At 41.9% G+C, this 144,179-nt stretch overlaps 1 protein-coding gene and 1 long non-coding RNA gene across 4 annotated transcripts; both read right to left on the bottom strand.

Annotated features, from left to right (window-relative positions):
* Window positions 1-23,838: 23,838 nt before the first annotated feature.
* LOC135412792 (uncharacterized) lies at window positions 23,839-25,679 on the bottom strand. Its single transcript, XR_010429952.1, has 2 exons — window positions 25,475-25,679; window positions 23,839-23,957 (listed from the first exon to the last, which is right to left on the bottom strand). It is a non-coding gene; the product is annotated as an uncharacterized LOC135412792 (long non-coding RNA).
* Window positions 25,680-50,114: 24,435 nt separating this feature from the next.
* On the bottom strand, window positions 50,115-125,444 carry AFF1 (ALF transcription elongation factor 1). Of its 3 annotated transcripts, none has more exons than XM_064651680.1 (21): window positions 125,304-125,444; window positions 100,850-100,970; window positions 99,333-100,331; window positions 76,778-76,822; window positions 75,648-75,734; window positions 75,010-75,046; window positions 74,594-74,645; window positions 70,057-70,111; window positions 69,888-69,925; window positions 68,293-68,449; window positions 66,161-67,039; window positions 63,678-63,775; window positions 61,606-61,849; window positions 60,504-60,595; window positions 59,751-59,814; window positions 58,766-58,902; window positions 57,939-58,010; window positions 57,257-57,350; window positions 57,111-57,154; window positions 56,068-56,312; window positions 50,115-53,592 (listed from the first exon to the last, which is right to left on the bottom strand). In XM_064651680.1, the coding sequence occupies exons 1-21, from the start codon at window positions 125,318-125,320 to the stop codon at window positions 53,471-53,473; spliced, it is 3,699 nt and encodes a 1,232-aa protein (XP_064507750.1). In that variant the 5' UTR covers window positions 125,321-125,444; the 3' UTR covers window positions 50,115-53,470. The 3 variants fall into 3 exon arrangements, with proteins under 3 accessions (XP_064507750.1, XP_064507749.1, XP_064507751.1); XM_064651679.1 differs by having other exon boundaries at window positions 53,314-53,592; window positions 69,882-69,925; window positions 125,304-125,415; XM_064651681.1 differs by lacking the exon at window positions 125,304-125,444 and adding an exon at window positions 103,522-103,570 and having other exon boundaries at window positions 53,314-53,592; window positions 69,882-69,925.
* Window positions 125,445-144,179: the final 18,735 nt, after the last annotated feature.

The following is a 144,179-nucleotide window of genomic DNA, read 5'->3' as shown; positions in this document are numbered from 1 at the left end:
GGCTTCATGAGAGGAAAGTCCTGCTTATCAAACCTGATTTCCTTGTATGACAAGGTAACCACCTAGTTGATCAGGGGAAGCCAGTTGATGTAATCTTTTTGGATTTCAGTAAAACTTTCAGTACTGTCTCTCACAGTATCCCGGACAAAATGTCCAGTACACATCTGGATAAACACATTATGGGATGGGTGAGCAGTTGGCTCACAGGTTGACACAGAGGGTGGTAGTGAACGGGGTGACATCAGACTGTTGACCTGTCACTAGTGGGGTTCCACAGGGATCTGATGTCTTCTCTGTGGTGGCCAGTGACAGGACCTAAGGGAATGGCCTGAAGTTGTGTCAGTAGAGGTTTAGGTTGGATATTAGAAAAAGGTTCTTCACCTGGGGAGTGGCTGAGTGCTTTCCAGGGGAGTGGTCACAGCACTAAGCCTGACAGAGTTCAAGAAGCATTTGGATGATACTCTCAGGTATGTGGTGTGAATCTTGGGAATGGTCCTGTGCAGGTCTGAGGGTTGGGCTCGATGGTCCTTGTGGGTCCCTTCCAACTCAGCATATTCTGTGATTCTGTGATATTTATATTTTTTTATAAACACAAGTACATATGTATATAGAAATCTAAATGGAGAACTTTTGCATAAATTATAGGCAGTTGGCAGCTGTCATGCACTCTCATTCTAATGTGACTGTGAATAACATAAACATTTCTAATCTTTCTAATATCTTTTGCCAAGCACAAAACAAATAACGTATTTCAGGTTGCTGTGTTAAAGAAAAGAGAGTGAAATCTTTTGACTGAAAGACATATCAAAGCAAATATATTTAGTAGGTTTCTAAATGAAATTAACTTGGGGTAATAGCAGGTATAGTTCTCTGTGGTGTTTAACTCTGTATTAGTGTAAATAAGAGTTTGGGTTTGGTGGATTTTTCCAACCCCATTTGCTCTTCAGATTTGTCTGTTGTTTTGCATATTGTATTAATTTTGTAGTTAGTGTTCCCAGGAAAAGAGGAGAATGTGCAGTATTTGAAATCCATCACCATAAAAATCATGAGTCAAGGAAGTCATTCTCCCAAAGTTGTGGATACCTGTTTATGTGGATATGAAAAAAAAAAAAAAAAAGAAAGAAAGAAAAGAGAGTTTATCAGAACAAATCTGATACGAAAAATAGTTACCAAAACTGCAGGGACAGATTTTCACATGGCACTAGTACAAAAGATATGTGTTCCAGTTGAAACATCACCAAACTGAAAGTGACCTACTCTTGGGGTATCGTGAGCAGCTAACACAGTCTTTTTCATATGATGGCATTGCCCATTCTGAGTTTCAAGCTTTGAATTTTAGGGATAGAGAGGAACACTGGCAAAAAATTCCCAAATTTTTTAAAACTAATCCATATTGGGTTTATATTTATCATCAACTCTACATTTCCACAAGAACATTCTAATGTAAGAGTGTGCATTCAGAGAATGGGCAGAGAGGCTCTAAAACTCAGCCAGGTGTGGAATGACAAAAAATTACAGAGTCTATGTGATTTGAGCCATTTGTGCAGTTCAGGACTCAGATCTACATCTGTCTCAGAATTTAGCACTATATGTATATTTGTAGATAATTTTACTCATGCTAATTGGATGAACAAGGAATTTGGAATACAAAGGGAGTAAGAGAATCTGGCAGTGCGACATCTCGAAGTTGGGTTAGCACAGCAACACATGGATGTACAGAAGTGCCTGCCAACTTTCATTTTCTCATTATTTCAGTCTGCTCTCAGCAACAAAACTTTCCTGACTTGGGATTTATGGTCATGCTCCCACGAAGGGTTCTTCACCTCTAGATGCTTCTTTCAGCTCATCTCTGGGATGGACATTCTGAAGGCCTGGGAAAGGTAGGCTGGTGTACTACTGAAGGACTTCTGCTTTGATTGGAGAGAACCAGCAGACTCATCTAGTTTTACCTCTCTAATCTTTAATGTGTCCCTCTTCTGGTTAACACGAAGAGAAATAACCAGGTAGTTAGTGCCACAGAGCATATGGCATATTTAAATGGGACCTTCCAAAATGGACCTTTGTTATGTAAGAAGTTCACTTTTATTGGAGATGTATAAATGTTGAGCGGCCAATACAATTACTAAGATTTGTTAGAGTACATGTCAGGGGTAAATTGCTTACGTATCCTTCTGGTTTTGCTCTGACTGCCTTTCCCTTTTGTCAAAACAATTTGCCGTAGATAAAAAGGTGGTTCCATGCTGGCCCTATAGCCCAGTCTGTACTAGGAGTTTGCACACACAGAGCAGTGTTTGACTAATAATTCTAATTTATAAACCATCAACAATCCTAAAAACAGATTAGCCGGCAAGGACTTTTTGTGACAAATACCGTGGCACTTTTCCATACCGAACCACATAAAAGGACTCTGGGTCAGAAAAATGCATTCATTTAGGATCAAGTCTAGCAGAAGTCCCACGATTGCCAATGGAACAAGAATAACACCCCTGTTGCCAGACTTTTTCTAGGCAGTGGGTGGCCACGGATAGAGTGCTGTCCCTTCCCCCACCAACATAGTCTCTGTGTTACAAGTTGATTTCTGTTGAAGTCCAGCAACTACACAGTCTGAGGATAGCTGGCTATCAGCCTGTACTTGCATTCCTGCCTGGACTGCAGGGGCTCTGACAGCAAAGGTAACCGTGATGGTTAACTTCACTCCTGGTATGGCACAAGTCTGGTGGAAAACCGTAACAACTTTGGAAATGCACGCTGAGGTTCATGGACAAAGCACACAGGGAGTTCTAAAGCGCCTCTGTCACCTCCCTGATGCTGCATGGCTGTGTGCTCAGATCTCGAGACTAAGCAATTTATTTGTGCCAGTTATTTATTTGTGCAATTTATTTATTTACCCTGACTCCCTCAGCAAGCCAGAGCTCTTACGAAACACGAGCACCGTGGTTCCTCTGGGCCAGCAAGGTGTGCAGCCTCTTTTCTTTGAGCATAGACCCAGACCTGAGTGAGGAGAGCTACTTGCAAGCTATGAAAAGAGCCACAAATGCCCAAATAAACTACCTTACTCTTCAGGGTCAGTGCAAAGCAGGTAGAGAAAGGCTATAAGGACTTGAGAAACACATGGATCCTTCAGTGAAGGTTTCAGCTGCTTAGAGGAAAGAGTCAGAAAACTGATGTACTTGGCCCATCTTTTGAGTTCACCGACCTGAGCATATATTCTACTAAGCAGAATGCCGTTTTCTAGCTGAACAGAGCTTTCTCACCAAGAAGACATTTTTAGGGGATAAAAAAAAAAGAGGCAAAACAACAAAACAACTGAATAATTGAAATAGAAACATAATTTTGGAAGATGATGAAAGTTAAGAAAAAGGGAAGGGACCAGAGGGATAAAATACTATATTTGCCAGTTCCAATATTTATTTTCTCTAGTTCCAGAACTATATGATGGGTGGATGAAGGTAAATGAGCCTTGTTTATAGTAGATTTATGTAAATACAGAAGAGCTTTTCCAGGACCTACATATATTCACCAAATATGAAAACTGTAGTAAATTATTACATAAAAATGTCAGAAGCTTCCCTGAGATCAGCAAAGAAAAACTTGGTTTTTCAAACCCAGCTACATAGCCCCATCTCGTATTCTAATACCCTTAGTCTCTGCTCAGACCCACATCCACAAAGGCATGGGATGAACTTAGTAGCATATTCTGAATATCAATACCTCTGGATGTTTTATATTAAAGGGGAAATTTAAGGCCCAATCTCATGCCAGCTTCTGCCTTTCGTGTGCATACTCATAAAATACATTCTGCAGTTCAGTGATGACTTTTCAGTCAAGCTTGTTCAGTCTTTTGCCAAAAGGGTTGGTCCCATCCGTCCCTTCCTGTGTGTGCTGTCTTGTGCCAGCACCAGCATTTGTGTCTATAGAGCACACATTTCCCTGAATACAGGGTACAGGCAACAAAGAACTGGTGAAAATTAACTTGTTGTAATCACAGAGTGATTTCAGAGCTGTATCTCATAATCCGGTATCTAACTCCCTTTCTTGTCTGGTACCAGCCTTTTTATGAGTGCACTGAGAAAAAAAAACATTTCTTTATACAAGACCAGTTCAGACTTACTGGATGAATACAGTGGGCAGCAGAGACCATATCCGGTGTGTACTGATGCTGTGTTGCACAGATGAGCTGCCCAAAAGAAGCTGAAAGCAGTTAGATTTGTCCCATGGTGAATTCCCTATGCAAACACAGTTCTCAGCTATTGCTGGCGCTTCATTTTTCCTGTGTGTGTTGGTCGTGGTGTAAGAGATACCTTGGGTCGGGCACAGGCATGGCAGTACTGTGGCTATTCCACATTATGCTCTGCTTACACTCAGCTGACATTTGCTGTGGGCTGGTGAGAGAAGTGGGAGGAGGAGAGAAGGGAAAAAAGCCCATGAGCAGAAGCTGCAGGAGCTCACAAGAAAAGACACTCCACAAAGTGTCCCAGATCTGATGCCTGACTCACAAAGCTTCACGAAACCCCTTGATACTCCTCCCTGCTGAGCTGAGCTGTCTTCCCTGCTTACCTTTGATCATAAGTAGTGCATTAACTTATATACTGCAGTACTCTAATTTTGTGTCTTGCTAATATAAGGATCTATAAGATGTGGGCTAGATTCACGTATGCTCTCACATTCCTTTCAGAAGAATGTAGAAAAATCAGAATGTAGCCAGAAATCTCCATCGAGTTTGATTTTTCTTTGCATTAACACCATCAAGGAGTTGCTATAGTTAGGGCATTGTAGGCCAAAGTTTATAGCACTGCATTTAACTATACCTTTCACACAGCTCATAAAACAGATTTCCAATAGCTGTAATTTTAGATTTCTCTGCTTGGATGCAGTGGAAAATGTGACTTTCGTGCTTTTCTGTGTATTTACAGCATCATAAATAACATACAGATCTGAAGTGTTTTAAGTACATCAATATGCTATTTTAAACAAAGTAGTAAAAATGCGTAGCATATAGTGTCCAGTTGTTTTTATTTCTTTCTAGGATAAGATTCCTCCTACCTGCCTAATTTTTAACTTTGCATAATTTAAGACCTCTTTATGTGGTGCACCTCAAAGTAAAAGGAGTTCAAAGTCTGATGAAACCTGGGTGAAGAAAGCAATCATGAAAAAGCCTGTGTGGTATTGCTACTTACTGCAGGTTTCAGGATTTATAGAGTTTCAATAGACTTTTCACCAAATTTTCAATCTGAGATAGGTCTAATACCCAAAATCTTATGAAATCTTTTGACAAAACAATCTTTGAGTTGATATTTAGCACGGTTATAACTTTCAATGCACCAAGAAGACTTTCTGTTAGGTAGAATTGTTTGATTACAGGCAGTCTCCATAACTGCAGAGGTATGTTTATTACACATTATATGTTATTACACTGTACCAGTCCAACTCTTTTACAAAATGAATCATTGCTAAAAAAACCCTGCTTCTTATTTAGGATTATATTAGTATCATGCATTATATAAATAACTGATAGAGTATATAAACTTGGTGGTTGTTAAATTTAACTACTGATCTGATAAAAATATTTTAAGCAATTTTCCATCTTTTAGTGGTTAAAATCTGGATGTATTTTCTCTAAGGAGTAGCTGTGCTCTAGCATAGATTTCTAAGCATTTCTGAGCCTCTTCATATGCAAGAGGACTTGGGGTTTTTTGTCATAAGCATCACTCATAGAAGTGGAAAGTCCTGAATGTATTAAAAGATGGTGTGGTCTCTTAGTCAAAAAAACGCAACTGATGTTCTTGAACGTTCTGCTTCAGTGAACCCTTCACACGCCACACATGGAACCAGTAAAGGAGCACTGTTTCTTTCTTGAAATGGGCCATGCTATTTCGTTTGAAACAACATGTGTTGCTGCTGGGTGTTCTGTGGTTCTGTCTCAACAACATTACTCAGAGCTCAAATACAGCAGGTATCGGCCAAGGAACTCTCAAGTATCAGAGGGATGAATAAATCATATTTTCAAGAAACACCCATCCCTTTCAAACAGATACACAGCTATACATACATCTGAGACATAACGTGCTTGAAAGCAATGGTTTAATCTCGCTCTTCCAAAATTCGAGATGCCAAAGGACTTCCAGTAACAACTTAAATGAAAGTCACAGGAGAGGGATTGAGGCCTCTGTACTACCGGGGACTATAAATTCCTTTCCTCGTGTCTGTACCACTGGTGACCTCTAGTGCCCAAGGACAAGAACAGGTATACAAAGTTTCTCCAAAGCGTTTCTTTTCGAGAACATGAAATAAAATAGCCTCCTTTTTTAAAAATATTAAAAATTTTGACATGATCTTTCAGTATACAATATTTTAAATGCAAAGTAATAATACAGAGACTCAGTGTATTAGGGGAAGCAAAATATTTATGCTAGTTGTAAGACTATAGAAAATTACTTATTTGTAAAAATGAATACTATGCAAGATTATTCACATTTGGACTATCTGTTTCAGGCACTTTTCACTTCCTTAGTCTGTGAAAAGGTAGCAAACCTACATTGCAAATGTCATGCTTCAGCCAGCACATACAACAGCGGAGAGGACCTTCAAGCATGAGGCTGAGGTAGGTAACATTGTTATCAACCAGTTGGAATTTAGATGAGAAAACGGGATGCCTAACTAACCTCTTAAAGACTGTGGTGGTTCAGAGCTTGAGATTTTAGTTTATGGTATTTCTTTTTAGATTATGGTATTTCTTTTAATGTAGAGCAGTGTGATATGAAATCAGGCTCTTTCCTATATGGAGGCATAAAGATAGGAAAATGTATGTTACACATTTCCTTCGCGACATTATTCTTTAAGGGAGATCAAACTGCAAAGCAGTACTGAACTTCACAGCTATCCTGTCAGCTATGGAAGTGATGGGCAGTTACAAAAGGCCAGGCATTCCATGTCACTTGGGCAGAGTGCCCTGGTAGTTCTGACTTCCAAAGAATATATGGGTATCTCCCTTGGATTTCTGTCTGTGACTCGGACTTTAAGTGAAGAGAAATTTTCTTTGGCTAATGTTAACTCAGAGGTGTGAAAATAATAGGTAAGTCATGCCTAACAGTGTTAACAGAAGTGTATTACATTGTGCTCTGAAAGAAGCATACTAGAGAGAACTACTAGAAAATGATATATATATCAAGGAATTAATAATTGAACGTATGCATTAATACTTTGTAGATATATATTTTAATAGAAACAAGATAAAGTACAGAAATCACGCTCACAGCAGGGCTGGAATCTCAGATCTCTCTTTCCAAGATTGGACCCTAACCAACAATAAGAAGAGTTTTGCTACCAGGTCCTGCCCAGAGCTTGAACCGAGCTTGAAAGTCTGGGGCTTGTCAGCCCCTGCTGTGTCTCTGAGTGTCTGCTCACCTGGCTGGGCCACAGGTCCCAGTGCCCTTTGTTATGCAGAGGTCAGCACCAGCTCAGGGCCTCTTGCCTGGGGCTCCCACCACCCAGAGCTCAACGGGCAGCTGGCACTGAATGCATTCCTCAACATCATGTTGATAAAGCAGTTGTATCTCTGAGTGCTCTGAAACGTGATCTGTTACAGGAGAGGTGGGCAGTTGCCCTCTTCTCCGATCACGTTTTAAGACAGAAGGATGCTGCGATGGATTCCTAATTAATATCCCAGAAGAACGAAGGCGTCATCCTGCAGCACTGTGTCAAGAGTCTGTGTCACAGGGAGGCAGTTGCAGTGCCCTTGCCATTGCAGAGTGAACATTGCCTATGATACAGTAGCACTCAGGTCAGCCTGCAGGCTCTGTGAGTTGCCACTCCAACTTGCCTTCATCTCACTGCTCACTGCACAGATGTCTTCTGCAGGGTTCTGGCGTATTCTCCAGAGATCAGATGCCTAAAACTCTTAGCTGCTTCAATTGTTTATTGGGTCTGTCCTGAGGAGGGCTAATGGCCTGGGGTCAAAGAAATTTAGCATTATAGTTATTGAACATCTCTTGAGTAAAAGCATGTGTATGTATGTGTGTGAGAGAAAAAGAGAGTGTGGGAATGGGAAGGAGAGGAGGTGTGTACAGAAGCAAGTCCTCCCTGTAATATAAACGATGCCAAATCCACTTACACATAGGGAGACATAAGTGAAATCTTAAAATCTGTATGTTGGGTGGCAAAGCCAATTACATGACTTCATTTCTGACGTAATTTGATGACTGTGGGCAGTGAACACAAGCCACCTAGCTACAAACTTTTAAGCTTTCTGCAGCTTATATAAGAATTTAACAGGAGGGTAAATTATAGTAGCTGACTGTATACAAAGCACAGCAAAATTTTGGGATGGGGAAACTTCTTTTATTTTAATAAAGGCATAGGAAACAACTCTCCTCTTAATTCAAACATGAGCAGAACATTCTTAAAGTAAACATTTTTACCCTGTTATCATGTTGGCTCCCCAGCAATGGTCCTCTGACTAGGATCTGTAAGGTGATAGCGATGCAGAGTGCTGCCCACACTACCTGAAGAACACAAGAGACACAATTTTTGGAAGCAGTACAGGGCTACAACTTACTGCCAGTGTGTATTGATTCATGTGTCACAGCACAGGAAGTGCCTTGCTGTAATTAGCCCCTTTCCCCGTGAGAACCTCTTCATCATCCCTGCTTGCAACACACAATTTTACCTGTCATGCCTGTCATAAACCAATGAAGATGAAACCTGCATCAGTCTCCATTTTCCAGCAGAGTCTACGAAATACAAGTTTGGAGGTTATTGATATATCATAGTAGCTTCTCCTGCTTATTCTTACAGCAGTTTATTACTGCTGTAGGGGCTTTAATTCAGCTGCCCAACATGTGTAGTGCCACTTGGCATGTCTTACAGTACTCTAATAGTTTAGATTACATACATCTGCCATGTGTCCCATGTCATACCTTGTAGTCATATACAACTGAATTGAAAGCTCAGGAACTTAATTGCATAAATAAGTCACGTTTATAAATTAAAGAAAAAACCAAACAACCAAAGACTAGAGAGAAGGAGTACTGGGGTAGTAAAAGTGCACCTGTGCTTTAAAGGAAGCCAAAGCACTGCTCTGGTGGAGATTTCACTGTTCAAACACCTGGAGGCTGTGAGTACCTTTCCGACAATAGCAGCCCCTTCTGAAGATTCAGAGGTGATATTTCCCATCTGTAAGATTGGTTTAGTGACTGGATGCTCCATAGCCTGAGCCAAAAAGAGAGTAAAATCATAAGATGACTCATTATGAGTGTAAGAATATAAGATCTACTACTTCTAGAACTTTTATGTATTTTCAGCTGGAATCCGATTTTCTTTCAAGTGCAGCTTAACAAAAAAAGTCAAGTGAAAAGAAATGATTGTAGGAGACATCAAAAATTCTGAACCAGCATAAAAACTGGCTTTCCAAATATGTTCAAACTATGTTTACTTATATTAAAATCTATAGCTATCTTCCTGCTTGACTAGAAGGATGGAGTTATTCAGTTATATCCATTAACAAGGTAAGATAAGATAAACATTTCAGATAAATTTCCTTCTTTCTATTTTAAATCAGAATTGTGTAGTTTAAATCAGTCTTGTCGGAACTGCTTTTAGTAAACCACTGGTTTGCAGAAGGAGCATGATGTGAAATATAGCTCCTGCTCTGCTCCTCTATGGCTCAGAGCAATACAGACCCAGTGCTGGCCTCTGAAGACGAGGGTGGGCACACGTGAGCATCATCCTTTTGGGGATCTCTGTCGTATTTTATTCATCTGAATCCATAAGTGTATGTGAAATTTTGAAATAACAACTTTCAGACCATCAAGAGCTGTTTAGGCTTGCTATACTTTGTTTTTATTATTCTACTTCACTTATACAATTGGAAAAAAAAAAGCAAAACAAATTAGGCACAGAGTGCCAATTTTGAATAGGTTAAATTTAGGAATGTTGCAGCCATTAGGAAAATGAAATGCTTTACTCTCTAAACATTCCTACTAAACATCTGGGAAATCTTAGCTTAAAAATAGTGCAGCAGGCACAATGGAAAATCCTTGAGAGTGATGACAGCTCTGATTTCACATGTATTTATAATCCTGCACTTCGTTTATTTTCTTGGGATTTCTGAATTTGACAGAGACAGATATCTGAAAATAACTGACATGCTAGCTGTCAGCCTCTCCTTAAAATGTGTGGTCAATAGATCAAGGGAACTAAAACACAAGGGGCTCAATGTTATTCTCCGTTACAAAATGCGGAGAGGATGAAGCATTTCATGGTTCCTGAGTGAAATGCTCATATGTGAAAAAATAAATAGCTGACAGTCTCTCACTTCAGCAACTTGTATATGGTGCTGAATGCAAACTACTACCTGCACTCTATGAAGGAAGGACTTGGCCAGTGTAACACAAACATGGAAACATGAAAATGAGAGCTGTTGCTATAGGGGGCAAACTTTCATCTGGTTTAGGGGTTAAAATTTCACCAGGCCTGTGAAAGGTCCTTCCTCAATAAATGAGATTATTTTGCGGAATAACTTGGAGGGAATTTAAGTGAAACTAAAGCTGCTTTGAGACAGAAATTTTGTGTTATACATGTCTGCAGTTTCCAATAGAAAGAGGACAGTTTCTTCAAATTAAACAACGTCTCCAGTACAGACAGCTGAGACAATGAGTTAATGTAAAGGGCCAACATGTTAGTTTTTATTCAAAAGGCAAAGATAGTAAGATTAATTTTGAAGTTCTCCAAATATGAGGTGGAAGACAGCAGAGATTGCTTGCTGTCCACAATACTGAAACTTCTTGTGTGGTGTCAGTAGTTCTGCCAAGGTAAGCAGGAAGAGGAATGAACTACTTACCTCCACTTCCTATATCAGCTAGGCGCTGCATAAATTTTTGAGAGAGAACCTGCCAGTGAGCAAGGCTGCAAATCAGACTAGACAAAATTGCTTCCACATGTGACAACCATGTTGCTCATTAACCACTGAGATTCAAGAAATCTTCTCCATTCAGTTATCTCAGTTGTGGTTGATGGCATTGTGTAATAAGTCAGCAACAAATGGCAACTAGTCCTGGTAAAACCTGCCAAAGAGGGATCCTGGCAGCTCATTCCTCAGAGGGATAAGCTCTGCTTCCTCAGTGGAATGATTTTGAGCACCTTTCTAGCCTTGCCTGGACAAAGAACTCTAAGTGTGGGTGCACATGTATATATGTATGAGGACCAGCAGCAATGATTTCAAGCCAACTTATAGTAAATATCTTGTTACAAAGATCTTCTGAGTTAGGAGGCATGCCACTTACTATTTCATAAGTAAATAGAAGCTGTCTTGCAAGTAGGTCATTGAATGTAATACGGTTTTAATTTAATGGTTATTATTTTTCCCAATCATAGTTTTCTATTCATACCACAGCTCCCAACCATGTACAGTAGCATAGACGTGAAAATCAGTGTCTGTGACTGTCACATCCCACTCCTGAGAGGAAAGGAGCACCCAACAGTCATAGATACCCATGGTCAAAAAGGAATGACAAATGTCAGAGGGTCTGAAAATACAAGGTTATATTATTAAATCATAAACTGAAAACTGGTATAAGTTGGTCCCTTCTAGTAGTAAGAGAAATAAAAGAATAAAAAAAAAAGAGCGAACAGGGGCTTCTACAGTGACATATGATGCAAAAACTGCTATTTGCAATAGCAGTTTAGAATATAGTTGAGAAGTTTCTGAATGTATGGAGGGTTCTGCACTGTTGAAAATAGTAACAATCAAATTCTCTAAGTAGAACCTAACCTGCTGTGTATGATGCCAAGCAGTGCTGGTAACACTGAGTCAGTGAGGGCTTCCTAGTGAACTCTTTTTTAAATTAAGAGGTCTCTTTAGAAGGTAGAAGGAATCACACATTGATTTGTTTTGACATAATGTAGCATTACCATGAGGGCAAATAAGAGAGATTTTTATTTTTTTTTTGAGCTTACAACTTGGATTTTCCTGTTGGCAATATAAGTCTGCAGAAATCCTAAATTTTACATGTTCAGGCCATATGTCTTTTAAATGCTGTAACAAGCCCCTCAATGATCACAGGACACTGAAGTCACTGGAAAAATATTTAACTCTTCATACTTTTTGCAAGTTACTCCAAAGGGATAATTTCAAACTATTCTCCAATACTTGTTGCCAGGAACATTTATTACCAAGGCCAATTGATTTTTCACACACATAGAAGTCAGCTTCTTTGTGCACAGATTTGGACATTAGTACTCTCACCTTTTACAGTCAGTTCCTCAGTAGCCAGTGTAACTCCCCTGGTGTTAGTGGCTGATCATTTCCTCCAGGACAGGTTTGCATATGCTGGCAGCATGTCAACCACTGCAGAGAACTCTTTGTTACTGATGATTAAGGTACTTACGTGAAGAATGTACCAATTTAAGTTCCTTCTTGCATTACTTTAGCTCATGTGCACATTCACCTAGTGGCCTGCATTCACCTGCACCTCAGGGTGCTGAGACTTTGCTGCCACCATGAATATGGTGTATTTTGTTGGCTAATTATTTCTCTGTTGCCTGTGTCTATATTTTCTGTTATTTCAGGAACCTATATTTGAATGTGTCTGAGGATAAGAGTAGGACTGCAAATGAGCATATGGAGTTGAGAAGGATTGGAGAAGGGTTCCAAATGACAGCTTCCTAGGCAGAACTGGGCTGACAAAATCCTTCTGAATTTTGCAGTTTCAGCGAAGTTGTTTATAGGTGTCTTTCTGAATTTTCTCTCCCACTTCCACTTTGTTTCATAAATCACTGTTTTTTTGTCATACAGTGCATCTATTGTTGCAGTGGCACTTTGTAAAATTGTAAGTTTGGATTCAGTCTGACATTTGTGCTATCAATGGCAGTGGCAGCAGATTTCAGAAATGCAAGATATGACAACCAAAGTAAAGTTTAAGTGCATTCCATTGAGAATATGGCCTCTAAGAGAGATGGAGGAATGAAAAGAAGGATCAAGATCATAAAGTCGCACTAGAGGAAAAATGCATCTGTTCTTCCATGGTCAATAATGACAGTTCTACTGACATCTTGGCTGTTGATTTTCTGTGGGGAAGATCTGTATGTGATGGCTTCTTCAGGGGAGACTCACAAGGGAGAAAGGAAAATATGTCAACAGCCTGTCTCTCAGTACTTCAGCTCTGCACTTGAGAACAGAATCACAATTGAATCTGAGCTCACTGCTTTGGGATCAGGTCAGATGAGTCCTAAACACTCATTCAGGTAGCTGTGCTTGAATCCAGATGTCTGTAGACTGTGTGTCTGATGTATAGAATTAGAGATTTGGGGCTCAAGCATTTCTCAAGTATTTCCTGGTCAAGCATCTGAGCAGTGCCCACAGTGTGGCAGTAAACATTCTGATAGACCATGTAGAATCACATGGTGTCCATCAATTTTTTTTAGACAAACAACATATAAATAACTACTGCCCAATTTTACTTTAAAAAAAAAAACAAACAAAACACACAAAAAAAACAAACCAAAACCCACAAACTTTGTCCATTAGATTAATTATTGTTTCTGTGGTGTCTACTCAGAATAAATAAAATTTACCATACCTGGCTAAATTTGTATATAAACAACTTTTACAAAACAAAGCAATTCTTTTTGATTTGCCATAGTTTTTGTATTGTCTTTGATTTCAGAGATACATGACTTCAGTTTAAGCACCTTACTTTGGTTTTTAAATGTGGAGTGTCACAAATGCAGCTGTACAGATCTCAGGGCTCACTCCAGATGACACAAGGATGGAAATCTGGGAACTTCTAAACTTGGCTCTTGCATGAATACTTTTTTCATGTACACAGGGGATGCATGAAGATATTAATTTCTTACTCCAGTAAAAATGTTCATAAGAAGGAAGAAAAAACATAATTGTTATTGGAGGTAGTCTTCAAACAAAGTCTGAGAAGAAAATATCTGTTATACAAACAGTCCTGGGAGAAAGTCTTTGAAAGAAAAAGGATGCATCTCATGCTGATTAGCAAAGGATTTGGAAGGCAGAAAACACTGTGCCAGCATTTCTTACTGCAAAGGTCTGCTATGGCCTGATAAAGAAACGTTCAGAATAAAAAAGATATGGATGTGTGTACTGAAAAAAAACTATTAATGTAACATCATTGCAAGCATTATGCTGTCCTGTGGAATGGAGATGTCTGTCCAAACGCTTGTTATTCCTGTTTGCTTTGCATTTAGTGCCATTTCACAATTTATTCATGTAGACAGACTGTAAATAGTTGTGGGGGTTTCTGGTAGTATTTGATGAGACAGCACCTTGTCACTCTTGAAAGTCTAACTGGTATCTCTTTCATCTGTGGAGGTTGATGACTGAGGAACATCCAGGACAGGCCTACCAAGTGTGAGTTGTGGTACAGTGTGTGGGTCCACAGAGACTCAAGTATTTCTGGTTGTACTGCTGAATACCTTGAAAGAAATTGTCTCGGTGGAGAAGGAAGGTGAAATTTGACAGCAGGATGATAGTCTGCCGAGCACATTCCTTTTGCTTGATGGATTTATTTCTTTGAATTCAAATTACCAGTAGTTAACTCAGCACACTCTGTGGTATAGCCTCTGGTGAAGTACATACCTGTGTCAACCCCTCTGGAACACAGCTGCTTTGGCAAGCAGCTATGGAAGGTGTAATACTGTTTCTTTATACTATCCTAAATATCTAGATATGTGAACAGTCATTACTCTTTACAGGCTGGCAGTGTTTTCACTTCAAATACTTAATTTTATGGTGCACTAAATATATATTATGAACAGTGACCAGTGCAAAATAAAACGCTTGGGTTTTGTGATCAACAGGCATTTCATTTCCATGTGTCCAGGCTTTCCATCTGGATATACTTTCAGTGCTTAAAAAGAGCTTTGAGATCTACACAGTCCCTCTGTAGATGTGACATACAAGAATATCCTCATCACAACTAGAGTATTTTATTAAATGTGCAGTTCAGAACTTGTTTTATGTATGAATAGAACTTGTCATTCACCTGTTGGTTTTGCAATTTTTGTGTTCCCTGCACACTTCACTTGGTAGTAAATCCTTTTCAGTAGATCCAAAACTCCTGGAGTTACAGAGCCCATTTGGCATCTCAGCCCTTGAAACAGCTGTTTTAGGGAACAGTCTGATTCAGCCAATAAGCAGCCCAGCAAATGATAAGTGCAGCAGGGACAGACTTTTGAGGTCTGTTGCCTTTGGGGGTAACAGCCACAGCTTCACTGCTGTAGGGACCGTGACCTGGGGATATTTCAGGCTTGTTTTCTGTTGGTTTTGACCTTTTCCAGACACGAAAAGAAAAAATGAAGATGTGTAAGACAATATCTGTTTTCATTCTGATGTTTACAGGTGAGTGAACATTTCTTTATATTTTTCCCAGCTTTTTGAAGATATTCCTAAATATATTCTGAATGTTAATTCATATGACTTGACCTATACATGATGTTTTATCCATGCATTATTATACTATACCACATGAATGATTACTTTAGTTACATCTCTATCAGTAATTTAATCTTAATTAGTAAATTAATGCTTGAAAAGCACACAATTTTTTTGCCATACAAACATCTGTAGCACTCCTAATAACAAAACTTAGAGAATAATTAGGTTGTATTTTAAAGAAATCCCCTGCAGGTACAGAAAGACAACAAAAGGTCAGTAAAAAGTAAGACTCCTTGCAACTTTAGTCATTCATTAATGAATGACAAAAATAAATCTTTATATCTCTAATGGTCAATATTCTAACAGTCAGCAGTAGAACTAAAGAAATAACAAATACAGTTCATCCGTTTTTTTTTGTCTGCACTGTTGGTTATGGCTACAGTGGCAGTGTCTCAGTGGTGCTGCAAAGAAAACAAAAAATTGAATTATTTCAGGCCATTTGACAACAAGCAGGGGTTTTCCTAGTTGTCCCACAAAGACTTTGTAAATTTACAGAGCAGGAGTGAGAAGGGATGGTATCTCCCCCTGCAAGTTTCATGAACTTCCCAACTGCACCATTTGCATGATGATGATTAGGACTGTCGGGACCCCAGTCCCTTGTATCAGTTCTATCTAATGGAAACATTTATGTTTAATACTCAGAATTTGTGACTGAATGTTACATACAAGAGACCACTTACAAAATTTGAGTCTAATATTAGACAACAGTGAAAGGGGTTTATATTTGTCAGTTAGAATTTGTGACTAATTGTATCAGTTTCATAGGTTGGTGTGAAGAGATAAAGCAGTTTCTTCTTTACATCTCTGTCCCTCTAAAGGCAGCAACAGAGGGAGAATTTAAGAAAGTGCAAAGAGGTGGAGCAGGTTTATGGACCTTCTTATCATGAATGTACATGTGCTCTCAGGAGCACAAGCCTGGCTGAGAATTTATGCCATCCCTCCTCAGAGGAGTTCTTGGAGATACGTGTATCATCAGCCCCCCTCTGTTGAGCTGTGCTCAGCTTGGCAGAGTCCTATGAAAACTTTAAAGTGACAATGCAAGTTTTTCTCCTAACCCCAGAGTAACTTAAATGTACTGCTAAAAAGTGCAGCGTGTTCTCTGAGAGAGGCAGCATCTGCCCATAAGTACATTTTTATTGCAACTTCATGGGTGCATCTCTTTGCTCTCTTGCAAAGAAACTATGGATGTTATATCTGGAGATGATGACATAGTTCTAGAAAAAAACTTTGTAGGTAAAAAAAATGTAGGTAAAGAAATCTTAGGGAAGATCAGAATTAAGGTGTTTGATGATGTTAATTTTTTTTAACTTGTGTGCCCAAGAACCTCTCGGAGCACAGCTTTGTTCCCCTGTGATGTTTTAGAGCCCATGTGGAATCTCTTAGACCTTCCCTGGCGAAACCTGCTTCCATAGAAGAGATTTGGTTTTGTTTTTTCAAGTCACAACTGAGAATGTAAGAAAGCATCTGCTTAATGCTCCAATAACTTAACAAAGGGTATAGTTTACCTCTCTTCTGTCATTAGCAAAAAGTTCAAGGAAAATATCTTTCACCCTCCCCAAATCTTTTTCATTAATTTGCAATTGAAGTTGAGCAGTAATGTGAAAGAAAGGGTGTTTCCATTTGTTAATTAAAACAAGTTAATGAGTGGCATCATCTCCATTGTGTAGTAGACTCTGCTACTGTTCCATTATAGTAGACTCTGCTACTGTTCCATTATGGATTTCGTTTTCTTACTCCAGAGCAAGAAAACAATATCTGAGAAGAATGCCTATGATTTTTTTTTAAAGGCTGAGTAAATGACCGTGGGTTTTTTTTTTTCAAAACTTTTTCTGAGAAATCTTAACAATGTCAACTGAAATGTTCACACAGAAAAGGGATGGAGAGAAACATTCCAAATGTAAAACAGCAAGCAAGATTGTCCAAATTATGAGCATTTGAATCATATAAGTGAAATTATCAAACAACCTTAAAAATACATGGTATGGCATACTACTCCAGCAGTAATTTTTTTTTTCTTTTTAATTTTAGGATATCTTTGTAACGGTGATGAACTCACAACGTCAGAGATGGTGCCCACAAAAGGTTTATCACCTCCTTTAGAAGATCACGATGAAGCTTCCAAACACAATTTGGAATGGGAAACAAAACCTGACTACGATTACCAGGATTCTCCTCCAGGTCTGTTTTTTAATTTGTTGCTTTATCTGAACCCTGGGTCAGTTCTTCCCTCAGTGTGCTCACCCCAGTCTTGTGAATACATTGTTTCATTTTTCCCACTGTTGTGTTTTCCACGCAGTGACTCTCCTTAAAAAAATTGCGAGCACAAACCAATTTAGAAGCAATATAACGCTGTGATTGATTTAAACAGGTTTCCACCTGCAGAGGTGGGGACTGAAGCACAAAGAATATTTCAAGACATCTCAAATAACACAGCCTAAATAATTGTCTATTGAGAGGCAGAAAATACATCATTTAGTATAAAATGTCAGGTGCTTCTTGTGATAGCTTGGTATTCTGGGCTGAAAGAGGACAACTAACAAGGAAGATAGCAGCAGAAACATGTCCCCCAGACCTGCGAAGTGTCCCGATTCTTTCTGTGACACCTCTCTGTGCAGGATCACCAGCACCTACCGCCGTGTGTGTCTCAAGTGATACCCTGCTCGTGCTGATCTTTCTGGAGGCTTTATGAAGTGACTGCTTTCTCAAGCCCTTCCTTTGCTCTTAACATCACATCACACCTGCTTTGCTCTTATCATCACATCTATGAGCTGCATGAAGCTTTCTAGGTACAGGCTCAGAACACTGTGGCTTTCTTAATTCCAATATTTGCGTGTCTCTGTGTAGTGGTGGTCTCCAAAGCAGCTGCTAGGGCAGTATAATAGCTGAAGCATCAGGGATTTCACTTGCCTTCCCTGTTTCTTCCTCTTGTGTTCTCTCTGCTTCTTATACTAAGGTACTACTCCAGGCTCAGTGGTGAACACAGAAGAAAGACAAAAAGAAGGAGGAAACTTGGGAGCAACAGGTACGAAGGAGGGTCAACAGAGCGTGCAAGTGTGGTGAATTTAGGTACAGAGTAGTTCATAGCTTTCATCTATGATTTTGACAGAAATACTTGGTTAGTTTCCTTCTAATACCTAGCTGGAAATTCAGTGCCATGTAATCACCAAGGGAAAAAAATGGTAGGAAAACCAGCTTTAGCTTCATTACATATAGCTGTACAGTTTTGTCAAGTTTCTAATTTTTATTATTTTCCTTTCAACAGCAAAACACCTGTTAAGTGTGGTAGGTAAGTTGACAACTTCAATATAAGTACTGCTGCTTAAATATGTATTTTCTTTAGCTAAGTTTTGAATTTTTAACTTCTTTTACTGCAGTTGGTTATAGAATACAAAAGCTATGCAGGGAGTTGCCTACATTGGCCTGAAAAACTCTGTTTTCATAGCATAGTATTTAAGACGCTCCTTAATTGCAAGTCACAGTATTTCTCTGGTGATTCAAGTAGTAAGAATATTGCTCTCCTAGACTAAACCATAGTAATTTATGTTCTTATTACTATAGTTAGTATTTGGAGCTTTTCATTTTAATAAAATCTGTAACACCGATATTAATGTTGTGATCAGCAGTAACTGTTGCTCATTGGAGATTAATATAGCACACATTTGTATTGCTAACAAAAATTTGCTATAATGATCTGTGACATGCTTGGCTAATTTCTATACAAATGCAGACTTGAATGAGATTTTTGTTTGTAGGAAAAATGAAGACCTATTTTTCATTGTCACGTATAACTGTTTTATGCTGCATAATTATCCACCACAAATGTAGATATTAATTTTTTCCTTTTCCTAATGGTTTAGAGTCATGGTTGCCTATCTTTTTACTCTTCTAGTGGCAGGAGTCAGCATTTCCCTTGTGTTCCTTTTTATTATTATAATTACTGTTTTCTGGTATGCACGGAAAAAATCAAAGGTAAGTCTTTTCTTTGGTTATTTGTTACTGTGTGCACCTTTATCTGTATGTATTTTAGAACATGAAACTTCAGCTTCCCACTTTTCACTCAGATTTCTGGGATTTCTTTGCACTGTATTTGCTTTTCCACTGGGTTTTTCTTTTTTTACCAGCTCATAATCGAGGTTTAATTTACCTCAGCTGACCTCCCTTCCTGGGTAGGACCTGCTCACATTTTTGTAGGAATGCTTTCTGGTTTGCAGTTTTATTCTCACTATTGCAGTGATAGTCATAAAGGATCCTTCATCAATGACAACAATTGAAGTGTTCAAGTGAGCTTTATGTCTGAGTTACTTTAGATGCTATAATTATGTATCATCATTTATGCTATAATAACATAACAGACAGTCTTATCTGTGATAAGTTAATATTGCTAAAAAATAAAATATTAGGTAACTTATAATAAGAATAAATGCAGAAACACTATAGATTCAGATACCCAAAAATAATCTATTAATGACACAATACAAGAAAAAATATCAGGAGAACTAATACTGACATCATTGGTTTTGTATTTGTGTTGCTCAAGTTCATACTGCAGTGGTAATAATATATTTGCATTTCTTGCACAGGAAAGTTCGGCTGAAATTAATTCTGTCCTCTACACTGAGCCTGGAGTGTCTTTAAAAAATATTTCAATGAATGAGAACCATCCTGAGTGGCCTTTTGAAAGAGCATTACACTGACAGCAGGAGAGCTTGGATGACCCTTTGGACTGTGCACCTGGATGGCAGAGCTGTGTACCATGACACTTTGAGCCAGTCATTTTCCCCTTTTCAGTGAGCATTTCAAATCACTCCCCAATAATTTGGAATTTGAGTTAACAAGAAAATCCTGTTACCCAAAGAATCTCAGTCAGTGCTATTTAGAAGTGGCATGCATTGCCCGTAGTGTAACAAGAGAAAGGTCAAACTCAATAACTGGTATTTATGGCCTTTGCTGTATATTTATCTGTTATATATTGTAGTGAGGTGTTTTTCCATTTTATTTCGTGTTTGTCATGTTTTATCTCTTTTTCTCTTATTTAATATTTTTCATGTTTTACTTTTTTTACATTCTTTTCAGGAGAAAATAAGAAAGAAAAATCCTCCCTATTGCAGCTATTTTAACAGCACTCTCAGAAAAGCTGTATCTTCAAAAAAGTTACATTCTTGAAATTATGAAGATCCTAATTAGAGAAAATGCCACACTTAGACTATGTCTGTTCTAATAAATTAAACCTGCACAGGAACACCACTACTGTTGAGACTAGCTGGAATAGCCACTATTTATATTTGTGTACATGTGAACTACCTATTGGAAATGGCTCCTGGATGGCTCTAGTTTCCAAAATCTGGTTTGGGCCACAACTAGCTTATCAGCATAAACAGTACTATTCCACTGCCTGGGAGTCTCCTAGGCATTGTTTATTTTTTTTAGTAGTCAAGATCTTAGTTATGTAATTTAAAATGAGCTTTTAATAATACTTGATACACCCACTCTCTCATGATCAGCGGCTAATCAAAAGACTACATTTACTCATTGTGCTACCCTTGACTTCAAAACAGGTTTAATAATAATCAAGAGTCATTTAAGGCTGGAAACCTGAATTTTATTGGATGATACTGTCATTATTCCACTACTTCTTCCCCTAAATGAGTAGCAGTTACTAACTGGTGTCAGGTGCTGTGGGGCTCTAACTGAGCAAGGGCCAGGAGACACACAGGCAAGAGAACCAGAGAGGTAAGGGGATTGTCTGAGATGGCTTTAACAAAATAATCCTGTGTGAGCTTGGGCAAGTGACCTTTATTTCTGAGACTGAGCTCCTGATCTGTAGGACAAAACCAGTGGTATGTCCCTACCTCATATATATCTGTGAAGATAAATATATTTGCAGTGTGTAAGTTCTACAGCAATGAAGCTGTCCTGAGAGCTGTAAATTTGCAAGAAATCGCACGTTCAGTTCGTATGTAAGTCTTCTCAAAGCTTTATTATTTTTCCCAGTAACAGTAAAGAGTGCTATGTCAGCTTTCAATTTCAGGTGCCAATTGACATTCTCTACAAATAAAGGCAATTTCTTGTCAGAGTCTGTACTTTATGAGAGCCCAAAAGAGATTTTCAGATAACTTCTGTGAAACAAAATGCAAAGGAATATTTTCCATCTGCTCCATAGATAATGATACCTTTTTCATTTGTTTGTTTATTCTGAGTTTAAGAATGAGGCAATTGTATGAATTGTATGTGCAGCGTTATTATTGAGGGTGGGAGAGTTGTGCTATATCTGCTTCCTATATGGTGTTTTTTTGGTTTTGCTTTTGGGGTTTTTTTTAATGTGCATCTTCTGTTTTCCTTGCATTCAATAGAAATTCAGTGAATGCTTACATGCTTTTTTAAATACTGGACTAAGTGCCCTGAGCAACAAACAGTTTTAGTTGAATGCAGAGGAAGCAAAATTAACAAACATTTGTGAGCAATAATTCATATAAACTCTGTTTACAGTACTTTTAAATTGATGTTTGCAAGCCTCCATGTAAATCACTGCGTGCTTTCAAAAAAGGCTTTTAGGGTGTTTGTATTTTTTTCGGAACTGTTACAGAATTCGTGTGGTAGAAATAATATTTAATATTTGTTATTTGGTGTTTGTGTTTTGTTATTGCGCTGTTTAAGATGTTTGTGATTGCTGAAGTCATCGAAAACTTCCCTCTGCCTTGGGTGGGCAGTCCCAGAAGAGTGGATGCTGACTGCTTAGCAGTTAAGCTACCTGTGAGCTTGCAATTATCTGTGTCAGTGAAGCCTGTGAAACATGTGGGCTGACACATGTGCTCACAAAGTGGTTTGTGTAGCTTGTTGCACTGTAGTTCCATGTGTGCCGAGCGGGAGAGCGGCTCCCAGGCATTACGGACTGATGGGGGAGATGGCAGTAGCAGCTTTCTGGGAAGCAGAGGGGAAATGGTATTGAAGAAGCAGGTTCATACAATAAGGCAACAGAAAACTTGAAAAAACCACGTCCTGTGGCTCTGATTTGAAAATGAGGGGAAAAAAATACGAATGGAAAGGGAGAAGTGTGTGGAAATCAGGAAAGTCCTGATCTGCAGAAGCTGTGGATGTGGAAGTCAGAGCAGCAGTACATGCTACCTGTTGTTTGATGGCCCTTATATTCATTTGAAAGGTAAGCATGTTTTTAGTTAGTTTATTCACACATTTTTTCCACTGTAGGAAAGATGAGAAGGACTTGCCTCAATTTGAAGGAAAGAAGTTTTAGATTAGATAGAAATAAATCTTTCTGAGTACAAGAAGAGAAAAGCAAACTACCCAAAGTGGTGTCAGAACCTTGCTCAGTGGAGATTACTTTTAAAAACAGATTACCCAAAATACCCTTATTACCTCCACAAAGTGAAGAAGGTTGCACTGAATAGTCTCTGCAGATCCCTTCAAGCTCTGAATTTCCACTTGCTAACAAACACCACAGCTAGATGGTTGTGTAGGTACAGTAGCTAGTTTCATTTGTGAGTAACTTGCAAAAAATTAAAATGCTGAGAGCCCACCAAGCCCTGTACACTGCAGCCAGCAACAAAAGTAATAGGTGCCTGTGGAAAGAAATGAGCATAGGCCAGAGGTAGGGTAATCTTCCTCCCTTTGCATTCAAACCTTTTCAAATTTACTGCCCTTTCAGCAGTGCAGACTTGACCTGTACAATACTCTGAACATATGAGCTCTGTAGCTCAATATCTCTTTTCTTCTCTCTGTTTTAAAATCTGCTGTCTAATAGGGTTATTCATTGTCCTCTTATCTTTATACTATATACAAAACCAGTGGACAGTTACTCTTATCCTTTCCCGTGTCATTCGTGATGTTATAGACCACTAGAATAACTTTGTCCTCCAAAGTAGCAGTGTTACTTATTGATTTAGATTTTAGCAGTTGAAAAACGTGAAAAAACATCTGCTTTTAATAACTGGAGGCAAAAAATCAAAAGCTTACTGTACTTTCTGGGGTAATAATTGCAATTTTTACAGTTTCTACAAAATGTTTTAAAGTTGGTGTCTGCACTAATGGTGTGGAACACAAGTTAAAAGCAAAAAGCATGTGTCTTCAGTTCATGTGTGTTTGGCTAAAGAACACTGGCATTATTTTGTATAGTCAGTCATATTAGTTATGTGTCATGCCTGGATTTATACACATTAGCCATCTTGGTCAAACTGAATTACTTACTCTTGCTTACCATGAAGATGGATATAAATTGAAGGGTTCACTCACAAGTTGCATTAACCAATGTTAATGGAGAGAAACAGGAAAAAAAACCAAAACATTTTCAATATGATCAAAATCAAAAGCCTGGCAGTAAAAACTCAGGCATTTTTAACCCTTCAAACCTTTCTTATGCAAAGTCATCCTTCAGGCCTTTGAAATTTTATTTGTATCCACTTGTTTTCCATTCCTCTTCTGCTTGTATACGCTAGAAACAAACCCAGCAGCAGCTAGCATGTTTTCCTGTCTATAGAGCTTTAACCTATAAAAGAAACCAGAAATAGTATTGTAAATGGTAAATACGATACAGGGTGAGAAAGGACTGAAGGGCCCAGGGGTGTTATTAACAGTATGTATCTTTATTTAGACAGGCAGTAGGTGCAATCACCACTGCCAGGCCATTTCACACCACCTCAAACAAGAATGTGCAAGCACCTTGCAGTGAATCGTCAGGAACTGGCAGGACTGTTTCTGTTCTTCAGCAGTCCTTGGCAAGAAGCAAAGCATTCAGTAGACACACAGACAAACATATGAAATACTTTTCTGTCTCACAAACATTCCTGCTAGTGAGCTTCAAACAGGCTGGATGGCTGGAAGCAGTGGTGTTGGAGACAAACTAGATGCTTTTTGTTGATAGCACTTTTGATAGAAAGACGTGAGTCCATTGTCAGAGAATTTCCAACCAGTTGATTTCAAAGCATTAAGTTTTGCTGTCAGACCTCACTTTATAATCATGTTTTAATAGTATTCAAATAGTTGACTGTGGCTTTCTGTTCCCTCCTACGTGCACTCAAGTACAGTAGAGAGACATGCCAGAATGAGACATCTGTGCTGTCTGATTTTAGGGACTCCAGCCTGCGTACAAGAGTGGGAAGGGGTGTATTCTAATGTGTGCCAGTGATAGGGCTTGGGTGAGGTGCCCCTGCAGAGATATGTTCCCCTGTGCCCCTCCCTTGCCTCAGATAACCCAGGAACACCCTGGTTTTCACTTCTTGCTGGACGTAATTTTTTTTACCTTTATTTTTTGGGGTTTGGGGGTTTTTTTATAAAAAGGGTGTTTGGAACAAGAAGCAGAATTCCCATGGGCAGGGACACCTTTCACTAGACCAGGTTACTCACAGTCCCATCCAACCTGGCCTTGAACACTTCCAGGGAGGGGGCATCTGCAACTTCTCTGGGCAACCTGTGCCAGTGCCTCACCACCCTCACAGTAAAGAATTTCTTCCTAATATCTAATCTAAACTTACCCTCTTTCAATTTAAAGCCATTCCCCCTTGTCCCATCACTGCACGGGGACATGTAATTCTCTCCAGTTCTCTGGCAGGCCCCCCTTTAGGTACTGAAAGGTGCTCTAAGGTCTCCCTGGAGCCTTTTCTTCTCCAGGCTGAACAACCCCAACTCTCTCAGTCTGCCTCCATGAAGTGCTGCAGCCCTCTCTTCCTCTTTGTGGCCTCCTCTGCACTTGCTCCAACATGTCCATGTCCTTCCTATGTTGGAGGCCCCGGAGCTGCACACAGTACTTCAGGCAGGGCCTCACAAGAGATGAACAGAGGTGCAGAATCCCCTCCCTCACCCTGCTGCCACGCTGCTTTGGATGCAGCCTAGGACACAGTTGGCTTTCTGAGGTGCAACTGGAAATTGCTGGGTCATTTTGAGCTTTTTATCCACCAACAGCCCTAGTCCTTCTCCTTAGGCCTGCTCTTCATCCGTTTTCAATCCAGCCTTTATTTGTGCTTGCACTTGACCTTGCTGAGCTTCATGAGGTTTGCACAGACTCACCTCTCAAGCCTGTCAGGGTCCCCGTGGATGGCGACCCTTCCCTCCATCATATTGACCTCACCACACAGCTTTGTGTTGTCAGTGAACTTGCTGGGGGTGCACTCGATCCCACTGTCCGTGTTGGCTGATAAAACTGTTAAACAGCTGTTAAACAGCTTTACTGACCCCTGAGGAACACCACTTGTCACCAACCTGCAACTGGACACTGAGCACTCTTTGAGTGCAACAGTCCAGCCAATTCTTTATCCACTGAGCAGTCCATTCATCAAATCCATGTCTCTCCTGTTTAGAGACAAGGATGTTGGGTGGGATGGTGTCAAATACTTGGCACAAGTCCGGGTAAATGATGTCAGTCACTCTTCCCTATGCACCATCTCTGTAGCCCCATCACAGAAGGCCACCAAATTTGTCAGGCGTGATGTGTCCCTAGGAGAAACCATGTTGGTTGTCACAAATCATCTGTTTCCTGTGTGCCTTAGTATAGTTTCCAGAAGGATCTGCTCCATGATCTTGTTGAGCGGGGCTTCAGGATAAGACTGACTGGCCTGGATTCCCTCAAGTCTTCCTTTTTTCTCTTTTTGATAATGGGAGTTGCTTCCCTTTTTCCAGTCAGTGAGAACTTCCTTGGACTACCACAACATCTAGAGGGATAGTGGCTTAGCCACTTCCTCCGCCACTTCCCTCAGGACCCATGGATGCAGAGGACACCAGTAAAGGTGTATAGAGTATATGAGCAGTATAAAGAGTATATGAGCAGTAGAGGCTGTGTTGTAACCAAAGTCTGGAAAATCCTGGGTTCTGAGAAGGATCATCAGGGAAGACAGGGTGAGTGCCTACAAAAGTGTGTGTCCTGGCAAGGCATGTACATGTCCGAGGAATGCTTTGGTGTTTTCTCTTGTTGCTGTTGCAGAGCAGTTTGGGGCAATGGAACTTGCTGCTTATTCAGTAAAAGATTCCTCACGAGGTTACAGTCACAATGCACTGTTAGGATCAGGAAGTTTTGAACACAAACACACGCACGTGGAATCACAGAGTGGTTAAGGTTGGAAGGGAGGCTTAACTTGTGCAAACATTTTGGTTTTTCATTACTAAAGGCAGCAAAGTCAACTCTATGAAACAAAGCTAAGCCCAGCTCCCTCTCTTCTCTACAGAACATAGGATAATTGCTGCTGTTAGCAGAGACGAAAAATATGCAGAGGTATCAAATGCGATATTTTGCTGCTATTCTCTTCTCTCATACAACTTCTTTATAGCTAAAACTCTAGATGCAGATCTCATTTCTGTTAACATAGGAATTGCTTTTACAGTTTCATCCAGTTAGGAGTAGTCTTTTAAGGACTATAATTTCACAGTTGCATGTTATTCTGACTTTGCAAAGTGCCTTCTGACAGTGAAAAGTTGATCTCAGGCTCTTAACTGAGAACAAATAAGCACAGACCTAGTGCCTGCAAGTTACATCAAATGAGAAGTGCTGTCTGAATAATAGAAGAGGAAAATAATCTACCATTCTTCAGTACAGATTTGCAGTTTCAGCAGCAGATGGCTCAGATACAGCAGGGTCTGGGTATATGAATAGGGACATTGTTATTCATCCTCCAGCCTCATTACACCTAGGCAGTCTGTCTGTGCCCTCTTACAGGCACCCTATTGTAACCCCAGAATACATTTTGATCAAGATGTATAATCCTGGCATTAAATAAGTACATTTTAAAATGGGATTATTGTAAGGATAATTAACATGGCATCCCAAATTGTAATCCTACTGCAATCAGAAGAAGAATGAGTTCATCACCACTGAATTTTAATTCTTAGCACCTTGTGATATTCTAGTGACTCAGAAGGCTGGATTTGCTTTTGTAACTGCATATTGAATTCCAAGACCAATGATAGGCCCTGATGATAGAAAAATAGTCTGTAATCATCAAAAAGATTCTCATTAAAATAATGACATTGCAAAAAATTCTTTAAGAGCAAAAAAGGAAGTATCAACTTCTTTGAAGTGCATGAATTCAGTACTAGACAGAAGAGGTTATCGATTCATGCAGTCATAGAATATCCTAAGTTGGAAGGAACCCATCAGGACCATCGAGTCCAACTCCTGGCCCTGCACAGGATACCCAAGAGTCACACCAAGTGCCTGAGAGTGTTGTCCAAATGCTTCTTGAACCCACGCAGTCTTGGTGCTGTGACCACTTCCCTGGAGAGCCTGTTCCTGTGCCAACCACCCTCTGGGTGAAAAACCTTTCACTGATATCTATCTGATCTGATATCCTGATGTCTAGCTTTAATTTAGGAACTGAGATGGAAACAGGAACCATACACAACTGGAACTAGGGCATAGCATATTTAAGGTTTTCAAAGAAGATTAAAAATATATTCCCTTCAGGATTTGCATTCGTTATACAGTCAGGCAAGATGTAAAGCTGGGGAGGAAGGGGAAGCTACCTTTCAAAAGGTACCTACCTGCTGGTATTTTTAGATTTTGTTAAACTCTTTAAATTTCCATTTAAAACATATTTGTAATGCTTTGTTTAGGAAGCTGAGTCAGCTTCTGTGATTTGTAGTGGCTGAAATTTTTTAAGAGCTTGCTTTCAGACATGCTCTGTTCTGGAAAAAATCCAGCCAATTAGGAAAAAAAAAAATCACGTCAGAGATTTCATCTGTAATCACCAAGGAATACACTTTATATCTTCTCCTACTAAGGCACTTCATTCTCTGCCCATTGATAAAAGTGTGAGGAAAACATTAGGAACTTTCTCCTGCTGGTTTTTTTAAGCAAGAAATGGGGCAACAGGCCTTCCTCTGCCCCTCTGAGGGATGCAGTGAACATGGGTGTGAGATCGTGTGCTGTATGACTGAGGCACTACAGAGCAGTCTGATGGCAGGATCTCTCCCCATGAGAACATATCTGCTTCTCACAGAATCTTCAGTTTCCTGTCTGTGAGATATATTAGATATGTTTTAATGACAACTCCAGACTAGTGGAGGCTGGCGCTAAGTATTTTGCAGCTGTGCAGATTATGCCAAAATCAAAGAAACCACGAGCCTGAAGCTGAATGTCAGGTTAGAGGTAGATGTGGTTGGACCAAGTTTTAACCAAAGAAAGTGGATATAGCAGCAGGCCTTTGAATACTAGGGTTAGGTTGGCTTTTACCACACAAAAAAAAATTCATTAGGACTTGGAGCTAAAAGTGTCACTGCTATGTGCACTCACTTCAACTCAGAATGAGATGTTAGTGGAAAATACAATCTTCTAAAATTCCCTTGCGCTTTTTCACCACACAGAATCCTGGAACCCTCAGAGGTGGTGTGGAGACATAGAACAATGCAATTTTTATGTAGTCACACAACGTGCACGACCAAAATGCCTTCTGCATATAAATAATACAGATACAGATGCCCCCTTTGCTAAGATGTAAGAAATCAAAAGTGCAGTTCTGAAATACTACAGCAAAAAGCTGTGGTTTCAATTTGGAGTGAGAGCTGGGAACTTGTGAAGAATAAATGAAATGGAGAGATTAAGCAAGAGTATAAGGCTTTAGTGACAATGTCAGATGCCTGGGGGACAGGAATGATACAAGGACAGAGATCAGGGCTAGAAATAGTTTGCATAAATGGAAGTAATAGATCTAAGAATTCCAGATGATTATAAAAGCTAAAATATCAAAAAGAGTATAAAAAGACCAATAGCTGGAAAAACAGATGAGGAATTGAGATCTGAAGGCTGAAAGCAGCCAAGATAATAAGCAACCAACAATGATGAAGTCTGAGAAACAGAGATCTCTGAAGTGAGGGAAGACAACCAGGGTGGCAGCTTGGAAGGCTGAAGACATCAGATAGGAGGAAGTGGAAAGGAAATGCTGAGATTTAGAGAGTGAAATCAAGTAACTCAATGTATAACCTTGGAAAACTAAAGATGAATATAAACCAAATAAGTATTGATTTGAAGTGTCAAAATGTTAGAAAGGATCAGCATGTCTCAGAATAAGGACTTATGTGTGACTTGAGTGCTGTAACCAAGGACTGTCCTTATAATGGGAAAAACTGCAGTTTGAAGTAATCCTGAACTCAGAGTATTTCGGTCCAAATATTGATGATGTATGCATTCTCCTTAAAAAAAAAAAGTAGTGTTTTTTACCTACAGCAGCTTTGCATTGTTGTTAGCCACAGGCTTCAATTATTTTTTTTCATTTTTTTTTTCCTAATTATAGAAGTCCTCTTATGTTGAGTCCTACACAACAGACTTGCTGTCTGGTTGTGTGGACACATTTGTGGGTTTTCAATAACTAAATGCAATGCAAGTTAATTATGCACACTATATCCCTAAGTGAAAGGTTAGTAATTTCATTTCTTCTCTTCTGTATTTGGGGTTTTGATGGGAGAGGGTTTTTTTTTTATTGTTGGGGGGGTTTTGTGGTGGTTTTTTTCTTTTTTCATCAGGAGTCAGTTTCTGCTTTATCCCTCATTTCTATGTTAACCTAGAAAAAAATCCTTTCCAATGAAAAAAATTGAACTCTAGAACAGGCTCAAATTTTTGGAAGCAGTGTCCTAAGCAATTCCAATATGCATGGTGCTTGAAATGACTGATACAGTTCTCTAAAAATGAAAAATTATCTTTTAATAGAAACTTGGTTTTCCCCTGTTGGAAATTCCATAATAGAAATACCCAAAGAAAAATGTTCTTGAATGCTATGATTATGGCACATGTGCATTTTCATCAGCAACTGAAGCACCATAGTCTCTTCAGATCATAGTTAGGAAGATGAGTGTGTCACTTCAGAAAACCAAAGTGAAACTAATGGACAGCTAGAAATTCCAGGGAAATCTAATTTTATATTATTTATGGGATGTGTGACGACAGTGGTGAGAATTACATCAAGGTGACATGCTGCTAAGAGGAAGAATTCAGAAGAACCTGAACAGATGTTTGGTCAAAACATTGTTTCTTTGTTCATAGTAATTCTTCCAATCATCAGGCTTTATGTATAAGAATCTTGCCCTCAAAAATAACCCACCTATGTGTTGTGAGACAGTGGCTCCTGCTCTCCTGTACTGCTTCATAGCCTTATCAGTAAGGATAAAGAATACCTCTATAAAATAGGGATCTATTTGGGCACATAGATTCAGTCACAGTAGGAAATTTTGAAAGACAACAAAACATTTCATCTTTTGCGTGAAACAGATGCTTTGTAAATGTTACAGAAGGTTTCATCTTTAACTGAACTTTTTCACTTGTGGTCTGTAAAAAGAGGGTGAAAAGTGTCATAAACCAACTACACAAAAAGAAGTTTTAAAATTACGGAAAATAATAGGTAAATAAGTTGGGTTTGTTCCATCTTAACAAATTTTTAATTTAATTTTACTAATTCAGGTTGTTTCACTTTCTGATGTCTTTCTTTTGCTGCTCTCAACGTTTTAACACTACTGTGAGACTTTTTGGTCGTACTTTAGGATAATGAAAACATCTGCAGACATGCAAAAACATTCTCTATACATGCTCTAGAGGCTGACTGCTTTAGAAGATGCAGTGAGGATAAGACGATATATCATTGCGGCTAATTATTTTGCTTGTCAAGTTTTAGTGTCTCATTTTAGGCCTATTGTTACAGTTTTGATAGATTTCATTGGAAGATTACATGCTGGTGCAACAGCTTTTTGATCAAAAATTGTCTTGGTTGGAATGGAATTTAGGGCTTAAGCAGGCTAAAGAAGTACTCCAATTCCAAGGCAAGTTCATAAAATCATGCAAATCTGCAGCTATCACGCATGAACAGTCTGAAATGATAAAGACCACACAAATAGTTTCATGAAAGATCTTCAAGCAAAGCTTAATTTTATTTTTTCCCTTTGGAGAACTGGAATTTCTTCATTTTAATGAAATCCTTGTCTATGGCACTGGTCTTTCTCATTTCCTCCTACAAAACAACAAAATTACCCTTTTTCTAGATCCAGCTGTAACCTACTCTGCAAATACAAGCAAATGCACATGCTCATTGAACTCCTACCAAGTTTTAAAAAACCCCATCTTTGAGCTGTTGCAGCACTAGAATCTGAGGTGAATGCAAAAAGGAAAATTTTGCATCCAAGGAGGCTGGTTGCAGCTGTGCTGGAATTGTCCAGCAAGACAGGGAAAACAATAACTTGTTAATACAAAATGTGAAGCCACTTCATTTTTTCAATATTTGGTTCAATCTAAAGTCCTCCAACAGTTGTACAAAATGAAGTTTTTATACACACACGAAAATTCAAATATGAGTGTGGAGCAATTTGGGTTTGTTTTCTATCTGACCTCAGTGATTAGCAGGTGGACAACATCTGACTTTTGTATATTTAAAAAAATCTAGTAATGTTTAGTCTATCCATGTAGAGTCTTAAGAAAATAATTCCCTCATTTTCAGAAAGCTTTTCTGCATGAAATTTTGATGCTTCTTTATAAGTGTTGTTTTGGGGTTAGGCAGAGTAATTTGGCTTAGAGCTGCCAATCTAAACATGAAATGTTTAGAAAAAAATGTGCATCTCTAATCTGACGTGGTTTTCAGAGAAGCATCTGTAGTTTGTTTTATTGTGGTACTTAGATACATATTCAATTTCTTTCTTCAGCAAGTCCAATCTCTCATAACTAAAACTGGCACAGGAGTTTACATGAGTTTACAATATACATGCTGGTCTGGACAAGAAGCATTTACAGATTAATTTGGACTGGAGATAACTGGATCTGAAAAGATGATCATAGAAATGTCTAGGTAAAGCCCCTGACCATGGATAGGATACATATTTTCATTTGGTGCAGAAAGCTGAATGTTTCTGAATGTTTTGTAAATATTTGGGACCTCTGCTGTAGTTTGCAAAACTGTTTGTAGAAACTCTCCACAACAGACACACCCAGAAGATCACCAACCCTGTCTGTTGGACCCAGAGCCAGGAATCACATGCTTTTCCTGCCTGTGCCCCAGTTCAGTTTCTGTTTAGTTTTAATTTTTTTTTTAATTGTAAACCTCCCCAAACCTTTGTACCTTATGTCTTCACTCATCAATAGTTTAGGACATACCTGCTTCACAAAAAAATCCAGAAAATGAAGTTATTTTTAAGTGGTTTCTTGGTGTGTAGAACTTATGGTTACACAACTAAAACCCAAGTGCACTTTACTTAGCTTTGTTTTGCATGGGAGGAAATATATGAAGCAGTAAGTGTGGGACTGACTGCAGGGATGCTACTGGATCCCATCCTGCTGCTTCAGCATAGACTCCCTTTCTATGTTGTCTCTTTTGATATGAGACTGGATGGCAGAATCCAGGGGGCTTGTGTATTTGAAGCAGATTGTGGGAAGGGTGACTGCCAGAGGGATTGTACCCGATGCACCCAGGTCAGGGGAGAAGGTGAGAGTTGTTTGAGGCAACCTGGACATGTACTCATGTATCCTGCATTTGACAATGGCAAGGCTGCACCTGGAATCCTGTGTTCAGTTTTGGGCCCCTCTCTACAAGGGAGACATTGAGGTGGTGGAGTGTGTCCAGAGAAGGGCAGTAGAGTTGGTGAAGGGTCTGGAGCACAAGTCTGATGAGGGGCAGCTAAGGGAGCTGGAATTGTTTAGCCTGGAGAAAAGGAGGCTTAGGAAAGCCCTTATTGCTCTCTACAACTACCTGAAAGGAGGTTGTAGCAAGGCAGGGTTTGGTGTCTTCTCCCACGTAACAAGTGAAAGGACAGAGGAAATGGCCTCAAGCTGTGCCAGAGTAGGTTTAGACTGGATGTTAGGAAAAAATTCTTCACTGAAAGGTTGGTTAAGCATTGGAACAGGCTTCCCAGGGAAGTGGTGGAGCCGCCATCCCTGGAAGTGTTCAAAAAACGTGGATGTGGCACATGGGGTCGTAGTTTAGTGGTAAATGCTTCAGTGCTGGGTTAACAGTTGGACTTGATGATCTGAGAGGTCTTTCCCAACCTTAATGATTCTACAATTCCTGCACTTGCCCCTCTTCACAGAGGCAGCTCAGTTGGGGCTTTCAGCAGCCTCTCCGACGTGAGCTCCCAAGGTGCCAGGGCTCCCCCTGCCCCGGCATATATGCAGCATGTGTACCTTACAGAAAAGCCACAGAGATCCCTAGCAGGGCTTTTCTGTGTTGTAAAAGCAGGTACAAAAGGCCAAGTGTGCTCCATCAAGGGTGTCACCTCTGTGCATCACCAGGCTGGCAGCTGGAACACTGAGGATGTATTACTGCTCTCCCAGAAAACATGTGGCTCCTGGCAGTGCCCTGACTCAGGAGGCTCTGCCAGGATGGATGCTGCTGGTCTTGCTGAAGGTGGATGAGGGGGGTGCTGTGTGGCCAAAGGCAGAAAGCTCAGAGCAGGGTCTGGCTGTGGGGAAGGAGTGAAGGCACCATGGAGCATGGAGGGCTGCTGGCAAAGGGAATGGGGCAGCTTTGGACCAGCGTAGTGTCCCCAGTGGCACAGTGCAGTAGGGCAGGAGTGGTACAGGGGGGAATGAGAAGCCTGAAAGTTTTTCATGGAAAAATACCCTGGTCTTTCCAGCTAACTCAGTGGCTTCCCTTCATCAACTTGGATCATTTTTTTCATCCCATGCTATTTTGAAGATGAACTGACATAACTGGACTCTAGTTCAGTAAATATCAAACTTACCTCAGACTAGTGGAACAAAATGATTTCTATATAAAACAGAATTTTATGTGCTAACATGAATGTGGAAAGCTGGAAAAGGAAAATATGAATTCTGATACTTGATCTCCTTGAAATCCTGGAAGTATAGCTATGGTGTATTTCAAGTAACTGCATTACTGAGGAAAAATATCTTCTACTATTCAGACTCTTGCTACCTGATTTGAATTTATGACTGTCTAAATGTGCTGTGTGGCTGAATTACAAGGCATGTGTGCATATGAAACCTGGTGACTGTGGGAAGCAAGTAACAGTGATACACAAAGAATTATCAAAACCAGGAGCTGATGTGACCAGTGGGCTGTAATAAATGTAAGTATTTTGAGTGCTTGTCATCTGTCCATGTGATCCTAATGCTGGCAGCCTGTGGAAAGTGATGCGTGGGAAACTAGTGCAAAGTGCTGATTTATTTTATGCTAATGGGGAAAAGTCCATATTGTTCAAATTAAATCCTAAAGCAGAAACAAATCATCCAGCCAAAGCCCATCCTATGGAGTTTCATTGAAACAGTTAGTGGTCTCTTTCATGACCTCAAAGTAAAAATTAAACAATGTTAGGGGCTGCTGTTTTCAAGTGCTTCTGGCTGCTGAAAGCAGCTGAGTTTCTCCTACAGATGGCTATTTAAGTTAAAAGCCAAATGGGGAGATCACAGCAATTAGTGTGCATTGGCTTCTAACTGCATCAGAGTGAATAATGTGGGAGAAGTGAGCCAGGACTCTGCCTCGGCCTGTGCTTTTTCCCACCAGAGGCTGAGTACCAGCAGTTCTTCTCAATTAAAAAAAAAAAAAAAATAAAAAAGAGAGAGAGAGGGGAGAATTTCTTGCTGCTGCTTCACTTGAACAAAATAAAAGAGATTTTGAACAAAATAAAAGAGATTATGCAAAGATAGACTAAAGTGGGAGTGGGAGGAAAGAAAATATATTTCAAAGAGAAGAACAGCCTACTTCAGGGCTCTCTGACTGGATCTGTAGGACAATGTTTTCCTACTTTGGCCTTAAACTGCCTCCCCAGAGGCTCACTGCAGGCTTGTTGCTCTCCCAGGCTTTTTTCTATGTAGCTCGAGGCCTAGAAAAGCGTAATAGGACTTTAGCATTTTTATTTAAAAAGAACTGAAGGGCCAAGTGATTTATCATGGAGATTTAGAATTTCCTGGGGAAGAACAGAGGGACAGAAGGCTTATGAATTAATTTATTTTTTTTTTACTAGGGGGAACTCATTTATGTAAGAGATACAAAACCATACAATAGTATAACCCCCATTTCACTAGAATTCTTATAACATTGTCCTGTGAGGTACTTTTATCATCACTTCTCAGCGTATTTGAATTTTCATTTTTCCAGAAGTTTCTAGCTATCCGCTGGAATGACCTGGAGCAATGAGATCATGTTGGAAGATACTGATCAGAGAACTGGTCTCAGATTTCAAGTCAAAAAATGCCTCTGGAGAATGGTCAAGAACAAAACCAGCATTTTTTCCTTCAGGTCTTTTTCTTAGGGAGCATGGAAGACAATGGCAAAATGTTTCTGAGTCATGGTCATTGTTGAAGTAGACATTCAGCTTTTGCCTCTACTAGATGGAGTGTGATTGTCTTATGCTCTTTAGTGGCTTGTCATTAGCACCTCGGGACTAGTAATCTGTAAATTAGAATTTATTCCATTGGTGCTCCAATGAAAAGGTCTATTTGTGAAAAATTAAAAATGAGGATTGCTTTCTACACTGCTATTGTAGCCTTCTTAAAAATGAGGAATGAGGAGCCCAGAGCTAATAAATCCAGAATAGAGATGCTCCTAATAGTGTGTGAAGAGTGACTAGGGGACAGTTCTCAGTAGTCTCTGAGTGGTCATGGTAAATCCTGAGGACTGGTAGGATTTATGAAGAGAACATCCTCCACCAACATGTTAGCCTTCTCCAATATAAAGTCTGGCTTGGTGGAGGAAATGAGAGCATTTACCTTGACTTTAGCAAAGCTATCGACACTGTCTCCTGGAACATCCTCATGGATGAGCTGGTGAAGTACAGACTAAGGGCACACTGAGGGAGATTGAAAACCAGCTGAGCCACTGGCCCCAGAGGGTTGTGATGAGCAGCACAGAGTCCAGCTGGAGACCAGTCATTAGTGGGGTACCCCAGGGGTCACTACTGGGGCCCTGTTTGTGCAAAATAGGAAATGTGAAACGTGTTCTGCCACCTGATGGCATCTGACAGCTGTGTGTACATACACAATGGTGAAAGGACACTGAAACCAAATCAATGCCCATGGGCACAGCCAAACTACCCCAGGATTTAACAGTATAGGATGTTTCAAGTAAAGGTTACTCAGGTCATAGGGGGAAGCAAAAATTTGTGTGGCAGAAAGTCTCAAGCTGATTGTAAACTGAAAGAATAGAATAAATTGATGCCAGCCAGCTGTGAGAGCTGGTGACAAAGACAAGAGGCTGTGGAGCTGACCCTTGACACTAGCAGTTGCAGTTGCCTGGCACAAAACCTCCCCTATTGCTGCAACAGAAAGACCAGGAACAACTGCTGGTGCCAGCAGGGGGTTGAGGAGAAGCCAAGCCGAGCTGCACTTCCATCAGAATTTATTCACTCAAAGATCAGATGAAATACAAACCAAACCACGGAGTTCAGCGTAACAGTGCGCACCAGAACTGACGGGTTTGCACCACTTAATGTAGAAAAGGAGGGTGTTTGAGATCATGGCTGCTTCACAGCCTTGGGGGAAAGTACAGCATCATAAACACCAGCATCACAAAACAGCTATTTTGTAGTGGTTGGAACCAATGGGATCATTCTTTGTTCTCAGGACAACTGAAGGTGCAAACTCAGCTTACTTACTTTTCCTCTTGACTGTAATGGGCTTTCCAGCCACCTTCTCTATGGTACATTTTGATAAACAATTACAGCACCTTGATATTATTGTTTCTTTGAATAACTCTGGAAAGCATCTTAATTTGGGAAAGTATGTGCTTCTTTATATTAAAATAATGTCCCATGTGACACAGCATTCACACAGAAATGTAGTGAAGTATTTGCACAAACTCTGCAAAAAGCAGTCCCTGAGGCAGAGAGTTTTGACCAAAAACTGTATACATTTTGGACTGGAAATTATTCTCTGTGAAACACAGACAGGCACACCCACCCCCTCCCCTTCTTTTCCTTATGAAAGGCGTACTCCAGTAGTTGTTCAATATGTTAATAAAAATACAGAGGTTAAATTAACCTTTCTGCGACTTATTGACTGAGAGGACTTGAGCATACTAAATTAGTCTTACCATTAATGCTACCTTTGAATTCAATTTGGGATTGAAATTCAGATGAATGATAGAAAAAAAGATAATTCAATAATAAATTAATATAGCTATGCCTATACCACCTCCAGTTATTTCTAAATTAGAGTGAAGAGTTTCCATGTATACAAGCAGTGTATTGACTCTAAGATGAATTGTATAGTTACAGATTAACAGCTGCCAATGCTTTGAAGATGCTGGAAGGGATTTTTTTTTATTTGAAAGAGTTTTATCCTTTATCCTTTTTCTTCTTAATAGTATCAGAAATCTGCTGGGATAGTAGTGTAATAACGTTGATTCTCTTTACTGTCTTTTCAAGGTCTGCCAAGCTTCTTACAAAATGTTTGAGTCTGTTCTCACCTCAGCATAGTTTTGCTTGCCTGGTTGGGATAACACTGGCTGTCTGCACAGGCATGCTGGTGTGGCAGGACAGTTTGGAGTGGCAGGTAGGGCAGATCCTCACAGACCCATAACGCTGCTTTCTGAAGACACTTAATTTTGGCAGCACTGCTGCTGTAGAGTTTTAACACTTTCTGGATGTATTTGTGTTAGATTGTAGTTTGAGTGCTCAGCATATGAAAGTATGAAGTCCTTTGTCTCACAAAGTTCACAGAAGAGACTCCTGTTGATGTCAGTGAGGTTTGGGTTAGGTCCTCACATGGTCTTTTCCTGCACAAGCCCTCGACATTCACTGAAGAGACAGATATGTGCTTAAATGAGTATGTTCTGCCAGTTTTTTGGTAGACATCTCTGTAAGTACAATCAAATTTGCACATAGATAAAATATATAGAAATATAACTGCAGAAAGCAAATCCACAATATATTACACATCATCTGTGAAGATGATCCAGTCGGTCTATAGAACTTAAAATAAATTGAGGCATGGGACGACATATTCAGCAATGCACATGAAATGCATTTATTAACCCCGAAGAAGGAAGCCTTTGTAGAATGAAATTAAAACAACTCACACACGGGGGCAGTGTTGGCTGCCAGAATTACTGTCAGCTTTTGTTAATTCAGGAGGCTTCGTGCAACCTGCTTTTGGAAAGGCTGGGTGTCTTCTGTGTTTTGGAAAGTTAAGTATACAGGCATACACTTCACATGCTTAGACCTCATGTATAAGAATTTTTTTTCCTCTTCAGGAGAAACTTGGTGGGGGTTGTGTCTTTATTCATGGCAGTATCTGAAGGATTTTTGTGAAATATGGCATATCTCATAGTTTCAGTCATGCAGTTCAACATATTTTTAACACAGCTCATGTAGGGCATAAACAGCTTCCATATGCACATTATTTGGAGGAGCATTTCACCACGTACGAGGAACTAGACAGATTGTAATAATACAATCCTAGGTAAAAGGGAAAGCCATTATTTGTCCCAGCTCAAATATGTTGTTTTGCTAAACCTCAAATGTCTGCGAAACAGCTGAAATGAAAGACTAATATTAATAAGAGAACTTTATCAACTCAGTGTTCCCCCTACTCATGTTTCATTCTGAGACTAAATTGTAACATGTATCATGATCACACTTAACAGTCTTAATGTCTTGTGTCATTATGTTCCCAAAGCAAGTACCTTCTGGCTTAGTAACACCATTTTAAAAATTTTAGCCTTATATGTAACCTAGAAGGGCACAAATATATAATATAAATATGTATATATTTATTAAGATAAGCGTCTTTGTATGTAAGCTTATGTTTAAATGGGAATGCCAGTGTTTAGGAGAAGAGGAAATAAAAATTCAAGAAAATAAATGTCTTCATTAGAGAAAACTGTGCAGCTAAGCAGCATGATGCCTTATTTAGCAAACATTATTGTAACTACTTTTGTAACTCTCCTACTAAAAAAATAAACCAGAAACCAAAGAAAAACAAGATTGGAGTAAGCATCTTGTTCTGTGGCTTTATCAGTGGTTGACTTCCTCCTCCCTAGACATATCACACATGATTTGTACTTCTCAGTCTTCAAATTAGAGGCAGGTGAATGTCTCCTCTGAAACTTGTTGTATTTAGATGTCAGAAGCTCTCTTGCATGTCTCTATTGACAAACAGAGGGTGATATTTCCAACAGAAAGTGATATTTCCAGGTAAAAGACTAGTGTAGCTTTTGCAGGATTATGATTTGTACCTGGGCACATGAAAACAAAAACATCTCAGAGTCAGATAATTCTCTTCTGTAGCCCATAGTCACAGAACAGGAAACAAGGAAAAACCACAACAACCAAGGGCAAGTTGGGGATGCAATACTCTATCACAAACAGCTCTGCAACATAGGAGGAATTAATGCATGAAGAATGTTGGTGGATTTTAGTAACCACTCAAAATGGTTCAAACAAACAAAATCTGCTGACTGCTGTAGGACTAAGCACTTTCTTTATTTCCCCTTTTATAGTCTTACTAAATAATAAGCCCAGGCCAGAGAGATGGATAAACTCATCTCATTGTGCCTGTCCTCTGTATGTAGCAGAGTAGCAGCAGACCAATATGTGCATAAACTCTGAAATCCATAGTCATCTTATACCTTAAAGCACCTTAAAAAGCAGAATATTTGTTCTTAATAAGAAGTTCAAGTGTTCCTATCGTCTGCCTTCTTCAGGTTTTAAAATATCCTAAAGTCAACATGTATTAACAGAGTAATTAGCAAGAAGAAATAGTTGCAAAAAGCAAGGAGTTTCTATTATTTATGTGAAGAGGTTAGAAGAGTATTCTCAATAGCAACACTAATTCTTCCTACAAACATTTTGTATCACTGTGAGTAGTTGTGATATAGTAATACACACATCTACATACCTACCTAGCAGCCAGTACTACTTACATACTCTCATAGCCTTGATGTTGATGGTTCATTTTCACTGCGTTTTGTTAAGGTGTCAGTGCCAAGATCAATTTCCCTCAGCAACAGGGTTCTCTGTAAATAGATTCAACTGGAATCTGTAATAAATTAGTCTTTTTTTCTTTTTTTTTTTAGAAACAATTTGCATGATTGTGATTTTTTCTACCCTTTGCCAAGTCACAGTGTTTTGAGACCTATCAAGTGAGCAGTGAAAAAAAATACAGTCAAGATTTTCTAGGCAGCACTCCACATAATGTGGGTGGGGCTGCGGGGGGTGGGCAAGAATTATCTGCCACTTGGGACTGATACTTTAAAACTTTTTATCTGTCCCAGTCTAGTAGATATACTTGAGTGTATGCTCAGTAGTTTCATGGAGGATGAGGTTCCCCACAGAATATGTGCATGGAGACCTTCTTCTAAAACAAAAGTAAAAATGATAGTGCTGATGTCCACCTTTCCTCTTTTTTTAGCTGAGTGCTTGACCAGAAAATAGTACGTGTAGGTATAACGCCTAGCAGATGTAAGAGCCAAAGCAGCAGAGTGCACTGGTAGATTATTCACTGGTTTAGATGGAGGTTCTCTGTTCCCCCAGTATGAAAGAGGTGTTCTCTGTTCTTCATATATAAAACTGCATTTCAGGTGGTTGCTCGTGCTCCTTTGAAAATCCTTTCTGTTCTCTTCACACAGACTCTGGTCCTAGTCTTGGACTGGATCTCTGATTTCTTTCTTCATGATCCCATAAGTTTAATGTTTTTGTCACTGGAAAGTCCACTTTTAATTGTGATTCAGAGATCACATTCTGAATGAAGATGAATCTCTCTACCAAAAGAAAACTGTGTTTACAACAGAATCCCACAAGTGAATTTCCTTACAAAGTTTACTTTACCCTTAGCTCACCACAAGCCCTGTTCCCTTCCCTGGGTCAGAAGGGACAGGTTCTCTTGGTCTTGGAGTAATCCCAAGTCTGCTGACATCTTGTTTCTCTTTCCAAGGCCACTGACACAGGTATAACATACCCCTGATCCTGGGGTCTGATCAGGAAATAGAAGCTTCTTTCACTAAATGAGTCTCAAAATGGGTCTGAATTCCTTTGAAGCAGCATCACCTTTGAAGGTGCCTCATCTTTGTATTTGTTCCAATCTTGGTTTTAGTTCATCTGAACAGACACGAATCCATCATAAACAGGACTCACCATGCATTCCTAGTCTGCCACTGTCTCATGTTCTTTCCTATGAGATCCAAATGCCCTACTTTCAACAGTTATTGATGTTCTGGGCTTAGCTCCCTGTGCATCCTGCTGCTTTGTGCTAACCATGCCTTTGAAAATAATAAAATGTAGTAAGGATTGTTAGAAGATTCTTTAGTGGAATTCTTCTCCATTTCTATATACTAAAGCACTTGCTTCAGATCCTTAGAGGAGGGAAATTTCATTCCAGTGGAGATAAATTCAAATGCAGAACTAAGCTGCAAACTTTTCTTAATCTATTTTAGTCTGTTGTGTCTTAGTGCTCCATTTGGATAATTAGGTATGGTTTCATGAAGGAAATCAGGTGCAGTCATTAATGGCAATCTGGGTGCCTGCTGATTTCCAGAACAAGTGAAAAAGATTAAGAAGAAATGGAAGTTTTCAGTAAACAGAGTTCTTAGTGTTTAGGTGAATTCAAGCTTTCTGGCTTGTACATAAAGAAGTTGTTTTCATATTGAAACATCTCTCCACTCCCTCTCCCTGTTGTATGAAATGATCTATAGTTTGCTTTAATTACTGTGTGTAATTGATTCTTAAAGATAATACCTTCTTTATGGTCACTGCTTGTGCTACAGGTCAGAAATAAGCCTTTACACTAAGCTAGTCCCACAAAAATCTTTTTGATCCTTTTCGAGTCTAGTTGCAAACAATGAAAGAATCAAATATTCTCAGACTTCAAATGGTCCAGAGCAACCTTCCTTTCCCTCATTATCTGGAGACAAGGCTTTCTTTTTCCAGCCAAATAAGCATCAAAGGATCACAAACTTGGAAACTGCAAGTTATGTAGGATTATTGTAAAATGATTGCAATGAACTCTTTTATTATAAGAATCAGTGCAGTACTACTTTTGCAGTTCCCAGTTCAGTATTTGTTATAGAGAGAAACGCTCATAAGTGAAACATTATGGGATTCATTAAGTGTAATTTTATAGGTTGTAGCTAAAACCATTGACACTCAATAGAAATTTTTAATACAATGCCTTTTGTTATACATTATATTGAATATTGTATGTACATCCAAGATAGTTTGGTCATAGTTATGTTTCTGTTAACAATGATTAAGGGCAAAATAACATTTCTTTTACCACATAGTTCAACAAATCAGCTGCACAGAGACACTGAATTCTAATCCAAGAAATATTTCCATGTAAGCAAGGAACAATTGCTAAATACTGCTGAGCCAGCCAACACAGAGCGAGTGTATGCCAGAAAAGTAACAAATGAAACCCTGCCATGTATACTGCTGCAGGAACCACTGGGAACATCATCATTCTGGGTGTTCCTAATGGAGTGCCAGAAATCTTTCTTCTTTCATGGTGGTCAGGGGAAGATGTAGAGCACTGCCTTGCAGACTTGTACGACTAAAAGAAAATGCAATAACTCTCCTTTAGATAAACTGGAGAACATATGTTTTGCAGAATCAAGAAGAAAAGAAGGAAAATCAGCATGGGAGTAGGCAGCATCTTGATTTATGTAACTCCTTTTTGAAGGACAGGAACCCTTTGGTTCAGTCAGGGCCTAGAAGTAATTCCTTATGCAAACCAACTTGAACTCAAAGCCAATAGAAAATATTTTTTTAAAAAAATCCTCTAGCTTTTAGTAAGATTTTTACCTTTGTAGGAACAGGTGAGCTGACATGGAAGAAAACAGCTTGGTATCACTACTTCAGGGTTTGTCTCTCCCAGTGCAACATGGCTGAGAACGTGGCAAAGGCTTCTTGGCATCTCCAGGTGAGAACATCTCATTCATCTTTAGAGTTTGTGATATATTAAGAAAGGACAATGCAGAACTGAGGAACCTCCATACTCTAGCCTGACCCATTAATGAAGATTGTCATCTTCCTCTCCCTGTTAAGCCCAGTAGAATCTAAATAGAAGAACAACTGACCCTTTGCCCTACCACACTGGTTCTTGATCTGCAATAGCTGGCATTTGTTGGGCCTGGCCTGTAATGGTTTGTCTGCTTAAAGAGACCACAGATGACAATTTTCGTAGTTGCTAAGCCCTTAAAACAAATAATGATCACACTGTGAAGTGCTGTTGAAATATTCAATACTGCATTTTTTTCATGTGACTCGTTCTTTATACCTCGGCGTTGAGCTCCAGGGATTCAAAAGGTGCCCGATCTTGGCCATCCGTAGGCAGTTGGTTTCTGCTGCATTGCTCTGGCTTTTGATGTCAAAGATGGGGGAAAAGTCTGAAGGGAAGGCTGAGCGGTGCTGGTCAAGGTAACGGCTGAGCTGTCCCGACTTTCCTTTTCCTGTCATCATGTCACTAGGTCCTGAAATTATTTGGTTTGACTGTAGGTCAGCCCATGACTTTTGCTGCTGTATTTGCATGCACCATGCTCGAGTCTGCTACACCCCATGCAGAAACCACAGCTCTCCTCTTCCCCCCCAACCCTTCTTCCTCCTCTCCTTCCAACCCCTACTATTACCTCATAGGGTTCTGCAAAGAGGGGAGTCTTTGAGAACTGGTCTTTCTTCTCTAGAAACTGCTCACTCTGTCTCTCTCTCCTGCGAATACGCAGCAAGTTTCTGTCCTCGTTGCACAAGCTTTAGGGAGGAAAGAAAGAAAGGGTGACTAACACTGTACAGCAGTGTTATCAACAAGTGTCTACACCAGGTCAAATCTCTCTGCTCCTCCTCACCCACATCTGCATGCACCAATTTCCACCAACCCCGCATTAAAACACCAATAAAGCTGTGTCAAGTGCACAGCAGGATGATTTAATGGAAAACCAGATCCTTTAAACTACACCTCATCTGTGAAATACCATTGCAGAACAAGGCAATCTCTTGCTCTAATATTATACATTAATATTATAACTGTCTCAGAACAACAAAATATATTAGTAATCATGTGTCTGGAACTGCAAGGCAGCAGGAGCCACTATGTGACACTGGCTCTCAGGGCAGGTTTTTCCAAGGACTAGCAGCTTCCTAAGCCAGCATCTCTGCTGAGCTCTTCAGGATTCCAAACAGCTGCAGCTGGATGAGTACCTGCCTAAAGCAGATTTTTTCACCAATCTACCAGAAAATGTATAGAAATTTACTGTTATTTTGTATTTCTCATCAAACTGTCTGGAAGCAAGTAAAACATATAGTTCAGTACCGTAGCTTAAATTTTATTAATAATGAAAAGCCAGATGAGATGCATGTGTACCTAGCTTATCACTCAAAATCGATACTGCAACTGGTATTCACGAACAGAAAAAAAGAATTAGAGCCTTAGTCTGGAAAGCTCTGACTCTCCATAGCAGAAATTGCAAAAACTATCATAATGAGGGGCAGGAGTCAGTTGTTTAACTGGTTTTCCCTGTCGATAGGCTATTAGCAGCTGGCAGTTTTCTATTGCTGCCAGTCATTCATTTCTCCTTCACATTTCTCCTAAAAGGAAGGGCATGGATAGATGTTGGTAGTGAAGCTGAACTCTTCATACTCACTGTTTCTCATTTTTTAAAGCTACTGTCTTATGTGGCCACAGGACACAATGGAGATGAAAGCAGGCACCCAAATGGCCCCAATCAGAATTTTTATAAGTTTTTTTACAGTTCTGTGTTTAGCCAAACTGATTTCTGTATCCCTTAGCTGAATACATTGATTCCTCTTCTTTTTGCCTTTCTCCATCAAGCCACAGGCAAACAGCTGCTCTAATGGCACATGGAAGCTGCTTGGAAAGCTAAACCTTAGGTACACATCTCAAGAGCTTCCCTTCAACGCTGCTATTACTAATACAGAAATGGCATTACCATGGGAAAAACTTGATGTCTTTGCATACAATAAATTATTTGAAAGGATATATCAATGTACAGTCACAGGCAGCTTTGGATTATTAAAACTGAAAAAAAAGAAAATAGCTTTGGCTTCAGTTCTGCAATTTGGGTTTTTCCACACAGGCTTTACCATCTTCCTCTGGAGTCAGTGGCTCCAACAGCTCAGCTGTAAGACTGACTAATACCCATGCCCTGGTGAGAACAGTGGTGTCCCTCACTTGAGTAACACCATCCAGGCTGAGCTCCCAGTCCCAGCAGCTCTTGCTTTGCTCCCCTGCATAGACACAGCTCTCTCCAGCCTGGCCTCTCACAGCAGCTCCGGCCTTACCTGCAATTTCCCATGTGAGATGATTTCCTTAAGAGAAAACAGTTCTCAGCTTGCAGAGGCAGTGGTAAGAATCGGTATTTAAAGCTGTTCCTGTTGATCTACAGTGATGGAAGGGACAGCAGACATCAGTGCCTGCCCATTACCCCCGCTTTCAGACCTTGCACAAACAGGCCTTCCAGACAAGGAATGCCTCACACAATGACAGCCCCAATGTGATTTCAGCTGCCCTGCACCTCACAGCCTTCCCAAAGGACGGGCTCTGCTTTTAGCAGGTGCCCAGGTGTCACGGGGGGATCAGAGGGCAAGAGTCCTATGGCAGCACTGCCCCAGCTGGGGACCTGCTCACAGACCCTGCTGGAGAGGGGGAACTGGCACTTCCTGACTTCAGGACACAGCATGTCCCCAGGGCGGGGGCACAGCACAGACCTGTGCCACTAAGCCCCTCAGCCCCTGACCAGCAGCTAACATGGAGCCACTGAGAGAACCCTCAGCTACCAGCACCAGACATGCAGCTGCTTTGCCCAAAGGCTGTGGGATCAGAGGCATTCAAGGAGAACAAGTAGCAAGAGATCAAATGATGTGACTTCTGTCGTATTTAGGGGGGCCCAAGTACTGATGGAAATGCAAGGAGGCCTTTTACCACTCCAGACAGGCAAACTCCTGGACCAGGGCCTCCACAACAAGAATTTCACATGTGACTTGCTGGTTAATGGGATAAGAAAAGCAAAATGGCACTGGAATTCTGTAGCCAGCGAAACACAACAGCAGCCCAACTAATCTCTATGATTGACAGATTCTTCATGTTTCCTTCAAGTACAGCTGATTCTTGAAAGACTTCATGTGAGAAAAGGCTTCTGCACACTGAGTAATCTCATCAGATAGTGAATGTGGTATTAAGTCATCTCAGTCAAATAGTCACAATTAATATAAAAAAAATTAAAATCAAAACATCACTGATAAGGTACAAATCACCAATTCCAAGAATTCCAAATAATTACCAGATGATTTTTTCGTGAGAGCCAATTCCTGCAGCTCAGTTGCTCTGAGATTGCCAGTTGCACAACCTTTTTTCACATTTGATTGCTACACTGCAACTCTATGTCAGAAATTTTTCTGTGAAAAGAAGGAATCCCCTATGAAATTCCTCTTTAGGGTAGCCCTGGTCAGAGACACAGTAGTTATTGCCCAGCCTCTTTTCACTTAACTCAGTTTCCCAGCCTGAACATCTACAGTCACTGGAAATAAATCAGAGACTTAATTTCACTTCACACTTTTTTAGCTTTATTATAAAATTTTCTACTCCCTCAACTTTAAACGTACATTTTTGTTTTAAAGGAGATAATCTTCTGTGTCCCGTGTTCTCATATTTAATGCTGGAGTTACAAGGAGAATTAAAGAAAAAAATCCACATTTATTTCTTTACCAGTGTTCTTGCAAACAAGTCTGCCATTTTCCAGTTGTCATCAGTCATTGCACACTTGTGGCCTTTCCTGTTCACACAGTCCCAAGGAATCACTGAAGAGAAACAACATGCAGCTGATGCACCAGTAAAACATCTGCACTGCACCACGTCAGTTCTAGCTACCAAATTGCAGTGCGGGATTTTCTTTTTTCCAGGGCAAGTCTTGCCCTTACACAAAGTAACAGCAGGGGGAAGTAAAGCCTCTGTTTGGAGCGATTCTTCTCCTCCACTAGCTACATGAATACAACGAACTGTTTGCCTCTTGTTTAACAATCATGATAGAAAACCCACCGGGTGTCAAGGAGCATGTTTAGTGTTCTAAAATAAACACTGTGCCCGTGATCTGCAGATTTCTATTCACCTTTTAACTGAGCCAGACTATTTACTCTAACCTACTACCTACACTTAGCTTACTATTCCAATTAGCACTGAATGCATTCAAAGTAAAAGGCTCATTTCTTCCAGCTGTGAGGGTTAACACAGATTTTGTGCAATGACTTCAAGATGTGTACCCCTATAATGCACCTCCAGTTCTGATCATCACATACTGTACTTCACGTACTTATCTGGAGCACAACTACTTTTTGCCCACAACCTCTCTCCAGTCCAACAGATTGCAAATACTACCAAGGCGCTATATAGTCTAAGTAATGGCTCCTTTATAATCATTAAATCAACAGTTTAATTTAAAGTTTTCTGAGTTTTTTGAATTAAAATTGAATAAATACTTGAATTTACCATACCTATAGTTTATAAGCGAAAGGTACAGCAGGCATCTGGGGGAAAAACCCACATGAAACAAGTGAAAAACAGATACATTTTAATACTTGGAATCTGAAAAAAAAAACCTGAACTAGTTTTTCCATTTACAAGCATTTGTCCAAATGAAATCGGCCAGCAGTAGAATTAAGACTTCACTAAACAACCTAGAAGTTTTGCAAATGCCTTTGGCAGTGCACAGCATGGTCTTAATGCTGTGATATGAAATGCTGGACCCAAAGAAAACCTCAGCAATACTGAGTAGGAGCAGAGAAAAACCCAGCGGGAACTCCAGGAACCCCGTACCTTGACAAAACACATCACAAGGCAGCAGTGAGCATAACATGCACAAGTCCCTGTTTCAGGAACACAAAGTTTACAGAAACACATTCAGAAATGCTGATGATGGTGTTGTTTTAGAGTAGTGACAGAGGTTACAGAAAGTGCAATTAAAAGAAAGCACAGGCTGCCAAGGGGCTATTTTAGTGTTTGGAGAGCAGCACAGGGCCGAGAAACTGCAATCAACTTCGATTCAGCCGTTTTGCCAAAAATGACATTTGTCTTTGGAAAGGGTAAGCCAAGCCAAAGAGAGAATGCAAGATCATCTACAATCAATAACAAATCTCAAAATAAATTAAACACACTTCAAAATCAGGTTTGGTCACTAAAGGCTCACTAAATAAACAAACAACAAAATATTATTGGAAAACAACCCCAAACTATTTTTGGCTGTGTTAACCCGGGGGGAGGGGCCCGCTGCCCTGGGCAGAAAGCCAAGCAGGGCTGTCGACACTTGCTAAAGCCCCACTCCCCCTCTCCCTGCCTGGCTTTTGGATGACCTCCCTGCTGGCACGTTGCACATCCTTCCTCTGCATCCCTCCCACCTCTCCTCATCTCCATCCCACCCCCAAAACTAACCCTCCTTGCCTTTGCCACGAGCAAGGAGTGCAGGAAACACACCTTTTGGGGTGTGAGGTGAAGGAAATGCTGAGACAGAGGATGTGAGTGACCCAGGAAAAGCAGCTGCCCCCAGCCAGCAGACAGGACAGCTCGTGTCCAAACACCCCTTGCACCCCACTCAAAGCAGAACAGAATGCACAGACATTTAATTCATATAAGGATGGCCACAACCACGAGCTCTCTTCCCATGCTCTTTTCTTACCCTCCACCCATCTTGCAACCAGTCTGAGGCCGACCTGGTTTCAGGCCATTTGAAACTAATTGAAGGCAGTGAACTGAGTTGCAGACCCACCTCTCCTGAGCAAAAGCACCACCAAGCTCCTCCTATCTAGTCTATAGCTAAAAATCCCACCCAATGCTCATCTAGGGACATTTCACGCTTCATTTATTTTACTAACTAGATACATTTTCTTTTTACTCTTACTTCAATCCAGTTGTGCTATCAGGATTTTAAGCATGAAGTGAAAAACTTCACTGACCTTAATAAAAGAGTGCGTTTCTAGACACAGCATATGTAACAACAAAAAATCTAGTGGGTATTAAAACTGGTTTCAGTATCCTCTACAATTTACACATTACATTAGAAACCCACATCCATAAACACCTTGGGTCCAATGCCTGTTGCAGAATGGACCTGAATTACACACACAAATTATATCCCAGTAGTGCAGAGAGATGAAAAAATTATTCTTCCAGGGAACAGTTACATTGCCCAACACAAAAAAAAAGTGGAAAAAGCCTCAAACAAGAAGTGTAAGGCCATGGCAAAGAGACCCCCTTGTACACCCAATGAGACACAGTGCACCACAGGGCATGAAATCCTGTGGGGTTCCTTGAGGGAAATCCTCCTCACAGCACTTCAGAAACTAATCCATGAATAAGACCTGAGCAGACCCTTCTCCCAGTACCAAGCCTTGCAACACCTCTGTGGCAAACACAGAGCAGGACGCTTCAGGGACCACTTTCGTGCCTTGTCCCCTGGTTTTCTTATTTAACTTGTTTGATTGTCTGAAACTAACTTATGGGATCTTCCTGTCAGGGAGTGCTCAGAGCCACGCTCTGCTGGCTGTCAGCAGCTCATCCCAGCAAAGTCATCCCTGAATCAGTTTTGGGAGGATAGGAGGCAGATGTCCTGAGTTGTGACCCTCCTGCTACTCTGAGCACTCATTTTTGGTCATTAAGGAAAGGGCAAGGGGCAATAAACAGGGCAGCACTGGAAACAGATTCATACCTAAACCTCATTCAGAAAGGAAACACTAAGGTCATTCAGAGACAAATTTCTCTACAAGAAGCTAAGAAGAACACAAGGAGTCTTGCAACACCTCATAACAAACATTCATTTATTGTTTATTTCCCCATATGAATGAATCAACCATCAACCATCTTGGAAACTCCATCACACACAGGGCAGAAAAAGGTTATATACAAGTGGGACACACATCCCCAAAATAAGATGTACAGATTTATCATGGGAACCAAGAGGGAGGGGAGAGGACAAAACCAAAAACAAGGACATTGCAGTCAGACTTTGACTTTCAAGAGATCTCTATCTCCATGTAAGTGGGGTTTTCAACTATTAAATAAATGGCATCTTAAAAATAGAACATTTGACAATTCCAACACATGTATTATTATTTCTTTTAAATAAATATTGCATGGAAATGATGCTTCTTTGCCACCATAGCTGCCTCCTTTCCTTCTGCAACTCAACCATCACCTCTGGTTTTCCTTGGATTAATGGTTTGCTTCTTAATGGCAAATGCTATTTCCTCCACTCTTATGTTTTGGTTTGTGTTTTTATTTATTCCTGTTTGGCTTTTGTTTGTTTTCTGTAAAGGCCTGAATAGGCCCAGATGAAAATGATGATTATCTTTCCTAACCCTTTGCAGGCCTCTGACCTGGCTCAAGGTTGAAATATGATGGCTTTTTAAAAATTACCTATTATTTAAACAGTCTTCTCTGTGTCCTGAAACAAAACATAGCTCCCTGCTATGGAGCTTGGTACTGATGCTTCCACAGATTGCTTTTGAAGTAAGAGCCCCCGAGTAGCCCCCCCACAAACCCGTGACACGAACTGCCCATGACCTCATTTCCTGCAAAGCCCAGGGGAGTTTGCCCTAGGAATGGGAGTAGCCCTTGTACGACCGCTTCTGCAGGGCAGCACAGCACGTGCTGTCTTTTCCCAGCTGGAAAGAAGCAATTATCAGGAATTCATCTACCTTCTCTGGGCATCTTCTTACTGGCTTTGTTCGCCCGACACCCTCGCATGAGCTTTGCAAGGAGCAGGGCGACAGATAATCCCTATCTGGGCAGCTCAGGACAGGCGAGGACAGGACCTGGAGCACCACACACTGAGCTGGATACAGGACAGGGGCAGCCACATGCCTGCCTAGTGGGTCCTGGCAGGTGGTTCTCCTGGCTGGGGGAAAGTTGTGAGCCAGTGGCTCTCCAATGGGAACTTGGCCTGACAGCAGGGAGAGACATGGGTGCACACAAAATGAAAGTACCAGAAGACCCGTGTCCCTGCTACACCTTATGCTTACCCTTAACACTCTGCTACAGTTCTTGCAGGCTCCCACAGTGGTTTTCAGGTTCAATAAAGCTTTCTTTCTTCTTTCCTCCTCCTCAGCTGGTGATCCTAGAAATAGCTTTGTCTAAAGACAAAGTCAGAAGGCGGCATCGATCCACTAGTCTAGGATCGAGCTCCAAAGTGCACATTAGCCTTCAGGCTGTCTGCCCATCCCCATGCTTCCTGAGAACAAAATGGTTAATGCTGAGCCTCTCTCTGTCCCTGGCTCACTCCAAGCAGTTGCTGCTCCAGGGAGGAGGAGTGCAAACGAAGTTCGATAGATAAAATGGGGAGGAGGGACACGGACCTTCCTTCAATTTGTTAGGACAGCTCATCCCTGAAATGTACTAAGGCTTTTAACAAAGTGAACATGAAAGGACAGTCTCTTCAGGGTGTGGGAAGACCCAGCCATGATCCTAGCAGTCCTGCGCTGCCAGAGAGTTCCCTTGTGCTCGAGACCAGGGCAGAGCTGCAGCCACCCCCTCCCAGAGCTGGGATGACTCCAGGCTTCACTGTGGCATGGGCCATTTCTACAGAAACTACTTTTGGAAACGCAGACCTTTTGCTGATATTTATTTACTGCCCATTTTGATGAGCCTCAAACACATGAGCAGGTATTTTACAAAGGGCATACTGCTGCATGTGTGCAGAAATGTTTGTCCATCGTGAAATTATGTGGAAAAGGGAGAATTTTTTCTTGTAAACACAATTATTTTAAGATACTATCTTTCTCTTCACCACTCCCACAGGTCTGTCAGAGATAGGGTGAGGGATGTGAAAGGGCACCAGAGGGCTAAGGCACACTCATATATGAGGATGGCAGGATGCTGCTGTCACAAAACAAGAAATCTTTGGATAGAGAAGGGTGTCACCTGACTAAACACGCAAATGCCATGGATGTTGCCTTCACTGATACCGTGACAAGGAAAAAATGCTTGCAAACACTAATTATTCCCTTTCGTGTTCCTTTGACAGGTTTCTAAGTCACTGGGCCCATCATACAGCATGGCTGAGAAAGAGCATGTGAGTTCTGTCCCACATGAAGGAGACTCGCTTTGGTACCAAATCCGGCTCTTAGATATTCATTGAGCCCCCCAATGGTTGCAGGTAAATATCCACATGCAAAATTTGTCTTATGTTCCACATTCAGCCTCTTAGTCCCTCGTTAATCAGAACCAATTCCTCCCCATGGAACCTCTCAGACTCAAAACAATGTCCAAGCAATCACACTGACCCAGTGCAGCTTTGCACCCCTACCCCCCAAAATGACAAAAAGCAACCCAGCAATGAATCCTCATTGTGACACTCCTCAGAAGAGAGGCAGAGCTGTTCCAACCACACCATGTCATTTTGCCACCCCAGCTATGTTTGGCTTACAAGGCTGAAACTGAGCAAGACCTGTAGTAACACAGTTCAAGTGCCATGGGCATGGATGTGCACGAGAGCACACAGCAAGGAGGACCAAAGCAGCGATGACTTAAAAAATAAACTTGCAGCACTGAAGGCAGTGGGTTTCCCAGTTCCATCAGCTGGCTGACAAAAGCAAGAGGGTGAGGCTGGAAAGCAGGCAAAGCTGATCTTTCTGCTGTTTTTACTGTAACATAATGCTGTCCAGTGCTGATGAGGTTGCTACTTGCTCTCTGGGGAACAAAGACACCAAAGATTGCATCCGTGCTTGCAAAAACAACTTCTCTGGCACGTTTTCTGGGCACACAACTGCTGTAGGCTGTGGGATGTTGCATAACCACCTCTGGAGGCAGATTTCCTTCTTGTCAGCATCATGTGCAACTCTTGTCCTGCTGGTTATTTGTAATAGAAATGTTTAAAGACCATCAATACATTGGGCCATTCAGACAATTCATTGCACTTCATCATTTTAAAGGAAGGTGCCATCCTCCATCTCTTCTTTTTCAAGGCAGCAAAGTGCTACCCTAAAATAACACAGTTCAAAGGTTTTCCAGTGTAACCAGATAACTTCCAACTTTATTTAAAATATTTTCCCTTGCAGGTGCTTGTATTGAATAATAATAAAAAAAAATTAAACTGAGGCTGTTTCTGAGGCTTCAAAAGTGCAAAAAACTTCAAGGTATTTAACCACCTGGAGAACCAGTTAAGGCATATTTGCTTCCAGTCTCAGCCACTGTAATCCCTGTCTGATGTAGTGTACCAGGTCAGTCAGGCTACTGGTCAGTGCCAGAGCACAGGTCGCTCTGCTGAGTTCAGCAAAAAACTCTGGAAAAAAAGGAAAGGAGAAAGAAAACATTTGGTTGGTTTCATACAACAGGCACGTCTGACAGGCGAGGAGAGCAGTGAGGAGCAACAGTAGCAGCACATGGTCAGTTGGCCAGTCCAGTTAAACAGTGTTAATGCAGACAGCTCAGCACTGTTGGAGGGCTGAGAAGTGTAACAAGAGCACACAAGAGGAAAACACACTTGCATGCACACTGACCCACCTCCTCATGCGCTGTCTTTAAAGGACATCGAGACTCCATGGTAGGTGGACAAAAGTTTGGGTGTTCACACCACAGTCGCTGCTTCGAGCTTTCCCCAAATTTTAAACAGGCCAAATTTGAGTGTCTTTCTGAGTGACACCCAGAAGCACACACAGCTGCCATCAGACTGGTCCCTTTTCTGCATTCATCCTCAAACTTTGGAGACACCATGATTTCTCCACTGAACAGATTTAACAATTTGTGTAGCTTGCCAGGCTATACATCTGATTTGGACTGCTTATAGCTGAGCATGCCAGGCAGATCCCACAGTCCTCCTATCCTGTCACCGACTTCAGGCATCATGCTCCTCCTCTAGCACAGGCAGGAGGAGGTTCTTGCAGCACATCTGAGCCTGCCATGAGGTGCTGGCCAGCTGCAAGCCCTGCTCTGTGCTGGTGATCATCTGTGCAGGTGACCACAAGTTAGGGAAAATTCTCACACCTATTCTTTTACAGTCACCCTTCCAAGACATTCCTGTATGACCAGCCTTCCAGTGACATGGCTTGCCCCAGTCCCTCAGTCTCTCCAGCCTCAATCGTGTTGCCTTTTCAGAAACCACTCATTCCCAGCTCTGCTTTTTGACACACAAAGATTGAGGCTGCTTGGCTGTGCAAGCAACTGTTCAGAAGCAGAGTGCACAACACTTTCATTTTAATACTTGCCAATTCAGAAGCAGAGAACAGAAGCTTCTGTTTACTAAATCCATGTTTTAAAAAAATTTGTTTACTAAACAACCAGTTACAGCACTGCTCTGAATTACAGCAAGGAGCTGGGTCCTGGTTGTGGACCCACCAGAAAGCGCTTCAGCTCTGCACAAGTGACTCGGACATCAGTTACAACTAACTGTTTTTCACTAACTTAGGATTTCCCTGTTTAAAGGATCTTGGTAGCAGAAGGTCACTGCTCTTTCTTCCTCTTCTTATGCCCTATGAATTGCACAAAAGAAGCAAGGATGTGGCCTTTTTTTTTTGTTTTATGTTCTCACTCTCTGTACCTCTTCATGTCTCTACACTACACTGAAGATCAACAAGTTCCACTTCTCAAATGCCTCCTGAACAGTGACAACAACCACCAAGCCCTCATGAGTATTTACTGGTCTCCTGCACAGATCCACTCCCTTGAGAGTATTCACTACTCCAGTCATCATTCCCCTACATTGGAACTGGCCACACAGAGCAGCTTTTGAATTCAGTCTTGATTAATGCAACATTGTGCTCAGGCTGCCCTCCCACACATTTTCCTCTGTGACTCACTGCTCTGGCTTACTAGCAGCATCCCCTGCTGCTTCTGTGTGACAGTCTTTTATCAGCCTTTTGATGACAGAATCCAACATACTACACATGAACTGCTGCTGTGAGCATAGATTTGCTCAGAGGACAGCCAACAACTGGTTACTTTATTTAAAGGTGACTTGCAGTGCCTTTTGAATTTCAGCAACTGCCTCATTAGTGTTTTAGGGGGTTTTTACAGCCTTACAACAATTCAGCTAGGCACTGCTTATTTTCTTTTGCAAGTCTCCCAACAGGTCATGGCAATGCATCTCTTTGCCCACAGTGGCTCACAAAACTTTGTGTTTTATGAAAAATGACACTGCAAAGGCCACATGGGATGGCAGGTTACAGGCTGAATTCCACCCACCCTGTGGCTTGCACCACAGGACAATACAACATTTTTAACAAAAAAACCCCATAAGATAAAAAAAGTAGCAGCAATTCTAGGAATTGCTACTGGCAAATACTGGGCACGTGCCCAGCAAGGACTCAAATTTAAGGGCTGCTCAGCTTCTCTGCTAGGCAGAGAAGCCAGCTTAACCATTTTCAAGAGAAAACGACCTGGAAGTTTGACAAAAACTAAAACACAAGGCTATAGGCCAAAAAGATGTTTTTAAACAAAGTGAACCAACTCAGAAAAGCTCAGTGCCCGAAGGGCAACTTTTTGTTATGTTTCTTCTGTTACCATGAAGCAAATTGGCTGGTTTCCTGCACTTGATACCCTCATCCCTTAGCTCTTGGACATTTGAGGATGCCAAAACAACCTTTTAATTGGAACACTCACCAATATATCACCATCAAGTATCTCTGCCAATAACCTGCCAATATGCTGTGGCTGTCTAACTCAACATATTTAATGCTTGCTGCACTGAGTGATAGGATTTAAGCAAGTACACATAACCACAACACATGAGACAGAAAAGACAGAGGGAAAAAAACCTTACCCTTATTCTTTCTGGCCAGTGTATCAGCCTTTTCCCAAATTTCATATGCATGGAGAATATAGGAAGTGATGTTGACATAGGAAGAGGTGACACTTGAGATATGAGAGGAGACAGTGACTGTAGAGCCAACGCCGTTGCCAATGCCGTTGTGGCCAGTGCTGTTGCTATCACTTGATCCCAGCTGAGAACTCACAGAACCAGCAGGAGAGGGTATTGGAGAAAGAGGAGAAGGCAAGCCTGTGCTTCTGCAGCAGAAAAGAAACACCATCATGAACATTCAACTTCAGAGCTAAAAGTCTTTCCACAAGGCTTTCTTATGCCAGGAGCTATCCAGTATCATCCAGGCCTGCAGTATGGAGTGGACTGTTGAAAAGTGAGATGCGTTCAGCTACAGCACAAGTAACTGTCCTTCGAGTGCAAGGCCAAGTTTTTGGAAGTGATTTGTACTCTAAGGACTCCTCGCAACAAAAGAAAATGTGGGACCAGGCATTAGAAAGGGCCACTCATCCACCTTCCAAAATCTACACCTGCTTTTGAAAGTCTTCACCAGATTATCCAAGCGTTTTTAACTAATGCTTTCCATTTCAGGCATGCTGAAGCTCCCCTTCCATGGAGGCTGGAGCTTTCTGACACCTACTCAAAGCAGCCAGGTCAGCCTACACACACTTATTTATAGGCCTAGGGAAGCTAAATGTGGTCAACCTCTCGCCTTCCAGACACAGACTGGCTTCATCACATCACCCCACCACTTCAACCAACCTAATTTTAGTCAGTGGTATGACAGGGTTTCCACCACTGCTCTCAAGAGGACATTTACTTTCCTATGAACTGTACTGTGCAAGGTGGTCAAAAAACGTAACTGGAATCAGCACCACTATTTAAGTCCAAACATCCCTCTCTCAGCCACAGAGCATAGAGGGGACAGATGTGGAGCCTGGTAGCTTTCTGCCAAGTGCAACTACCACAGGACACAGAAAAGTTTTTTCTTACTCATTATCATTAAAACACAGACACATGACACCACACAAGTTTTTAAATCTTACCTTGCAAAACCCGGAGAAGGTGCTTGTATTACTCTGAAATTACTCTGCAGCAAGGAATAAAAGTCTTGTTAGTTTGGGGCTGTTCAGCCGACATCAGGAACTACCACAGCCATCCATCTGGCAGCTTAGTAATACCTGTGCCCTACCTTGAAGTGGTCGTTCAGGAGTCTGGAATACCTCATTGCAGTGTCTTTTTTGTAACCAAACATTGCCATGTGCAGAATGGACTGGCAGCGCATGCTGTGAACAGAAACACACCCAAGTGTCACTGCTTGTGCTCAGCAGTCATCAGCCTTGTGAGACAGAGGCTGGCATACCTTAGTTGTACTGAAAAGCCAAGAAAGCTCAAAATTTCCTCCTCCTTCTGCTCATCTTAAAAAAAAGACTTGTGAAAAAAAAATCACAAGGGAAAGAAAGAAACGAAGAAGAGCCCTGTCTGTTCTTTTATATAAACAGGTGCCCAGCCTCTCAGAGGTGCCAAAGGCTGAGTAAGCCCCCGCCCAGAAGTGTCTCAGCCATGTCCAGCTACAGCTTCAGTTACATGGTTCAAACATGGGCAGCCAAATTGCATTCTTTCACCTTAGGTGAAAGCCCTTATGCGCTCTCAAGTTACAAGCAGATCAAATTTTAAAGCCTCTGCCTTCTACACGTGGTCCCTTGTGATCTTCCAGCTTACTTTAGAGATGTTTCAGTTAATTCTACTTTTTATATTGTGTTTTTTAACCTTGCATAACTCTAACTGCCATTCCTTCATCACTGAAAGTAATGGGTCTTTCTATCAAGTCTCAAAACAGAACATAAAGGAACAGAAAAAGAACAGCTACGCACCGTAACACAGCAAAGATTTTTCCATGTGGAGAGACTGAGGAGTCTGCAAATGGTTTCAATGTCATAATGAATCTAAGGAGACAAAATAAACAGAACCTTGTCAGCCATCAGTGTGCTCTGAAGACCCACTGTTTATGAAAAAACAGTGCATGCCACTACCTCAAAAACCAGTCCAAAAGCCTGGAAGCCTACCCTGAGTTCTTAGTCCTGGCACCAAGAACTTTTGTGTGAGCAGAGGACTCTCTCTCCAAATGCCTTGTTTTCCATACAGCAGGAACAGATGTGGCCCTCTGTGTGACTCACTCTCCTCTTACACAAATTAAGGGGCAACAAGTAGATGCCCTGTGTGGGCCACCTACAGGCCTGCGGCCCAGAGAAACCAGGAAAAGTTGCCTTCAATCAAGCTGCAAGATCTTTGGGGCACAAACCATTCTTCCACATGACATACTGTTGTTTTTCCTTTTTAAACTGAAATACTACTGAGCTCACATGCACAAGCAACTGCAGATCTGGGTAAAGTAAAAACTACTTCACCTCCTCAGTTGTCATAACCAGTGTCCTCTGGTGCACCTCAGCTGCCTGGCTTAAATGCTGAGGGCGATGTGGTGCTACCTTCTGATAAGCAATGCTGGAACATTTCAATGGATTTGCCTCTGGGGCCTCTGGATGGTCTGTACCTCAGGCACATACAGCAACCCCAACTCCACTCCATGGTGGGAATCCAGAGGTGTCACAGTTGCAAACAAGCAATGCAACAAATCCTTCCTCTCCAAACATGTTACCAAACCAAATCCTTCCCCTCCAATCATGCTTTGAAAGGCACTTACTTGATGAGAACTATGGTGTCGCTGAGTATGCTGTAGGCTGATTTTGGTTCTAGTGCATCTGATTCTAAGGCAATCCCATATTCGATGAACAAAAGGGCAGCCTCTAGGTACTGAAAGGCCTTTCCAGTCTTGTCAGTCTATTGGGAAGAAAATACTCATTTTTAGTCCAAGACCAAACCCACTTCTCTCAAGTGTACTTGAATTCTTCTTTTCTCCCTGGTTAGGTAGCTTTTGAAGAAAGAAAAAGATCCCAGTCTGGCCTCTGGATGACAATTAGAGAGTTCGCAGCAGAATCCCTCATGTGATCCCAGTCATCACCTTTGCCTGCTCTGGCTATTTGTATCTCTTCCTCTTGCTCAGTGGTTTCCTCAAGTAATTTATTATCTTCATTTTTTTCAGATCTTATTGTCTGGTCTTGGAGGCTTGCCTTCTGAGAGGCAGAGGGGGCCTTCCCACTTCAGTATTCCCTCACTTCATTTTCCCAGGTAAATGGCAAGTAGCAAAAGGACATTATCTCATGGAGTCATAATTAGCAAAACAATATGTTCACCCATGCACACTGTTACACTGCACAGAACAGAGAAAACCAGTTAGATCTGCCAAGGAAACTTCAAAGTCTTGGTCACTAGGAACACAATAACTGTCAGGGTCCTGACTTTTCCAACTTTTTAAACTATCTGAAAACCAACTGTTCCATCTGTCTTCCAGGGACTATTTTATCACTCTGCAAAAAAAAAAAAAAAACAAACAGGCCTGCTAACCTCAGACAATGTCAGTTCTGAATCCTGTTCTTTAGAGGGGTTTACACCAAGGAGAAATGTCTGAACATCTGGCAAATAAAACAGCCTCCCAACATATGACTTGAACATAGCCCAATGTGGAGTATGGAAGTCATGTTAGCCAGTGAATGTTATTCCCATGCACACAGGTACCGGGTCTGGATGCAAGAGCTGGTTAATGTTTCTAGCACAGGGCCAAGACTTACCATTGCATCAGCTTTGTGCTTCAGCCTCTGGGCCTGTTCGAAGTAGTATTCCTTTGAATGCTGTCTGAATTGGGGACAGAGAGGAGAAACAAATAGAAGAAGGGTAGGATAATTATCAGCTTTACTTTCATATCTAGAGAATGCTATGGGTCCAAACACTCTGTTTTATTAAGCCTGTTACAGCCTGATCAAATACACATTCCAATTATGATAGTTACTAAATGAATGTTGTCTGCACAGAGAAAATTAATTTCTTTAAAAATGCATGTTGAAATAATAATGATAATTCATATTTAGAAATAAAAAACCACCAGAGGTTAGGCTATGGGAGCAAATTTATTTTCTCATTCCTATGGAAAGATAGTAGTTACGTCATCCATCATTCCTCAAGTACAGTCCCATAAATACATTTTGATTGAAACATACAGTAAACTTGGCAGCACCACACACTCATCTGAGACCAAAAGACCTTGCATTCAAGTTGTCTACTTACAAGAGAGATGATACCTAATTTCCAGAGTAGCTTCCCTCAAACCAAGAACTGTTGTAAACCTTTGCTTTGCTGTAAACCTTTGCTTTGTGGTGGGTGGGGTAACTCCAAGTCACCAGAAGCCAGTACAGGGTAGGTCTCACACACCTCTCTCTCTCTACTCCCAAAAGAAGAGCTCATGAAAAAGTAGAAGGGTGTCTGCAGGGCCTGCCTTGTCTCACGTCTGGAGAAATACAGATGAGGGGTGTAAAACAAAAACTTACTTTTCAAACTTGAGTTGAGGTCTTCTTGGCTTGGAGGTACCATTTGGCAAAAAAGGCACTGGGAAAGGCTTTGTGTCATCCCTTGCAGATCCCTGAAAAAGCACAGAGATAAAACTGGTTAAAAAGTTATGCTTAAACCAATTCCAATGCCTGGCTTTCCTAAATTTCAAGAGAAAATGTTTATTTGTCCCAGGCATAGACTATTGTCCAGGATCTCCCCCTCTCACCTTCTTCCCCAGCAATCCCTCAAATAATGGAAATGGAAGCTTGGCTTCTGACCTGACTGCTCATAATACTTAACACCATTCAGACTTTTCCCAAGCATGGAAAAATTCAGTAGCAGGTTTCCTTGCACAGGGGCTAGGAGAGCAATAAGGCTGTTTTTTTCAGGGCCACTAGCCAAGGCAGGAATGGGTAAGATCTGTTCACACTTATTTCCAACTAAACCACACAACAATTGCTGATTCTCCATTAATGACTACATTGCCAGGAAAAAGAAAGCAGTTAAAAGCCTGCTAATACAGCATGCACAGTCTGGCTTAACACAGACACAACATCATCCTAGACCACACACTCCAAGCCACTAGTCAATAGCCATGTAATTGAATTTTATAACCCAGAAATGCAAAGATCCAGCTGTAAGGATCATGAACAATTTTGTAAACAAGCTGTAAAATATTATACCTCGGTTGCAGTCAATACCCCTGGTTGCTTGTTTCTTATTTTTAAGTAATGCTCTCTTTCTTTTTATAAACACACATTATTTTTCCAGCAATATTGTATTTGCAGTTGCCTACAATCAGAAACCTTGACTAGCATAAACATGAGAATTATGCCTTTGGTGTTTACGTGGTCACTTCTTCTCACTGTGTTTCACTGGTGAGATGAAAACAGATGATGGAAAGTCAGAAAGAAGTTACCAAGCAGGCTTTTGGACTACCAACATAAGGTCACAGATAGCCACTATATGCTTCCAAGAGCTCTCTCTGGTGGCTGGTTTATCTTCCTTTCTTTTTCATATCCTTAGAGTATGTTTCTAAAGAGAATCACACAGCACCCACGGCTTGCAGGAAAGATCCCACCGGTTACCCTGGACACCTACTTTGATGCCCTTTGACAGTTCTGTATGGTTTCCCTCCACTTTCCTGTGCTTGGCAGACAGAGGATCCTTGTGGTTGCTCTTGTTCCTGGCAGGGTTATCCGTGGCAGGCAGATCATCAGTGTCGGTTTTGTGTTTCTTTTGGGCCATCTTGGTTGACTTTGGTGCAGGATGTGCAGTAGATGTGGGTGGTAGTGCTGGGAGCAACATATCTTTCTTCTGGGTTTCAAATGAAGCTTTTGATGCTCTGCAGATGGGAAGCAGATTCATGAATATGATGTACATATACATAGAGATTTTTAAAAAACTTATTTACATCATGTACCAATTCTGTTTAAACTCCTCTGGACGTGTGAGGTGTTTTGTTAATAAAAAGAATCCAACAAACATAAAATGAAACTTCAGGGACTTCATTGTGTATTAGATACCAAAGCTTCACCTACCATCAACATACAAATAAGTTGCTTTTCAAAATAAGCCCCAGAACTTGTCCTTGGAGCAAATGCAACCAGAATACCAGGATGTTGCAAAAAAAGGCATCCCTCCAAAACAGTCCTCATTCATTTTCACTGAATGAGGGGGTTATTACGGCGACTCAAATCCCTGGGACAAATCACCCAACAAGGCAAATGAGCTGCAGCACTCCTCCTCTCCCCCTTTTGGTAGACAGTATCTTCTGTGGTCAGAGATACTCACCCTGACACTTGATTCGCTATGTGCTTTGATAGAATTAAACTGAGTTCTTCCTCTAAGACTTGCCAGCTCGACTAGACAACACCTACAAAGTTGAGAGGATTCAACTAATGGAGACTCAAAATGCTCTGCTTTTAAATGGCAGATTATCACATTTAATAATACAGAGGCATATTAGATTTCTTATCATCTGAAGTTAGGATGACCAGGGCAGCTCTAAGCAGCAACAAATAGCTCCAAATTTTGTTTCACCACTGCTCAGTTACATCATTTTTATTCAGCTTCTCAAAGTTTCCAAGAAAACACTGAGCAGTGAATCCCAGCTCATTGACTGCAACATCAGAAGAGGAGGAAATTAAGTTAAACCCAGTGAGAGGGCTCAGGTGTGATGTTGCACATCTTGCCTGATTCTGTTGTGCATGGGACAGTCCTCTCCCCTCTTTCAGCACTCACTTTTCCCATGGGTCCCTACTTACTGCACACATGCTCCCCAGCTTCTCTACCTTGCCACAGCTGATGCTGCACAGAGCACAGAACCATACCCTGACGTGATCCGGTGCACTGTCTCCCCCAAAATGCATCCTATTCTTCCCACTCCAAAAGCCAGAACATAACTATAACAGGTGCTCATTTTCACCAAAAAAGAGGAGCAATAAACCCCAGAATGAAAGCTCTTCAATTAATACTACAGTTCAAATATCCCTTCACCCAACTAAATGTTCGTCCCAATGCTTCAGTGCTTTCAGATATGTCAGTGTTTTCTGTGCAGAAAAGTTGTTTACTCCTGTTGTCAGGACACAAACCTCAGCACTACATACCAATCCAAACCAACACCTCAAATTCAAGCCACAAGCAAGCAGGAATTGAAGGCAGTAGCCCATGACTGATGCATGAGTCTTCCCTCTTGGGAACACTGCCCAGTTGGAGACCTGCTCTCGGAAGCATTCACTCTAGCTAAGACCTAGCCAAAATTCTGGCAGTGCCCTGGTATGCAAATTACAGGGCAAGCTTTGGCAGATCTACCAGAACACTGCAAATGCTGTGCTGGGATAAATGAGAAATTCCTGGCCACAAAGGCCACCTGGAACTCCAGACAGTCAGGACTCAAAAGGCATGCTGGTTATGTTTCTGTCGGGTCACAAAGAATAAAAAGACAAACACAACAAGATGATTTTAGCGGAGAAGTGAAATGCTCCCTGTTTTCTTTAGTGGTTGCTTCCACGATGTAAAGGCAAATCTACAGCAGATTGAGTTTCAGAAGACACATTATGTTAGAAGCAAAATCATGAGCGGAAGGACAAGAGATACATTTCCTTGCTTTAACCTTATAAAGAAAGACTTAGCTTTATGCCTCTTTTGCCATCCCACCACCATATACTCACTTCAGTTTACTGGAGTCTTTGTTAGCTGAAGACTGCAATGATTTTGTTTCTTTTTCTGATTTCTTTTTCTTCCTATCAGTCTCCTCCTTCTCTTCCCTCTAACAGGAAGGGGAAAAAAAAAAAATCACTCAAGTTTTCAAAGTTCACATAAAGTACAGACCAATACAGCTAAGTTTGATTGATTTTGGTTAAAAAAAAAAAGAAAAACCAAGATATCGGAACCGACAAAGTAGAAACCCACAGTGCAGCAGATATAGATTTCAGGCTCACTGACAAGTAACCTAAAATGGCATTTTATCTACTTTTGCTTGTATAGATTGATTGTTTTGTAGTGGCAAGGATGGAACTGCTAAACCTGTTGCTGCTAATCAAAAAAATCAAAAGTAATCAAAGGTAAGGCACTTGCACGTGAGTTAGATCCCCCAAATGTGCAGGGGAGGTTGGTTTTTATTAATAAGAATCTGATATAGGTGAAATTTTTAAACAGTCAGTTACAATCTGGAGACCCCGGAACCGGATGCGGTACTCAAGGGGGGGTTTCTCCAGAGTGGAGTAGAGGAGCAGAATCACCTCCCTCAACCTGCTGACCACACATCTTTTGATGCAGCCCAGGATAGGGTTGGCTTTTCGGGCTGCAAGCCCACACTGCTGGGTCATGTCCAGTTTCTCATCCACCAAAACCCCCCAAGCCCCCTCTTTGCCAGGCTGCTCTCAGTGAGTTCTTCTCCCTGTCCTGTACCCATACCCATGTTTGGGACACATCCAGGCTTATGTCACTCAATGGGTTGTGCTGTGACACAGAGTCTACCTCTGGCAGTGTGCTCAGGACGAAGCTCCAGCACTGAGATCATGTCCTTAAATTGTTTTTCAGGTTGGTCTCCACACTATCATGAAAGACAGCTGTACCTGGCCCAGCTGGCTGCCGTGAAGCCTGAGCCTCCGAGGATACCTGATGCCCACTGACAGGATGGACAGTGAGACTCTGAAGTGCATTTTCCTGAAGTTGGGCACTGAGATTGCAAGGGAAGACAGGCCTAACATCAAATAGCTTCTCTCCTGGTTTTTTTAGACAACAGAAGTGACAAACTGACTGCCTGTTTTCCTTTCTCCCTCTGCTCTGCAAGAGAGGGAACTGCTGGGGTCTCTCAAATTTCTTCACCATTTCCCTGTTCTTCTCAATTCTCCCCCACAACCACAGGAAATTCAGAAAATGACAAAACTAAACGAAACCCACACAGGAACCATGGTTATTCACCCACCCATGCTGAGCCACCTGCTCTCTGGGGAGCAAAAAGGTAGACAGGCACTGAAATATCCACAGGGAATACCCATTCACCAAAGGGCCTGCAGCCAACTCTTTGTGCAGCTAAAGCAGCTGGCTGGAGGTATATTCATAGTTCCCTTTGGGAGTCAACTTTCCAAAAGCACTTGTGAGCAACAACCAGCTCAGTTAAATACAGGGCTGTAATACAAGGGAAAATGACTGTTATTGCTGAGGGAGTCTGCAAAAGGGTTTCTGGAAAGCCCCTTACATCTCTAAAGCATCATCATCACCACAAGCATCACAGCAGCTCCAGGGAAAACCAAACAAGTTTTCTACCTATTTATCCAAGTGCCGAGATCCAAAGCAGGGTTTTGTGACAGATGTTACCATGAGCAAGCCTGGTCCAGTTAAAAGTCTGCATTTCCAGAAAAGCAAAAGGCACAGGGCCATTGCCATCACCTCTGGCAATAACATAGTTCCCACCTGCAGAATTCATCCCTCCTGCAAGCAATCACAACTGCTTCATGGAAATAAATGACTTCACACAGGAAAAGACTACACTACTCAGACTGAGGTTGCATGGCTCAAGGCAGCAGAAGGTGCACCCATGGGCAAAACTGAAAACCACAGACTAGAGTGTCCTGGGTCAGTTCTCTCTCTTGGCACTCCACAAACTGCAGGCTGGGTGCTCTCCCAAAACAGACTAAATGCATAGTGCAGGTGACTGCACAGACCGGGATGTGCTTCAGGAACTGCACTGCTTTTAATGGAGTGGCATGGGGAGGGGGCACCACTGCCCTGCAAAGCTCTTGCTTGGGTTGAAAGCCAGAGAAACCCACCAACACTGCCAGGGGGCTGGTCAGCCATATGCTGACATAGCCTGCTGCTGAAAGCTTCTCCAACGAAGGAAGGCTGAGGTTTTGTTGTCTGAGAAAACTAGGATTTAAAAAAAAAAACACAGCAAAAAATACTTTAAAATACCAAAGCATGTTAGACAGCTGACAGGGTTTTTCATTCACTCAGGAGGGGATTTGAAACCAACAAGTAATTGCAGACAGTTTTGATCCACATTCTCCTTAGAAGTGTGTTAACAGCTTTATAGGAGGAGCATAATGGCTCGTTATAACCATCATCACAGGTATGAAGTGGAAATTCCACAGGGGATTTTGAAACACCACCTTGGTCCTGGTACAAACCCACTTTCCTCTCCACCTCTCACCTTCCTCTTTTGAAGGGACTCCTCAGGAGTGTCTGTGGCTTTCCTCTTCAAGTCCTGCTTTCTTGAACCAGGGAGGTCCTTGGTCTCTGTTCTCTTCTGGTGTCGGTCTTTCCTGGGGGGCTGAGGGACTTTTGCCAGGTGACGGAGATCTATTTTCACCACAAGGCGGTGAAGGGTTGGGGGGTCCCTCACTGGTGAGAGCAACTTCTCCCCAAGAGGCAAAGGCAGTTTCTCCTTGTGCAAATCCTGAGGCCTGTGGCTGCTGGTCCTGATTGGGGTTGTGCCCTGGCCTTGAGGAAGGGGAATGGGAGCATTGCATGTCTGGGCATCTTCCATGAGCTTGGGGTCCAAGAAGGATTTGGTGTTGGCCTGGTGGGAGCCCTTGTGCTTTCTCTTCTCAAAGGGCTCTTGAGGTGCTGACTTCAGGTCTTTTCTGTCAGTGGATTTTGGCTTGACTATTTTTTTGACTTTCAGCTTGTCCTTGGAAGGCTGGTCTCTGACCTCCAAAGGACCAGGGTCACTCTCCACCTTCAGGCCTCTCTTGGACCCCTCATGCACCAGGGGCTTGCTGGGCCTTTTGATACCTACAGTCTGTCTGGGCAAGGGCTCCTCGGTGGGAACAGGGGGCTTCTGGCAGTTGCGTTTTGTTGGAAGATGAGTGTCCCGAGGAGCCCTGGCCACTTGGCTCTTGTGATGAGGCTCCCTTGGCTCAGCGTGCCTATGGGAGGAATTGCTGCTGAAGCCCTGCTCCTGCTTCTTGCCCTCCTCATGTCCATCCCCACAGGCAATTTCACTGAGACTCTCTGTTGGCACTGCTGGTGGGTTCACCTTGGTCAGCCAGTTGTCGAGCTGCCACTTATTAGAAGTTGGTGGCTCGGGCTGCAGACAAAAAGAGAAAGGAAGGATTCAAGACTGATGCCCTTATGAGCTGTTTCCATCCTAGCACAGCTTACCAGAGCCCAGAGACTATTGCCTGTAGGCCTTAAAGTGTGTAATTTTGCACAAGAACTGACTATAAACAAATTGGTCACATACACTAACTTGATCTAGAGCATCATGGATGGACAGCTTGCTGAATAAATAAAGGATAAAATAGTCAATGGCAAATAGCTAGGACTTCACTGGAGTGAAGTCTTAAAGGGTCTTAAAACTTAGTATTTTTAGGAAAACCAGGCAGAATTTGGTAAAAGAGGAGAAGTATAATATCTGTTTCCTTCCAAAGACACTCATATTGCAGTGGGCAAAGTCTGTAACTGAACCAGAGGGTAAAGAGTATTGGGGTGAGATGGAAAGATAGGCCTTCTCAAAGTTTATTTTCAGCACATAAAATTCTCCTTGTTCATGCACTTCTAAGGTAAAAGAAAAGAAAGCTAGAACTGGGGCAGGGGAGGAGAAATAAATTACAAGTTTTCTGGGCCTTGTTAAGAGTACTTCAGAACTGCCAGTATATCGGTTTACATCAGCTGTGCTCTGCAGATATAACCATGCACTTCCCACTGGCCTAAGAATGTTTTGCAAGCTGGAGAAACTGTCTGAAAGCAGTTCTGCAGCACTTCTGCAGCACATTTCTAAAAAAATGCATGGTCTCAACTGTGAAACTTTAAGATACCAATTTCTGTTGGTCCGCATTCCCCAATAGAAGCCTCAGAAACGCCGGTGCAGCACAATCCAAGCCAAATTCAACAGAAGCAAGACTAAGCACATTCCAGCCCTTCCTGCAGGTCTGATCCCTTCAGCTGTGACCTGGGAGAAGTTGAATCTGTCACTCAGGCACAGGAGCTGCAGAAACAACCCAATGCCTTGGCACCCAGAAATGCTGCAGACACCCCAGGCCAGCCATGCTTCTCATCTGCAACTCGCTTGTGTCTCGCCAGTGAGTGCTAGACAATGATGCCAAAGGAGAAGGGAGAATACTTCAAGGTTAGGCATCTGAAAGTCTAATGATGTTGTTTCTAAGGGTTATTTAATCGAAAAACTCTAGAAGGGAAGCAAAGGGCAAGAAAAGTACGGTGATGCAGCAAAAACGTCAAGGGGGCACCCAAACAATGACAGTGTTTCTATCCTGACTGCACTGAGACAGCAGAGAGGCAGGAGGCTGTGTTAAGCAGTCTCTAGGTTCTATTTGCATTCACCTCAGGTGCTGGTGCTCTTGGAGGGTCATTCACTTCACTGTCACTGGAGTGGCTCTCTGTCTCCGAGTCTGAGGAGCTCTCTGAGTCACTGGTGCTCCCTGACTCTGAGCTGCTGGAATGTGCTGATGCCACACTCTTGGGCTGAGACTGTAAGGAACTGCAAGGCCACCATGAGATAAAATTAGAAAGCAGCATGGGTGAAGGTTACTTACTTACTATATTGACATGTCAGTATTCAAAAATAAAACTGAAACCCCGTGTTTTGGCACTGAGACAAGGGGGGAGAAGGCCAGAGGAATGTACTGTCACACTCAAAAAATAAAGAACTGGAATAAAAAAATCACTGGAAATAATAAAACCTTCAAATCCAGCCCAGCCAAACATGTAAACAGGATGCCACTGCTACAATGCAAAGCTTCATTTAGCAAAGCAAATTTTAAAAACCCACCAAAAGTGACCAGTGCTTTTTCTGAAAGTCCCAACACACAAAATGAAAAATTTCCAAAGAAGGTGAACAAGACAGAAACATATACTCCAGGATGGTTTCTGGTTTTTCTATTCATCCCCCTGAAGTTTTCACTTCTACATTTGTTTTACTTGGTCAAGCTGCTGTAACCACTTCATTAACAGTCACACCAAGCTACAGCATTTCTTGCAACGCCCTCCTCTAATCAAGTGTTTTCCTCCACACTGACAATGGGAGTGGATGGAACTGAGGGAAAGTTGCCACTTTTATGCACAGCTTTTTTTTTTTTTTTTGCAATGGGCTTACAAAATTAAAATATTGATTTTTTAATTTTTTATTTTTTTATTTTTTTTACTTTGCAAATGGTTTCCCACATCAATATCAACACACTTGTATGATTTGCAGGCATGCTCCTTGCTGATCCAAGACTGGTATCGTGAGAACACTCCTATTTTAAGAGTTTGCAGACACACAGATTGTGCCAAAAATCAGTGTGCTCTTCTGCAAGTCTGACTTTGTAGGTCATTATCATGTGCTTAAAGAATATAGATATCAAGCCAAAAATATATGTCAGGGCTCTCCTACAGGAAAAATTCTGGGCTCCTCCACCTTTCTTCCTCTAATGCTGGCATGCAGTTTTCAGTCTACCTTGAATATTGCTTCTGACCAACAACACATGGCGGGAACTGGTTACAATCTGCTGCCTTATCAGGAGGAGCTGAAACAGTTTCAGTGAGGTTTTCTAACCCACTTGGTTGTTTTGTGCTTCTTTATGAACTACAACTGGACTTGCACCTCACCCATCACTACTACAATAGAAAATCCTGTTACCTCCAGTGTGATCTGCATACACACAGGTGGAGGGGAAGAGGAAAAAAGAAGGGAGAAGTAGAGGAAATACAGTTCTGATTCATAGGCAAAATCCAGTACAAAATTAAATTATTCACTTCTAATTGGAGCTTTCCAGAAAACCCCACACACTTAAAGCTGACTTTCAACAGCAGCCAGAAACCAAAGCCTATAGCTACCAGAGAAAGCAGGAACCCTTACCCATCTACCCCATATATAGAAAGTAGTTTTGTTTTTCTCCTTATGTGGTCTAGCTAGTAGTTTGGGAACAAACCTGTACCTTGGAGGAGTAAGTGAAGATGGTGACTTTTCAACAACCTGTTTTGTTCACAAAAACAAAGAGGAGAGGGGGAGGAAAGGTTAGCTCAGGGAACTCAGAACAATGCAACAAGTGGTGATGATTTAAAGGGAAGTCTGTGTGCCTAGTGTATAAAACATCTAAAACCAACTTGGTCGTCACCACTCTCTTCACTATCACTGAGCTGCAGGTCGTCCTGGAGCATTCTGAAAGACAACCAGAAGGTAAATATCAGCCAAGGCAGACACATTCTCAAGCAGAAGACACTGAAAAATACTTGGTTTGTGTTTGCCAAAACAAATCAACCTCTCACATAATTTTTGAACATGTGGCACGCTTGAACTACTAAAACCTGTCAACACCTGAATGAATGGTTAAAATGCCTTTTTTTTTTCTTTTTTACTCTGTTTTTCAACTGACCTTGGGATATTTTGCAGTGGAGGCCCATAGCAATGGCTGCCATCTACAGAAAACAAAGACCAAGTTTTGTGAGGGGAATCCTCTTCAGAGAAGGCTATCTAGCAGACTAGCACAGGGTGGAAGAGGTCTGAACCTTGTCCAGGAAGAGATTCTCACTCTCTCAGCCCACACTGGCTCCCCAAGGGACAGAAAGCATCGTCTTTGCACCAGAAGCTGTGCATGTTCACGCTCTCTGCACTCAGGGGTTGCGAATATTTCTCCTGTTACAGAGGTTCTCATTTTGCTGCTGAAGTCTCCTATCACACATACGTGAGTAAATGCCAAGGTCAAGCCCACCTCCTATTTCTTCTCTGCACAATGAACTTTATGCTCCTGCACATCCTAGCAGTAACTGTACCGTTGAGCAGTTTGGATACCCAAAGCAGTTTACAACTGGGGAGGTATGAGCTCTGTTTTACTACTGCTGGCAAAGGGAGCAGGCTGCCTGCAAATGCTTCCAGAAATATCACTTAGTTCTCTGCCTGCAGGTGGTAACTACTGTTGCAATTTCAATATATTACTAAAGTCCTTATAAGGCTGAAAGGGAAGGATTTTCAGGAAGGGACCCAAAGTTCTCCCATATTGTTATCCCCCTCTTTGGCAATCATGCAGGCACCCCAAAAGGATGTTGGAAAACAGTTAGGCAAAAGTCTTGCTGTTCAAAAGTATAGTTATTCAAATCTTGAAACTTCTCAACCCAGAGAATTACTCAAGTGCCCTTCTAAAAATTGGATTAAAAGCTTGGGAACTGAGGCAGGGATTTTAATCAATCAGGTCAAAATTCTGTTTATTTCAACCTCATTTCAAACTAAGAAGTTTCTCACAGAGAGCCCTTATGGCTAAATAAGAAAAACAAGCCTCCAACTCCTCATGACAATACGTTTTACAGCAAGAAAACAAATATAAATGATGCCCAGTGAACTACATCGCACTGAAAAAAGGTGGAGAAAGTTGGTGCTTGCTTTGTTCAGGCATTTTGACTGTCATTCCCCTGTGACTATGCTCTATTGCTTCATTTCCTCGCACACCTTCTCAGTAGAAATCACCTCCTGTCTCTTCTTTTAGAGTAAACACTGAAGGAAAGTGCTATGAGACACCACCTTGGAAAACAAGACCCCTGAATTTCCTACAGAAGGCAAAGAGCTCGCAGCCTACAGAAATCCTGCACTAGAGAGGGCTAGAGCCGAAGCTCACTGCCAGACAGATGAGGCACAAAAAGGAAAAAAAGAACAGTAACAATACAGACACTCTCCACACTTCTGGGCAGTTTGGCCAAATGTCTACTGGTATCTCAATGAATTCTTTTTATTGTCTTTTACAACTCCTTAGGAGTTGCTAAAATGTTCTGAAAGTGGTTTTGGTTGGGTTTGTTTTGTTTTGTTCTGCTTTAAGACATCGTGGACTACAGATTTATTTCCTTTAGAGGTAAAAGGATAACCATAGAATCATAGAATTGTTTGGGTTGGAAGGGACCTTAAAGATCAGCTAGTTCCAACCCCCTGCCATGAACAGGGATGTGCAAAGAAGCTACCTAGGTCTTCATTTAAATCTGATTTAACTGTAATAAAATGCCCTTTCCACAGGAGCTGCTGGTAAATAAAATGCATCAGCATAAAAGAACACTGCAACTATTTAATTTAGGATCAAGGAAGAACAATAAAACTTCAAAAGTCATACTTTTTCAAGAATAGACAAAGTCACTTTCCCCAAAACAAGTTTTCAACAAATTGTTACCAGCCTAGTTAAAAAAAAATAAAATCTGCCTTAATAATGTTTTAATTAGCTCACAAATTATTAGATGCCAAGTTTTCATTTGCAGGACCTGTTCATTTGCAGCTTATATACACACCATTAATCTCCCTGTAAAGCTATTTAAAAAGAGCTCTTTTAGAGAAAGAAGCAGCACAAAAATGAATATCATTTGCCAAACAACCCCACTGAAAGCACAGGCTGGCCCCCCTCTGCTAGCCAGGTTAAAGATGTATCATCAAGAATGAGCTGGCATCTCTCCTTTTAAAAGAAGGGCTGTTTTCATTCCAGTGCAGCCAGGTGCGAACTTCGGGGCTGCATCCAAGAATAAAAGCCATCTGGGAAACCCTCGCACGCTCTGAAAAGCTGAATGCTTAATTTGGGTGGACAGATGCCTTGGGATTTCAACTTCTAATTAACCAGCACAAATGCTGTTTGTTTTCAGCCAGCTACACTTTGCAACACAAGCTACTCCAGGCAGCTGAATTTCCAGACAGTCACGTGCGCTTTGAACAGTGAAGAAAGCCCAGCCCTGTTGTGCCAAAGAAAACAAACACAGAAAAGAAGGGATGCATAGGTTCAAGGGAAAGATGCAGAAGAAGTCCTTGGGCAGATCTCACTTGACTTCATTTTGGACATAAACCCAAGCCACTCTGTTCCTCCTGCTTCCACTGCCTTTGTCAGCTGTGGGTATGCACATCCCTGGCAGATGAGCGCTGGCTCTGAAGTGCCTGGCAAGGACCCTGAGCAGAGAGGGGATCTTGGCTAAGGAGAGAGCTACATACTATGCCAAAGTTACAACTCTGGCCCCTTGGGCTAAGAAAGGAGTCTTTTCCAATTCTTGTCTATAGGAAAGGTTTATTCTCTCTCTGCTGCCTGGAAAACTGACTAAAGCACTACAAGCAGCTCAAGAGTTGAAATAATGATGAGGGTCATAGGGTAGCTGAGAAGGAGGACAGAGCCTGGAGAAGTTGAAACTACTAGTTTCAATTGTGCAAAGAAAATTTCCAGAAGTCATTCAGGAAGAGCAAGTTAGGCTGAAAGAAAGAGAAGCAAAATAAGGAATGGATTAAGAGAGTAGCTGACTGCTTAACAAGACACTATCACATACTCCCAGTGAGCAGGAGCTCCTTTGCATCATGCTGGAACAGTAGGAAAAGGGATATTTAACAGATCTTACAGAGCATGAATGCAAAACTCTACAATCTCAACCAAGATGGAGGCATGCTCTTCTCTCTTACTTGTGACTAGCCCGGTTTTGTTTTGTTTTTAATTAAATGATTCACAATAAGGAAAAGGAAAACAAGTGGAATAAGCTTTGTAATCTGTAGTTTGCAGCCTTCTATGGAACAACATACTATGGAGTAACATGAGATCTTTATGTATCACACGAACTGACAGGCATTTAATGGTTCAGCAATAGACCCCTGAGCCTTCCAGACACTGAAAGATTTCCATTTGTCACTCAGGGCTCAGAACACATCAATGCTGCCATCTGGCCAGGTTAATCCTAAAAGACTAATGTTGGGCCACACAAAACTGCTTTCAAGCAACTTCTGTAATTAACCTAATTAATGAATAACCACTTTCACCTACAAGGACAGTACCAAGTTATTTTACCCAACAACTTAAAATTTTCTATTGAAGCAATAATTTATTAGTTGGTGCCTGCCTGCTTTGTAAAACTTTCATAGTGACTTCGCTTAATTTTATATATATATATACATACACACACACACATAATAAAATACACTACAGAAATTTCATCTTCACCCCACTCTGCAACTAACTATGTTATTAGATTATAAATCGAGGGGTTTAGATAACCCATGCAAATTTTTTTGTGTGTTTTTTTAAATAAAAATAAAATAAAGACAACACTTTTTAGAAAACTTTGCCTTGGGCAATTGCAGAAAATTATATCACAGGGTAACTTTGAAATTTCACCTTAGTTTTTACAGTTTTTGTAGCTGCAGCTTTACTAGCCCTCCCAGGCTTCAAGATGATATCCAGAACTGATCAGATTCAGTTTGTATCCCTTATAATTTATAGTTGGATGCATTATTAGTAGGCTGAAGAGCACAAAAAGTGTGATGTTAATCAGCCATAAACCCAAGATTAAAAGAACTAAAAAAACTTGAATCTGGTACATTAGTAGTTTTTTGTTTTTTAATATAGTTTTGTTTTGGTTTTAACACAGTCATCACAATCAGGACATGGTTTCATAGACTTGGCACTGTTAGGTTAAGGGCTGGGCTTGATGATCTAAAAGTCTTTTCCAACCTAAACCATTCTACGATTTCATCACTAAACAATAATGTTTCTGTTGGTGAAAATTCCCTGTATTGAAGTTTTCTAAGAAAAATCAGACTGATAAAACCCTTAATCTTCAGAATCGTCGAGTAACCCAAATTTTAGGTCATTCCAGGTTCTTTTAACTAACTGCACAGTAGAGCTAGGAACAGGATTTGGTTACTTACGATGTTCTTGGCTGAGAACTAGGCAATGTTTCTGAAGCTGTGCCATACTGCTCTGTAAATCAAAAATGAACAGGTTGGTTTTATTCACCTCCCTTGTAGCCTATTTTACCTTATGGTCTCTGAGCACCAGATTAGACTAGTCACTTTCTTCTAAGACATAATTATTTGCCATTGAGATTATTCACCACTCCAAATGGGGTTTGTCCTCTGCTGAACTGTAGCCTTAATTTTTCGGTAATGAATGTATACTATCTCTTAAGCCATTTCTAAATTCATCACTGTTCAACAAAGCAGACTAAATCACGTCTGTTAATCAATATAAACATTTGACGTTCTCCGCAACATATAACACACAATACACAAAACTATCTGTCAATACACATATAACTGTGTGTTTTCTTTGGATTTCAACTTACTCTGATCCTGTGCTACAGATCCCTCAGGCTGCAATTCCTAGAAAGAAAGGATGAAGTGCAAATTGAGAATAAAATAAATCAGCTGTCTTTTAATAGCAGCGTACTGATGATCTGTTTTCCACATGTTACTTACTGTAATAAATACTTTGACTAGCTTGTCAAAGCTTGACTTTGGAGTGTCCAATAGTCTAAGTTGGCCTGCTGTAGCTTAGCATGGACAGAAATGATACATGCTACTGCCACCAAAAATGTGTTGCTAGCGCATTACGGGCACGTGCATTTTTTAAGAAATATTTAAAAAATGTTATAAGAGCTGCCAAACACTTCTGTTTAACACAGTCAGCAAATATTTCTGTTGACAATAAAGATAAAATATATTTTGTGCTTCAGCAGAGATACTTAAAATGTTTCTGAAAAGCAGTTACATTTGAAGACCACAATTACAACAAATGTCTAAGTTGATTAAGCATTTTTTATTCATCCCTATCATCCTTTTAATTTATCTGACTTCTGAAGATAATACCTCCTAACAGCCTTTTATCTATGAAAGGGGGCCAAAATCAGATGAAAACACATGTAAGAGCCAAAAAGCTCTCTTCTAGTTTATCAAAAGTTCTGGCAAAAAGAAGATGTTTTACCTTTGCTGGGAATGGAAATTTGGAAGGCTCTGCTTTAGTAGGAGTATTAAGAGCTGTCAGGGGAGGCGGCCATGATCGGGTCATTTCCTGGAAAGAGATTGAGAAGAAGAGTTATCAGGACTTTTGCTGGTAGACACAGAGGAAGCTTCACACTTCAGAAGTCATATGGATCTACCTCTTGACGTATTTGTACACGCTTCTCCGTGGTTGCTACAAAAACAGTGATATGCATTCCTAACGTGCAAGAACACAGGTTGCCTGGTGAAACATGAAAGGATGCTGGACTTCCAGCTGGAGTCCTCATGCTGCAATTCCAACCAGCACACAGCAGACAGCAAGCACCTGTGCACAGCTTCCCTTCGACTAAAACACTGCCCCAACAACAGTTTCTTGAGAGCAATCAAGGCATCGAGACTTTGCAAGCTGAAGCAACAGTGAGGGAAGTGAATCACAGAAACCAAACACCTCCACTAGGACTTCAGGTCTCAGAATAGCATCTGACATCAAGGGACTGTCTCCTTGGGATCAGCACCACTGGCTTGGGAATCACAGGGCATTTTCACGCTGTGCACAGGGAAGGGGTGACACGGACTCAGACCCAGGCACTGGGAGCCTGTGTGCTGCTCACAGAGCCAGCTTGGACACCAGGTTACAGTTTTGCATCAGACCTGGCTTGGCTTTGCACGAGTGGACTGGAATTCCAGGGAAGGAGTACCAGCAGTGCCATCCACAGGCGGGTGCAAGGACTCGGGTGCGTGGTCCTGCTCAGGGCCATGCTGCTGGCGCTGGCAGCACGGACACGAGGCAGCGTGTCCAGTGCCTTGCATGGAAGGGCACTCAGGAAAGGCAACCCGTGACTTGAGGAAGGAGCAGCTCTGTCTGTCTCACATGCCTTGTCAGTCTGTCTCTTGAACTGTACTAGACTGTATTATGCTCATACACAGAGAAAGGTTATAACTCCAGCTGTATTTGAGGCCGACTTTTACCTTTACGGCTCCTTAGCACACCAAAACACACTTGTAGCAGTGGCAACAACTATTAAGTGAACAGAAGCACCCATTTCCCCCACCCATTACCTTAATGCATACAAAATATCTGCAAACAGAGATCTATTATTTAAGAGCACCTACCCTCAAAATTTCTTCAATGGACTGCACATCAATGGAGTTGGTTTGCTGAAACAAGAAAGAGGGAAGCAGCATGAGTTTGTTTGTGTTTTTTACCAACTGACATGTGACAAGCAGGTACTTGGTGAAGATTTGCTTAGCAACAGCTCTATAAATTTCATGGAAGTCCATTAATAATAAAATGCCAGTAAGGATTAAAAGCCCCATCAGAAGGGCAGTTAATAATGCACTTCTAAGAAGCCTCTTGTTTTCAAGTCTTAAATAGAAGATATGGTCTAATAAAGATGAAAAAGAAAGTGAAAGAGAGCTCATTAAGTAATGGTGCTCATTCAGTTGACAGGATTCCCCTTGTTTCATGATGTGCATTATTCTACGCATCCATGTGTACTCAGCAGAAAAAGAAGCCAGTATAAAGTCTTAAGCTTGAAGAAGACAAAGTAGAGGTGGTTTCAAGTGGAGGAATCATGCACCAGGCCCTTGAATTCCAGCTCTTGGACTCATGGGAACATCAACCGCCATTAAAAAATACAAAAGCAATACAATTTTAACTTGTGTAGTTCAGAATAAAACCTTGAACGCGCTTGCTGGGTAGAGGCAACGTGGCAATTTCTGGAGGAGCCTGCAGATAGCACAGATCTCGATCAAGGGACTGCCCCTGTACCTCCCCCACCCATTTCACTGGAGGCCAGGCAGTGACCACACACGCCTGCCTGGCAGAGGCCCCTGTTCCCCAGCACAAGCGTGGTGATGCCCTCTGAAGGGAGGCCAGCTCCCTGTGGTGCCCTGGCACTGCACCAAGGCCATCAGAATGGGACCAGGAAACAGCACAGCAGCACCTGCAGCTGCCTTCAAGCAGGCTCACCAGCCAAGCTCTGGGGCAGAGTACAAAGCAAGAGCAATGCTTATATCTGCCAGTTATTTAACAAACAGAAGACACTGCAGCTTGTGCAAACACATAAATCTGCTTTTAACATATCAGCAAACCCACTTACTGGCTCCTGGCAGGACACCCACCCGGTACACACGCGACACCTCTCATCGGACACGTGGGTACTGCTGGGCAAGGCAGGGGCTGGGACAGGGACAACTAACACCTCCTGCTCCCCAGGCACGTGGGCAGGAGGGCAATGGCATTTGCCAAGCTACCAGTGGTAAAAGGAGAAGGGAGTGTCAAGTTGCTTTTGGTGTTGAATAATGCTGAAACCAGTCTGATTCATCAATCCCAAAGTTAAACGTTCTGTTAATGCGATGTAGACCTGACAAAGTACCTGATAAAGGAACAAACAAGTGATACTACTAATAACTTATCTAAAGCTGCTGAGCTGGCCTGAAGACATCTGACTGACAGTGAAACACTTTATACTATAAAAGCCCAATCCCAAATGTTAACAGCAAGGTCTTCTAACATACTCCTTTTGGAGCATATGTGTGGAGATTCCTCCCTTGAGTGGGGATCCCCCTCAAGGTTACTCCCTGGGGCTGAGCAAGAGCTTTGCCTATGGTTGTTAGTATGGGGGAATAACATCAATCTCTACATAATAACTGTTTCTGCTAGCTTTAATACCATCACTTTAATATAATTGCTTTAATATTGCTTCATGGTGCACTGTACTATACTGTTATAGCTCCTATACTGTGTAGCAAATAATTCTGATTAAACTCTTTCTGTCTAACCATTATTATAATAAATTATTTATATTTATATAAATATATCTGGTTTACCATCCTTAATCCTGCAGGACAAAGTTGTATAAAGGTTCAATTAGACCTATATAATCCTTCAGGCATAAAACATTGACAAAGGCTGGGGCTAGGACTGGATTCCAGCTGCATCCAGGCTCCTCTTTGGGAAGGAGTTTGCTAAAAGGTAAAGGCCAAGCAAGACTTATTCAGCTTAAAGAAAGAGGGCAGTGAGCTACAGGGCCCAGTCAGAAGGATCTTCCCCAGAACAAGGTAAAGAGCAAAACAAACACTTCAATAAAGACAAAAAGTGTCATTCTTGGCCTTCTCACAGAAAGGCCACTCATCTGTTTCCCACATGCTGCACTATTTACATTGGAGGGAGAAGGGAGATAAGGAATGTCTTTTCCCTGCAATCTCATTTATCTGAGTCTATATAAAGCTCTCATCAAGGCAGTGCTCGTTTGACAAAGATTTGACTTTTCTTCAGAAAATCACGCACGGAGAGATGCTTCTGACCTTACTCACCCAAACAAGCAGAAGCTGAGGCATGGCCAGATGAGTCACAGGAATGAAAGTAAGGCTTGCAGATGCGTCCCTGAGCAGGCAGAAGGAGGGGAGGGGGAGAACTAACAACAGGGAACTACCACATGGCAAGAGATCGAGATGCTTCATATTTCATAGTGCCAAAAAGGCACCTCTTTTTCTTTTTTCTTCCCAGCAAGTTTAGGTGGCTCAACCTAATTTACTTCTTAATTCAGTAAGTGGTGAACAGCAGACACAGAAACTTGCATCTTCCTGTACAGAAAAGCAGCACTCAACTAGTAGATTGCTTCAGAACTCCTGAGATATCCCATGAGAGCAACACATTAAAAACCCTTCCCACAGAACAGATAAGAAATCAAGATCCTGTCTGGACAAGGTATTTGAAAACTCTCTCTGTAATGGATTGATTGCAAGAAATAAAAATCAGTTTACTTCATGTATTTCAGAAACTTAAGTTTTATGAAGTGATAAATGATGACAAAAATGGAATTCAATTAACCCGAGAATCAGAGCATATCTGCACCAGCCAGTCTGGACCTCTCTTATCCTTGCCAAACAACACAGACTCCTTCCTGAAATTCTCCCTGATGAGTCTGAAGAGGTTTTGATGTTCATACAGGTTTACATACAGTGAGTATTTATCGTTCAATTGTCAGGAGGATTTATCATAACACCTCCAAGAGCACTGTTCAGTGGCCGCAGTTTTTCACAGGTCCAGGGGCTTAGAAGAAACTGCTTTTTCTTTTTGTGTCACAAACTTGGAAGGAAAGCAAACACATGACACTGAACAAGTACCACACAAGTCTGCATTGGCAGCACAAGGGCCTCTATTTTTGTTGGGTTTTTTTAAGGCACCATTATCAAATACACGGTGAAATGATTGCTCTAGAGATTACAGTCACAGACTATCAGGGACATGCACAGTGCCAAAACCACATCAAAGCTGGTAAGAGTCATCTGACTGCACGGGGGAACACTCCACCACGGAACACTCCTGCTCTCAGGTAGGACTGCAACTGTCATTTCCATCTCAACCTTCAGCCCAAACCTGTCCCTGTGCCCCAAAACTATGGGGCACACCCCATTTCACTCCATCCCAGCTGCAGTGAATGAGGACTCCCTGTCATTTACAAAACTGTTCATTCAGTGCCTGAAGGAACTGGGCTTTTTTGCATGCTGAGTAATTTTTTTGCCCCCTTTTTTTTGTTTGTTTGTTTGTTTGGTGGGTTTTTTTCCTTCAAGTCATATCTCAGCTTTGTTTCTGCTTGTTAAACCACTAAACCACTACTAAACAACAATTACCACCCAGTAGCAAGGGATGTCCTTGTCAGTTTTAAGAGAAGAGTTTAGGGAAAAGCAGAAATAACACTGCTGCTCCAAGAAGAGCTAAAAAGCCATAAAGCCAAAGAAACCACTGAAATGAGATCAGCTCTACTGAGGACTGTGGGTGTAGGAGACCAAATATAACATGGGGCTGTATAACCCCATTACCAGTTTTACAGCCTTTACTGGGAATATTGTAATGTGCTCCCCACAGACAACTCCATTTAAGCCTGGTACATATTTGCTGTCTGACACTGACATCTGTATAATCTCCAACTAGGATTTCCTCATGCCACATTCAGACTCATTTTCAGTTTGGGAATGACACAGGCACCTCTAAATGCCACTTTTGGTTGAGGTCAAGCACAATCACAGGACATCCAGAATTGCTGGGTCTCCGGATTTTTGGTTTGGCTTTTTAAAGCCAGTGCTCCCATCAAAACTGATGCTGTGCTTCCATAATGGCTACCCCCCCGCAGCAATAGTACTAATTTAATTACTAATAATATTAAGAATAATCCTAATTTAAAAGTAAAAAAGGAAAACAGTCACTGAAGGATTCCCTACTACTTTGATCATGAACTTAAAAGGACTTCAGGACTGGGGCCAATACAATTTCAAGCATCTACACAAATGTAAGAAGCCCTAGAAGTTCCATGAGGAATTCGTCTGTCTTTAGTACAACAGGCTTGCAAAAATGCACAGGTGCACATACCCACAAAAGAAGAGAGGGAGCTCTTAATTTAGAAAACAATTTAAAATCTGAGCAGCACTCAATTCCAGCTTCATAGCAACTGCATGACAAAACTCTCAGAAATACTTCTAAATCCTCCATCAGCAATTCCAAAAAAACCACAGACTAAACTGCTTGAGGAACCACTAGGCACACAAACGAGATGGCCCACTGGCCATGATAATATGTGGGCCTTAGATACCACAATGAATAAGCAGTGCCTTTTTTTTTTTCTTTTTGTAATGAAAATGGGGTTGAAGAACTTCTAAGGTTGCTTCTTTTTTAAAAGACATTCCATTAAAAATTACAGCACACATCCTTACCCCACTCTGCCACATGTGCCAAGTGGAGCTGAAGTACCGTACGGCTCTCATGCATGGGGGGCTGAAGCTTTCTCTCTAGTCTTTAAATAGCTTGCCTCAACAGGAGGCTGTGGCAGAGTAGTTTTAAGCAGAATGTCAAAAAAATCACCTCCTAGAAAGAGCTGACCATGCATTATTCCAGAAGTCACCGTGTGACACTGCGGAGATGTATGGGCTCAAACAAGGCCAGAGGCAGTAACAACATGTAGAGTGTGCAAAGATAAGGACAGGAGGTCTGGAAGGAGATATTAACTGGAATGGATACAGGCTGCCTCTCAGGCAAGCATTAAGGTGTTGCAGACCTTTCTGTTCCTTCTCATCTCAGTAATTTCCACCCAACTGCTTATTTCTGTTATCTGCATGCCTCTGCTGTCACAGCCCATTTGGAGCCACCCATCTAATGTCCTGTGCACAAACAAGCCCCTTGCTTCTCCACCTCCTTCATCTCAGGTTAAACTGGTGCTTGCAGATATCCAGGAGGTGTAGGTGAGGAGCAGCTACAGTGTGCATGCGTTTCCTAAGCCTCCTAGGATCTCCTAATCAAAACATGAAATGTGTGTGTGTAGCTCAAGTATGCCAGCTACTGCTCTTTGCCTCATCTCAGATTGAGTTATTAGCACCAAGAAAACCCAAGCAGGCGGTGCAGCAAGGATGAGAAAAGCCAATTACGAGTTTCATGCCCTTCATTCTGTTGGCAGTTTCGTTTCCTAATGAGAGCTTTGCCACTGAGACAATCAGTGAAAAGGTAACCTGCTCTCATGCTAAAAAAAAAAGAAAATAAATTCACATTTACACCTGCTTCCCCTATAATACTACAGTTTAGCGTATCTGAATAGAAATATCTAGGTTTAGATTTATTTTTTCACGTCAACCTCACAGTTGTCACTTGAATGCAACGAAGATCACAAAACTGCATATGCGCGAAGGGATAGTTTGAAAACAACAGGCAGGACAAAAATCAGACAGAGCTACCATCCTTGTCCTCACTTCACCCATCTGTGCTTAACCAGTCAGAGGAGGAGATCTTGCATATTAGATGCATTCTCATCCTCACACACAAGTCACACTAGCGATAGCATGCTAACTTATTCTGCAACCTTGCACCTGCATTTCTGTGTAGTTAAAAATTCATCTTCTCCGTTCTATAGGGAGATGTGAGATGCACACGCACAGAGAGCACGTTTCCAAAATGAACGAGCCAACAAAAGAGACAAGACCTATTTTAACCAAGCCTCTACACTAATCTTGATGATGGATGCAATAATGATCTGCCACATATTGAAAAAGGCTTCCAAAGTTTGAACCATCTTGTTAATCAACATAAACACATAAATTCCTAAATGCCTTCATACGCTTTCTTGAGGAACACCAGAAACCAAGCAGATTCTCTGCCAAGAGTGTTTTAATGTTCCATATAACAAAACAGAAATGTTACAATTCTTTGCATTTTGTAAATCTGAAATGCCTTTTATAGTGTACCCAATGCTTCAAAATAATAATTTTAAAACTCTATTAAATTGGCATTTTAGATTATGAAAAAGACACAAAGGAAACCTCCCATGCAATCAACGTACGCTTTGCTACCAGCAAATCATCTTTTCGCTAAAAAAGCACACAGAAGTGTGAGTGTGTCATGATGCTGTATTTTCCCACATGCACTAACCTAGTCCAAGGCATTGGCTTCCCTAAACTATGGATCAGGGGTATTTAAATTGCTTGTAGCTAAACATTGGAAATAACTGAAAGCGATGACTTGGTTTTGAAGCGCACGCTGGTGAAACTTAGTAACCTGAACAGCTCTCTGGGGCATAAAACCAAACTTTCATTTTCAAACCACAGGTTCTATCTATCAGCATCCACCCCTTTTAACATAACGCAACTTTCTTAGCTCTGGCACCAACAAGCACTTCGGTGAACCTTGGTTCACCTCCCGAGGAAGAAGCCAAACGGCCACTGCCTCCCACCATGACAACCTTCCCTGTCTGCAGATGGGTTCCTTGGCTTGTGGGAGCAACATGAACTCAAAAGCAAACACTGCACCAACGTTACTGGTGGAGGATCGAGATGAGCAAGAGCCCACACACAGGGAGCAGAGATTTTTAAGCCAGCTGGCTCCTCTGTGCAGCGCTGCAGGGCTGCAGAGCTCTCAGTGCTGGGAACAGAACAGAACAAGCCCCAGGCGCTCCGCAGGGCTCCGCCCTCCGCAGCTCCGAGTGGCCGCATCCCGGCTGCACAGCAAGCAGGCTGTGGGGAAGGAACAGCCAGAGCTTGGGGCAGCACAGGAGTTTGTCTACCTCATTCCTGCACCATCTGCAATGTTGCAGGATTCGGGAGCAACCGGAGAATCCGGCTCAAAGGGCACGTGGTTAACCCAAAACACACATACTTGAAAATCAAAATGATTCAGATATGTCACCTGCATTTGTAAGCAAGTGTTGTTTTGCAAGAACATACAAAGGAAAATACTGCTATCGCAGCTGCTGCAATAAAAAAGACCCCTGCCAACCACTGGAGAACTGACTACACAGGGGAAACAGGGACAGTGATGAAGGGCAAACAAAAGCAGCAAAACTGTGTCAAGTAAGAGAGATGCAGGCAGGCAGTCAACACAAGATTTTTTTCTAATTTCTTTCAGATCCAGAAGTTTTTGGAAAAACTCCAATCTTTCGGATTGGGGTTTTTGTTTGTTTCATTTTTAAACTGCATGCAAAAATTATTAGGATTCCTGAAAGGTAAAAATATGGAGTCTGAGCTAAAACTGAGATGTGTAAGACTTTGCACTGTTGCTTGTGAGCTTTGAATTAAGTCAATAACAAATCAGATTAAAGATGTGCAAACACTTCAAAACAAGCTGTATTTTAAGGATGAAACCATCCCTTCTCTGATTTCACACTTCCCTCCCATACAAGTATGGAAATATTTGCATATATTTAGGTTCTCCTTGGTGCTATTTTTGTATTAAGCTCAAAACATTTATTTCAGAAATATACAATACAAAAGGACTTTAGTCATGAAATCTTTCTAGGCGTCATTTTTTTTAAATCTCAAATTGTACAGAGCTCAATATGTCTTTAATGACTGGCTTCATAAGTTATAGCTACAGATTTTAATGGCCATTTTTCATTACTACTGTAAAATAACGTACAGGTACTATTTGGCAGCAGAGTCCCTCTAACAGCAGCTTGAGCTGTTGCAGGAAATTCAGGAAGCTGGTGTCAGAAAAGCTGACAAATCCGCAAGAAGGGAAGGCAATTTTCTCAGCAGGATTAATTTTCAGAGGAGGTTAAAAATTACCACTAGATGCATCATTTTTAGCACAGAAGAAGAAAGCTTACCCCATTTCAACAACAACATGACAACCACAATAAAAAACACATAAGGAAGTAGAATACAGAGGGACAAAAAGATAAAATTAAACACAAAGAAAACTGAAATGGAAAACTGAAATTTTATAAAAACCTTGTATCAGATTATCTTTGTGGAGAGTAGGAACAAGGTACCACACACTGCAGCAGCTGTTAAAAATATACATTTGGGGATGCACATGTTCAGGCTTCATGCTAGCTTCAGGTAGCCAGCTGGATGGGGTTAGCTATGAAGGATGAGCAGAAACAAGCAATACATCCTGTGTCTCCCCTCTCACCGACTTAGTTCTTCAACCTAATGGAGTGAGATTGGAATAATTCCAGCAAACCAAAGCAAAGCTAAAGTCGATCTGCTCGACATTGCTTACAGCACCAAGTTTCACTTCTATATGTCATGAAAAACAAAGCCCATTTATGCATTTTGCTTTATGCAAAGCATAAAAACTAAAACAATGCTGAGGCACCACAAAAGTGTATGGAAGGACTCTGCCTCATCTAGCAAGACAAAATCTTAGAAGTTACGCTATAAATGCATTTGTTTTCACTTTTATGTTTATGCTGCTTGCTTGAAGTCACAAGACTTCATTGTAGACTACAAATCCAATCCACCAGTCTCAAAGTCCACGGGAGCCCTCTAAAATAATTTCTCTGGGTGCTATTTCAGTTCCTCTGTGGGCACCAGGGTTTAACCAGCAGCTTGCATGTAGCCAAGTTCCCTGTGGACAGTTTCACAAGCACACTTAACCCATTTGAGTCCACTCCTCTCTTTCCCAAGGAAACGCTGAAATTACTCCATAAAAAAAAATGCCACACCACCAGGCACTCTCCTGCTTCTGCCCCAGCATCGACCCAGAGCCCAGTTCATGAGAGAAGACAGCAGCTCCAGCCTGTCACCACTCTTGTCACAGGTTTGAAAACAAATCAAACCATTCCCAAGAACTTTCTTCAGCTGACACTGAATGATCCTGGCAATTTAAGCATTTTACATCAAAATACTCAGCAAACAATGGTTGTACTGTCCTGTTCCTGCGTGGATGCCTGGAGGAAATAAAACATTCTTTAAAGATTTTACACGCTTTTCTGACTCTGAGATGGATTATTTTGCTCAATCTAAAAATAAATGCAGGGGCCTCCTTGTGTTCAAACAGTCTAAGAAAAACAAATCACTATTTTGTCTTTCTTTGACTGAAGTAGCAAAGGGGTTTGTGCCCTGGGGGAACAGACTGTTGATATGTTTTAATGAAGGATTCTTTACAAATCTTGAGCTGCTGAAAGAAATTTGTGCATCTCTTGTTAGCTTTCATCTAATAATAATATAATTGAAATCAAAACAAACTAAACATGAAAAAACAAACTAAACATGGCTATATGCAGAATCACCTGCATATAGCCATGCAGACCAGGACTCCAGCCAAGGCTGATTATTTCACTAGCATATTGTTCTACAAAAAGAACCTCCACACAAAAGCACCTCCCCATTGCAATTACCATCTGTATAGTAGCACTCAAAAATCTAATTTAGACCCCCTGATTCTACAAAACTTTCTTACCTACTCTCCCCTTAAAGTGTCTCCTGTAAATAATTTTTAATACTGCTTAATATGAATCTCTAAGTATTGTGCCAATAAAAGGCTGAGGCTGTGTCCCTCTTGTTCCCTGCAGAACAAATACAAGGTATCTTTCAATTTAAGTGTTGAATTAAAGTATGAAAAGCATTTGAGTAAGAGCAGCAAGCCACGATTTCAGGTATTCTCATTTCCAATACTAACTCATTGCAATTTGAGTAGCCTGACTCCTAGCCTACTCCAGAAAAAAGCTGGTCCCTGCAGCTGATACAACGAAAGATAAGAAAACAATAACTACATTTGTTAAGAACATCAAGGGAATTGGGGGTTTTGGTGATGAGAGGCATCCTGTGGTTCTAGGGATCACCTCAGACAATAATTAAGTGCTGCCATCTCTCAGAAATGTTTTCTCTTTCCAAACACCACTTTCCTCTTGGAAAGCAAGCTGAGTTAGATTTATGATGGTGGTGGCAATTGGTGCACCTCCTCTTAATGACTCAGTAAACAAGACTTGGAGATGCAGGCTCTCACACTGCTTTAAAACTTAACAGGACTGCTTTTCTGAACCAAGACCTTTTATTTGTCCATCTGTTTTTCAGCCAGCTGGATCCTCTGTGCAGTGCCTCACAGTACTTCCCTGTATTACCACCACTGCAAATAAAAATTTGGAAAATAAAGGAATTGAAGAGGCAGGTTGGAGCCTGGAGCGGTATCACCAGTCCCAGTCCAGCACCCAGCCCAACTCTGTGCTGCTGCCTGGGACAGACCACACAACTTGGAGGGGAGCTAGAAGGCATCAGCCACCAGGAGCAGTGCATCAAAGCAGAAGGCAAGTGGGAGGGTTGTGAATAAAGGAATGCTTGTTAGTGGATCTAAGGATAGTATTCCCACAGGAAAAAAGAAGAAAACACCAAAAAAACCCCCAAAAACCCCAAAAAGTTCTTAACTCAGAAAGAGCCTATTAGGCTATTTTTAAATAGGTGCTATTTTTAAACCTTAATGAAAATTGAAAAAATATTTTTAAATGCTTCCAAACCAAGGAGCTTAACCTGTAGGGGGAAAAAATAGCAGGATATCCTTTTGCTTGCAAAGGCAACTTTCGCCATTGTTTTACAACAGACCTAAATGCAAAAAGACTATTTCTAGTTTTTATGTTTCATGGTTGGGACAGCCAAGTGCCTTATTATTATCATCATGCATACACAGATGAAAGTTATCCTTCTGGAGACAAAATATTGGACAAGTCTCTTGGAAAGCTCCCCTATCTTGCCAAAGACAATAGGAAGGCAGAGGAAGTCCTATCCACCAGTTACCTGGTCACTCTTTTCAGTACACAAAACTAACTGTTGAAACTTAAAACTTCTTTTTCAACTTAAACTTTTGGCTGTAAAAGCAGTGTCCAAGGTTGACAAGGCCTGTTCCTAGGAGATGTTTGTTACTACTCATCTGAACACACAGACCCTTTCATCCTCTCCTCACAGCTTTGCACACTCAGCAAAAAATCCACAGCACCCACAGCTTGTTTGCCAGGTGGGTGCAGAGGCCAGGGCTGGACACAGCCTTCTAGGACCTGCTTTGCTCATGCTCTGCCTAGATCAACCTGTCTACAATTAGTATTTAAAATCAATATAGAAGACACCTGTGTCTCTTATGATTCACAACATAACCTTCCTTAAAAAACATCATCCCCAAAACTCTGCATTAAAGGCTGCAGTGTTTCCCAAGTCCCAGAAATTCTTTATGGTCAGGCTTAGGCACTCCAGAGGTGTCACATACAATTTTCATCTGTAGCTAAGTGAAGCAGGAGGTGCTGAGCTAACATACCTGGCTGGCATTAGAGAATTGATTCTTCTCAGCCAGGTGTAATAGGATGGCTATGGGCCACGAGCCTCCCAGGCTCAAAAGGCTGTCAGAAAACAAAGCAATGCTGAGAGGATGAGAGAGGATCACTTCACTGTTTCTTTCCTTGTTTGTATAATCTGGAGGGGAGAAGCAGCTTTTTTGCTTATTTAACATACAGTCTGAATGGCTTATAATTAAAATCCAAACAAGGGGAGATGGCTACAAGAAGCACCAAGACACCAACCAACCTCTGCCTAAGAAAAAAGCTTTCTGTATCTTTTCCTGAAGCAGCTTTGAGGCAACAAACTGGAGAAGACTAAGCTCACTTCAAGATTTTGTGTATTACTGTTTCACTGCCTATACTTTACTTCATACGTAATTGCTCAAATGACTTTGTGTCATAGAATCATAGAATCAGCTGGGTTAGAAGGGACCTCCGAGATCATCAAGTCCAACCCTTGATCCACTACTGCCATGGCACTAAGTGCCACATCCAGTCTCATCTTAAAAACCTCCAGGGATGGAGAATCCACCACTTCCCTGGGCAGCCCATTCCAATGTCTGACAACTCTCTCTGTAAAAATTTTCCTAATATCCAACCTAAACCTCCCCTGGTACAGCTTAAGACCATGCCCTCTTGTCTTGCTGAGAGCTGCCTGGGAGAAGAGACCAACCCTCACCTGGCTACAACCTCCTTTCAGGGAGTTGTAGAGAGTGATGAGGTCTCCCCTGAGCCTCCTCTTCTCCAGGTTGGACAACCCCAGCTCCCTCAGCCTCTCCTCATAGCACTTGTGCTCCAGTCCCTTCACCAGCCTTGTTGCTCTTCTCTGGACCTGCTCCAGCACCTCAATATCCTTCCTGAACTGAGGGGCCCAAAACTGGACACACCACTCCAGGTGTGTCCTCACCAGCACTGAGTACAGGGGAAGAATCACTTCCCTGGTCCTGCTGGCCACACTGTTCCTGATCCAGGCCAGGATGCCATTGGCCTTCTTGGCCACCTGGGCACACCGCTGGCTCATGTTCAGCTTCCTGTCAATCCAAACTCCCAGGTCCCTTTCTACCTGGCTGCTCTTCAGCCACTCTGCCCCCAGCCTGTAGCCTGTAGGTTTACTTGTTCTAAAAAACCAAGCAGGGAATTTTTCTTTCCCCTCCCTCACTGTAAAAGAAAGATGTTGAATGGGGGAGGGCGGTTTGCCTTGGGTGATAGATCCACACAAAAGAACTAACTAGCAGGCCTGCATTCCAAGCTGATGGCCCTCCTAAAAACTGTGGGGAGGGGTGATGAGTTTTTTTTTCTTCTCTCCTCGGAAACGAGACACTTCACTTTTGCTTTAACTCAGGCAAGGTGAGTGTTTGAGGGGTCAGAGGTTCACTCTGTTTTCAGCCTGGTCATCTGGCTGTTTTCTGGCCACTGCTTGCCTCCGTTTTCTTGCGTCCTGTTCTGCCCCCAGCCCGGATCTGCTCGGATTTCATCGGAGAGGTTTGACCCACCTGCAGAGGAACTTTCTGGGGAGGAGATTGCCCTCTCCCTCCTCCACCCTTGTGTTGGCAGGCGCATCGAGTCCCGCCAGCAAGGACAGGAGCAGCCCTGCCAGCATGAGCAGCAACGAGATGGGCAAGTTCTACATCTCCCTCGACGAGGACAGCTCCAGCTCCAACAGTGACGACTTCAGCTACCTGTACTCCACCAAGCCGTCTGCCATGAAGAGCCACTATGCAGACATTGATCCAGAAAACCAAAATTTCTTGCTCGACTCCAATCTTGGAAAGAAGAAATATGAAACTCCGGGTACTACTTCCTTTGGAATGTCAGTATTTAATCTGAGCAATGCTATTCTGGGTCGTGGCATCCTTGGTCTTTCTTTTGCCATGGCTAACGCTGGAATTGCTCTTTTTGTGATACTCCTGCTGTTTGTCTCAATATTTTCTTTGTATTCAGTGCATCTTCTTTTGAAGACTGCCAATGAAGGAGGATCCTCATTGTACGAGCAGTTGGGAATGAAGGCTTTTGGTATGGCTGGAAAACTTGCTGCTTCTGGATCAATTACAATTCAGAACATCGGAGCCTCTTAATTTCGGATTTACAATTGCTTAGAGGGAGGAGTTTGGTCTTCCTCATAACTCATCCTTCCTTAGCAAAACACTTCAGTCTCATTAAACTGAGACGTGCTGGTATTTGTGCAAAAAGTTCCCACAAACCAATGGCAAATACTCAAACCGTTTAAAATACTCAGGGATGTGAGCAGGCAGCTTTATAATTTGTAGCCATATGACGGATTGGGCCCAACACCTTTACATACTGCAATTTATGACCTCTCAGGCAAAGTCTTTACATCACAATAGTTTCGCGTGCAATCCCCAAACTCCTGAAAGCTGGACGAGCATTTCCCTACATGTGCACCACAGAAGGCTCCGAGGAAATGTCTAAGGAAACGTCTAAGGAAAGGGTAGGACATGCCCGAGGGGTTACTGCTACCATAGCAAACAGAAACATAAATACCACACTGCTTCTCCTCTTGCTTTCATTATGGAAACAGGCGCTGTCTTACTGTGGTAACACGAACGCTGTATTAGCACAGAGGGGCAGGAATGGAGCTGACCCTGCTCTGCAGCGCAGCACACCAAGGAGGCAAGGGAGGTCAGCCTGTCCCCTGCACTGGCGAAGCACAGATGATATTCCTTCAGCACATCCAGCCAAGGATTAACAAAGCAAAACTGCAAATAGACAAGCAACGTGACAGCCATGAGCACCTTTAGTAAAACGCTTGCTTCAAGTGAAAACATTTAGGCGGAATATACCACACCTTTCACCTTTAGTGAACAGATGGTGTTCAACCAGGTCTGAATTACAACTTGGTCTGCACAGCAGTGAGCTGACAGGCTGATGAAAGAAACCAAAGTATTCCTTGTATAAGAAGGAGTAGGTTGGCAGGATCCAAATCTGACATGACTTTGCTGTTACATCAAGTCTCCCTACATCTTCTCAAACCATTCTTCATATGCCACTGCTATTCATAATGCAATGTGCACAAGGCATATTTAAAAAAAACAGTGTTTTTCTACCAAGTTAAAAAAAATACAACCTTTAGAAGAAATATATACCACAGTGTTAACACGAAATCGTTCCACACATTGTTTATTTTACAATAGACTTGTAAAAGGTTTTCTGTCACTGTGCCAGTGGGCTCACTCTAGAGACACAGAAAAATACTTGTAAACACATACAGCAGCAGTTAGCCTGAAAAATCATGGGGAAGTGCTCACTCGCTTTCCCTTTGGGGGTGCTTTGTTTATTCAATTCAAAAGTGCCTTAAATCAAACATTTGAATTTAGGCTCTGATTCAAGAGGCATAAGTTCTCTCAAAATTATGCTAATACAGAAACTTAAATTTCTTGACGTCTCCCAAGAAAAGGAAAAAGCAAGTATTGCTATGTTGTCGCTATTCTTTCTAAATTCAAGCAGCAAAATAGAGATCTGAAAACTTTAAGTTGGTTTGTTGGGGGTTTTTTGGTTTTTTAATGGACACATTTTTCTTTTGACTTTGTGAAGCTTAACAAGCCAGCCAAGATAATATTTCTGAGTTTGGCATAATCTAAGCTGTATGCTAATGTATTGAATGGCAATAGTTACTATTTAACTTCAAAGGAAAGTGCACATTTGTACAAGTCACCCAAACTGGAGTTTCTGTAAGTAATGAGAGTTTAGGTCAAGTTTCATAACCGGTTAAAAATTAGTCCACAAGCCAAGTACTATTGAGCTCTATTTCCTTAGCAGCCAAAGCAAACATCACACTTGTTCCTTCCTCCTTTGATTCCAGAAAAGCTCCATCTGAAGAATGGGCAGAAAGGCCAAAGCGATTGAATTCAATATCCTGGAGAAGCAGGTCTCACAGAAAGGCAGTAATGCCTTTTATGAGATGAAGGTAGCTGGGGGGAAGGGAGGGGGCAGAGGACACTTTCCAGCATCAAGCCCTTGTGGTGTCTGAAACAAAGTCATGTCAGCTGCAGTTTGTTTCCCAGGAGGTTGGGTATATGCAAAGGCAGCTGAGCAGACGGCAGAGCCTCCCTGGGAAACGCACCCAGACCTTTTGCTGGGAGCACGATGGACTGCCAAGATCACGTCTCGCACTATTTGCTACACCTGACTGCATGCAAAAAGAGGGCCTCAATATCAAATGACATTTATGAACCATCTGACCAATGGAACAAATTGGCAAGAAAGTGTAGCACTGCTAATGCTGCTTAGAAGAGAAATCGGTGTGTTGAAAAGCAGGTGATCAAAAAGTTAGGAGTATCACCTTTTACAACTGAGAATTAAAATATTCTGCTGCTTAAAACAATAAAGGACTATTTTATTGTTTAAGTAATATACGTTCATCATTGTAAAGATGAAAACTGGCATCTAAATCTTGGGAGGGAAAAGGATGTTAAAGATAATTCAGAGAGCAAACTTGTTAGACACCAGAGAAAATAAAAAAATGAGACCTGAAACTGCAAAGTATGGAATAACCACACAAGGAAACAAGTGGGAGAGGCATAACTGAGAGAAAACAGACTATGTTATGCCAGGGCAAGAATACCACTACTTGCTGAATTCATTTCAAAAACTAAACATATTGGTATGTCAAGCTTTGGCGAGCTCTGGCAATCTTATGCCCTACCAGGGAAGATCAGGAAGCCCTTCTGTGATGCAGGACTGTACTAGCTCACACAAACAGCAGGGAAATTTTTCTCCCCTCAAGGCTCCTTGAAAACCAGAGAGCTGACCAATACTTGAATGTAGCACCTTCTTGCTGCAGCACTGTATGGGGCAAGAGTGCTATGATCAGTGCCCAAGAAGCAGGAGCAGTACCACCAGACTTGTCATAACTGACATCACCGTGCTGATGCAGACAATTCCTATGGAGCATCCCTAAGCTGCAAAATGCCACTTCCACTGAGGTTCACTGGTAGCCAGTGAAAACTCCCATGAAGTAAGAAATACAACACAAAGCACGTGCTAACCATTTCCCTTCACTCAAACAATGCAAAGAATCAGATCAAAGACCAGAGGTGCTCAAAATAGCATTAGGAGATTATTAATGCAAAGACCAATGTAAGACGACAAATCTGTGTTTCAATCCTGAAAGTACATGTCTTGAACAAGACACCATGAGTCTACTGCCAGAATAATTCAGAGGCTTGAAATGGGCAGATTCACTCTCTGAGGAAACATCTCCAGTGGCATTCAGGACCACCAGAGGAAAGACCTCCAGGCTGCCACTTAGCTATGAAGTGCTGCTTGGCCAGGGAGGAGCACAACCACGGACAGATGTTTTAAGACTCGCCTTGTTTATAAGATCTTTCATCCTTCAATAACTAGAGAAGTTAACTCCATTTACATGAGGCAGCCTGCAATTACAAGACTCACTGGAAACAGCCCCTTCTCCCTACCAGCCCATCCTTCAGCGACCTGCTCCCAGTCAGACGTGAAAGCCGGACCCCGACAAGGCCCCCACTGGCCCTCACGGTGCTCGGCGCCTGCCTGGGTTTCACCTCCTCCCGCCGAAGCCAACTCCTGACACCGCCCTGGCACAGGCGGCTCAGTGCCACGTCTGCCTGGTGCACTTACCTCCGTGAACATGTCTTGCTGCCCTCCTACATGGCAGGGGAGATTTCCTGTTTTCATACATTCCCTTGTCAGCCCTAATCAGTGTCAATAGGTTATGGTGTCTTTTGTGCTGGCGGCGTCAGCCCTGACAGGAAAGAACTTTTAATCTCTTCCCTCGCGCCGAGCCATGAGAAGCTGCAAGTGCTCCCAGGCATAACTCCCTTGGCTCCTCTCCGAAAAATGCTCTCTCAAGCACTCTGTTGCTTAGCAATATTTGCCTTCCCCCTGTACAGTTCAAATTGGCAACATCTGTCCCTTTGGCACTTTCCACTTGTGCAAGAAGCAGTGCGGAGAGTTTCAAAAATCTACAAACAGGTTGGTGGAGGATGTTTCGTGTGAGCTATTAGAGCTGCTTTGGCATTTTATTGCTGGTTTATTTCCAGCCTGGATAAAATGCGTGGCTCCTTCCAAAGGAGAGGCACACAAGGGAAAAACCTCCTTTGCATCCAATGGGATTTACCTATTAAATCAAATAAAACAAGTAGCTTTTTCTGTTTACATAACTACACCTGCATGCTCTAGTTTGGTTTAGACAAAAAACAAACCGAACGAAACACAGCACTGCCATACAATTCTCTCCTGTCACCTGGGATTGACTGTGATTTCTCTTAAGATACTGCATGCACATCAAGTGACAGAAAACAAGAGGAGCCAGAATCTGTTCATGTATCTAAAAATGCAAAAGCTGTGTGCAATCCTGACCTCATAACCTCTGTCAACCCCTAAACTGTCTGTAGTCTATGCAACCACCCCAAGGAGCAGTGACCAGGGTCATTGCCTCTGGATGTATCTGCAACCCAGCTGCTACAGAGACTGAGGGGAAAAACGGCTTTCACTTCTGAGAGCCAAAAAGGACCATGGAGAAGACTCAAGTAAAAGGATACGTCTTTGGGTGCTTGGTATTACAACAAGCAGCAGAGAATCCCACAGTTAACCTTTCTCTGATTGCAATTCATTTCAGCTCACACTTACCACAATGCCCAAGGGTTCTGAGAAAGGCCTCGGACTGCACAGCTTTGGATATTTACATACAAGTTGTTAGGGACGTTTACTGAAAATCAGATAGCTCAGTTTCAGCCCTTATAGTGAAGTTGAGGTTTACTTTTTCTGGTTTTTAACTTTTCTTAACCAAAACAGTCAGAAAAAGTAACAATTCTCATTCACGTTTGATCTGCTTTAAGTCGCACACCAACAAAGAGACAAATTAATGCTTGTGGTGAAGCATGGAAACCTCCAATCACATAAGGCTCTTCTGATTATAAAAAGGGTAGAAGGGGAGACACAGAAGTAACATCTTGTTACCTGTCTTGGTGCAAAGCAAGGAAAAAAAATAAATCAGAAAAAGGAATACAGAGGGGAGAGGGGGGAAAAAAGCACAATCTCCCTTCTACTCAGTAAATGAGAAATATACATGAGGTATAATATACATGGTAGAAAGATAACAACAGATTAATATTAAATACTGTGTATTCATTATGTAAGGCCAAGAGTGCTATATATTTGTCTTTAAAGATTTTCATTTCAAAAGGATGCTGGATTGAAACAATATATTTATTTCTACCCTACAGGGTTCACCTGTCTGACAACTCCTGCCAGTAGAAAAGCTCAGTTGCCATGGAGAGAAGTCAGTGAAAAATTACTTACTAGAATGGACTTTTTATATTTGTCATCCAAACTTCTTTGTAGATATTTAGTCATTACATATACTATATAACAACCATGTTTTAAGGGGTGACCATTCATAAATGTTTACTGAGGGGAACAGAGCTCAAATGACAGCAATCCCAGTTTGAACACAAAGATCTTTGTGTGTACCCTATGCTTCAAGGATAATACAGTGTAACCAAAAAGACTTAACACATCTGGGCCTCTTCATTGTTGCTTCTTTTTGTCGTTTTCGTACTTTAAATTGGCTGTTTCCCTATTTGCTTCCTGGTTCACAGGCAGGAGAGTCCAGTGAGGCCTCATTACATGAGGTAAAAAGAGCTATGCCCTAACATTTACAAAATTGCCAGGAAAACAAAGCCAAACCTTCAGTGGGCATCAAGGGCTGTACATTTCTCCAGACACTCTGCCCTTAATAATACTTGAGGATTTACAAACATCTCTCTCAAAGGAGCCTCACTGCTTCTTGGCCCTGCTGTCAAGCCAATTCCCTTTCACACATCACAGACCGTGTCAATGGAGGAAATACAAGGGTCTCTGTTGCTGCTGCAGGTCTCCTAAAGACATGAGAAGAGAGAATGGCTTTAAAAGCATCGTTGTTTAGGTGCTGGGGGAAGAGGTAAAACCTGGCACATGAAGACAAGGGGTATATGTAAGCTTCTTCATGTGTGCTATATTTTTTAAGGCTCACAATAAATTTGGAAAGATGCCTTAAAGAGACTGGGATGGCATTTGAAAGTGAAGGTTTTGATTTAGGAAAGAGCAGAAAGGGCTGTTCAGTTTCTTTATGCAAATGTGACGTGAGTCACTGCATGGTTATCCTCTGTGGATTAATTCACTCTACAGTGGAACTGTGTGTCTATTTGGGCTGGAAGGCTTAACTTTTCAGTGTTCCCATGAGCAGAAGCTGTCCATAACGTATTCACAGCTGCAGGTGAAACAAGCCTCAGAAATTCAATTAGCCAACATATGTGGTTGAGGAAATGGCTTTCTTAAGTCATGTCAAGGGAGATGATGGGAAGAACCATATTTGGCATGTGGCTGTTCAGTAAACTGGGGCAAAACAGTTTAAATAAAATGTGTAAAGCCATGCTCCCAGTTGCTGGGAGGAGGAGAGAAGAACAGCAGAATTTCTGCTAGTCTAGACCTATTCACTGTCAGGGTCATTGCAGAGCAGGAGCCTCCTGGCAGCTTCTGTTTCACCAAAAACTAAACAGGACGACCTTTCAGCCAAAGGACCCCCAGTCAGCATTCTCAAGATCCTTTCTTTGGGTGAATCTTTCACCTGTGTGCAGCAGCCCTCACGGGATGTTTCCTAAAAGCAAACCAGCCCAGCCCTGCTCCCCAGTCACCACCCCTGAACTGTACATGCAGCACACAGGGCACACTGCCAGGGCTGCAACCTCACTGTTTCTTCCTCCTCCCTCTCCAGGCTTCAGCACTGGAGGGACTGTATTATCAAATAGATGTTGATCATTAAGACCAAACAGAAGTAAGCAAATGTGACAATGAAAAGACTGAAATAAGCAGAAAATGAAGTAATGAATTTTTCACAAGGGCTTACAGAGCCATTATCCAAAATGCCTATGCACAGAAAACTGTCAGGGGCCACAGCCTAAAGATCCCTAGATCAAAGCAGTATCATTCAGCATATCCACAAAAAGGTTCATCTATCTGCTTCAAAATGGACTAGGCATATAATTAAATACAGGTTCCTGGGTTGCGCAAAAACTTTTTTTGTATTATCTTCAATTCCCTTTTTATTCTGTTCTTACTTTGCCACAGATCTAACAGAAGGAGCAAGAGTAATGCTACTCATGCACTGGCAGCTGTAGAATTTTCATGGGCATTTGGCCTCAGACTCATGTGCTCAATGGAAAGTGAGAAAGAAGTTTCATTCAGCACACAACATCGTAGCTAACATCATCCTAATGAAATTCATGTTAAATCAGAGATACATGAGATGACAGGAGAAGTATGGGAAAAGAGAAACAGACAATAATGCAGATGAGACAATAAGATAATACAGAAGATGATGCCCTGCACTGGTTCACTTCTCCCCCCGGAGTAAAATATCTGGTCAGGCAAATAAGGAAATGCAGACCTCGGTGAACTTCCTGTTTTGAGCTGTGATGTGCAATGCCAAACCTATCTGGAAGCAAATAAAATCTCTCAGCATGAAAAAAAAAAATAACTTCTCAACTATGTAGTTTTGATCATTTCCTCTCATTTTCCACAAGATATTGCCTACAGCCCTTTGTAGCAGATCCACACCCTTTTCCATGAAAAGCAGACTTCACCCACACTCTTCCTTTTCATTACAAAGGTGGCAAAAGACAATTTGAAAACTATCTTTGTAGCTCTTCTGGCCCAGCTGCTTTAGGTCAGCATTGTGGGATCCCATATCCCATAGGGCATAGCAATAATCTCAATGCTGAAGGACGAGCAGAGTAAAACCCCCCAAAAATACCAGGGAACCAACTGCCCTTGAGCTCATGGGAGGCCAAGCCACAAGGCAGGCAGGGTCAGTGTGCTGGTCCCTTGGCACAGCTCACACTGGGCTTCAAAGGGCACAGGAAAAAGAGCTGTGTTTGCTGGACAGCATATGTACATCAGCACTGCTCCTCCTCTCCCACTGCTTTACCAGTCAAGGCTTCTGCCTCCATCACACAGGACAATATCAGAGAGGTGGTCTTGGGGTCAGCAAAAACAAATGGAGTACAGTAAGCAATCTTGCTGTACCAAAATAATTATAAAGGAAAGAAGCACGTCTTAACTTTCTGGTTAAGAAGGAATTATAGTTCCAGATATCCCTTTCCCCTCATGTTTCCTAATAGTCTCCTAAACAATACACCTGCTCCTAGTGAAACTACAGGACTTCCCAGCAGGGCCCAAACTTAAAAATGTAGGTGACAAATGCTTTTGGAAATCTTCAGAAAAGCCTTCCCAACCACTCTGTCCACTGCCCTTTTCTTTTTCTCTCAAGCGAAAGCCACAACAGACTAATCAAACACAGCTCAACTATGCCAGTCTCTGCCACTCACTGCCCATAACCTCTAATCAACTCAAGGTACAAAAAAAAAAAAAATTTTAAAAAATAGCATCTTCTCCAAAGTTTTCTTCCCTCTGTCAAGCACATTTAAATAGTACAACAGCAACAGTGATGTGTTTTGAACTGCATCTATTGATCTGCAAACCCTGTCCTCAGCCTTGCTGTACCAACTGAAATGGCTCAACCTGGAAAAGAGCAATTCATACTTTCCCATTGGTCTACAAGTGAAATCTTACGAACTTACTGAGGAGAATCCTGTGGTGTTCACAGTCCCAGGTGACTGCAGACCTTGCTGCACTGTTTCCTGTCCCAATATTCAGTGAGGATTTGGGGCCTCCACCCACTGGGACTCAGATTGAGTACTGACACTCTGCATGTACTAACTGCATCGCCACTTGACCTTCTCACTGCATCATTTCCCCCTTCTTTTTCAACAAGCCTTAGAGGAAAACAAAAATCATAGTCACAGAAGCAGTCTCTCGAACCATAAAACCTGCTGCAGCCTCACTGAGAAAATGGAAGAATCCACTGAAGAATCATGGAAAGCAATGGAAAAATCCACTGAAGAATCATGGAAAGCATTGTTTCCACCATCCAAACAGGATGCTATCTCACCCAGTTCATCAAAAGCCAACCTCAAAATGCACCTTCTAAACAGGGTCATGCACGTACAGCTGTCATTGCTTCTGGCAGTTGCTGCTGTTCAACAACCTGTTCTCCCAGAGCTGAAGTTATCCTGCTGGCAACAGAGACCCCCAACAACTGCACTTACCTCTACAGGCTTTGAAGGGGTCTCCAATTTGGATAGTTCAGCTTTGGCTTTTGCCTTCAAATCTGAGATATCTTCATTGGGTTCTTCCTTGGGCTCAGAAGGGGTTTCCAATTTGGATAATTCAGCTTTGACTTTTGCCTTCAAATCCAAGAGATCTTCATTAGGTCCTTCGTGGTATTCCTCCATGAGCGGTTTGAGCTCCAGGGATTCAAATGGTGCCTGATCTTGGCCATCCATGGGTCTGACATAGGCAGTTGGTTTCTGCTGCATTGCACTGGCTTTTGATGTCAAAGATGGGGGGAAAGTCTGAGAGGAAGGCTGAGCAGTGCTGGTCAAGGTAACGGCTGAGCTGTCCCGACTTTCCTTCTCCTGTGATCCTGTCACTAGGTCCTGAGATGATTTTGTTTGACTGTAAGTCGGCCCATGACTTTTGCTGCTGTTCTGTGACCTGGAATTGATATGCTGGCTGGAATGTAGAGGTGACAGGGGTGCCACTGGAGAAGACAACAAACATGGCAGTAATGGGGAAAGTGGCAAAGGGGAGGCCTGCAGTTCATGAGCACGACCTTCACAATCCCCAGGCTTGTCATTCTGACTGTGCTGAAAACCTGCCTGACTTTCCCGGCCACCACGATTGCGTCCTTGACCTTGGCTCCCACTGTTGGATAAGCTGCGACTCTTGGTGTGCAAACCTGAAGCTGGTTCTGTTCCTGATTGTGCCTTTTGGTAGTGAATGGAGTGGCTTGGAGGTCGAGGTGCTACAACCATAGGTCCCACGGGTGGACGGCGGGGCGGGTGCTGGAATGAAGATGGTAATGTATGGCTGGTCTTTCCAGGAAAGTATGGGTAATCAGGCTGTCCTGGTGGGATCAGAGGAACAACGCTTTTCGGAATTCCTATGAGATTCTGACAGGATTTGTTGCTCATGAACTCCTTGACCTCCTCATAATTGCCCAGCATGTTCTGAATTCGGCTTGACAACTCATCTTCTTTATTAGTCTGCAACAGAAGAACAAAGAGGTGAAAATTTCAAAAACACCCCAAGAGATCCAGCTCAAGAAGAGACAGTTCTTCAGGATCTTAACTTAATCACTGTACATCACCACGAGTGAAGTTAGGCAAGCTTATCTTGATCCTGTAAATCTCTCCAAAGCAAATAGGACTCCTGTAGCCACTATCAATTATTCCAAGTCAAGCTTGCAGGTGCACCTGCAGCCTTCAGGAACACTAACATCAGATCCATTTTTTATAAGCACATCTGAAGACAGACAGGCAGCCAAGCTGCTCCTGAGCACTCTCCCTCAAAGGAGGCCAACCCCAAGTCCATCGTGCTCTTGCACAGCCAGCAGAGCTTTAAGCACATACTCTGAGGAACTGAAGTTCAGTAGATGGGAAGATGCTGTATTTGCCTGTACCATGCTCAAGTCTGCTACACCCCATGCAGAAGACACAGCTCTCCTCTTCCCCCTCAACCCTTCTTCCTCCTCTCCTTCCACCCCATGCCCCCCTACTATTACCTTGTAGGGTTCTGCAAAGAGAGGAATCTTCTTTGAGAACTGGTCTTTCTTCTCTAGAACCTCCTGACTCCGTCTCTCTCTCTCTCGAATACGTAGCAAGTTTCTGTCCTCGTTGCACAAGCTTTAGGAAGGAAAGAAAGAAAGGATGACTAACACTGTACACTAGTGTTATCAACAAGTGCCTACTTTGTGCAGAAACCCTGGTTTTCAGACAACGGTATACGTCCAGAATGAAAGTAATTTTGTAATTCACAGAGGGGTTACAGCTGACAAATCAGTTATGTCAAGTATTTGCTGCACAACACAGTAATGTGACACACAAGGTACAGCATGCATCCTTCTCAGTGATTTCTTCTCTTGATAGCATCCTTCGAGAAGAAGAACTATCTACCCATTTAATTGTGAAACAAATTGAGTCAATGGGCATGATAAGCACATGAGCTGGCAGATCCGCTTGCAATGATTGATGTGAAAAAACCACCATTCCTGTTTTCCTTCAGACTTTTACCCTAATTCATCATCCAAGAGTAAAAGAGAATCCACTATTTTGAAGGTGTTGCCACTTTCAAAGATTGAGTTTTGCCTACTCGACAAAAAACAAGGCAATACAACTTGGCAATGTACAGGCTCAAAAACTCACTCTCCACTTCACATGGACATCTGGAAAGCTGCTTACCTAGAAAGCCATGTACTTGCATTTAAAGCGATCATGTAAACTTATTTAGAAAAAAGGTATCAGAAATTCAGAAAACACAAGGTCAAACCCCCCTGTTCCTTCTCAGCCACATCTGCATGCACTCAATTCCACCAGCCCCACATCAGAACACCAATAAAGCCGTGTCACGTGCGCAGCAGAATGACTTGATGAAAAACCAGATCCTTTCAACTACACCTTGTCTTTAAAATACTACTGCAAACCACAAGAATCTCTTGGTCTAATCTTTATAGACACTGGGGAAGAAAAAGCACACAGGCATAGTGGATGCAGGTATCTCTCTCGTCTCCTATGTCTACTCCACTGCACAGTCTACTGTATACACACAATTCCAATATTATTCTTCATACACTTATCTTCTCAAGTGCCCGAGTTTGCAAGTGAAGAGCCTTGTCTTCCCCACCAGCGACATTTTCCCAAATACCACACCAATAATCAGCTCCTGAAAACTTGATCATCCCTAAAGGAAAGGCAGAGGACTGGCTTTGCTGTAGCAGTTAACCAAGAGGTCTGACTGCTACAGAGGGGGTTTCCTGATCAATGGGAGCTCTGGAAAAAGATGCTGTCTGATGGTAAATTTCTATATATGGAACTGCAACCAGGATGTACTTGTACCACTAAAACAGAAAAACATATTCAGGGGTTAGATTGTTCACATTTAACATAGTTTCCAACTTTGCTAATGCTGAACTGTTTCCAAATATAGCAAAACAGAAGTGTACAGTAAGATCCATGTACCCACTTCTGCAAACAATGCAAACTATTTAAAAAAATCTACAATAAAACCGAAACAAAACAGAAAAGGAACAAACAAAAAAAATCCCAAACAGGAATCACAGACCATTGCTTCAGTCAATACACATAATCCTTCTGTTACAAACTATGTAATAGAAGCATTTCCCCTCTGCATCTGATGTCATTTTGCATGTGAGCAATTTCCTATCTATAAGCAGTTAGTTGGTCGGTTGCCCTGTGTGTGCCAGGAAAGCTTTGTGCAGTCAGGTGTGGGAGATGCCAACCACAGAAGACAAAAACTTAGGAGGAATTATAAGGCAAAATAGAAGCAATCTTGGCTGTATCTACTACTGTATGCTTGCAAAAGATTTTTTAAGTGAATGCATTTTTTTAAGTGAAAGCCAGGCCACATATTATGACCCTGAAAATTGCCTTCTACTTGAACAGTGTCCTACGTCCATGTGGATTATGGATGTCCTTCTATTTCTAGGCTGGCAAGCATCCAAATTCAGAGCAATCAAGCTGTTTTGCTCAGGGGTTCTGATCACGTTCAAACAAAAGGAAAACCCTAAACCACTTGAGCTTCTTGCAACGATAATATTTACAGTGAGAAGTAGCCCTGTTTCCTATACATACTCCAACACTGAATGTAAAACAACTTGCATGCCTCTTGCTGCAAAAACAGCAGCTGTAATACCTCTAAAGGCCTTTTCTTTCCCTGAACCTTCCTTGACCCCAAGCTGTCTTCCCAGCAATAAATTCTTTCTAAAGAGTGTGCGAAGGGAGAGAGAGGGGAGGGACAGAGGCAAGGGGAAGGGACACCGCTTTTTTGCCATAATGCCAGTTCCTGCAGGTTTAAGCGAAGACAAAGGTGCCTGTTCCAGAGCAGCCTGGTGGACATGGGTGCTCACACACACACAGGACTACAGGGCACTGCTTGGCAAGGTTAGTCATGCCTTGGTACCACTGCAGACCACCTCATGCCCTCACAGTGACTAGCGGCCCAGGCTGCTGGCCATGCACAGCTGGCTGCCCGTGCAGCCAGGAGAGGGGTCATTCCCCTCCCCTTTCCTGTTCAGGTTCCTCATCCACCCTCTGCCTCCCTGTCTGAATTGGATCAAAGCTATTTTTGTTCCATAGTTTCCTCCAGCTTCATTGAACAGAAGGAGCTGCAGTTTCAAAAGCAGAAGGATAAGGGAAGAAACAGTGAGTAGCTACTGACTTGATCATGCAGCTGAGATCAGCAGCCCTCCCTCCTTTAATTTACAGACTGACTACTTTCAGGTAGACCTTAAACTACCTGAAAACAAGAGCTAAAACTCATTTCAGTTCCATTTTGTCATGTAGGTGCCATGTTTCCACGCATGCTGTCTCATCTCATACTTCAGGGGCTTTTATTTTTAAAAAAAATAGGTTGTGTTGCACTAGATGGCATTCCGAATTCAGAGCAGAAGAGTCTGCTGTCTACTGAAATGCCCACTTCTTTAATATAAGCCTGTCAATATCCTACTCTCAGCACCTGTGGAAACACCATTCCTGCCCACCATTAACCCAGCCATTGAGGGCATTTGTCAACATGCTCTTCAAAGATTTTGAAATCCTGGGCTACAGTGCAACTCGTAACACTGAACGGCTGCCCTAAGGTCAGCGTTAGGAAGCCAGGCAGAAAGCCTTGGAGAACCACGGTCAGCTCAGGCCCTGCAGGGACCTGTGCCAAGAGGAGAGGAGGTCTCCATGACCAGCCAGGCGCCAGCAGAGGAAACCCGTGCAGAGACATCGCCTGCTCGGCTCCAGCAAGCCATCCCTTGCGCAGGCACAGACAGAGCCCCAACCCCCCTACTGACAAAGCTGCAGGGCAAACCCCAGCTTCTCTTCTTCAGGAACCTCTCCAGACTAGCCACTTTGATATTTAGGCTTTCCTAGAATGGGATCTCAGAAAACCTCAAAACCTAATAACCAAACCCACCCCCAAACTCATACTTACCGATTTGCAAAAATGCCTTGGGAAACCAGACCTTGAGGCTTAGCACCAACACACAAAGCACATTGGAGCCTGGGAGCTAGGGGACACATGCACAAAACTCCTCTACAGCAAAAGAAACCCCAGATCATGCCTTGCTACAGACTGAAACAGTAAAATACTCCTAGGCTGTAATAAAGAAATTTGGTTCAGAAAGTTCAGCAAAGCACGCAGTCTGACCCACATCATCATCCAGACTTGGGTCTGTAACAGAAGCCATGAGAATATCAGTGTGCTCTGAAATCACTCTCAGTGACATGCCAGTCCTTACTACAGAGTTTCAAATGCTGCTATGTGACAATCCAGCCCATGACAACATTTTCAAAAAATAGACTGGTGCAGGAAGAAATTCTGCCTCTCCTGTCCTGTGTGTTCTCCACATGAAAACAAAATGAAAATAAAAATCTGCTTTAATTGTAAAGATCTAGTGCTGCCAAAAGGAATTATCCAGGAGCAAGGAAGGGGGGTGGAGAAAGGCTACAAAGCAAATACACAAACACACTCACTTCCTTCTCAACGCACAGAACCTTTTCCTCTGAAACAGAGACAACATTTGAGTACAACTGCAGGAAATCACAAATTTATTGAAACTGTTTTGTCATTAAAATTGATTCATTTTTTATCATGAGAAACTGCTGATCCACACTTCTCATGACTGAGAGACGTATTCTTGTTTAAGGCAAGACATATTGTCCCCAAAACCAGTTAAACAGAAATCATGGATGCACCGTAACAGCCTCGCCGCAGCATCCCAATTCTGCTGCTCTTACAGTCTCCATGGAAGAATGGCCACCAATTTATATAGCCTACAAATCTACAAAGATTAAATTTTCAGCCTATCAGCTTGAAAAGAAGCATGTATAATGGCATGGCACAGAAAGTTACTGAGCATCACAACTGTGCTCAGCTCTCACACTGTATCACCTGAGCAGTGAGCCTGACAGTGACAAAGACAAGCAGATGAAAGGACATTACAGTTAATACCAAACAGCATAAAAAATGTGTTGCCCCAACCTTTGCTTCCTTTCCTTTATGGAAACATTGTCAAGTTGTGACTTGCTAAATTTTTAAAATTTGTTTCACATCAAACACTATTTCGCAGAAGATACACAGATTGAACATACACAAATGATAAAATAGAAACATAAGGCAGAAGTGCAACAGATGGTACAGTTAGTCAATTATTTTCTGCATCATCATCGATCAGCCTTAGTAGATGCTTCTCAAAAATAAACATCTTTACACTGAAGAAATATGAATTGAATTTGCTTGCCAAGATTTTGCTTCCTCTAGCTCCTTTAACTCATCGAGTCTATCCAGTCCTGACTATTGACTGTATAAGAGCAGCATTAGACCCACTGAGCAAGAGATCAAGGCCTCACAGCCCACCTGTTTATCCACAATGATTGAAAAATACCTCCAGTCAAATATTTTTCATCACAAGTAACGTTCCAAGAAAATGCAGCACTGTTGCAACCTTTCCTTCAAAGCATATGGAAAAATGATCCTGAATACACCTCTTCCTATGTTTTAAATACACAGACCTCTAGGTTACACCAAAAAATTGAAGTAGAGGAGGCTAGGATGTTACAACAGGCTGAAGGGAATTGCCAGTTTGCTTAAGTAGAAGCTAAGTTAGCTTTTGCTAGAAAAAAAAAAAAGCAGCTCTACTTTTGTAACATTAATCATCTTCTCACTCGGCCTCTCCTATGGTAATCTTTGGGTTCAAATTCTTATTTATTTGTTTCCTACCACTGTTGCCAAGTTTAAAATTATATTCATTACTCAGCCATTAAAAGGTTTTTGCTTCCTTTCAGCATCAATAGGCCTTTCATCTTCAAGCAGTTCCCAGAAGTAAGCCCAAACGTTTCCTGAGAAGAACTGAGTCCCTGCAGCGCCCAGTGACTTTGGCAGGAATTGGGAACTCTCAGATGTTCTTCAAACATGACAAATCCTTCACAGACTTCTACCTAAAAACCCTGAACAGCTATGCACTTGAAAACACACCCCAAGATTTCTCAGCCTATGGTCCACAAACCACTGAGGTCTCAAAAGAGCAAAAAGACTTTTCTAAAGATGCAAATAATTGACAGTAGCATGTCTCCTTTATGTCATTAAAGTAGGCACCTTTATGCCTACTCAAAAAAGGCAAAAAAGTGAAAAGTTTACGACTTTTACTTTACCTCATGACCTGAAATGTTTAAAAGCTATCTTTTACTTAGTTGTAAATAAGAGCCGATATAGCAATATCATACTAAACAGGCTTTTGATTGCCAGAGGCAGGAAAGCCTCATGATGAGTAAGAAACACAAATGGCCCCCTCCCCAAGTGGTGAGCCCCCAAGAGGTCAGAATACAGCACACAAACAGTCTGTTAGCAGAAAGATGCTCCTAGTAAAAAGCAGGAGCTCATGCTGATGTCCAGCCTCACTTAACAGTAACTTAGAAAATGTGGAAAAACATAACAATTATACAGCACTTCAGTCTGTTGCCGTAGCTGAAGCACCTGAACAAACCAAATGGTAGTTTCTTCACTTTTGATGCTGCAGAAATGAAGTTTAAAGAAACCCAGGCTTTCAGCCCCTCCCCATGTACCTTGACGTTAATAGAATGTTGTCAGAAAAGGTGTTAATTATAAGTTAGACGGAGAACAGGAAAGCTGTCATTCTCCATCTAAATGCAAATATACTAGGAGGGCTTTTAAGAAGGTGTGATTGTGTGAAGTGTAATTACAAGGAAAGCAGACAAGGAGTTGATGAATTTAAGGCTTTGTTTGTTCTAAATGTGGCAGGCAAAGGAGGAAATGTGAAAAATTTAAATCACCAGGTATGTGCAATGAAAAATCCTGACCACTTTGCCTTTTAGAGGCAAGGAGTTCTGTATACAGCAGGCACACATCTCCAGATTTCCCTGAGCCAAGTGACTGGTCTGACTGCCTTTCAGCCATGAAGGCATGCATATGTGTCTTTTTGGGTAGGTGAGTAAAGACCTAGTGCTCTTTCAGTAACTGGGTATGCATAGAAAGATTCAAAGCTGCTGGCCCTTGTCTGCAGCACTGACGGTGCAGCTCTGGAAGAGCGGTGTAGGATGGAACCTGAGTGCAGGACTAGTTCCCCAGGTTTGGAGAGCCCCCTCACAGCTGCACACCAAGCAGCCTTGATTGCAGTGACTCAACCGTGACAAGACTGAGCTTGCATATGAGCAGTTTTTGCAGGCAAGAGGAGCCCATCCACATATCTTCTCACTTCATCAGCAAGAATCAAAAAGTTGGCCTCGTCAGGACACACATGGACACTTGCTCGAATGACTGGGTTTACTTTGCAGTGGTGACAGTGAAAAACGAGTTATTCTAAACTTCACTCTCTCTGTCAAAATGGGAGGCTTCGGTCTGCCACTAACACAGCTAAACTCCTCTGCTGCACAGCTGAGCAAACATTTTCACACAGCCCCAAGCGCCTCCAGAGGTGCTCCCACAGAGAGCTCCCAGACCCAGGACCAATCTGGTGAAGCTCAGCTGGTACACACAGATCCCTCTGACAGCATGCTACATCCTGGCTTTGTCTGAGAACCCATTTGTATGGAGAAGCGGCATTCCCTGCTGAGCAGATCCTGCTCGGACAGAGTGGGGACTCTGAGTCACCCACGATTCCCTCAGAAGTGACCTTTTCTTGTTTTTATGGATTTAAAGGTCAGACACAGTCACACAATGTCTCATCAACAAAATGCAACCTTGCATTATTCCTGACTCTCCACAGGGCAGGCACAGGCATGCTGGCAGCAGGGTAACAAGCCCTGTGCCAGCTGCTGCTGCAGTAAGTCTTCCAGCAGCACATACCCTGCCTCTGCAGCACCAGGAGCTTGCTGCAAGGTGGATTTTTCTCCCCTTGATGAAAATGTAGGTAAAGCATTTGGTGACTGCTATGAACTAAGCATGCAGACATGAACTCACATGTGGCCATGTTAGAGCAGCACAGTGGCAATTTGTTTGGATAAGTCAGTGTTCAGACAGTACGAAGGCAGCAAGAAAAATTAAGGTGAGTAGACCCATTAGAGACTCAATTTAACACCTTCTGCTCTTCACCAAGATAAAAGAACCTGGAGCAACTCTCACTACTTGGGAATGGACTGCCCTGCATTATACCCTCCCACAGTGTTTCTTCCTCTTGATTATCTACATGTCACTCACAATGAAACCATCCTGCATTTCTCCTGGCTGCTTAAGTCAGCCTGAGATATGTAAATAAATTTAACTCAAGTATTGGTTTACAAACCCCAGCTCAGGAAGATTATGTGACTGAAGTAAAACCAGTGGAAGAGTGCCAAAACTCAAGCTTTGTTAAGCCTGGCTGGATCCTCCAGCACTCTGCACTTCAGTGCACTGCTTCAGCTATTATCTCTATGCCAAATCTTTCTGTTATGGCTCTTTAAATCAGTTATATGAACACAGAAACAGGGTAACTACTACGTGGTGAGCAGCAAGCCTTTCAGAGCAGGGACACCCTTTCACTGCATCTACATGTTTTATCAGCTCACCCACCACTAGCAAAATATTACTGTTTCCAACACTGACAAGGCATACTCGAACAGTCAGAAGTGGTTATCAACTGCTGCTCAATCAGTCTGAAGGCTTTCTTCAGTGAAGTGGTGCATGAAATCTCCCACCGTACCCATCTGCCTCTGAATTCCTCATCTCAATGGCAGAAATCCAGCACCTGGGATGAACTGTTGTAGGCTTGCCTGGGAAAACGAATAGGGTACAACTTACATTCTACCTTACATAAAACCTATCCTACCTGCTCATTTGCTTTTGCCTTGAAATACGTCTTTTTTTTTGTTGAGTACAATTAATTTACTGATAATAGGTTTAAAGGCAACAAGAGAACTGCATTCACAGTTGTAAGCTACAAAAAGAGGAATGTAAAGATGAAGTCAGGTTTCTATTTCTTTAATGTATGCTTCAAAAGAAGCATCCTTTACTGGCAAACTTTGGAGATCTGAGAGTTTAGGTAAAAAGGCTATTGCAAGCTAGTACTGTTTGAAAAAGAGCCTAATAATTAAGGGATCAGGAAAAAAAAAATTTACCTTTAATATTAACTTCCCAAACCTATTTTAATTCATTTATTTTAACACAATTACAAGATTTTGATTCACACACATATTTCCATCTTACTGATTATAGGAAATAAAACCGTGGTTGCTTAGACCTACTGTTCCTCCACACCAAGTGTCCAAATATTTTATTCCTGACCTAGCACAGAAGTACTCAGTAAAGCAGTCCAATGGTTCCCTTCAACTCAGTTACTGTTTCTACAGGATTCTCATAAAAATAAGCCTTCCAAAGAATTCTCTCAGTAAAAAGGGTTAAGATAAAAAGTAGCTTACAGAAATGTAAAAAAAGAAAAAAACCCCAGGTGATATCAGCTGTTAAATTTCAGAAAAACACCAGTGTTTAATTTTCCATGTGAAATCATTTTGCAAGTTAAATCAAGGATTCAAGTCCTATAATGTATTTTACTACCTCAGTTTTTGGGAGTATACTGAAATGCTTATTTCAGGTGCAAAAAGTCAAATGCCATAAATTTTCTACTTTAGGACTACATTAAAATTATTCAAGTGGATGTGCTTTTTGTCCATTGATTTTATAGAACTTCTTAAATGCTTTTTAACAAACTCCAGTATTATTGTTCTCCACTACATCAAAGAAGAATTTTAACAAGATATATAATTAGTAAAAGAAAAACTGAAATGTTTAATGAGCAGCTGCTTTGTGAGTCTGCATTTTAAACATCTTCTCACACAATACTTCTCTCATAGCTGAATTTCCTGTACATCCAGCCACGTGAACATGTCACTGGTTTTCTGCAGGAGCCTGCTATCAGCTGACCTTGTCCATGCTCTGCCAAGCAGCTCCTAAGTCCATCAGTCACATTGCATGTCATCCACAGGTGCCACAACATACATCTATTGCCATATTCTCCTTTCACACGCAGCTCAACTTAGCACCATTTCTCCAGCAAGAGCCCCTGCACACTCCCTTCACTGTGTCACACAGGTGGAGCACCAGTTTCAGCATTACCTCCTCTTGCTTTGCACGATACACACTAATACATGCACATACATCACAACTCGGCTTTTGTCAATCCTCTTCTTGAGGCAACAGGAACATCCACACAATTTTAAGGCATGTAAGCCACTTCCCTTAAACCCTGACTTCACCCAGCTTGTTCTAAACGCTGTCAGACAGCTTGCAAGACTGGCAGTGAGATTGCTGCAGAGCCCAGGAGCCTTTCACCTCAGATTTCCTGCATGGTTGGAAGGGTCCTCCTTTCTGCCCTCTGTGACCATCCCAGCTGTTGGCCAGCATATACTCTCGAAGCCCTACAGCTCAACGCAAATACAGCCCAGTGTAAAGAAGAATGGAACATCAGCCTTCAAATTTGCTGCTTTCATGACTGCAAACCTGAAGCTGTTCAAATAATAAACTACACATGAAATGCTATCAGTGATTTAATTTGCTGTGAAGCATAACAAAAGCAAAAGCTACAAATATGAGGATTTGAAACTGTGTCAGAAATACGGGTAAGTGCAATTCTGCCTTCTGAACCTTTAATCCCCTGCAACCTATTAAGCATGTAAGCAAATCTATAAATTTTCTTGTGAAACATATTCTATGTGCAAATCCTTCCCAAACAATTGACTAAATCAGTCAACGTGCTATGAAAAGGCCAGTGCCATAACTAAACTCTGATTAAGAAAAATTAAAGAATATTAAAGAGCTAGATTCTTTCCTACTTTCATAGGAATTAGCAGCAAACCCATCACACGCGAATTAAAAGGTTTCCTATTTGAGTTTTCCACTTACATAACAGCATGTACTGAGTAACAGGTTGGACAAGTCTTATCTGCATAGCAAGGACTACGTAGAAACATAACAAGATTAGCAATGTTTGTTGAAAAGATCTGTTTATATGGTGAAAAGCCTATTTAAAAGTCTTTCCTGCAGCCTCTGCCAGACTATAATTATTCTAGAAGTGTTTCCTATTTTTTTTTCATCCATACACAGAAGCACCTGCTAATTTTCCTATGGTTTGTATCTGTTGTTCAATTTTATTAAGAGGTGCACATGCTCTGTAGCCTAGTGTCTCTATATGCTGGAGTTTCAAACTGCATTCGAATCATCAGCCTGAACAAAGCATCTCATTGTCATTTGAAAGAACTTGGCAAGTGTTCAATCTAAGCAAGAGCAATAATCCATGACAGGGTGCATTAGGCAGGTACTGATGCATGCCTAATGCACATTGCAAAGCATATGCCCCTCCAAAATACACTCTGAAATATCTTATCTCTCATTTTTCCTGCTTTTTAAGAATATTTTCAGAAGCTGTTACTTTTTAGCAACTAGGAAAAGCTTCTCCTTTAAGAAAATAATAATAAAATGGCCACAAATACTTTCCCTCTTCAATTCTGTACACATTTATCCAACACCTTTCTGATTTTCAAATTAAAACAAAGCAAAACAGAAAAATTTCCCCTGCATCATCTGAACCTCTATTTGAAAAGTCCTTAATCTTCCCCTTGGTATTGGAAGCTGCCATGACAAACAGCACACTGATAAGCTTCACCATGGTTAGCCACACTTGTGTGCAGGCAGTGGGAACATCACACCGGCTCAGACCAAAAGCAACAGCCAGCTCCAGTTCCCACGGGACAGCAGCATGGGCTTGGCAGTGCCAAGACCCACTGCAAACACTGGAAATCTCTCTGACCTGCTTGGTCTGCATCTGTGTGCACCAGAATGTGAGTCCAACAGGCATGTGGCATGTCCCAAACATGGAAAGAAAGGCCTGAGCGACAAAGGGGCTTCTGTGGGCAGGCGAAGTCAGGCGTCCTTGTCCTTGGGCAGCACAGGGAAACCGCACATCAAATCATGGGAAAGAGGAGTGCTGGTGGGAACCAGCAAGGCCACTTCCAAAACACTCGCCTTGCCTCCCTGAGCAGCATATGCTCCTGGAGAACATGTTCCCTGATAGCCATGCTCTGTGTCTGGAGAGAACTCAGCTGTACACCAAATCAACAGCTCAATACTGAATTAATTTTTTTTTTTTTTACCTGGCACTGCCTAACCTGGGTGAGATATCCAAAGGATGGACACAGCCTCTTTAAGGACTAATGTGTCTCGAAAGGCTTGCAGAAGTACCAAAAATTGATAATGTCAATGTGCCTCTGAGCACATCTTTGCTGCTGGAAAACGTGAGGGATTTTTTGCAAACCACGTAACACAGCAAAACCTATGATTTTTACAGGGAGGCAGAGGGACAATGCATTTTCTAGCTGAAGTAGCAAACTACTACATGCCAGCAGTTATCTGCCAATAATTGGGCAATGTGCTGATAAATACTTTTTCTGGGTTGCCTAAGGACACTGCATGCATGAGTATCTCACCACTATTAATTAATCGCTCTTTGTGCGTTTATCCTGGTAGAATTTACATGTTGCACACAGTGAATACCCTGAATGAGGCAATTTCTACCTCCAAAAGCACTTACTATTGTCAGTTTATTTGCCCTGCTTAGCCTGATGCTCAGATTGGCAATAAATCATCATTTTTAGCAGCTGAAGTGTTTAGTGTCTTTCATTCAATATTTTTCCTGCCCACTGTTCCCCCTGGAAGTACAGTAATCATGTGCTGAATAGTCATTTGCAGCACTGCAATTAAGAGATTATTCCATTAGGCTCTGTATTTCTATCCGGTTTTATGTTTCCATTAAAAGCACTTTGTTAAACACTTGAGCAAACAATGTAATGCAACAGCAGGAGCAGATGCCTGTCAGGCAGAGCCCCGGTGAGGCAGCCCAGGAAGAGTAGACAGTGCTCACAGGTCGATAAGAGAGATCCTCCTCTTAGGCAGGGTCCCAAAACATGGGAGAGGACAGGCAGCATGCTTGCAGATGGGCCAATGTGGGTGAGCAATGGAAGAGTTGATTGCCTGCCAAGAGACTGGGTGAAACTGGAGAAAAGTCACTGGCCAGACACCTATGTGGGGGTGAGTTCCTCTGTAAACACAGCATCATTTCTTATGCCTCTAAGAGCTGAATAAGGAATATCAAGGAAATTTTACATCTATAAAAAGTGGCCACTTCTTCAAGGAGCAATCAAAGTACTTGTTAATTATGTTGTAGCTCTTATTTCATTGTCTTCTAGGCTCTGTATAGTTTTATTTGCAGTTTAAACCATCTAGGGGATTGAATCTTTCCAAGACTGTTCTCAAGCAGTTCTCCTTTTCTCTGGGGAAACTACCCATCTCAAAGAAGTCACATCTGCCCAAACAACGGTGGTGATTTTATGCCAAGCTTGTGGACAAGGCTGGAAAATCACAGCAAAGTGCTGCAGGAATACACATGAAGAGTTTCACCGGGCATATGGAGCATTTTGTCCACTCAGTGGTGACTCGGGACACCTTCCAGGGAATACATTGCCTTCTCTGATAACACCCTTCCAGCCTCTGCCCTTATGAGTATTTTCATCGTTAACAACCAATAGCCTCTGAGTTCCTGTCCTCAGTGGCAACAGACAGTTTTGGAGGAGAATGAATCAGCACTGCCTCTCCCTGGGGTTCCTCATCCCCTGCCCTCCCACGCATGTCCCCAACAGTACTCATTCACTGCCCTCAGGATGAGGCAGGAGGTCTGCACTTTGCTCACCAAGGGACCGACCAGATGCCCACGAGTAACCATTGCATCAAGCTTCTGAAGAATGTTTTAAATTTTTTACATTTTACATTTTTTAGGCTGCTGGACTTTCCCTCACCCCCTGACTGTGTGCCTAGAGCTACATCCAGTGCCAAGCATGGTAAGCCTCTTGAACAACCTGCTTCCAACCAGACAACTTCCTGCATCGTCATGGGGATGCACTGACTCTGGATTGTTTCATCTCCCTGTAGTCTCTTGCTGGCCCAAAGATTCATTAATGAAGCATCCACAAACACGGTGAATAACACCTCCAACACCTCACATAACCCAAGTAACATCTAGCCAAGTCATCCGTAGAAAGCTAGATTTCTCAAGAAAATGCAAGCTTATCACAGCAACTTAGAACTCTTCTTTTTTTAAACCACAGGATAACTAAATCTCAGCACACATTTTGTAATACACTCTGCATCTTTTCCATCTTACTCAATTGCTTAGTTGGCACAGTTACTGAACATGCAGTCACAGAGAAGTAGAATTCTGCATAGCAAACTTATTATGCATAAGTATTTCTGGAAGCCACTTGAAAAATGGCAGTAAGGAAAGAACAGAGCCTCACTATTTCTGCATTTTTTCTATTCCACCTGAAACTTCCCCTTTATTCATTCTCAGAACAACTCTTAGAATCCTTCACGACTAGCATATTGTGCCTTAACTCCACATTTTTTCACTTAAGACAGCCCTGCTGGGATACTTGTAGCAATACACACAACACAGAAAGAACAAAGGAAATGGTAAAGTCAATATCCCTGCCTCCTCCACATCTCTTTTTCTGTCACACACACACCTAGCAGTCATTCCTCAGTTTCAAATTGTGAACCTGGAACCCATTTTGAGCACGTGCTTATACACATGCAAAAACCATTCTCTGTGTAAAATCTCCAGGTCGAGAATTCATTTTGAGCACAAGCTCAAGCACAGCTCTTTACCAGGAACACCTTCTTGAATTGGACTTGAAAGGTTAAAGCCAAAGGAAACTAGAAAACCAGATACTGGTCTAAATTCCTCCTTTCACCAAAGTAGCACATCACCTTAAAATACACCGTTTAAGTCTCTCAAAAGATGTGGAGGGAATAGAGCAGCTGGAATCCAGTGTACATGCTGAAGGCTACAATTTGGTCCCAAATGAGGATGATGTAGAAAAACCGAGAGTAACCCATGAAATTTGGAGCAGCAGCTGTTACAACACCTTGCACGTACACCCTGCTGAGCCCTGGCACGGCCGATTCTCAACGCTGCCTCAGCTTTCAGCACACCCTTGGCCAGCTGAACTCACACAAACCATTTTAACCCTCCTCTGGTTATCTACTTTTCATTGAGACTTCGCTGTGTGTAAGAAGGATCCAAGACCTCTACCTAGTCAGTGCCTGCACCTCACTTGCACTGGATCTTACTTGCACTTACCCGAGCGAAAGAGAGGAGGAAGGGGTGAAAGAATAGTTCAAGGACCTTCGAAGAAAAGTGCATGGCTTAATTAAAGACCTTTTAAATGCATCTTATTAACTCCAGTAACTGCTACTGGTTTTTCCTCCCCCTCTCTAAGGGAAAGAAAGAAATATTGAACAAGCAAAACCAAATCATTATTCACTTGGCAGATTACTGTACACAAACAGTCTTTAAAGTTGTTACACTCAAGTAAACATAGCTTATATCAATATCATCTGTGCTTTTCCGTCATTAGGCTGCAAGGGAGGAGGATGGCCCATTTCCAAGGAAGCAATTTTTACAAAAGGAAACCAATAACTTGATATTAAATCAATGCACAAAGGAACAGGGAAGTAAAGAAGAAATTCCACAGAAGATGGGTTTGGACACAGAAAGAAGAGTTTTCTTCACAATACCTTCTTTTATACTGCATTTCTAACAGACTTTTTTTTGGGGGGGAGGGTGGGGATGGGGCAAGGGGGGAGAATATTTTTAAACACAATTTTGATGTTTTCTTCTGCTATAGCTGAAAATAGGACCTTTTCTCCCACTCCCTACTGTTTTAACTAGCACAAATGATTATTGCCAAATCAGAAAGCTATAGGAATAAGCACTCTTAAGGGAGCTGAGTGGAAACAGTACCGAATGCAGAACCCTTGACTGAAACACCATATGCTCCATACATGTCTCTTTATAACTAAGTACAGCACAGATACTAAAGTCAGTTCTAAGTAAGAACTGAAACAACTGTATTTGGCCACAAAACGACACAAAGTTCACCCCAAAGGACAGAGTGTCAACTAAATGTTCATCAGATTTTAAAAACTAACCCAGATCACATCTGGCTTTATAGGCATTACAGGATAGGGGGTTTGTGTGTGTGTGATTTTCTTTTTCTTTGATTTGGGGTGGTTTGGTTGGATTTTTTTAGTAAGCACAGTTTCTCAGTTTCCATGATAAATTCTCTCACAAGTTGTTCAAACAGCAAAACAACATCAAGACACACCAAAAGAGTTGCCAAAACACAGCCCAAGAAGGTTTTGGTTGCAATTCCCAGTTTATGTTATAATTACAAACGGCTTTCATTAATTTAAGAATTACAGAAAGAATGTTCTGGCTGTGAAAAGCAGTGCACCAAAGGCACAGGAAAAAGGGATGTGCAATGAGGGAAACTTATATTCTGTAGGTCAGTTCATCCAGTTTACTTAACTAACTTAGAAAGAAAACACCCTTTCCAAATCATTAGGAACCAGACTGATTCACATGTTTAAGTAATGGAAGGAGCAGCTTGGGAGCCAAGTTTTAATGTTATCAGTTTTTGCAGACTGACAGTTTCATCCATCCACTTTAATCCACTGTGGTCCTGCTCATGTAGAGCTGCACTGTCCATGCACCACAGCACCAAGCAACAGCACTACTCATTATGCTCAGTGACATGCTAAGGTAGGTGCAGAAACTCCAGTTTGGATCCTATCTCATTAGGCTCACTTGGAACCAAGGCTGAAGTCATGCCATTTAACTACCAGGAGTTTGGAGCTGTTTTTGGAAGGAGGAAGGAACAACAACAAAAAGTTAAGGCCACCTTCAGAGGGAAATTCTAGACTTTGCTGAAGTAAAGCTGTTGATGTTCTTTTCCTTCTCTTTTCACAGGGTAAACTCTTCATTTTTGTTACAAATAAATAGAGAAGTGCAGGGGAAAGCTTTGTGGTACTTAATTCACTAAATGATCAAGTCTTTTTTCAAAGGTGAAACACTGAGTTACTGAATTTTTCCAAGTTAGCCAATTTAGGAAGTTATTTTGGTCTATTGATTTTAATGCCTCATCGTACAAGTCAACTGCTTTTCCTGTAGGATGCAATGGTAAAAGTACCCCATGTTTCTGAATAATGTACCTCATTATTATGGTGTTTCTAAAAGCAGATTAGACTTTCTCAAAGAACAGAACACAATTTTACCTATTTTTCTGTCTCTTCCAAATCTAGGTGATTAGACAGAATTTTCTTATGCTCTAGACCAGTAGTTTTTTTACCCCTGTAGTGCTTTACACAGAACCAGGCATTTCCTCTTAGGAGGGTCACAAACCCAGCTAAGCACAGAAAGACTATTATTAGTTTGCTGAAGCCAGTCCATGTAAAATGGATAGGGGTTTACAAACAGATAAGGATTGTCAATAGTGTTCCAAAACCTCAGCAAAGCGATCACATTCCCTTTAAACATTAAGGCAGTCATTCATCTTGTTTCCAAAGTGGAAGTTACAGAGTATCACGTGTTAAATAAGAAACCCAAAATCAAACCCAGAACTTTAAACATATTTAAACACTTCTGAGATACAGAGCATCTAAACAGGTTGAAAACAATGAGCTTTCAAAAATGAATGTACATAAAATATGCTCACAGACACAGGGGGGGAAAAAACCCATCTAAACTTCACATGCTTCTGAATTGATGTTCTTAAAACTTTGAAAATAAGTATTTTTGAAGGGAGAGGCACTGCTTCAAGTACTGCCATAAGTTTCCTATCAGTCTGAACAAGACAGGACCATGGGGAAAACATCCAAGTTCCCTCTCCAGACTGGGATGTACCTCAAATCTGGGTGTGCATTGGACAAGACTGTCCTTCAGCACAGACTGAGCATTAACTGCATGCCAAGCTGTGACTAAAGAGTTTTCAAACAGGCTTAGCTTTCCAGTAGCAAGTACTAAAGAGAGGCACAAGCCAGAAAATGGCAAACAGACCAACCAAACCCAGGTAAAATTGAGGAGAAACTTTCAAGCTGAACTACAGGAAACATCATGGTCCCCCTGGACGGAGATGGGTTTTTATTTTCACCAATTAAAAATTAACTGCTGGACAAAGCAGACTAAGCTGCTCCAAGGGAGCTGCAGGGTCTGGACAAAGAAGGGAGACACAGTGGTCCAGAAAAGCTCTTTGGCCAAACACAGCTTATAGTCATCATCCCATATCCATCCTCCCAGAAGCCTTATTCACCACTATCATGGAGTTCACGCTAAGCTTTAGCCAACACAGTTATCTCACCTCTGCAGTATATTTGCTGCCTTTTAGCTATGCCAGCAGAACTTTTCACAGTAAAAAAGGCCTGCAGTGACAGACAGACATGGCAGCTTCCAGGTAATGGCAGCTCTAAGGGAGTCTTTGAAAAATCCAAGCAAACCTCCCAGCTCTGCAGCACAGAGGGATAGCCCGTGTGATCCTTCTGTTAGCACACATTATTTTAGCAAAGCTATGAAGAAATAGGTCCCTAGACTGACAGCCTGTTCTCAGCTGAACCACGGCTTACTGACATCACAAAAACAACCTTCCCTAGAACAGCTTGTTCTGCTGAGGGCTGTGGGGACATGGAAAAGAGAAGCATGTCATCAAAGCACTCCTAAAATGCCAGCATATTCCCTGTCTTCAGATTAGGATGATTTTTCCAAAGTAGCCTATGGGGGGATAGGATTATTGAGAAATAGCTGCATATCAGTTATGAGGGAGAGTTTCTGAGCTGTGCTTGCAAAGATGAATTATCTCAGTAATATCTTTTTAAGCAAAACCTTACAAACTGCAGAAGAACAAAAATACTAACAGCAATTTCTTACCACATGCTTTAAAGATGTAAATATCCCTTTACTACTCTACATTTTAATAACTCCTTTCAATTTCAGATGCTAGCAGACACCCACATTTCAAACTGCAATGCCCATAACTCAGCTTGGGGAAGAGGCACGTGCACTAATGCTCTCTTACATACCTCACATACACACACCAGCTGTTAAACACTACTGTGCCACGAAGGAGCTGATCATACCTTGCTGAATACATCATTTGGTGCTTATAGATTACACAGTACATGGCATTCTAAGCAAAGATACACAGAATAAAAATACTACCATATGCTCGAGAGTTTCCTCTTTTGTTTCCTTTTTTTTAAAAAGGGCTACTGCTTAGGTTCTGGTGAATTGGGGGCAGGGGAGTTTCTTGTTTTGTTATTTTTGGTGAGTTTTTGTGGTTGCTTTTTGTTGCCACCCTCTCCCCCTTTTTTTTTTTACAAGCATAAAAATGAAACCCACAGTTCTTGCAATCCTGAAAACGACTTTTACTGTTGTCTCTGAGGTTAAACATTAACAATTTGCTTGTTGAACTTCCTCTAAAAATTAAAGCAGGGACATTATTTTCGCTTAACCTGACAGTAGCATTGCAAAAACAACAGTAAAGGCAACTTTAGGTCATTAGTACAATAAACATTCAGTACAACTGAAAATGACAATTCTACGCACTAAACAATATCTAAACCTAATCCAGAAGACAAACATCTTCATGAAGCATGTGGTATTTCTGATTAAAGCTGCCTAATCAAACCTCCCCAGACACCTCAGCTTGACAATGCTGAAGTATTAACAGGAGCAGAGCACCTTCTCAAATTCAGTTTTGTGCCTACACACCTGCTTTTTCTCCCCGACTGCCACCTCTCCCTCCTCATACAAGAATAAGGCAGCAAAATAAATGTGCTTTTAATAAGCCATGCAGTTAAATAAGGGGATCAACAATTTCTGCACCTCAGCAGCATACAAGAGAGCTGGCGGCTGGCTCTGCATACAGCAGCCATCCCAGTTGAGAGGGAAGACAAGCAGGAAGGATTCTACCTCTCACCACTTTCCAACACAGAATCCAGCTGCTTGATTCTGCACTGATGTAGAATTCAAATTCTCTTCCCTGAGTTGCCTGTGAACAAGCAACTCTGAAAAATCTGCTCTTAGCACATGTAGGAGCTCTTGTCTGTTCCCCATAAAAGCATTCTGCTGGAGAGATACAGCTCTATCTTAATCCACCTATGGTAACATTGGAGTGATACCTGCCCCAGCCAGTGCTACATGTGTCTTCTTAATTTTTATCACAGACACAGATGAACTGCAGCAGCCAAATTTGAAAAACTTACCACGGGGGGGGGGTGGAAATCTCCATGCTGTGTTCAAGACTGAGCAAGATAAGTACTTTCCTTACTTTTTTTTTTTTTTGGAAGCCCAGGCAACTCTTTTGTCATGGTGCTCACAAGCCAGAAAAGCAAATGAAAGCAAATTAGCCTCTAAGCTCTCGACCACCCTGTGCCAGAGCCGGGCCTTAGGAAGACATCCTGCACTCGGTGGGAAACTCTTCCTCACTTCACTGCCCTCTGCCTCATGCAGAAAGACGTCTTTGTAGCATGCCTCGGTACTTTAGGAAGACACCTTTTCTATTATATTTTAAAGCCATTTAAAAACTTCATGTTGTCACTCACTATGACTACACTCAGCAGAAAAGTGCTGAGGAGAATTTATGCAGTTCATTAAACGCTTGTTTCCTGCTATTGATGCTGCATCTTGCAGTTTTACTAGCAAATGATTTTCTCATAAAAAGCAGTGAGAAAATGCCTCTCTCTGTAACACAGATTCAGATATAGGAAAATTATGTGACCTAAGGAAACATTTCCTTGTCCTGGCATACTTGAGCTGTATACAACTGTATTTCAAAGTTTTCAATGGCCTATTACAAACAACTCTCACTGCGAAAAGAACCAAAAACAAAGAAACAAAACACCAGCAAACCTGCCTGAAAAATCCACTGCTCTGTAAGCATCTCTTTCTTCTGTATGGGAGAGTTTCAGCTGTAGGCCTGCCCAAAGCAACAGACTCCAGGCTCAGAAAGTCCAGGCAATAAGGAACTGCGAACTGAAAATCCCCAGAAACCCACAAAACGTGCCATGAATCATCTGGGCATCTGGTTCTGGAGAAAACAGAGTTGTATTTCTACAGCAGGGCTAGTAGCAACATACAAGCAAAACCAACAGGGTTTCAAGGGATGTTTTAGCTTTCGACAGACAGGTAAACTCCAATGAGACATTGTTTCAGCCCTTCTTGACCTACATCAGCTGACCAGAATGCAGCATCACCAATACTGGCATTTGCCTGTATCAACTTGATCTATGAAACAAACCAGTTATGAAACGTGCCTTTAGACCTGGCCAGGAAAGCTGTGAAATTACATAGAACAAACTTAAGCTGCATTATTCAACATTATTCAGCTTCTCCTAAGGGAAAAGCCTCAGTGTTATTATTCCCTTCAGAATTCACCATGACTTAAATGTAGATAAAGCCACATTTTATTTCTGCACAGCACTACCTTTTTCTACAAAAATGAGTGGTACTGCCTCGTTTCAAGGCTCTGCTGGGTTTAGCTGGTACGACTTGGCTCTAGGGGGTGGAAATAGAGGGCTTCCTAGGTTGCTGTCCATCATTACCTTTACCTGCAGGGCTGACTCAGGAGAAACAGGAAGGTGAGCCCAGCAGGGATGACAGTACAACACTCAGATTTCATGTTGCTCTGTGTTACTGTATTCACCTATGTACAAAGATTAGGAAACTGCACTGGTTCTGCACACCAGCAATGATACTAATCATTGCTGATTAGGCTGAAAGGCAGGTTATATGACAACTAGAAATTCTTCGCATCCAAAATGATAAACTATTTTGTTTATCCACCAGCTGTATCCTACTGGGTCTACAGATCATTTTAAATGATCCTAACCAGTCTGAGAAAAGCAGCCTACACCTTAAAAAAACCTAGCCATTCATCTGAAGATCCTCAGCTAGCAATTGCTGCAGTAGAGCAGATATTTCAACAAAGAAGGGAGCAGAAAAGAGATGGGCTCCACCATTCCATTAAGGAGCCGTGTCTTCACTCTTCCCTAATCCCTTGTAGTAAGAGCAGGTGCCAGCCTGTCTCACACCCCTCCTAGGGATCCTCCCCTACCTCAGAAGCAGCCCAACGGCATGTGATGAGTATCACACCACACTCAACAAGAAAGTAAACTTGTTCTCATTCAGATCAATTCTGCTTCTGCTCATACGTTCCTGAATATACTGTAAAAACCTGACACAAGCCCTGTTGCCTGGGGACACTACAGGCATCAGATCATCTGTGCATTCCAGAAGAGAGAGCATAGAGAGCTACAGCTGCAAACCTACGGCTCAGTGAGCAACTTAAAAAAAAATAACAACCTACATTATACACAAAACAACACTACCTGGAGGATAGTTTCTCCACCTACTAGTTCCAGATGTAAGCTATTTACAGCAGCTATTGGTAGAAGCTGATCATTCTCAAACAGCTGAAAACAAACCATATTCAATCCACCATATAATCATTTCTAAAGATTACTATTTTTAAAAATGTTATGGCACCTAGTAGCACATCAGCTTCTCAGTCATCACTATTACAGTTTTTAAAATGCTAAAGAGCAGCAACAGGCATATTTAATCACCTTGTTTTCCTTACCCTTCCACCCTTCAAAACAGTGAAACCCAAATACTGAGCTGCTCAGCATCACAGCACTGAAGCTGAAGAAAGGATGCTGGATTTTCTTGTTTCCAAACAAGTATCCTCCCCCACGTCCCATCACTTTCACCAGCTGAAACATAGAGCATGTCAGAAACAGTGCACACGAGCAGATGGAGGAGTGCCCGAAGGCCTCCTACAGAGCGATACACAAAACCCTACCGTGCTCGGTATCACACCACCTCATCAGTAATTTACTGAGCTTGCAAAAAGCGGTTTTTTTTTTGTTTGGTGAGGGGTTTTTTTTGGTTGTTTTTTTTTTTTTTTTTTTTCAAAGAGGAAATGAACACAAAAAAGCTCACTCACAGCATTTGTCAGCTACCTTGCAGAGTAAACCCCTGACATGTTTTGGCAAATGAATTCTGGAGACATGTTGCCTCTCAGTCCCACACAGTATAGCTCTAATTGTTTATTATGAATATGAATTAATCCTTTACTGTTGAATAAAAGCTTCTACTTATTCACAAAGCACAATTTTTTTGAAATGAGATGGATACCCCTGTGGACCTGTGCCACTGAAATAGAAATACCACAAGCATCGGGTTTTCTGGCAAATGCTGCCTCTTTCCTACAGACTCGTTTCTGCTGCTCATATTCACTCCTACTCTCTTTAAATGACTTAAAATGGGCAATAATCTTTTTTACTCTAACACTGATTTTCAAGGATACAGAGTAATCTCCTTACTCACTATGCTGGAACACTCTGATGCAGTTTTACAGCTTGAGCACCTCACAGCATCCTGACAAACACGAAAGCCAATGCACATGACGCGTAAGAAGGGAGGGTACAGAAGGGCTGGTGCACGTCTTGACCCCATGCCCATCTCAAATGGTAGGTGTGGGGCACAGTCCTTTCACCTGCCCTGCAGTACTTGGCCCCGTGGACCCAACCCTTGCCCTGTTTTTCTCACTTCAGTTTGAACCACTCAACATACATAACTTTATTCTCTGCACCATTCACCTTACAGGCAGATGTGGCTCACTGGTCCCACTGCCAGCTCTGCCCTTTCTCAGCCAGTTGGCTGAAGCTGGGGGCTACTGCTGGGACCTGGCTCCCTCATGCACTCCTGCCACCCAGGAAAATGACTGTGCAACCTCTGAGACATCAAGAGTGTCCCTGGCCTTGGAGCAAAGCCAAGCTCCAGGGCCAGGCAGCATCACTAGGATTTATGCTGCGTCCTCTCTTAGCATGCGGGCCTATTACAGCAGTGCTGATAATGCAGGCCAGTAAATCATGTGGATAAGCAATCCCACAAAAGAAAAAAAAAATGTTAAAAACTGAGCCTTTACCTTTTTGTCAAGTACTCTTTATGTCAAATATTGCCAGCCTCCTCACATGTAGGGAGAGCAGGCAGTCGAAGCTGGACAAGAGCTCAGCTGTTAAACAAGCAATCTGTCTTCCCCTCCTTCCTCCCCAAACCTCAGGGCTCTGTCCTTCTCCAGTATGTAATTTAAAGCCAGCTCTTGGCTTCCAACCTGCAGAAAAGCACCACTGTGAAAATACATTGTGAGCGCCAAACTTCTGTGTAGGATATGCCACCATTTTTAAGTCTTTTTTTTTTTTTTCCTCCTGCCTGCATGAAAGGGGAGCAAGGTGGCTGTTTGGTATGGGACTAAAGAGCAAAAAGGAATTTCTCTCTGTGGCATTTCTGAAACGCCCATTAAAGCATCCTAAACGCAAAAAGGCATTTAACAGGTCCTTTAAATAGCACTGCTCCATCAAGTACTACAACTTAAGAAAAGCTGCCTCCTCCATGCTGAATGTGAAATTTACTGTAGATAGGACACTCCCCCCACTTTCCCCCACCCCCGAGAGTAGGCAAGATGTTGCTTCTTTATAACCACAGCTGAAAAGTATTTAACCAAGACTGGTATTTTAGCTTGAATGTTTCTCCCCGACGGCAACTACGTAACTCTTTTTTACGCTCCTCTCTTGTCACCATTTTCTGCTCTCCCACCTCCCCGGCAGATTTGCCCACCAGCAGACACAACCTGCTTCCATCGCACCCAGCCAGCTCTCCAGCCCAACCCGACAGAAACCACCTACCGCCTCTTAAAACACTGCTGTGAGCAATGACAGAAACCTATTCGCGCTAGGCTGGTTACAGGGGAAAACAAACAAACAAACAGCAGACTAGTCCACAGGGCGGAAGAAAATCAGTTTCAGAAGAAAATCAGTTTCAAAGAGCTTTTAACTTGTTGGACTAGGAGACGTTTGACGGGGAGCGATTAAGACTTTTGTTTTCCCTGCTGAAATAAAGTTTACACTGAGAGAAGGGAGAACGGTGAACAAAACATACAGACAAAATCTACTTCAGAGACGCGGAGTAAAAAGCCTACAGCAAGCTGTGCCCGAGCCAGGGCATCACTAACACCGCCGGGCTACGAGCAGCCCCTCAATGAGATGCACCGAGCGCGGCCGAAGTTATTTTAATGCCGTACCTCGACTGAGCAGCCATCGCGGGGTTATCCTGCCAAGCGTCCTCTATCCATGAGCTCTCCCCGCAGCCGCCCGGGCTCTACCCCGCTGCCCGAGCCCCCCGTTCCATGTGCCGGCCGCCTCCCCGGCGCTGCGCGGTGCCCCCGCGCCGCGGCTCCCCCCGCCCGGGCGGCCGGCGCAGGGCTGGCGCTCGCTCATTTTGATCGACATCCGGGCGCACGGCCCACCCCCGGCCACGGGGAGGGCGGGGGGGGACCCCGCCCGGCCCAGCGGGCCCGCCCGGGGCCGGCCCGCAGCCGGCGGGGGCGGGAGTCGGGGGGCAGCGGGGCCGCATCTCCGCTCGGTGCTCCCGCACTGCCCGGGGCGGCGGGTCCGGCGGCAGCGCGGCCCCCGGGGCCGCCCCGCGCCCGCCTCCCCCCGCCCGGGAGAGCGCTCGTGGTACGGCCCGGCAGGGCCGGGAGAGAGGGGCCGGGATGGCCGTGCCCTGCCCGGGACCGCGCCAGGGGCGCTGCCTGGTGGGAACGGGGGGAAAGGGGACGGGGAGAGCGGGAGGGGCGGACGCTGCTCCGCGTACCAGCTCCCTACCCTCTGCCACAGCCCACGGGCTCTGGAGGGTGACGGTGTGTGTTGGTTTTGGGTTTGTTTTTTTTTTTTTTTGGTGGGATTTGGTGATGGGGTTTTTTTGTGTTTGGGTTTGTTTTTTGGTTTTGGGGGATTTTTGGGGGGTTTTTTTGTTGGTTTTTTTTTGTTATATTTTGGGGGGGTTTTGTGTTTGTTTGGGTTTTTGTTGTTTGTTTTGTTTCTTTTTATTTTGGGGTGGTTTTTTGTTGTTTATTGTTTGGTTGATTTTTGGGGGGGTGGCATTTTTCTGGGGTTTTTTTGTTTATTTCTTTGGGGATTTTTTTGTTGGTCTTTTTTGGGGAGGGTTGTGTTTTTTGGGGGGGCGGTGTTGTTTGTTGAGGGTTTTTGTTTTGTTTTTCTTGGGGGTTTTTTTGTGGGTTTTTTTTTGTTTGTTTTGTTTTTATTGTTGTTATTGGGGTGGTTAGATTTTTTTTATTATTATTATTCGTTTTGGAGGTATTTCTTTGTTCTTTTAGATAAGCAAAAGAAAACGGCTCGGAATTGGTTTTGTGGTTTTGGTGGTGGGGTTTTTTTCAACATTTCAGAAGTTTTCAAAACAGTTTTCAAAACAAATACAGAACCCGGCTGCAAAGCGTGAATCCCACGTGTCAGCACAGATATAGCAAAGGAAAGCCCGAGCGTGATACTAAACTTGCAGGTGCCCCATAACTTGGAGTTGTGGGTTAAGGAACCTTTAAGAAAAAGTTTGTTGTGCATTTATATGCGTATGTAGAGTTTGTTATGCAATTTCTCCTGGGCTCTGGTCCTGACTGCGGTTTGTAGACTCACTTGGAAAGCAGCAATACCTGTCCTTTGCTCTGGGTGTTTCTTGGCACCATCGTACAAACAAACTACTCCTGCAACTCCTTTCAACCAGGAATTGACCAGGCATTCAGCAGCCAAAAAACATTTATCCAAGATCGCTTCAACTTTTCTCACAGACAGTACATGGCTAAGGTTTCTACCAACCCTGCAACATTACGTTCCTCCTAATTTTCTTGTTTAAAGCACAACTTGTGTTGAAGTGCTCAGCAGATACCAAGAGAAGAGTTTCCTCTTGATTCTTTTCTTATTCCAGGTAACCTGTATGGGAATCTCCAGTCTGAGCTATCTCCCTGAAGATTAAGTCAAATTAATATCAGCTCTTTTGGGCAGAACAAAAGATAATGAAAAAATATATTCTATACACTTGCCACAACACCTGTGCTTTCTCCGGGGAAAAAAATGGTTTGCTTTCATCCAAAGTTTCTAGCAGTTTCCCCCTGCCCCCCTTGAAAAACACTTGCTCAAGTGCTTCTCGATTGATCCTATGTATTACCACCAGGCTGAGCCAAGGTGAGGCGCCTGTGCTGGAAGAACAGAGGCTTTCAAGAGAACCAAGGACAGAAGGAGACAAACCTCCATGTCATTATTCCACTTCTATATTTCAGTGCCCATCTCACAAACCTACGAACCTCTTCTGACAGTGAAATCTAACCCCTTTTCACACTGCCAGGCAAGGGCTGCCTACCATCAATTTCTTCAAAGGACACAGCAGAGACTGCTGCTGAGACTCTGACGAGATTGCAAACCTGCGGGTAAATCAAAAGTTTGGCCAAATAAAACTTTGGCACAGAAACCAAGGGGAGTGTAAAGGCAAGCACCCTGGGAAATCCTGCTTTTGTCAGTCAACTGATACCTGAACTTTACTTAAACCATCTAAATCTTTATATATGGTATTTTTTACCTAATGGTCTCTTCCCTTCCACCAATTTGTGTCACGGTGAGTTTGGTTTAACAGTGAACTAAAAAGTGGATTAGTATCAACAGTTAAAAAAGATTAACAAAGTCATCGTAACCTCATGCTACACATATGCCCTGAAAGGAGCTTCTAAGTAAAATCAGTAATCAAAGCATCTGAAACATTTGTGCAAAAAATCACACAGAAAAGGTAGGAAATATTGAGATCCTGCCAACTACCGAAAGACAGGAAAAACAATATCAGGAATCAAAGCAGGAAAGGGCTGGGAGACCAGGACACTAGGACTAGACTTCCCCAGTGCTGCTCAAAGTGATACAACAACATTCTCCTGCTGAGTTGCATGGCTTTTTTGCTCTCCTTTCCCAGGGTGATATCTTCAGGGAAAGGAAAGGTATCTCAGGTTGCTGAAGATAAACAAAGGAAGGTAATGAACTGAACAATATTGTTCAGATTTTCTAAAGCATACCAGCAATCCCACTTGCTTACCAGGGTTTTCCAAAGAGCCAAGTCTTTGGAGTCTGCTTTGTCCTGAGAGAGATAAGTAATAATTCCTGAGCTGTGCTGACAGCCACTTTCCACTTTTAAGGAAGGAGATCAGGGACAGATCATCAAACATCCCACCCAGAATACAGCCCTACAAATCCTGTGCCACAAACTTTTCATGTGAAGCAAATTGCATTCTGATGGTTTTTTTTAAAGTTTCAGGAACACACGTAAGGGAAGAGCTGAGATGCCTCACTTTTCCTGCCTCTGGTTTCTGCTCATTAGCTGCTCTAAGAACAAAATTATGCCATTTTTGTTGGCAAATTTGATGAAATCTGGTAAGTTCCTGAGGAACATTTCAAGTCTGAAAAATCAGTGTTTCCCCAAAGGCTTTCTGTCACAATATGTCCTGTCACCTGTTGACTCCTTCCTCATGGTTGTTGCCAAAATTAGCAAATTGCAGCTTTTCTCACCTATTTTTATTCACTGATCAGGGATACAAGTTTCCCTTTTTTCAGTCATTATCTTTTTAAGGTGTATTGCAAATCAAGGAAAATGTTTCCACTAAGTAAAATGCAAACATATCAAATCAATAAAATAAGCTCTTTACTGTACTCTTTAGCTCATCATAAGCTCAGAATGCACTCCTGAGCTATCCCCTCCTTAAAAACTTTTCGGGAAAAGCTTCCTACAAGTGATCATAATTCCAAACTGTATTTAAGCTGTCTATAAGCATTTTAATATTAGAAGATCCATTCTTATCTGCCTATGCATTGGAGGAAAAGGAAGTACTCCAGACATGGAGCTTGTGATCTAAACACTTCATAGAAATGCAAATCCAACCAAACAAAGGTGTGCAGGCAACCTGGATGCCATTGTTTCTAATTTTGAATTCCTGAAAATGCCAGACTACTGACCTCGGGCATCACTGCTAAAGCACAGGCTGTAGGTACATTATGTGCATCTTAAGTACACAGCACCCTCTCACCTGCCTGTATACCTATCTGTATCTGGACATGTTGACCAAAAGAAAGCTAATATTACAAGGGGAAAAATAAACAAAAAGACTCAGAAGTTTCAAGCATAAAGCAACATTATTTCCAGATAAGGTGCAGATGCTGACACATTGCCAAACCCTGTGCCTACAGAGTCTGCAGCAGGGCCTGGCACTCCTACAGAAGGAAGATTGGTATCTCTTTGCTGACCACTAACAATGCTGGCAATATCTGAGTGTTGGTTCAGGAAGGGGAATTCAACATCCCTTAACTCAGGAAAAAAATGGAACACGACATTCTAATAAATGTATGATAATCCATTAAGTTTGTGGGACAAACGCCAGAAGCTTATAGTATTGTGGAACAATTAATTAAGCTAAAGTATCAATGAAGAAGGAATACATACCAAGCAATATTAAAATTATTAAATTAAATAGCTGGTAAGTAAGCTTTCCTGAAATATATTTGCTGTAAAGTAAAAGACATATTTCTTTTTACACAGAAATAGGTCAAATTCGTGCCCTTACCAAGCTTTTCAAAACATTTCATTGCACTGTACCACATCAGGTTTTTAAACAGACACACCCCCCTCACCTTCACTTTTGAAGAGTCACTGCTGTCCTTTAATTACAATATGTTCTCCCAGCTCTGTTGACAAGAAATCCATCTTACCACTGCCATGTATTGCCATGGATGAGTCCTTCGAACTGGGAGGTGAAAAGGGTCCAATGGATATTGTTTCCCGGCCTGAGGCAGCCATGGGTAGCCTTTTCATTTGCTAACTGGACTTCTGCAGCAGGTCAGAAGGCAAGGACCATGCTCCATAAAGGCTCTGCTGCTCCAGACCAGTAGAACAATTCCAAACCTCTCAGCCCCACCAACCTCCCTGTCTGGCTGTCAGCACCCTTCTGGCTTGCATCTCCTTGCTACCTCTACACAGAAGGCTGCATGACTGCAGAGTTGCTTGTGTTCTGGCAATCCCAAACCCCACACAAACCTGCCAAGGTCTTGATTCTCTTGTGTCTTTCCCCACCAGCAGGCAAGGAACTAGCCACACAACAAATACATACGTTGCTGCCGTAAGGCAGGGGCTACAACCATAAAGCACAGGATTTCAAGGGCTCCACATATTTGGAGAAAAGGAGTTGGTTAATCTTATCCTCAAACTCCTGCCTCCCAAGTACAGTTGGAAAGCAAGCAAAATTCAGAAACCCATACAGGCAAGCACACACAAAAACCAGTTCAACAAGGTAAATGAAGCTGTGAGCAATGATGAGTCTGAAGAAGGCTGAGGCAGCAAAACTCTCTGTTAACCCTGCTTTGGCAAAGCACTTCTCTATAGGCTTGTTTTATTGCACCTTCTTAGCCTTAGCAGTTTCCAGAACCAAAGCTGACTGTTAGAGAAGCACATCCTTGCTGGGCAAATCCTGAAAAGCACTTAGATTTCACTGGGTCTAATCCACACAGCATAGCTACAGCAAGGCTAGAGGAGCTGCAGGGCAAAGGAAAGAAACTGTGCTGAGTACAACACTGAAAGAAAGGGCAGGGAAGAATATAACCAAAAGGATATGTCAACTGTAACAAGAGAAGACTAACTTGAATGTAGCCTGCTACGAAAGAAATTGTTCTACAGATGTAAGGAATCAAACCTTTCTGAGAAAAAAAAGGAAAACAACCCTTTGTCTTCCAGTACCTAAATTGAAGAAAACAAATTTTAAAAAGAAACCGCCTTCTCCCAGGCACCAGACTACACTAGGGGCTGCACCCCACTAGCTTTTGGCAGCCACCAGGGAGCAATTTCCCTCATCTTACTTGGCATTACTCACTTATCACTCTGAACGCCTTAAAATGTTCCATAACAAGTATGAACTTTCACAAGTTAAGGTTCATTCCTTGCAGACCTATTGCCAAAAAAAAAAAAAAAAAAAAAAAGAAAAAATTATGTACTTTGGAGAGAGATAGCAGGGGAGGTGCTATAGATAGCCTTCACAGTATCTCTGTCCACCCATGCCTCCCCCCTTAATGTGATTGGGCAGTGATCCAGTGATCCCTGCTTTTTCATGCCTCAGGATGGCATGTGTAATAGGTGGTATGAGCATAAAGCATACTGGCAGTTGTAAAGATCTAAATGAGAAGGAAATGGGAACGGCATAAACACTACCTGGGAAGAGGCAGGGGGGCACAGGGTGCTGTAGGCAAACACCTCCACTCCACGTGATGAGTTTACATGGAACAAGGGGCACTCTCACCAGTGAGAGTCATAGAATCATTTAGGTTAGGTTGGAAAAGCCCCTTAAGATCAAGTCCAACCACTGACCTAACACTAACAAGTCCACCACTAAACTTTGTCCCTAAGCAATATGTCTACATGAGGGTCCCATTGAGACCCAGTGCCCAACACTGAAAATTTCAAAACAGATTCAAGTTACAAAAGTCATCAATTGTTTGATAAAAGACAGCATTTAGATTTGAAACTCCTCTTCTCCCACTCAGTGATTATGATTCTTGCATTGAGGGAGGGATTATTTTTTTAAACCATCCTGACATTTGTCACAGCACCTGGGAAAGCCAAGATTATATCAAATGAATTCCTATTGTCACTGTTCTGCTTCTATACAATCTATAGATTCCATTATGAAGGCTCAATTTGAGCCAGCTTCTCTAGAGAGAAAAACCAGATATTCAACATCTCTTTTACAAAAGAACTGCATGTTGTACACAGTAGATGTCACCCCAGCTTTGCTTCCACAGTCACAAAGACCAACCTAGGAACATCTTTCCTTGGAGTCAGCAGAGGGAAAAAGGGAGAGTCAAGAAGGCATACATGAAAAATCTTCAGTTTCCAAACTAGGAGGTCATTCCAGTAATTGTTACAGGAAACAAAAAATGAAATCTAAATACTTATTTCCTTCAAACAAAAAATGAAACCTAAACGTTTATTTCCTTTGTCGATGTGTGTGTGTGGGCACACACTCTGCATTTAGGTTTGTGTGTGTGTTACATCCGAAATCTCCCTTTTAATTTAACTCTCCAAAATAATTCTGCACTGCAAAATTAAAAGATACACAATACTTGCCCCCAACACTCCCACAGAGATTTTCAGAGTTGTGTGAATCCCTCAATTCTCCCTAGCAGTCTAAATCATCTTTCAATTACCATTATGTTCAGCAAAACACAACAGGAAGGTTAGATGGAACCTAAAGAACAGACAACTTACCAGAGGCAGTGAATCATTGGAATTTTTGCTATTCACTAGCTTGACAGTTTTCTCCTCACACAATTCCCAAGAGGCTGTGGCACAATCTCTGCACCAAACACACAGTTTAAGAAACTGAGTTTGAGAAAAGCTTGTAAATGCTGGGGATGCTCCTATAAACAGTTCTGCTGGTTTAAAAGAGACACTTGTTAGAGCCACACACTGTCATTACTAGATGATAATGAGTGTTTGCAGAAATTGGCCTTAACTGTCTAGGAACAACAAAATACATTTAGTAATCATGTGTCTGGAACTGCAAGGCAGCAGGAGCCACTATGTGATGTTGGCTCTCACAGCAGGTTTTTCCAAGGACTAGCAGCTGCCTAAGCCAGCATCTCTGCTGAGCTCTTCAGCATTCCAAACAGGGAACTAAAGTGCAGCTGGACAAATACCTGCCTAAAGTAGGGAGAGTGGGTCAGGATCTCCAGGGACATGCTACACACAGTCTGGAATGTCCAACTGACAGTCATTACAGTGCTCCTAAACATACACAATCCAAACATATGTATTACATGTAGCTAAAAAAGGGAAAACCAAAAGATTCCTTTTCTCTTTTCCCCCAGTGGTGATGCTGCATTTCAGGTCAGCTCTTAAAGAGAATTTCAGACTTGGCCAAGACCATGACAAACCAGGGTACTGCTACAGCCTCCAGGATATTTGGTTCAGTTTTAAGAATAAATGTGTCATTAGGGCTCTCCCTTTAGACAATCAAATAGGTCTCTGACAAATGGCAGCATTCATGGAAATGGGAAGGAGAGAAGAGAAAAAACAAGCATTAAAAAGACAGCTATAGATTAAAAGGTAACAGTGGATAAAAATTCAAAGCAGCAGTGGTCAGGAAGCAAGGAGGAAACAGAAGGGGAAGGATGTCATAGCAATTGCTGCAAGAGTGAGCTCCTGATTTCACTACAACAGCAGTTCCCCACAGCTGGGCCCTCAGACACAGCTAAATTTCAGCCACTACACAACTAGACCACTTTGGCTCATCACAGAAAATAAAATATAAAAAAATTCCCCTTGCTTTGGTCCATGCAAAAGAGATGAACTCAGAGCACACTCCCCCAACACTGTTTGCTAAGTCTGTATCCAACACCTATTTCCACCATCCCATCAGCAGTAAAATCTAGATTTCATTAAACAATTTACAAGTTTGGCAAATGCCTTTGACCAGGCCAGGTTTTCAACCGCACGGATGCCCCATGGATTTGCGGTTGCCTGGACATTATTAACCTGACATATTTCCCCAAGTAACAAATTGCAACCAAGCTATGTTTATAAATGCAAGCTTTCCTCCCTCGTGTCAATTAGCCCAGCTAGGTAATTTAGTTAGGATGCCTTTTCTTGTTCTAAAATCAACTTTTTTGTTAATAACAGTGCTTTTTGTTCAAAAAGCTTAAAATGGTTTGTTGCTTCACTCATTTTCAGTGATGTATATTGCTTATTGCCCTGCAGCCCCATACACCTCTCCTCAACGTTTCAAGAACTCTAGGATGCCAAGGTTTTCCTTCTGAGTCAGTCAGGAAACACCTTTGCAAAAGACTGGCGAAAATTGCTTTTTAGATATGAAAAATGCTAATAACCATTTTTGCAAAGTTTGTTCCTTGGTGTGGGTTTTTTTTGTTTAATTATTCAAGAATTTCCAATTGAAAATAGAAATTAATGCCTGTGTACATTTATACAAGCTGCTAACTTGTCCTCCAAAAATGATGCCACTAACAGTCATGTGAAAATGAGGCAATGCAAAAGGAGACAGGCTTTGCTGTATGAGAAAAGGTCACATTTTGACTATTTGCTTTGCTGAAGGCTTAGCAATTCTAACACTATTTAGGATACATCATAACTCTTAAATGAGAAAGAGGAAAGATTAGCACTATACAGCAAAGCTGTAAAAGATCTGTTCTTTCTCTTCTGCTGGAAATGTCACAAGCATGACCCCATGGAATGAGCTTTGCAGTAATTGTGAAGGCCTATCAAGACATCCTCAAGAGACACACTGTCACATTGCAGAGAGCTGTAACCATTGAGAAAGGCCCAATATCACAAAAAGATGGTACTGTTTGCTTTCTGAAGCAGCACAGGATCTTTCTGATTAGGAAAGATGCTTATGCTCCCAAAGATGTGTCTTCAAATCTGGTTGACTTGAAGTGACTACTATGTTGGTGCTTCAGACAATGACAGTGACTGCAGACGTGAAATAGTCACTTGGCATGCTTAAAATGTAGACACTAACAATTAGATCCAGCTGCACCTTCAGAAACAGAACTAATTAACTGATGCTGAAGTAAAATATGTAAATTGAAACGTATCAAAACAGAGACAACACAGGAATTTCCATCAAAAAATCTCAGGGTGCTATCAACAGAATTGATTACAGCATCACTATTTTCCAAAAGGGAAACCAAAGCACTGCATGGCTCTACAACTTGTAAGTTGGAATCTAATGCAGGTCTGCTCAAGTCCTATCAGAAGCTCCATGCAGAATGCAGACATCAATATAGAAATAAAAATGGATATAGACATGACTTAATAAAGTGCAGAAGTATTTGCACTTGCTTTATTGTTTTTAAGTGCTTGATTCCTAGTTACTAACTCATGCTTACTCTACAGATAAAAAAACCTGCAGGCACATCTCAGCTTCTGCTTAGTAATAGTTCTGGGTGTCCTGAAGTGTGAGCTAGCCCCTGGCAAGTAGGGAGACAGTTTTTTGAATGCTCTTTTAGCAGAACAGAGGAGAGTGGAATTCAACTTGGCAGTTTTACCTCCCAGAGGGAATCCCCTCTGTAAAATGGTAGATCACTAGTTGCCTCTCAAGGGCAGTGCTAAAGTGCATGAAAACTGAATTGAACCTGGGCAAGATTCTAGCTCAGAACTCCTACTGCAATCATTTAAATCAAGAGGAAAAACCAAACTCACTTCTCCAAATCAAGTACTAAAGCATTTAATTCTGTTGCTTAACTTTTAAAATATATATCAAAAAAAAAGTTTATTTTTAACTTCTGATGGCGTCAGTGTCTTGGAGGAATTTCTTACACCCCAACAATCCTACTAGAATTAATGTCAGCATTGAGGCAGACTCCAGAATACAAATGCTACTGAAGCTGTATTGCTTCCTGTAGAGTTTAATTATTCGGAGATGTCAGATGAAATGGGCCTATTACTGTTAGAATTGACCTAAACCAGTTACTTGACTAAGCCCTTCCAGCCCTTACTGACCACAAAAATTCTGTTTTCTTATACAGAAAGAGCCTATTTATGTGTTTTTGTGAATATAAAGTCCCTTTGCAACCTTAAGTTGTAAAATGGAATCTGACTGTACTTGAATGTTTGGCAAAAGCTCATCATTTAACTCAGACTGAAAAATATGCCAGTAGAAGAGTTTCTCTTAATATGCACAATAATTTATGAAGATGGTAGTGAAAAAAAGGGTAGGAGAAAAAATTATTTTTTCCTCTTTTTGTCCTTTTGAGACCTCCTGTCCTGGTGAAATAGATAAATACTCACCAAAATCACGTTTGCAATAGATAGTGCTTTACTTAATCACATCATGAACAAGTTTCCAGTTCTTGGAAATCAAAAATAAAAAAGTATTATTGAAAATCTTTTTCCTCTCCTTTTCCTGGGAAGACCCTAACATTACAGTTTATATTCAGAATACTGTATATGAGTGCTGAAAAAGTCTCAGTATATTTACTTTTTCTCTCTTCCCATTAGAGTGTAGCCATAGAGGCTGAAAGGACTTCTGAATTAAACAGATTAGCTAAAATTGACTTCCTCTATCTTTACCAGCACTGTTGGTGCAAACACAGACCCACCAGTGTCAGTGGAAGAAGAGTTGGTGTGTGAACTGTTACAGGAGCTTCACCCCTACCCATAGATGGGCCCTGACAATATCTGTCCAAGGGTGTCAAGAGAGCTGGATGACGTTGTGAGGCTGTTCTTCACGAACTTTGAGAAGCTGTGAAGATCCCAAAAGGCTGCAAGAAGGCTAATGTCACCTCTGTCTACAAGAAGGGCCTAAGGGAGGATGCAGGAAATTACAGGCCCATCAATAACACTTCATTTCCTGGGAAAGTTAATGAAAGAATCCTCCTGGGGGCTGTCACAAGAAAAATGAAGCACATGATTGGGAAAAGCCAGCATGGATTCAACAAGGGCAAATCGTGCTTGGCAAACCTGATCACCTTCTATGGCAAAGGAACCTGTTTGGTCCAAGTGGGGTGAGAGGTGCACAGTGTCTGCCTGGATTTCTCCAGGGCTTTGGATAGTGTTTCCCACAGCCTCCTCCTGGACCAAGGTAGGTGTTACAGTCTAGACAAGTGACTGTGGGTGGGAGCTGTCTGGCAGGCAGCACCCAGAGGGTGCTGGTAAGTAGCTCCTTTTCAGACTGACAATCTGTGTGTGGGGTGCCCTGGGGATGGATACTGGGCCCAGCACTGTTTAGTATCTTCACAAGTGATCTGGATGATGCGATCAACTGCACCCTGAAGTTTGCCAGTGACACCAAACTGAGTGGGGAACTGGACACTTTGGAAGTGAGAGGCACCCTGCAGGAAGACCTGGAGAGGCTGGAAGAGTGGGCTAACAAAAATCTTATGAAGTTCAACGAGGACAAGTCTAAGGTCACAGAAGCTGCTTGAAAGTAAGGCAAGAGCTAGACAGAGGAGGAAACTTTTTAAATAAACATTACACTTTGACTAGACTCGTCATAAGTACTTTGTTAGAATTATGATTGCTCGGCACAATTCCCTCTTGGATTCCTTTCCTGGATGAGCTGATTCATACACAGCAAGTGAGGCAACTTTATGTTCCAGAGGATGGGGGTCATTCTGCTACTTTTGAAATGCCCTTTGTAGAACCCACCTTTTTCCATTCCAGCCTTTCTGCTGTGCTTTCAAACCACAGCTCCTTTGGGCTCAAAGGTGAATTCCTACAAAAAGAAACTGACTGGAATGTAATATAATCCATGTCTCCACATACATAACATGAAAAATTTCTCGTGTCAGGTGCTGATTTGTGTTCTAACCAAGCGCCAAGAACACTGGCAAATCTCAACAAATTAAGTGAATGAGACAAGTGGACAACATGATGTGGCCAGACTGCACAATAAATTGTACTAGGGGAGCCAGGAGATCTTGAATGATAAGGCACCTATGTGCTTCCCTTTATAGTGATTTCTGCCCAGTTCCATAACCTTGGAGTGCAAAAGAAGGTTATTGTATGCCTAGGAGCCTCTGATATCATGCCCAAATCCAGAAAAAACTCCAAGTTCTGAAAATTGCATTATCCCTATGTGCTATAAACCATCAAGTCACTGGTCACACAAGAGACATGAAAATAATGTCTGTCTCACAAGAGAATAATTAAAAGAGAAAGAAAAAAAGACAAACTAATTTGGGGGCTAAGAAGGTAAGTGTTCTTGAGGTAAAAAAAGCAACTCTTCCTACTAGTACATCCATGTGGCTGTACTAGTCACAAAAATCCCATTCAGCCAAATGTTTCTGTTGAATCCTGCCCTAAGATAATGGTCATTTCTAAAGCAACCATCACCATGTCAGTGCTACACACCACTAAACAAGGAGCTTATATCCAAAGTCCTGGGACCAGAAGGCCCAGGGCAAGTAGCCTGAGCTGCTGGGAGCACAAAACAGTCATGGTAAGGACTTATCACAGCAGACAGAAATGCTGAATGCTTACGGTGATACAGGGATTTGAAACAAACCCCCCAAAATTTAGGGTTTGCTGGGAAGAGAAAGCAGCTGTACATGAAAAAAACAGGTTACAGAAAAGGAACGAATGCAGATCATAGCTTGGCCCACATAACTCCTGCCTAACCTAACCTTGCTTGCTAGTGTTTTATGATTCACTGAGAAAAGTGAAGCAAGTAGGTGTGCTTCAGGAATTGTTTCCTTTAGGTTACTGGGTAAGATGATCAAGTTGTGCTGATGGGAAGACTGGCAGCACTCTAGGAACACTATTGGTGAGGAAATGTCTCTTGATAACCACTCACTCCCCTATTATCTGTAGCATCAGCATGATAATCTTTTCCACAGTAGAACTGGAAACGGTGCCTTTGTGTCACTATCCCAACAGCGAGCTTTAGGATCTACCAGGCAGTGTTACTGCTGCTTCAGAGCATTCAGCACTTGTTAAAGATACCGAGGGGATTAACAGACTTGACCTTACTTTATCATTTCCTTTAGTGTAAATGAAGATTTTTCTGATGGATGCATCAAAGAGATCCAGACCAGTTATTTTAATTACCGAGTCAGAGGTCACTGGTCTTTGAGACATTATTATTTGTTGTTAAAGAACTAACTTATAAAAACCCTTGTCACATAGTAAGTCTGTACTGAACAATGCCAAAATCTAAAGACAGATTGGAACACAAGAAATTTGCAACTTATATATTAGGAGTCGACAGAATGACAGCAGATAGACAGACAGCATAGGAAAGCAACCAGACTACACACGCCAGGCTGACAGTCCCTATTTTGAACATACTGATGCCTGTGTGGCATCAGAACAAGGGTAAACTATAGAGATACAGACAAGGTGATGGGCTAGAAAGGTCTGGCTTCAGATGATCCTGCAGTGACCATATATTATAGGCAGTCTCCCTTCTCTTTCTTCCATGAAAGACCACACACAAGAGATACAAGGAAGTGCAAGAAAAGTTCTGCTGCACTCCCCAACACTTGACCACTCAAGGCCAGGATATTTTTAAACCCATAAATGTTTGACAAGAGAAAATTTATTTACTTGACAAGTGCCAAAGTAGCTGTGGAGAAAGTGACCCCCATTTTACAGTGCATAGTCAAGAACTCTCTTGCTTTATCCTCTAACCCTGTCTAGCTTCCAAAACACTGCTGCAGGCTTCCTCAGCACATCAAATTTGGCTTACTCATCTCAAGGAGACAGAGAATTGTTATTCACAAAATGCTCAACACACTCGGCTCCAATTTCAGTGGACTTGGCCTGAAAGCTCAACACTGTTAGAGGTGGAACTGAAAATCAAGCTCCTTTACTGAAACTTTGACTTCCACCTCTGACTAGACTTCAAGGCAAGAACAATAACTTGAGGTGTTGACTGTTCTTCATGAGTGATCTGCTCCTTGCAATGACAACTACAGCATGCACAGCTGAAGGCAGAGCTGCAGCTACAATCACAGACATCTGCAATACTGGGAAAATAGGAAATCTAACCCCCAGAAATCCTTTGCATACCTTCTTTAACTAAATCTGTATATTAAGGCAGGTAATTAACTGTACATTCAGACTTAATTTTGCTGTTTGCAAAATAACTTTCCAGTTTTGAAGAAAGTGGTGGGTGGAGCAAAGGCTTATCTCAGAACTTTGTGAGATTCACCCATTATCAAAGGCACAAACAATGTTCTAGGAGCTGGAACAGAGAGTTGCAGTAAAAGGAGATAAGAAACAGAATAGGACAAAGAGGAATGGGAATATCTTCTGGTCACACGACTAACACCTGCATTTGGCCTTGCAGTATTAGTCAGAGCCATGGAATACATTTTGAAGCCTGCACTGAGTCTGCCAGTTCTCTGCGTGATGCCGAGACCACAGATGGTCACATCACAACACACCTGCACAACACACAGGGATATTCTGCTGCTGTGAGCAGGGATTCCAGCAAGCCACACTTCTACTAGACTGAGTAATCCATGTGGGGTTAGCACAGACACCGTACCTGTTACCATGAGGGACAAAGGACTTCGCTTTCCAGCACTCTGTCAGATTTTCTTTAACCAGTTCTCAGTTTGCCACATATGATATCCAAAGCATATTTGCTGTCACCAGTACTACTACACAGACAATTCAATCATGGGAGTCCTGTATGGTTCTTTCATGTATGGTTTGTCATGTGTACAAGCAATCAACATACATGTGATATGAAAAGTGAAGGGAAACTACTGGTCTTTGTCAAGTGCTTCAAAGGAACAACAGATTTAAAGGGCAGCAAACAGCACTGCTGCCTGAGGAAGATGGAAAGAACAGTGAAACTCAGATTGACAGCTGCTCAAAAGCAGCCCTAGCACAGCTGGACTCCATTGCACTTCAAGGTGCAAAATTGGCTCTGAAAGGCACTTGAGTTTATTTAAATGACATACATAAGAAAATGGAAAATGGGAAATAAGTGTGGTCTGAGGTAACACTGCAAGTTTTTCAATGACCTAAAAGGTGAAAGCACTTTCTGAGATGGTTTTCGTGCGTAGCCTTCGATGGGCTACCAGTGATGGCCTACACAAGTTAGTTATAATTTCTGTTCCAACCTTCCCAGGGATTGAACAATCCTGTAATTCTGACTGACAATACTAAAACCATTACTGATGTTGGGGTACCAATGGGCAACAACACACAAGGTGCTGACAGAGAGAGTAATTCCTTGGGAAGGTGGCACTGCGATTCTGAGTAATTTGGAAAGAGTCATCACGAAATCCACTTGAACTTGTGTCTTGCCTGACTACAACAATCTTCTCTACAAATCCATCGCTGGATGAGGACCAGACAATAACAACTCCTGTTCTGGATTCACCACACTGTGGGGATATTTTGACTTTAACTCATTCTGCTGTCACTTTAGCACCAGACACTGGCAACAGCTCATCAACAACCACTGGCCGTTCAGACCCACAGTGCTCAAATTTTAATGGTCAAGTTTTATTGGCAGAATCAGGTTGTCTCTCTTACCAGAGGTGCAGGTACCCATTTGACTTCCAATATTTGGACAGCAAAAGAAATCTCCCTGGCATCTCTTGGCAATGCTATGGCTACAACCAAACCCAGAGAGACAAATAATCCAGTACTGCTTTAAAATATCATGATCTCTGGCAAGGACAAAACACACAGAGACAACATGCTCCAAGTCATGATGGCCAGTGAGAATGAAATTAAAGAAACAAATGCAGTGGGTTATGGAGCATTTGGAAATTCAGTCACCAATGTCCACAGCAATACAAGACTGCCCATGATGGCTACCACCAGTTTTATCAGAACCTGGCATGAACTGGATGGATCAAGATGTGTATCTGCAGAGAACCCATATTGGCCAAAATTATGGACACAGATGGACATTTTCATCCCAGCTCTCATGGGAGAATTTGGTCTCAAACATCCCCCTCCACAAATTCTCCTGAAAAACACACCAGTGCTCAGAAAAAGTGACAGATTCACCATTGCCAAGCACAACATGTTAATCAGTCAATACTTCCCTGGAGAGTCACTCTTGAAATTGTATGGTAACTACAGGAGGAATTTTTCAAAAGATGGAATCCAGAAATTTAGTTTACCTCCAGTTCCAATTCAGTGGCTGCACTCCAGTTTGTTTAGAACCACATGCCACTGGAACTTGTTATCCTACCAAACATTTGTAATGCTACTCTGTCTTTTCAGTATATTTGTTTATTTGTATCATTCTTTCCCAGTGTTGAGTTGGCCTTTTCTTCTCCAATGGCTAGTTCACTTGCTGGACTCTGCCCAGCCAGGTGAATGTCATTCACTGAATGAATATTTGGTGAACACTTAATTATTCAGAGCCTTTGCTACACTGTCCTCTCAAAGCTGCTTAAACAGTGAGTAACATTTCCCTGAGTTTACCCTTCATCTGGCGGAGATCATTCCATTAACAGAATTTGGCTCATAGGTTTCTGTACCCTTGCAGAAAAGACATCACAGACATCATGAGTATTAAAAGTGGGTTCACTTACATGAGAAATACTGAGAAGACATATATCAGAAAGTTGCTAGCCTACACAAGGAGCCAAGCTGCTCTGGTTTCTCAGTGGAAGAGAAGCTGTTTTCCTGTTTGGGTTTGGGTGTTTTATTTTTTTTTAACATGGAGGAAGTCAGAACCACTTTGTAAGCATTTTACCACCTGCAAGTCTGCTATTTTTGAACCCACAAAACTTAGATTAAAATTTTATTCTGCACTGTTAACAGTACACACTACTTACCCTGGCCCAACTATTATCTTCTGCCTTCATCTAAGAGGTTGGCAGGAGTGGGTATTACAGTGGCCTCTGCCACACATGCAGAGTCACTACAGAACACCTTTGCCTACCACGTAGGTAACCATACAGAAAGAGCTGTCCAGATCCCGTGTCAACTTTCATTGTCCTCCTATATTCCACCTCATCACAGAGACAGAAAATTTTTTGCAGTTGCAGAAATCACCTGAAGACCCAAGAGAACGGGCCTCTGTTTGGGCTTATGCCATCAGAGGAATATGTACAAGTGCTTTACCAGGAATACAGGCCCAGTTACGAGACTCCACTGCTTCTGTTTCACTTAAAGGAGATACTGAAATCTTTTCCTAGCACCTTTCAGGATCCCCCTGCAAAACACTGGACATGTGGTAAAGGAAAGCATTCCCCATATAATCATTCTTTCAATCATTCTAGAATTCTTGTTTTCCCCAGATAGCTAGTTTTAGAAGGACTTAAGTCGTAAGGAAAGAGGCTGCTTAAAAGTATGCAAGGAACAGTAATGAACCCTCAAAACAGTTTCCAAGGAGCAACTGGAATTCCTCCTTTGTAGATTGTTGCCCTTCTCTTGCATAGCCAAAGACCAGCAAGGAAAAAAAAGCATGATAAACTACTAATGGCACGGGACTGCTTATGTGGCAAAGCTTATATGCTTCTGTCAGCTAATTCTGGCTGGAAGAACAAAAGGATCCTTTCTCTCTTGGGTTAACACATGGGGTCAGTTCTTTAATTAGAACCATAATGAATTATATATCAGTTTTTTCCCTAGTCTGGTAAACTTCCTGCTAAAAATCAGATACCTATAAAAAGGAAAATCCCTCTCAGCTGGAGCATGTCCTGGATGCTTACTCAGCAAGGCATCAGAGTTCTAAAAAAAAGCCACTCAAGATTTTATTCCCACTGCAAACCATACAGTCAGCATACCAAGAAAGCACACAGCATTTTTTCCATTCAAAGAACTAGGCTTCTCAGTCATTTTACTTCTCATTTCTTCAGAGATGTTAGCTAATCTAATCCTTTAGAGAAAAAAAAGAGAAAAAGATAAACATTGGTGCGTATTTCCAAACAGATTTCCCATAGAACCCAAATTTAAGCAATTACACTGCACAAGCACATCCATTTTCTTGTAATGAGTTTTGAGCTGTGGGGTCCATTTCATCCAACCTGATCACATCAAGTAAAACAGATGGCAAGTTCCACCTGCTTAGCAGAAAACAGACAACCTTCCACTGCCCAGTGTCTCAAGTGTTAGACTAGGGAACATTCAATGTTTATTAGATATCCAACTCCTAAGCGTTGACACAAAAGCCCAAAGAAATTCAGACCACTTCGCAAGAGAGGCCAATGCCACCTTTCACCACACTTGCTTGACTTCCTCGGACCCATCTATTTTATCATAAAGACAACAGTAATCAGGAATTCAGCCAAGAAAACTTCAGTGTAGGAACTCTATATTATTCCTGTTCGACCTTGTTCTCAGCTGCATACTGATGCTACTGGGAAGGATGATTTCAGATGGAAAGAAGTGGGTTAAAGAGATTGAAGGCAGATATAGAAAAACTACATTTATCTTTTTTTTTTCAAAGTTGCTATGCTCCACAAGACCCCCAGTTTCTTAAAAATTATTAAAATAGTAAGTGAGTAGAGGTACTGGCTTTCCCACATGGGCATCTGGGGCTGAGGGTTGTGGTTCAGTACAATACCTAAATATCAGTAGGGTGAATAGACAGGTCTATTTATTCCTTAATTATGTCTATTTATTCATATTCCAAGGGTAATCATCT

Source organism: Pseudopipra pipra, chromosome 4 (assembly GCF_036250125.1).
Source record: "Pseudopipra pipra isolate bDixPip1 chromosome 4, bDixPip1.hap1, whole genome shotgun sequence".
In the NCBI taxonomy this organism is placed as follows: Eukaryota; Metazoa; Chordata; class Aves; order Passeriformes; family Pipridae; genus Pseudopipra; species Pseudopipra pipra.
This window is presented reverse-complemented; position numbering and strand designations above follow the sequence as displayed.

Coding starts and splice junctions, on each gene's coding strand:
- AFF1 (XM_064651679.1), bottom strand. Junction 100,332..100,849: donor TCTTTGCAGAACCCTACAAG/GTAATAGTAGGG, acceptor CTTCTGTTGCAG/ACTAATAAAGAAGATGAGTT. Junction 63,776..66,160: donor AGTCCCTTCAAAAGAGGAAG/GTGAGAGGTGGA, acceptor CCTTCCTGTTAG/AGGGAAGAGAAGGAGGAGAC.